This window comes from Haemaphysalis longicornis, unplaced genomic scaffold, assembly GCF_048455015.1.
Source record: "Haemaphysalis longicornis isolate Haplotype H1 unplaced genomic scaffold, Haemaphysalis longicornis Haplotype H1 scaffold_8, whole genome shotgun sequence".
Taxonomy (NCBI): Eukaryota; Metazoa; Arthropoda; class Arachnida; order Ixodida; family Ixodidae; genus Haemaphysalis; species Haemaphysalis longicornis.
The window spans coordinates 110,710,940-110,831,903 of NW_027526445.1; the positions used below are offsets into that span (position 1 = coordinate 110,710,940).

At 48.5% G+C, this 120,964-nt stretch overlaps 2 protein-coding genes across 4 annotated transcripts; both read right to left on the reverse strand.

Moving 5' to 3' along the window:
* Positions 1-9,231: 9,231 nt before the first annotated feature.
* LOC144150172 (uncharacterized) lies at positions 9,232-84,284 on the reverse strand. Of its 2 annotated transcripts, XM_077682012.1 has the most exons (6): positions 84,161-84,284; positions 81,142-81,450; positions 21,613-21,754; positions 16,048-16,193; positions 13,213-13,345; positions 9,232-10,641 (listed from the first exon to the last, which is right to left on the reverse strand). In XM_077682012.1, the coding sequence occupies exons 2-6, from the start codon at positions 81,242-81,244 to the stop codon at positions 10,362-10,364; spliced, it is 804 nt and encodes a 267-aa protein (XP_077538138.1). In that variant the 5' UTR covers positions 81,245-81,450; positions 84,161-84,284; the 3' UTR covers positions 9,232-10,361. The 2 variants fall into 2 exon arrangements, with proteins under 2 accessions (XP_077538138.1, XP_077538139.1); XM_077682013.1 differs by lacking the exons at positions 81,142-81,450; positions 84,161-84,284 and adding an exon at positions 73,549-73,744.
* A 6,762-nt stretch (positions 84,285-91,046) lies between these two features.
* LOC144148740 (uncharacterized) lies at positions 91,047-92,532 on the reverse strand. 2 transcript variants are annotated; one of them, XM_077680259.1, is made up of 2 exons: positions 92,375-92,532; positions 91,047-92,270 (listed from the first exon to the last, which is right to left on the reverse strand). In XM_077680259.1, the coding sequence occupies exon 2, from the start codon at positions 92,247-92,249 to the stop codon at positions 91,170-91,172; it is 1,080 nt and encodes a 359-aa protein (XP_077536385.1). In that variant the 5' UTR covers positions 92,250-92,270; positions 92,375-92,532; the 3' UTR covers positions 91,047-91,169. The 2 variants fall into 2 exon arrangements, with proteins under 2 accessions (XP_077536385.1, XP_077536384.1); XM_077680258.1 differs by having other exon boundaries at positions 92,346-92,492.
* Between the last annotated feature and the right edge of the window lie 28,432 nt (positions 92,533-120,964).

A 120,964-nucleotide genomic window follows, 5' to 3' on the forward strand; every position in this document is an offset into this window, starting at 1 on the left:
TAGAAACTTGACGAGTTGGTGAACCGTGACTGGAAAATCATGCATCCCTCCACCTATAACGATGACGATGGTCGAACGCAAAGCTTTTAGGGGCGAAGCGCCTTGGGAGCTCAGGCCTTCGGTGTGTCCTGTCGTTGTCGTCTCATGTAGTCACGGTAATAAAGCACCGGGACACTCGTATTTTAACGCCTCGCGCTAGAACGCATGCTGCGGCGTGTGACATGAAGACAACTTACGGCCTTCTGTCTCTCATTTAATTGCTTGAATCCGGCTCAGCGCAAGAGAGGGCGCCACCGCCTCAGTAAGCGCGATTGCTCCTCCCACCGGCGCTTCTCCGGCGCCCAATCAGCGCGCGCCGTGCGGCAAGAGAGATTTACAATCTTTTAATACACTTATGCGCTGCATGTTTCTCTCCTCCACAGGTGTCACGTTAGTGGAGATGGCAAGGGATTTTTTCGTGATGTTCCTTGGCCAATCCCATCCCTTTTCTAGAATACCCACAGCCGCTCTCGCGTGTGCACTCCGTAGGTATAACGTGTGGGTATGGGGTAGAGACCTGTATTGGGGTATCCAGCGTGAATCAGTATTTGATTCACGCCGGAGTAGGTGCCGGGGACGTTAGGATTTAGGCTTAGTGTCCTAAACCTCAAAATGCGACGTCGGGCCTAACGTCCCGCGTCTAAGAGCCTTACGGAATGCAGAGTAATGTCATTCCCATCGCACGTCGAGCTGTGGGTGACGGCTGCCGACTTTCCCCTCAGGATATGAAGTTAGGCCTGTATACGTCGCGCCGTCGCACGCCAGTGTCAGCTGCTCTTTCTGCTGCACATCAACATTTAGCGGAGGGAGTCTAACGGAGCTGTCCGAGCTTGGCAGGGGAGCGTTTACGTTTTTCTACGCTTCACCCATGATCACTGTAATCGTTATTGAACGTTGGCTTTCCTGCTATGCGTTCTCCCGTACAGACGTCATCACTGAGAGGCTGAAAGCTTTGTTTAAAATAAACTGCCCGAAAGACGAGGGTGAAAGAAGGGATCACACCATAGCGCCGTGTACGAGATATCTACTTTCAAAGAAACATATACTTTGATCTGAAAAATCAAACGTCCCTTGAATCTAACCAGAAAGATGATTGAAATGGGAATCTTTCTCTGCGCGGAATTAGGTGGGCGTTTGGGATTGATTCGCTTGAATTATATTTATTAAGGAGTTCGAGTAGCTTAGAGAACGAGTAGATGCATGCACTTTACACGTAACATACGCCATCGACGACTTGTTCGACGGTGTCGGGAAGGCGCAGGACTCGGGCTCGATTACGACCACGGGAACCATCTTTTTTTCTTGTGTCATCGTCATTATTTGCCCTTTGTGTAAACTCTGTGTGTAAAGCTGACTTTACTGCAGTGCGTTTTGGTGTAATGACCTACGGCGCAAGTGAGGCAGAGAAAGCTTCGGTTTAAGAAGTGCCAGTGTACCAAATTTTTCACTGAGAACTGAAGCTATCACTCAGAAACACCGATAAATTATCTGTTCAGTTTATCTGTTGTCTGATAAGTTTATTAGCAGTTCCATTTCTTGTGCGTTAAATTTTCTGAAGGCTCTTGCTGAGAAAAAAAGGGGTTTCTATACACCCGCGTGATCCCCAACGCAAACCCGCATGAAACAGGACTTTTTCAGCCATGCGTTGCGCCACTATTGGCCGCGAGGCCAACCACTGGAGAGGCCGGTGCGGCGATCGATGTGAAGACACTTTTAGGATAACCGTTCCTTTCTTGCTGCGCACTTGGCTTGCAGCGCGTGACACTCCACCTAAATTCACTTAGGAAGCGCGTTCTAAAAGTATTGTCGTTTTAATTTCCGTCTGGCATCAAGGGCAGTTTGACTCATGGGGACTCTATAACCGTATCAACTGCGGTACATTCTCCGCAAACAACTTGAGCGTGGTGGTGTATGACGCATGCCACCGAAGCGCAGCCTGCGGCTCGTTTCCTTGATCAACAATTTAGAATACGACGATCATCGAGATAAGTTTCTAGATTTCCCTTGTTAGCAACGAATGTATAAAGCAGGAAATCATGAAGCATTTACTGCTTGCAGATACGCTCCGCACACACAGCGGCCATGCCTGCCCGCAGGACCGACGGAGCACTTCGAACCGACGCCGGTCGCGGCAGCAACAACTTGTCGCGCTTTTTAAAATCACACTAGTCGTGGAAAAGCAATTCCACATTGGTGAAAGCGGAAGTTAGTGTGGTGAAAAATAATGCTAGCTAGTATAATCAGCTGTTGTTTCCAAAGAGATGCTCAAATATCTGCCGCGATGTACGCCTACCGGTAGCGGAGGTCGGTCCCGGCACCGCCGGCCCGTTCACGCACGGTGCGGCGAGCGGCCGAAGGATGGCGATGCCTGCGCGCGAGCAATTGCCGAGGGCGTGGCAGGTACCTAGATTATCGATCGATTAAACGGCAATCACTGCGGATGCCGTGTTGCACATACGAGAAAGGGGGTGACAGTCCGGTGAAAAGTTGTGTTAGAGACTGTCATTCGCAACTGTAACGATAGCGGCGATGAAATATCTGCCGTGACGCTTAGCCTAAATTTTCTTATACAGTCGCCGACCGTTTATTCGGACGCCGAAAATTCGGATGTTTATTCGGACACCTTCGCGGCACTTCCACTTGTCCCATTGAAGTACATGTATATCCACGACCGATATTTTGGACGCCGCACAGCCCGCCGTTCGATTTTTCGGACTCCAGATTCGGTGCTCTCACGGGACCTGTGTCGCCACATGGCCGCAACTGCTTTCGGTATGCGGAATTTGTGGTTGGCAGTGAGGACGAGTATAGTCACACAGTCCAGAACCCCACAACTGAGATGCCGCGTGCTGCAGCATTCGACATTTTCGATGACCTCTGTGCTAGCGGTGTCGATGTGGGAGCGGCTACGTTTGAAGATTTCACCAACATCGATAGTGCCGTCCTGCCGTGTGCCGAGTTGGATGATGACGAAATCGTACGCCAGGTCCTCTAACCGCGCAGGTGGACAGCGACTCCGATGATGACGTGCCACCAGCTCCAGAGGCATCAAATACTGATCTAGCGCGAGCCCTAACAGTGCTATTGTCTGCCTACAGTGACGAACAAACGCTGGCGGAAATAGAGGCGGACTTAGTCGCGCGTAGGCGTGGGTGTGTACAGAAGCGCATATATCCGTTTTTCCAGCCGCTCGGCCAGTAAAGGTTTTTTTCTTTTTTTTTTTTCAGTGAATCCTTTTTTTCGGACTACCGATTATTCGGACTTATCGGTGGGTCCCGTTGAGTCCGAAAAAACGGTCGACGACTGTATTCGATTACGTGCATCCGAAGCCAGCTACGAGCTGTTGGAGAAGACCCTCTTGTCGCGCGCGCACGTGTTGCTTTTGGGTTCCCCTAACTATTCGGGGGCCACCAGCACTCGGTTCTCCTATTCCAAATCTGCGCATTACCCCAAATCATTAACGACGTGTTTCGCCTCGTACACAGCCTCGCCTTCTGTGAGCAGTCGTGAGTTTCGAAATTGATGCTAAAGGAAGGCAGGCTCACTGTAAACAGACAATTTAAAAGGCCACGTTGCAATTACAACTTCCCACGCCGAGGTCCTATTGACAACTAAATATAGCCGTGTCCAAACCCGCTCGAAGGCGTTGAAAACTTGCGTTCATACCATTCGTACATTGCGGACAAGCTGTCGCGAAAAAGTAAACATCATACCCGTGCAGAGTACGGGCTACGGCAGTGATCGTTGATCAAATCCGAACATAATTATGAAAAACATTGTAGGGGAAATAGGCACTGGTTAAGCCAGTACTGGTGATAGTAGCAGCACTTTTAAGCATGTGCGGCGAAGCAACCCGATCACTGTTCTCACGTAGTCATTAATTTACCAAGCGCAATGCGAGTGGTACGCTCGGTAAGATCACAAGTGAGCGACGCGTTTCCGTCTCTGTTACAAGGTGTTTCCTTGCACACACAATCTCGTACATGTCCTGTCACAAGTATTTCATAACGAATTTACAGCGTACTTTTCTCGGGATCAGTTGCATCGCCCTTGGCGTTAGCTGGCTGCGTGTGAGCTGTGGGTCGCGATGGTAGCAACTACTTGAACGCGGCGGTGTGGCCGGGAAACATTGAGTCGATGATTTCTCGCCCGGATTATTCCGTCTGCAGACCACTTTTTTGGGTAATTTGCATCAAATCCATAAGAAGCGGGGAGAGGGTGGCCACAAAAAAAAAACACAAAAAAAAACACCATCGCATATGGACCGGAAATGTGTTGAAGCAGACGACAACCCGACCCGGCGTCCAACAAGTGACGTCATTCGTAGGTGGCGCCACGGTATGTCCTCGAGGCCAATATCCTTTAACGTCGGTCACACAAGTGCTGTAGGTAGCCTTAACTCCAAACGTAGCTAGCGTTTTTCTATAATGATTTGTAGAAAAAACAGAAGCCACTATTCATGACCGCCACACGAATTTCCGCATTGCCGTAGTCCACGGTTTAAACTGTGCTTTCATGCTACGTCAGCTTTCAGTCAGCTTTCCCCCATGCCATGCATATTTTAATCGTGCATGGTTTGTACGTTAACATTTCTTTAAAATTAGCCTTTGACACTTGTCTGCGTGTCGCCCATGAAGGAGTAGTGAGTGAGTGAGTGAGGGAGTGAGAAAATCTGCTCGTGCCGGTGTAAATGTCGTCGAAAGACAATAGCCTTCTTCCGCCCATGCCACGTACCTGCCACTCCTCACTTGTCGCTCACTTCTCACACCCTTCCCCTATTGTGGCGCTTCTCCCATGATAAACGCCCCGGACGTTTGATCAATTAGATTAAATTATCTGGATTTCACAATGCCGACGCACTATCTCTTGGGACCTTTTGTTACTGCTCGGGGCTCGAGCTCGAGGCCAGCCCTTTTTTTGTAATTTTGAGTGCAACATTGTTTTACCGCGTCTTTCTTAATCGCTATGGTGAAAATCAGCCCACGTCTATTTTTAATTAAAAAAACACTGCTAGTATCCGTTATGACTCTATATTCTGCGTCAAATATGCCTAGTGTTCTCTTTTCGCTGGAGAGTTTTGACAAATGCAAAGTATGCAACCAGATTTCGTTGTTTAAGAAAGTTTCGCCTATATGCTTTTCGTTCAAGAATAATTTTACGTTTTGGCTTGGCGCCTAAGCATAGGGACAAACACACAGACACAAGGGCCAGAAAAACAGATCAATATTTCCGCGTTTAATTAGGTGGAGAACGGGCGTCGCCTTTAAGGGCACAGGGTAAGGCGAAATTTTGAAAAAATGACTTTTTGTTTTTCTTCGCAATTAGGGAAGTTCAATTCCTTGTGCACATTTTCCATATTCACACTTGCCTTAAAACGTCTTATTTCTCGTTAAAAATCAGTTTTCCCGTAAGCAAGTAGTAAGTGCCCACATCCTCTTAAGAATGTTCTCAGGGTTTTTTGTCATTTTTTTTTCATCAAAAAACTTCCAGTTTCAGATCAAAATGCTTTTCTGGAACCAGCTGTATTAAGAAATTGCATAGCAACCATTGCAGAGCTGATTTTTCAGTGAGGGCAATCCCAAGACCCTGTTGCACGTTTTTTCCACATTTGCCCTTCGAAGCTGCGAACAAAAAACATATTTTTTGGGCTTCACACTCTAATGATTGTAACATTGGATGCTGTTCTTTTATTAAATGATGAAGCAACGCATAAGCCAGCATTTTGAAATCATCCAGACCAAAACCTAGAAGCAACACCACCATTCAGTGGCTTAAAGAGGTTGACCACAAGCAAAATACTTTGTGAGCAGATCTGTACAATGGTGCACAAAATATCCAAGGAAGGACAGACGACCGGGTGAAAAGCAAAAAAAATGACTTTGGCAGTGACTATGAAGGTGGTGCTTTTTAAATAAATGGCTCCAGTGGTGTTTTTGGCAAAAAAGTATTGCTTTTAACCTCTTTTTTTACTTTAAACTCAATTATCTCATAACAATGTTTTTTCTTACATAGGTACCATTATTTCCTATATCGTTCACGATAACGAGCTGATTTTTTCCCCCTGTCATCTACATAACGTTTCACACCTGCTGTACTAGAATTGAAAGTATGCACGCAACAGTTTTTTTGTTACACAATTTTTAATGCTAAAATAATGCCAAAATTTAGGTACTAACAGACAAAAAATTATAAAAAACTGAAATTTTTAAGGATGTTCATAATTCTAGTACAGTTAAAATAGCACAAAATTTGAAAGAAAATGATATATACGTTATGTAGATACCTTTATTAGATGCTGAGAAAAATGTACCTCAAAATGGCCAAAAATGCATGGGAAGTATAGGGCCTACCCTGTGCCCTTAAATAGGATAGTTTCCGTCAGGCTCAATCGTGTACTCACCACTGCAACCCACAATCCTACGCACTCTTAAGTTACTATAAAAGCGGTAACAACCGAAGTCTATCCGACGACATTGAGGCGCTCGAAAATTGCATGGGGGCGCCGTTAATACCTGTAACGCACGTGCGACCGCCTCGACCGTAGTTGTGAAATGTTTGCTAAATGGGAAATCAAGCCCCAATAATGCCACTGGCCGTGCAACCGAACGAAATTAACATTTAGGAAGTCCTTCGGACACACAATTTCCATTATCGTTAGTCCTTCCCACGCCTGATAACCATAAAAACATTTTCCAGTTCCGGTAAGTTCTGTTTTAATTAATCTGGTATGGGTGACCTGCTGACGTGTAGTATACGGGTTGCGTTTTGTCAAGGGAACATTTTGTAATCATTCGCCGTCTTGTATCATTTAGGCGTAACTTCGCTAGGAAAATCCTAACTTTTATTCAACGTTGTGCCCACATCTGTTCACACGCGATCGGTGAAACGCGAATTCCCACTTCCAGCGCAAGAATTATCTGCACTAGCCTGGTGTGTCTCTCAGTGGCTCCTGGCTGAGCGGAGGCAATGTGTAGACGGCGCACTGAGGGCTTACCGCGTTCACGGCATAAACTTCGCACGCGAAGTTAATAGCCTCGTAGCGGTAGTACGGAACCAAAAACCTGGCAGGGGTAGAAATGTCGTATTCGCAGCATACACCCGGTAAACGAGCGCAAACGTTTCACCACGTCTCGAGAACTATAAACCCTACAGCGAGAAGTTTTTTTTTATTTCGAGAGTAGTAGACGCGGGGCCTGTGGGCAATATTATCGCGTCGCTCCGCGCAGCCGCGTTTATCTGTCAATAGAGGAAGCAATAGAAGAGCATAGAACAATGCAGTCAGAACGTTGTTAGAGTTAAAACTTGAACATTTACCTCGAGTGGTCAGTAATGCCTCGTTAACTCGAAGCCATCAAATCCGGGAAAAAGTTCGAGATAAGCGGTATTTCGAGTTAAAAGCAAAACGCCGAAAATGTTTGCCATGTCACTGTAAAAGAAAAGCCAGTGCTGCCAGGAAAAGCTCCACTGCCCGAGAGAGCTACCGTAGTAAACGCACAAGAATTCGCAGTGAAAAAAAATTATTACGGAGGATAAAAAAACTGCGTGATGCTCGCCTGCTTCGCGTTCGCGTTCGGTCCGAGGAAGGCGTTCTCCAGTTGCTTAACACATCGCATGAGCCATTGGTCGCCACCGCCGCATAAGACCTTGTTGCGGAGCAAGCGCAGCACGTTACGTGTCTCTCGTCGTAGACACTTCTCGAGGCTCTTCTCGTCTGCATTGTCATCTGCGTCGTTCACGGCCATCTCAACGATATCGCCGTCCGACTCCCACACTTCCTTGACAAGGCGGATAGGAAACGGCTGCGTCCGCGGGAATTTCAAATTCGCCCTTCACGACCGCGTTCGGCATTATATTAAGAGCTAAGCGTTCGCACGGAGCCCTCGTTTCCTGTTGGGAGTGGATTTTGCCTTCTGCCCTCCCGGTCAAGATTTCGAGATATCCGGTGTCCCCTCCGAAAAACGTTTCGAGATAAGTGGGGGCAAATACATAGCCCCTATGGGAGGTTAATGCACGGCGAAAAAAAGTTTCGACTTAAAACCGAGATTTCGAGATATGCGAGTTCGAGTTAACGAGGGTTTACTGAATTTTACCATTGCTTTTTTACACCGAACTACTCAAATCTCTCCAGACCTCAATGGTGTTCATTACTTTTTTCTTTCTTTCATCTTTCCTTCCTTTCATTCTTTTTTTCTTTCCTTCTGTCTTTATTTTTCGTTTTCCTTTTTTTCACTCGCCTCATTTTTCACCTGACGTAGCATGATAGGCTCTCTCCTGGACAGACCTAATCAGTATGTTTAGAGAGCATTCTCTCTTTCTCTCAGAGTGGAGAGAGCACGTAGAAAGAGCTGCCTTCAATAAAGGAGAAAGCTACCTTCTCAACACTGCGGGCGGTGCCATGGAGACGTCTAGTCTAAGCGCAGCGCCCCACCTGCCTCTGCGCCGACTCGACGGATTACACTCCGTCCTTCGCTTGCACGTAGAACAGAATGCGCGGCCAGTGCATGATTGCAAAACAAGGAGCCAGAGCGAGACATGTGCGTCGGGCAGACCCGCAATTTCGGGAGGGAGTTGGCGACGAAATGCTCACGGTTTTTTAAAGATTCACCAGCGCATATATTCAATTGATTTTTTTTTTTGTAATACGGATCATTCTTTAACTCCCTCAGCTTTGTGCTCTCAGGCTAACGAGCTATGAGGCTATATATCCCCTTCCACCGATTCATCCGTCACAAATATTCCTGTAAAGAGTGCTTCACAGCTAAATGGGTATTATGACGGTGAAGCAAACTTTCGTGATAATGCAAAGTGCACTCCAACCACTCGCAGTCGCGTTACTCCCACTCGCAAAGAAGGATTTTTTTTCCCTATAATCATACAGGAAGCCTTGTCCTCCGAAACTTAAGGTGTTCAGCGAGCATTTGCCCAAGCCCAAAAAATGCATTTAAAGACTGTCATCGCCGTTTAATTCTGCCCGCATTTTCTTCACGCATATTTACGCTCAAACATTTGTTCGCCCCACTTCACCATTTATTTGAAGTCACAGATATACGCATTTGTGCACTCAAAGAACCTAAATGCGGGAACGACTTCCGCGCTATGTTGTGTCATCGCGTGTGGCAATGAAGTTATCATTGTAGAATTTAACAGCAGCACGCGGAGGAGGAGAGTTGATGAACCAACAGAGACGAGCGCTGGCTGTTCGCTGATGATGTTTATTGCTGCGGGCAATATGCGGGAAAACATTTCAGGGAAAATAGTCAGCACCGGGTGCGTTCACTGCTGAAAACTCCTCGATACGCAGAAAAACCAGTGATTCTGTTCTCGCGTTTTTTCACGTCTTGCAAAAAAACGACGTCTTCTGCTTATATGCCCGCCTCTGGAATTCCCAGATGGTACACTTGAGTCAAAGATGATAATAAACTATTCTGCTACTGTGACGTGACTTTACGTTGTGACGTGATTTTACTTTTCAGTGACTGTGACGTGATTTTACGTTGTTAATGCCCACATGTGTTTTTTTTTTGTTTGTTGTTGTTGTTCGGAGTACATTTTCATTGCGCCGAGCAATAAACATAATTGTTTGAACATCAGCGCATGCGTGGGCCAGTTTTTTTACTGTAGCCTGCCGTTTACAGACCGTTCAGTACATTACCACGACAAACCAAGTTCTACGCTTACGTTCCCCTTCCTCTCTTAGGAACTTTATTGTTCTTCCCGATACATTAGAATGCTCAGTTCTCAATTCTAGACTTATTTCAGAACTATGTTTTGCGGCGTTAAAGATATGTGGTTTGGGCTCACCATTTCATATCGGTGCTTTTTTTTTTTTTTTTTACTGGTTCTCGCTAAAATAAAAATGGTGAAACTGTCCCTCTTCCAATGAACAGAATTTTCAAATTTGGCAGCAGCCGCTACCGACTTTATCCCCGGTGTGCCTATGCAGATTTGCAACCGCACCGCTATTTTAACGTACATTTATACTGCCACCAAGGCAACAGCATCGCTGCATTAGCGCTGGCATCGGTAATGATTGCCGTCACATGTGGTAAACTGTAACCGTTACAGAAGCAAATACTTCAGCTATAAAGTAGTTAGCCACAAAACTTCACTAGGCCTGCTTAAGAGCAACAGGTGATGCACTCTTAAACGACCTGCCGTCGAAATAAGGACGGATGAAACAGGGGAGGTGTTCCGGCGATGCCAGCCGCAGCGACGCGTCGTCCAAAAACCAGCGGCCGAAAACGTGTAGGCGTTATGGATGCGCACGCCTGCCGATTCCCCTCGTTGTTTACAAACACGACCTATTTGCTACTACCGGGGTCTCAAACGTGCTGCACGCGGACAACCCTGGAGTACTTGAGTCTGTTTGCTAGTGTGACCAGAGGCAGGATGAAGCTGTCCGTTTTGAGTTCGGAGGGGTCGACCCGGTCCAGGGCGGGGAGCGCCTCGCACGAGGGCGATCCCCGGGTGTACACTCCGCAGACAAGTCCCAGGGTCTGGCCGAACACGTTCTCGGCCAGGGTGGCCACCAGCTGGTGAGCCTGGGTCCCGTTGCAGTTGACCAGGGCGTTGCTGTAGCAACCCAGCAGGGCGTAGTAGAAGCTGTAAGGCAAACGACGGAAGGGTCTTGTCAGGTGTGCGGGTGCACATGCATGCTTGATATCGAGTTCGGGTGAAACACTTGAAAGGGACCCTGCAAAACTTTTTTCAGCTTTTTTCTACATCTTAAAAAGACACTGAAGTCAAAATACAAGTTGCTTTAGATCGGTATATTAGCTCACCAAGAACTCGAATACACCACTCTTAGGCGTAGTTTCTTTAAAAAAAATAATGGAGAAAATAGGGATAACTTGAAGGCGGGTGCCGCCGCCACTGGCTATACCGCGCAACGAAACTGGGGCCGGAAGTGCTTAGGTCGTCCGGCGTTTGTAACGTCTTTGTTGGCTGCCGCAGGATGGCGCTACCCGTCCATACTTGGTAGGGCACCTCGATACCAGCGCCACCGTACAGTGTGGAGGCATATTATCTAATGGAGACACCCTTTGAACGGTGCCGTGCCGCCGCCATTGAATCGAAGTGTTCAACGCGTTGTCTTTTTCGTTTCCCACAAGACCCAGCAATGGGAAACAGATAAGGTGATTAAAACTTCGCCAGTAAACCGCGTTGCGGCGATAATTTTAGCGCGGTTTTGATACAATGACCTGCGGCGGCGAGTGAGTGACCCAAAATGGTGGCGCTAGCGTATACATGTCTCCACCCTGTATGGCGGACAGGATGGCGGTACCACTTCTCGATGAAGTGGTACGCCAACATCCGCGGGGCCTTAAAACGACCATATATATTGCTTAGGACAAAAAGATAATAGGGAACATTTCGCTTAGTGGCCGGGAGCTGCAAAGGACGCAGGAGTTCGTGAAAGCACGACTGATTTGACCGATACTTACCAAACCGCTCAGTAGGTGGTAACGTTGAATTCGGTTACCTCTGTACCGCTATACATCACCGCTGCCTCGCTTGCTTCCAGTTTATCATGACGCAAATTTCGTCCCGTTTAATCAGCGTTTGATTCGCGATTTTTAAGCTATAAAGGCATCTTTCGGCCCCGAATTGACGCTAAAACGGCTATGGGAGTGTCAGACTTTCGTTTGATACCAACACTACGGTTGCCTTCAGTGTTCCTTTAAATGCTTTCATAACGTAGTCAACAAAAAGATGCAGTACTTAAAATAGGTTGTTCCAAGGTATCCCAAAATCACTACTCTGTGCCCATAAGATAACTTTGAAACCTGCTCAAGAAAATATTCTCTCGTTCCAGGTTTTGCCGTTCTTCGAGTGCTGTAATGACGGCATTACAGCGGTGGGGTGGCTATTGGCCGTATTTCCTTCAGTTGCAGCAATAAAGGCATTCGATAGCAACTTTAAAAAGAAAGCCACAAAAGGAAGGCAGATACGGAAAGCAAATCTGCTGCGACGAGTAAATCACGCGGTGCCGCTCCATGCTGGCGATAACTATATAGCTTTCGCAGTGCTTACAGACGCGAAGGAAAGAGTGAGAGCAATTGTCGGAAGTATTGCAGAGTGCCTTTAACAAAAAGGTGGTGCATGGCACCCCGATCGTCATTTTTCGCTTTGTGTATGTGAATTGAGGATGAAATGCCAGATCACCCCTGAGGGTGTGCGCCGCTTTCCGCGCAGCTGTGGTGCGATTTCGACTGACGTTGAAATTGGTAGCCAGTCGTCACTGAGCAGGGTACCACCGATCCATAGTTATGCGTTGTTATGTTGCGGAACCATGCACGAGGACGACGGAGGCAACTATGGCAAATTGCATTTAAATTTATCGTCAATGACCCGCCTTCAAGGGTTTGTTCATCCGCTGACGCTGTTTATTCTGGAGAACTCTGTGCTGTCAATCACGCGTGCAGACAATTCCCAGATACGGGAAACACCTTCAAAGCAGAAAAACTGTCCCAGTACCTTTCGCAGTTACTGTATCTTATTTGCACAGAGCAGTACTATTCGGCTTGCACACTTCGTGTGCACCTGATGTACGGCCAGATGTGCTTGCTTGCTACGTTTTAATATCATTCCAAATGTTGAGAGAAGCTCAAAAAATTGGTGGAAGAAGTTCTTGAATCTTCAGTCTAAAAACACGGTATGAACACTCCCAGTTTTGTTTTTATTTTTATCGCGTATCCAATCGGCTCGTTTGCAGTATAATTTTTCATTGCGGAAGCGCCAGTGTCTCCAACTGTGTAGTCACGTGACCGTCCGCAATTTGAATAACACATTGATTGTCCAGCCACGGCCGCTCGATGGGAACTATCGAGCGGCGGTGGACCTAGTTCCCATCGAGCGGCCGTGGCCCAGCCTACTGCCAGCACGAGCTCAAGAAGGGCTTGTGTTGGCAATAGGCAAGCAGCCGCCAGTGTAGCCACTGCATGATGCGTGTGACGCCGAGAAATTGCCGGTCCTCCACTTAGTGAAGGTGAACCGGTCTGGACTGAAAAATGTAAATTTATAGGTATGTTAACGAGGTTGGGCGGCATTCCAGCGGGTTCTTGTGGCGTGTGCTACAGCTCCCGACGGAGTCCAGCAGGGATGCAAGGCAGCAGAGGCCGCTAGTGTAGAAGGAGCCCATGCAGGTAAGACACCAATCGACATTATGCTCACCAGCATCCGTACGCCACCTGGTTCTCGAGGGGTGCCTTTTCTGCAGCAGTGCTCAGGTCCAACACCAGATCGCGGATGCAGGAGTTCATCTTAGTTCCGACCTTGTTCAGGCACCTGATGGAATTTTTATACACTGAAATATGAAACATTGACAAAAAAACTCCCTTAGGGTCATTTTTAACACAGCTGAAATGGGAGCTAAAATCGATAGGCGGCAGGTTTCATGGGTGGGAAGTTTGGACATTAGGTGCCGTTCAATGAACCTTGTGGAACCCATTCATCAAGGTGAGATTTCGCGCTCAGTGATTCCTTGCTACAAATGCAAACTCAACTAGTTAACTTCATATTGGTGACTTTTTCGCAATTGCTGAAAAGTAAATTTTCTAGGGTTCGTCTAGGGTTCGTCAGGAAGCTTCGGAATCATCCTTCAAATTTACTACTGCACAAAAGACAAGGATTTATCTTCTATGCGAACTGCGTAGAACTACATTGCACAACCACCAAGAAAGAGAGGGAGAGGGTGAAAGACAAAGAGAAAACTTAACGTTAATTTAAAATCCATTGGTCGACGTTTAGGAATGCGTGAGCGTCTCGTCCCTTTCCCTCGCGAACCTGACGCTCGGCCCTACGCGAACGCATTGCTTTGGCTTCAGAAGCCCCCAACACCCGCGTCCCCCGCACACCATTCCAACCGTGCCTATAGCTCTCGAGCCCCTTCAGTCGTCACGTTTGCAGTGGCATTGCCTTCCTGCCGCAACTTTTAAAGCGAAAGCTTTATTAGTGAGACCGAAAGCGTCCTGTCAAAAACTAATGCATTTCTCCATAGACCAGCTGGTCGACCGAAAAGCTCTCATCACATACCTGCGTAACACAGCACACGCGTGAAACCGGGCTGCCACGGTATCTAAACGGTTATTTGAAAATCGCCAGAAATGAACGATTTTAGATACGACAGGGCACTCATCGATCACGAAGGAGTACAGTACTATACCATCATCTTATAAAGCACGCAGCGGTATACCTTTAGGTCGTTTGTAGATGCGTTTGGCCGAAGTGCCCCATCTATTGGTGACGCGAACACATCATATTCGTCGTTGGAGTCTTTAGCCCAAAACTCAGCTAATGCGGCCGGGCGTCATCGCCGTTTTCGCCAGTTAGCTCACTCTCCCATTACTTGCGGGAGGGTTTACGGCCGGGGGAGATCTCGGTTTTGTTGGCAACAACGTTTGAGCAATTAGGTGTGTAAGTAATGTAACCATGGATTATTGAATAAAGATCACTGGTCCTTAATTAAATATCTCTCCCCTCCCGCAATCAAGGTGAAAACATTTAAACGTGGAAAAAGATGCACTGATGATTACCACACTGCCTAGTGCGAAATTTGGGCTCAGCGCGAGCTGCAGTCTTATCCGTCACGGCGCATATCTTCTCAATCTCGGGAAGTAATCGCGGGAATAGCGAACGCATGGCGGCGCGCGCTACTCTGCTGATATCTCGCAGCGCGTCGCCACCGCCGGCCAGCGTGTTGTTGCAAGTCGTTTGAACCTCCCGCGCAAATGCCACGTGGTTCAGATTAGCCAGGCAGGGGAAGCATAGAGCATGTTGCTGCAAATCGTGCTTGAATCTCCCGCGCAAATTCACGTGGTTAGGATTAGCGGCGTACGTAACAGCGTCTGGGGAAGGGAAGGGCACGGAGGGCGCTCATAGGCGGCGATGCACGAAACAAGAGTGAGGTGGAGGAAGTGAGAATATGACGCCATAGCCGCGCGTGCAGCCCTCCCCCGCACCCTTCTCCGAACGCTTTTCGCGGCTTTCTTTCTGCCGTAGTTACTGCGTTCGGTCACTCGGTTACGCTGCCGCCTACGCCGCGAAAGGCAGGTAAAGGTTGCCAGAGGGCTGCGCCCTAAAATGCCGTTGTAATAGATCTGGACGCCAATTAGTAGTTGTGAGAACATGAAGCGATGGATACGGGTCCCAGAGAGCAAGGACAAACAGAGAATCACAGCGCTACAGAAAAATGGGGGTGTATAGAATGTGCACCGGATCATCCTTTTTGAAGTAGTCGAAGTCAAAGAAACCTTCCAAATAAGTTTTTTTCGGTGGTTTTTCTGCCTTCGCCGTAACCTTGTCGCAAAAGACGCGACAAGTGGAATTTCTTATGTTTTCACTTTTGTATAATGAGGTACTTTTTTCGATCATGGAAGGAAGTTTAATTGGCAGTGCCCCAACAAAAGGTTACTTTGCCTTAAAGGGGCCAGTGAGACGAAATCCGAGTTTGCACAATTTGAAAGAGCTAGCTCTTCTCACTCATTTCCACCGCAGCCACGAACGGCGTTATTTAATTGAGAAAATGCAGGAAATGTTGAAGAACTTTTCAATTTCGTGCCACAGGGACGTGTCCCGCACAGAGGTGACGTAATATGGGCAGCACTAAAACGCAGTTATCACTGTATTAACCGAACGTTAGCATTCTAGTAACATTAAATAAAACTAGGGGCCCCACTAACTGCTGCTCTTTTGTTTACCAAACTTTGTACTCGATGCTGAGAGTAAATAAATAAATAAATAAATAAATAAATAATACGTAGAAAAATAAATAAATAAATCACACCCTCACGTTTTTTGGCGATCCGCCAATCGCACAAAAGGATTTTGCGACATCATGAAGAAATCGCCAGAAAGGGCCAGTAGCTCCATCTGTTTTGCCTATATATACACTATTTCTCCACAGTCCACGATAAAATTGACATTGTTCCTGAGACAAAGCAGTCTTCCTAATGAACCAAACTTTCATGTTGTCTTCACTCCCCCTTGAAAGGCATATGGTCGGCTTACTCATGTGCAGCTCCGTTCCGGGAGTGCAGACAGCCTCGATGTTTTCGTCGGCAGCGTCCAGCGCCAGCAGCGCGGCCACGCGGGGTAAACCCGTCACGCACTCCGTAGTGTAGTTCTTGGCACAGCGTAGCTGCTTGAAGTGCAACCTGTGAAGACGCGCAACGGAAGTTGTATACACAAACAGTAATATGTAAGGGCGTGGGAAGGCGAGGGTGGCACGAGCGACAAGGTGGGGTTAAGCAAGGAAAAAATTCGATGATGATTGCGATATTCCCTTGCGATATGCCACGCGCCTTGCAGCTCAACCAGCCCCGTCCGCAGCGCCTCTGATGCTGATTGTGGAAGGATGCCCCTAGGGATTGGCCAACCAAAGAATCCATCACGAGACAGGTTCGCGTTCAACCACCGTCGTCATCTTCCCGTAGGGGAACCGCCGAAGACGAAGAACGAGAAGACAAAGCTGCGAAGAGGAGGGCGTGTACATTGCTCTCAGCCGGTGCACCAATGTCAACAACCTTTACCTCACCAAAGCTGACGGAGACTACCGATTCTACCACAGAGACAACATCGACAAGAACATGATGGACGAATTTCGGCGCCTCGAGAACCACCGCCTACTCACCGTAACACAACAGCACTTGCGTGCCTTTGCCACCGGTGTGGACCCGGACGCGGAATTCCCTCTGGCGCTAGTAAAAACCAGATCACTCAACATAACGGCAACACAATGCAACCAAACGGAACCGCCACGATGCTTCGCATCCTCATCAGGGTTCCCCACGGGAAGTTGGTGTAATTTTTTTTTTATCGAAAGGCTCCTAGCAAGTCACGTACCAAATAATGTTGTCAGCTTAGTAATCCGGCAGCACACTTAGAGGTGATAATTACCTGAAAATGACACCAGCTATTCACTAGCGATCTTTGATTCGAAGAAATGGTAGCTGTACTCTGCCAAAGCTTATTTCTGAAGGTCACTCGCGGGTTTAACAAGTATGACTGGCATTTTCGGTTTTGTTCTTGCGCTGCGAAATTCATTATTGGCACTACTACGCTGATATCCAACTTCAGGGGCACTATTCTCCACTGCAGAAATTGCCGGCAATTCTGGCAATTTGCCGGAAGTCTTTTCTGATTGGCTTTCAATTTTGGTCACGTGCTTCCGGTTGACAAAGCGGTTGTGTGTGCTGTCGTCATTTTGACGTTTCATGTCGTTTACGGACACCAGTTCTAAAGTTTGCCTTATTTCTCGTTACTAAAGGCGCATAATTTTTGGCCGGCAATGAAAAACCAGACTAAATGCAGCGGACATGACAACGTAAGCCTGTCTTTGCTATTCAACAACAAACTCCTTGTAATACACACCCCCTCTGTGATTATCTGAGAAGGCGGACGTAATTTAAACAGTTGGCGGGAACGATTACGTGATGCATTGGCAACTTCAGCCTGCGTAAAAGTGACGTAATGCTACGTAAGAGCTTGAAAATGGTGGCTGTTTTAGTCGCAAAATACAAGCAAAATAGCGCAAAAAATTGCCCCGGCTTACGGCGCCGCGAAATGTGCGGCAATTTGCAGCAGGCGCAGTTTCGCATGCGCGCTGTTTAAAGCATGTTTCCTACCGAAACAAATTATAGTTTCAACTGCTTCCAAGTCACCGATCATGGAGCATACAAATAACGTGCAGTATTTTGCTTTTATGTTTGCCAATAAAATAAAAATTATTTGTTTGGCGTAACGGCAACATAAGAGGGCAGTACAAGCCTCTCCATGACAACGAGAACCCAATGCATGGCATTTGTCCGCACTGGTCCTAGTAAACTGTTGGGTCACATGATCGAACTCAAGAGAAAAATAACAAAGAAAAGTGACTATTTGGTTCATTACAGCGCAGATTGAAGTCGAGCTTGACGAATGAGTGAATCGGCGACATCGGTGCGCCCCGCAGTTATCAGGCGTAACGCTTCGCTGCTCTTATGTGTCATAGAAGCGATGGTCGCGGCCGTCTTTTTCTGCGATCACGCCATAAACTTGTAAAATAGCAGCAGACGATGGCCTGGCGGCGGTGGCGGCAGGGAAAGTAACAAAGCTTGCATTGAAGCAGAGAGCCCACCTATGCTGATAAAAGCGATTGAAAGAAATAAATAGATACGGTAAAAACATTGTGTGATGTTATTTAGCTCGACATCCACCTTTCGCTCGCTTTTGGATCAGCGTTACTCGATCGCCTTGTGGTGTTGACGCCAAATTTGACCTCCAGAAATGTGTTTTTATTGTCAGCCTCAGCTACCGTCTTAATTTTTGTAGTACATGCCAAGTGTTTCTATACCTTTCTTGCGCAATATTTGATACCTTGGTAGCGATCTCTATGAGTGACTCGTCAAATTACACTGCATGTCGTCATGGCTATAGGTGCTGCACGTCACTGATTGCTTACGTCGTGCTTACGCAAAAACAAACATGGGCGAATCGCCGACAATTTGTGCAGTCGAGAATAGGGCCCCAGGCCGATTGCGTTTGCACCGCCATCACCTGCTACTGTTGCTCGACAAAAGCACACCGCTCGTGATTCCACTTCACCCACGCTTTACTTTTGCGAGAACAGCTTCAGCTGAAAGTCGAAAGACAACACCAAGTCTTCAGATATCACTTCAGACGAGGAAAGCGCTTCCAATCGACCTTGAACACCACCAGCTGTACACCGGCCAGTTTTGTTTCCTTACGAGGGTATCTCCGGAGGTCTCGTGTCGCTTCTTAGTAGAACTAGTAGAACAGTCTATTCTAACAAAAGTCTTCAACATGCTTGATATTGTTTATTTTCGAAAATGTTAGGCGCGCTCCAATGTAGAAAGCTTTAGAATTCCTGTATATAGCTCTCGTAGGGGAGCAGAGTTGCGCGTCCAGGCGAAACTTCGGTCATCTCCCGGCCCAGACGGCGTTACGTACCAGGTTTACAACAACCTCGACGATTCAGCCCTGAGCCGTCTCCTCGATTCCATCAATGAGCTGTGGCTCTCGGGCCAAATACCTGAGTCATGGCTCCGGGCAGATATCGTCCCTATAGCGAAGTCAGGCAAACCACCCGAGCATCTCCCAAATTTGCGCGAAATCGCATTAATGTGCACATTGTGGAAACTGTTGGAGCAAATACTGGCTGCGCGACTTCAGTGGTGGATGGACAATTACAGGTGGTACCACCCGGCACAGATTGGGTTCAGACCTCGTCTGGGGCAGACGATGGACTTGAGCAGTTATGATCAATGGTGCTACTTGGCGGCCGATCTCACAAAGTGCGGACGTTGCTTGCCATGGATATCCACAAGGCATATGACAACGTTAGCCACAGCGCTTTCCTGGAAGTTCTCCAAAGCCTACTTGTCCCGGAAAAGGTCCGCTCTTTCATCCGGACCTTCTTGACTAAAAGATCATTTTCAGTACGGATTGGTGGAGCTACTGATGGCCATTTTACGCCCCTCCGTGGAGTGCCCCAGGGGTCGGTGATTTCGCCCTTCCTCGTTAATGTAGTTATGCTGCCACTTTCCTGGCATCTTGGCTCCATGTCAGACCTGCACCTTCTGGTGTACGCGGACGATATTACAGTATGAACTGTCCACCCAGACCTGTCGCGGCGAGCCTGCAACAAGCTTTAACTGACACACAGAAATAGGGTGAATACGCTGGTCTCTCGCTTTCAGTCGAAAACGCAGCCATTCTGTCCGTGGCCAATGCTTGGGGCCGTCGTAGACTGGAGATGTCACCGATCTCGCTGCCACTCTCCAGCCAGCCTGTGCGCACTGCAACCTCTCTTCGCGTGCTGGGATTGGAGATTTCATCATCAGGATCAGCTGCCTTGTGGCTTCGATCTGCCCGTCATGCTACACCTTATCCCACGCATTTCACAAAAGTCTGGAGGCTCCTGCTTCAAAATGGCCCGAATCTTGGTGCGGCAAATAATTGTGCCTCGACTTGTCTATCAGACTCAATTCCAGCATCTGACCTAAGCGGAGTGGGCCCGACTTGAAGCAATTAATAGAGCTGCAATGCGGGCGATCACCTGCCTCCCTCAAACAACGCCTATACGATCTATTCAGGCAGAACCTCAACTTAACACCCTGGATGAGCTTGTACATCAACGCCGCTCCACTGGCCAGCACACACAATTTTGTCCCCGAGCGGCGCTGGCGATCTACATGGGCCGTCATCCACCCGCCTTACCACCCCACCCTGTATCTAGGCCACCCAGGCTGTACCATCAAGTGACCGACAACCGGCCGCTCATTCTACTCCAGATTCGGTCGACGGGAAACGCAGGCGCGCAATCCGCGCCTACGCAGGCGCGCAATCCGCACCATTACTAGCGACTGTAAACCAGCCCCAGGTTGTAGATGCATTTGTGGACGCTGGGGCCCAAGACGGCGTTTTAAGTACGGCGATTGAATGCCCCTCTCATTCAGAAGCGAACCAAAACTGCGCTTATGAAACACTCCGCACCTGGCCTTCTATGCTGGCGAAGCTTACAGCCATCCGGGAGGGACTGCAAGCGCTACTACCAAAACTTCTTCAACACCCTGGACGTTTTACGGCACAAATTTACATGGGCTCAACGGTGGCCATACGGGATTTGCGACGTGTAGCCTCCAACTCGTCTGTCTCAAGAGACATTCATAACCTACTGGACACGTACCCCTGCCCTCTCCGACTGTCGTGGATACGGCGTAATACTATCACCACTCATATTGCGGCGGATAGTTCCTGTCACCTTACGTCGGTTCCACAGTCCCTGCCCTTGCTGGCAACTGAGTCAAATGAACAATTTCTTCAACTAAAGGAAGATCTGCGTCACGCCGCACGCAGTCTCATCCTACCTTGTGGAACAGCCCTTTCCAGTGGGCTCGCTCGCTGGGGGGAGGTCCTGCTGCGTAGACTTCGAATTGGGGTGGCCCTCTCTCCTGCGGTAACCCGGGCGTGGCCACCACGATACCATGCCCCGTTTATCAACAACTGCCCCTTCTGTACGGCTCCTGCCGAAGACGCTGACACCAATCACCTGCTATGGGCGTGCCCTTCCCTGAGTGCAGCGAGATACCGACACCTTCGCGGCACAGGCCTGCATCCTGGGAGACCGCCCGATCTTCAGCGATGGCTGTTGGGTCCCCACCACCGCTGTCATCTAGACTTCCTCCGGGAAACGGGTGCCAACTTGTACCTGTAGGACCTTATGCCAGAGGGCATGTTATTTTTTTTATAAAAAGTAGGCTTTCCGGTAGCGCGTTTCCGGCGCAACGACTTGAATTTTGAACTTTGGCTTTGGACTTTGGAGGCATGGGCCAGACAAAGTTTCGAGTTTAAACAATCTTTCACTTCTACCACGATCATCGTCATCGTCAGAAAAAGTTGGCTTTCCTGCAGTGCCTTTTGGCGCAACGTCACCATCAGCAAGCCTTAATAGCGTCGCTTTAAAAAGCAGCGTGCCTGCCATTCAAATCATGGCATTGTGTACTCGAGCGCCGTGCACGGAGGAAGACCGCTTAGGGTTGAGACAGGAAGATTCAGCCAGGAGGCCGAACTTACGCGCACTGCTCCTTAAGCTCCTGCTCCGTCTCGGCCATCCGGGTCGTCTCGGAGTAAGGTATGAAGGCCCTGCCGCACGTGTCCAGGGCCGCTGGGGCGCATTCTGGAGTGTCCCTTAACGGGCCGCCACAGCGGGCAGTACCTGCGAGGTAAAAATGAAGACGCCGAAGTACTTGTTAGGGTTGCGAATGCGAAAACATGAATCGCTTTGCCGAGCTTTGTAATCTTCCCCGTTGAGATGCTTTTCCCTGCGGTCCGTGTTAACACTTTCGAATGGCTTTGATCTGTCTCCTGCACCATGAAAAAGACATGCAACGGTCAAAACTGCGAATTCTCTGACTAAGTCTCACGCCTCTTTTATAGCGAAGCCTTCTACTCACTCCTGGCGATGTAGTTACATAAAACGCAGTGCAGGAAAGCCAACTTTACGCAATGGGTTTCCACAAAGGGCACATGCTGCTCCTGCTGCTGCTGCTGATGATGATAGTGATAATGATGATAGGAGGAGTAGAAGGAGGAGGAGAAAGACGACGACAACGACGAAACTCGAAGCTTTCTCCGATACAAATGCGAAGTCCACAATCCAGTCAGCCCTAGCCCAAATCAACGGTAACGATGAGCTAACCGAATCAATTACGAATACTAAATATAAAATCGTAACGTCACATTGGCTTAGCTGAGCGTCGTCGTAGATTTAGGCTTGAGCTGTTTGGATTACGGACTTTGCGTTTGTATCGGAGAAAGCCTCGCGTGTCAACCATCTTTCTTTCCGAAAGGGCTGTCAGATTTTTTTGTCCGAGGTCTGTCTTTGTACTTGCTTCTTCTCTCTCCCTCTTCCTCCTCATTCTCAATTTTCTATGCCCTCTTTTCCTGCTTATAACTTCCTCCCATGCGCTTAAGGTATCCAACCGGACGCTTCCCATGGTTAATTTCCCTGCCTTTCCCGTAGCGCTTTATCATTCCTTCGTGCTCCTATACACCAGGAAACTAATGAGGCACCGCTCGAGGCAATGCGCACGCAGCGGCCGTGTGACCGAGTCATGAAACCTTCCAGTCCTTTACCTATTAGCAGCATGACGGTGCTTCGGGGGCACCGTTCGGGTCTTTTATTAAACGGTCGCGCTTTGGTTGCCGTGAGGATGGCGTCGGTGCTTTGCGTGGAACCAGACGACCGCAGATGGCGCAATAGCGGTTCAAGGCTATGCGGAAGCAGCGAACGACGCAACTGGAACGACCGCCAACGACGTTCTCACGCTTGCGCGTGACACAAGCGACGGCGTGGGATTTTTGTTTTCTTGTCGTTTCTCTTCGATTGAGATACAACTTCGTTGGTGTGGCGGTTTCAACATTCGTCGCGGCGTAAAGGCGACGGTCTTTACTGGGCTAGCGGCTTCAAAGCAATGTTTTCTGTCTGTCTGTCTGTCTGTTTGTAGGTCCGTCCGTCCGTCCATCCGTCCGTATGTCCATCCGTCCATCCGTCCGTATGTCTTTCTGTCTGTCTGTCTGTCTGTCTGTCTGTCTGTCTGTCTGTCTCATTCCGTGAGTTCCTGTAATATTCCCCAAGTTCTCTTTTGGCCAATTCGTTATAACGCCGTAACATCGGCCAACTTTGTTGCATTTTAATAAAACGATCCGCAGTTTCGTCCTTCCAGGACTCGAAGAAGCTGATCCTGTTTTTATTTAAATCTGATCTCTGCTTTTTAGACTGCGAGAAACGAAGCAAACAAACCTTACTGTGCCTTTCAAATCTAAGGCCTTTACCGCAAGAGAGTGCTTAACACAATCGCAGCCCATTTTTAAAACCGGCCAGTAAACATTAACTTTACATCTACACATCCGAGCTTGGCCTAAACGCTCTCAACACCCTAACTTCTAACCAATTCCCGCAAAAACAAATGCTGCCCATGTAGTCCTCGAAGCATTGCGCACCTAAACGCACCAACCACGATACCAAAAAACCGAATTTTGAAGGGCCTCTGCAGCACTTATTCGAAACTTCAACCTTTTTAAAAATCTTAACTTCTAGCAGAACGTAGTCAAGAAACACATCCAGTTCTTAGATTAGGGGGTCGCACAGTACGTCAGTCAAATGTTACTGCCCTATGCCCATCAGATCACTTCTAAACTTTCTCAAAAGATTTTCCTGTTTCCCGGTCTTGGCGTTCTCCGACCGTTTGAATTACGTCATTAGAGCGGTGTACCGGCTATTGGCCGTTTTTCCTTCAGTTGCAGCAATGAACGCATTCGATAGCCACTTTAAAACGAAAGCCGCAAAACCCACAGGAGAAACGGAAGGCGGGTCTGCTGCGACGAGCGAATCACGCAGTGCCGCTCCGTGCTGGCGATAACTGTAGCTTTCGCAGTGCTTCCAGACGCGAATAAAAGAGTGCAAGCGTTTATCGAAATTGTTTCTGGGTCCCTTTCATCCCAAGCCGATCCATTTTAAATTTCGAAAAACACCCCGTGCGCGCAGACCTTACTCAGCATATACAGTGGTGTCTTATCGCAAATGACTCATTTGTATTGGTCGCGTGAAAAGAGAAAAGGGAGGGGAAGAGCATCATGGATTGGACAAAAATAGAGGGGGAGGAGGAAACGTGGCAAGGGCGGCAGGAGACGATCGTCTCTCGGCGTCGCTTGGTGTGAGGCCAGCAGATACGGGGGCCGGTCTTTAAAGCGAAGCTGCAGTGTCCTCACTGGTGCCATTGTGCGGGAAAACTCCCTGCAGGAAAGCCAACTTTTTTCCGACCGTGGCGATGAATGATCGTGGGTGCAGTGAAAGAAAAAAAATGGCCGCGTATCTGCTCCTTTCGTTGCAAATGCCGACAAAAGACGATAGTCTTCATTGACTTTTGCTAAGTAAATGCCTGCTTTCGCCTTCCCGCTCACCTTTCATTTTGTTCCTCTTGCGTCGCGCTCCTCCCAAGGTAAGGACGCCAAAGGTTTGCTTCAATTATTTTAAATTTACCGCGTTCCACTGCTCCAGGCCGGGTGTCTCGATGCCAACGCTGCCGTACGGCGAAGACGCGCGTGAATCGAGGCGCCCTACTTCAACGTTTATAGAAGCACGTTTCTATACTCTACGTGCGTTGCAAGAAGAACGTGGAACCTATCTAGCGGAACCTTTCGTAACTGTTTCCGGTTGATTTCTCCAAATGGCGCCAGAAGCTATAATGGCGCGGGCGACAGCAGGCGATGGCGGAGTGAATTTTTTTCTGCAGTTGATAAGTATTTAATTTCGCAAAAATCAAGCATGTATGATTTTTTTATAAGGGAACACTGCAAATATCACTTCTGTATTAATCTGTTGTCTTATATTTGCGTAATGTCTTGTTCTTCTTCAACAATTTTGACAAGTATGAACATCACACCGGGCTTATATGGGTAGATTTAGCTGTGACTATATAAGACTATCGCGCAGGCATTGTGTTACTTTAGCCGGGTGGCTGAATCGAGTCACACACAGACAGACGGACAGACAGACAGACAGACAGATATACAGACAGACCAAAATTTCTGGGTTTAAGTAGCCCAAGAAAGACTACCGTCTTTAAAAGACCCTTCTCGTAATCGGAATCGAACTGGGTCACGCGTTATGAGGCCGGCGTCTATCCGCATGCTCCATTTCGAGATGGTCAAAGTGAACGTCAAGCAGCAAATACCAATTCGCGTCGTACACCCGAAACTAAAACGTTAGGCCTAGGTCGTGCACACCCGAAAGTTGCTGTGGTCATCCTAGAAAAGTGATGCGTACCCCCAGAGTAGCACATACTCGCAGTGTGGGATTGCCCAACCAAAAAATTATTCCCGAGAAGCCTTCACATTAAACTATTGTCGTCCTTAGGCAGAAGGGTGAAGACGTCTCCCTGATGGCGTCTGTCGCGTCAGAAACGCACTACAGGAACGACAGCTTTCTCTGCCGATGATGTTGATCGTGGGTGAAGGGAAAAAACGCTTCCCATGGTCAAAGACGAACCCATCGGTTCCTCGGGTTACCAAGCCGACGTCTATCGGATTTCGCCATACCAACACTTTTTAGGGGCGAAGCCCCTTCGGGGATGGGGCTGTTGGCGTCTTCTGCCGTCGTTGTCGTAATCGTCGTCTCATGTAGTCACGGTACTAAAACACCGGGACACTCGTTTACGCCTCGCGCTGGAGCGCTTCTGCTTCAAAGACAAGAGACTTTTGCGGCAAAGCAGTATACCTCCACCCCAAAGGGTTTAATCTCCGTTGGCAAAAACGCCAACGCGCCAAGAGTGCACTTGTACGCTGCATGATTCACCCATCCTGAGGTTTCACGTTAGGGGAGATGGTTAGTGGAAACATAACAACTGGGATTAGCGCTTCAAAAAACAGGACACACGTAAGAAAAAAAGGACAGGACTGGCTCTCACAGTTGTTATGTCATGAACCAACTAGCCCAGCAGCAAGTTTTATTAAGTTAGTTGAAACGTTTTGGTGTACAACGTCGCCAACCCGTACCAGTGGTCAAAGTGCTAATTTTACTCACTGTGCGCCAAGCTTCAGGCACCTGTTGGTGCAGTAAGACCTCAAAACGAAACGTTAGGCCCGTTGTTGTTGTTGTTGCTGCTGCTGTTGTTGTTGTTGTTGTTGTGTTGTTTTGTTTTGTTTTGTTGTTGTTGTTGTTGAAAACGTTTATTGCAGCGGATAATGTAGTTATGTGGCCTTCGAACTCCGGAAAGCCGCGAGCCATGGCAGCCGCCTTTTCTGAGAAACAAGGTCAGCCTGCGCCTCAAAGCAGGCAGATGGTCCGCTCGCGCTACCACTGCTCCAAGGAGGGGAAAGGGATGGTGTTTTGGCGGTAGGGCCCACGGGCGAGCCCATACTAGGTGGTGTGTGGGGTTTGGGGTTTCACAGGATGGGCGTTCATATGGGTGCAGTGTTGATGAAGGAATTGTTGAGTTGTAGTACGTCTGGGTTAGTAAGGGTGGCCAAAGACGGGCTTGGTTTCGGAAATTTATTTATAGGTGGTATTCATTGAAAAGTTTATCGGGCGATTACTCCGCTTGGCAACACTTAAAACCGCCATGTCCGTGGCCACTGTGCCAGAGCATGCGCTTTGCACCCGCATCTCGCTGAAGAAAAAAACACACCAGCGTCCATCGTCGGGTGAGTTTCAACCCGATTATCGGTAGTGGCGTCAACACATATATTATTATTCGCACTCACATTATGTGGTGGCGCTGTACCTCCCCCGAGAACTTCGCATCACCGGAGCATGGAAGCCGCGGCGGCGAACGGCGCGCACTAGTCCGACGCTGCAGTTGGCTGCCGCAGCGGATGTCTAAGCAAGTGCACCCGCACCGTATCCACGACTTTATGTCTGGTGTGTGACCTCTAATACGTGGTTGAGTACAAAAACCGAATAATTTCTTTGGAGAATTGTTTCACGCGTACGCCGATTTATCGCTGGCTTTCTCGTGCGCTAAATGTGTCACACTCAGCAAAACAACCCACCTCTTATATTAGAGCGAGGCAGCTGGCAATCGGCTGTTCTGCGGCGGCTACTCCATACGCGTCTGTCGATAGGTACATCGTACTGTGCTGCACTCAACAGTACTTTGCGCCGAGGCATTACTTTGCGTTCAGTGGGCAACACTTTGTAAATGATGCAGTTCCGGCTGACAAACGGACCACTGCGCTTACGTTGCAACCTTTGTGCCACGACCGACTCGCAATCGCTCGTAGGTGCTCGCAGAGGCTGGGGTTGAATTGCAGATAAGGTTGTCACACTCATGAGCCGAACCGACGTTTTGCGTAACAAGCGCTATCGCGGTACAACTGACTATCGAATCACGTCATGCACGGAAACACAGGGTCACGTCGCGGCCAGCAGTCTGCCTGGCCGCCATGAAGGCATGGAGGAGAATAGGGGTGCCTGATCTGGGGGCCGTGCGCACAGCGTCGCCTTAGCAACAGACGCTTGAACATGGATATGGCGGCGCACTCACATGGTTGCCTGCCTGCACTCCACGCCAACGAATACCTCCTATACCCACTGAATAAAACATACCCGTGTGGGAGAAAGTGCTCTACATTAGCTTGGTTCTTGCTGAGACATACACGAAACAATGAATCAGTAAGTTACTATAAGCGCATCCACCGAAAGGGCCGACCACAACATATGTGTGCCGAACTCTGAACACTGTGTGCCTACTCTGGAGCCTACCGAAGTGCAGCAAGCCCACATATTATCGCACACCCGGTTTGGGTATTGTTCAGCGCTTTGTCCGCAGGCACGTACGCTGCTTTCGCCCACATATTTCGCCGGAGAGTCTATTAGGAGCGAAGCCCCTGCGGGGCTGGGGCTGCTCGCGTCTCCTGTCATCGTCGTAATCGTCTCATGAAGTCACGGTACTAAAACAGCGGGACATTCGCCTTCGCCTCGCGCTGGAGCCGTTCGTAACACGTACTAAAAAAACACCGGAACTCTCGCTTACGCCTCGCACTAGAGAGCTTCGCGCTTCAAAGACAAAAGACTTTTACAGCAAAGCTGTATAGCTCTACCCTCAACGGTTTCATCTCCGTTTGCAAAAACGCCAACGTGCCAAGAATATTTTTGTACACTGCATGCTTCGCCCTTCCGGAGGTTTCACGTTAGGGGAGATGGCCCAGGATTATTTGCAAGTATTTCCGTCGCAGAGCCTATTTAAAAAGGCTGTTTAAACGTAACATAACATATCCTCAGCAAACCTAAACCTCACCTAACCAAACCTAAACACGATCTAAAACTAATTTAAGCCTAACCTAATCTAACATGACTAAACCTAACTAGGCTTTTTTTTTTAATTCCATTTCATTCAAAACCGCCTGCTGCAGCGGACCGTCCTGTAAAAACATCCCCTCATATTATTTCGTGGTCGGCCGACAAAAATTGCCTGCCGATGTTTCGACAGCGTGCGTATGAGCTATGCATAATTGTGGGTGAGTGCCCGGCGCGTATAACCCTCAAAGACAGCACGTTTGTGTCGCAAAATGTGTCAGGCGCGTTTGTGAGTGCCCGATGGCCTGAGAAGGGATATTCCGTTTCAACATTGGTGCACGGCAGGCAGTTTCGTTGCGATAAGAAATGTTAAGTAAACGCTTTGAAATACCGTGCCTCACCCTTAAACCTAGTTAATACATACCAGAACACCCTTGTTTATATATAAAAAAAACTCCGCGAAATTGAGCTAACAGAATATTTTACATTAAAAGGCAATCAATGGAGTTGAAAAAAATTGTCTGTGGGTAAACTCAGTTATGCCTTGGTGGGCGTAGCGTGAGGTACGGTTAATGTTAATGTTTAGCTTTGTTCTCTGTACGGTTGCGACGCTTCTCGGGACGTGCGGCTCGCTCTTCCTCCGTCTCCTCGGCTCGCTGCCTCCTCTTGGTTTCGTTTCGACGATGAAACCTGACGACGAATCCCACCGAGCCGCCGCTTCTATATATACGATTCTTTTTCTATTTTTATTTTTCATTTTTAATTTTTTGTCTTTTCTTTGTATTTTGTTTTATTTATTTATTTATTTATTTATTTATTTATTTATTTATTTATTTATTTATTTATTTATTTATTTATTTATTTATTTATTTATTTATTTATTTATTTATTTATTTATTTATTTATTTATTTATTTATTGCGCGGCGACCGGTGCTGGCAGCTGTGGCGGCGGCTAAGGAATCGCTACCAGCTAGGGAACCGAGGTGCCGCCACAGGTCACAGCGAAACGGCGAGAATACGGTCATTGCAGCTCTTGCTACAAAAACACGCAGCGCTGCCAGGACTCGAACTCAGGCCGTTTGGGGCAAAACGCCAGACCCCTGGGAATCGCCCCTGTATTTTGTGAATGTTTCAGCCTTGTGAACGGCTGTTTCAGCCACTTCATCGCGTCAGAGCCCTCCAACATCGCGCTCACGAGAACGCCGGGGATCCCAGAGTGGCTTGTGCCTGTTTGCCAAGGCAAGCGATGGTTGCGACAGCTGAAGTAGCGTCGCCAGCGGTAAAAAAACTAAGCGGCGCTGTGGGACACGTTATTCGTACTACGCTGCTTTCCACTACGTGACGCCCCAAGATTAACCGCTCCCGCGGCTAAAGCAGTGGGGAGGTTAGTATTTTCCGAGAGGGCAGCGGGAGTAGAAGAAAAGGGCTTGATTGGCCGCTCGTGGCTGATCCGTTTGGAATTGAAAAAAAAAAAAAGGACCCAATCCACGCTGTGAAGGTGGTTGAAAAGCAAAGCTGTGAACGACGCCCACAACAATTCCACATGTGACGCCACTTGACTTCACACGCATGGCTCTAGAAAGAGTGAAACCAGAGATTCTGCCAGCCGTTACCTGGGATTCGCGGGGCGCTGTCCCGAACGTAGCAGCGTCGGCCACGGCCGGGCTAGAGCGGCGGACGCCGCCGGTTTAACATCGGCCGTGAGTCGGGAGAAAGAAAACGGAGAGGAGCGTCTTTCGAATGGTGAGGACAGCGGAACCTAGCCATCCTGATGTGCTAGCTTGGGGCTACACCACTGCACGACACAAGCGTAGGCACCGAAACAATTTGGCATGTGAGCTTACTGATTCCCATTTACACCGATTCAAACTAATTAGTTTAGCAAGTTTGAGAGTTGAAAAAAGCTGAGGAAACTTTTATAATCGTAATTATCAGAACCCGTTGCTACCTTCTCCTTTGCAATCCTGTTAAAACACAACTGAATTGCTGATCACGAATCCCCATCCGTGGCAAGCAGTGCGCAATAGGTAGCGTTTCTCTAGCGCCCAGATGTCTGTATGTGTCTCTAAATTTTGTTTTCCCGCCCTCCAAACCAATTCTTAACGTATGTTTGCCGTATACGACCACTTAACTCCATCGGGTCCGGGTTACCCAGGAGGTGCTGTCGAACAAGTTAATCAAGCCGTGCGAAGTAAGTGCGCAGTGGACGCGAAACTGCGCCAAAGCAGGCCCAACACCGTCGCTGAAGCAGGTGAGAAAGCCGACGGAAGGTTCCCGCCGATGCACCCTCCGGGGTGAGCACGGGGAACGCTGGATAATAGCACTCTGTCGCCACGCCATCTACACTCTTCTCCGTAAGTGAAATGCGTCCTCCGCCTGCCCAGCTGCGTTGGGAGTTTCTGGTCCCGCATGCCACGAAAGAACCCTTGGCTGGTACAGGTAGAAAGCTTTTCTTAAAAATAGAAGAGGCGATGCCCTGGAGTACTAAGGCCGAACAGCACACCTCGCTCTTTTACAGTTGTCCAAAAGAGCAGAAGGAATCTTCTAAGCAAACTTATCTAGATGGCGCTGGTTGCCTTGCGATGTGCAAACAAGGCCACATTCATTGTACGTCGAGCTGCAGGTACAAGTCAACTACAGCGGACCTCCCAGCCTGGCGTTAGGCCTAACGCCAGGCCATCACAATCCCGCATCTGTATCTCCCTTGTGGGAGCGAGCTGTAAACTGGGTAATGGTGGAGGCTCCACGACGTTCGCTTCATGAATGAGGCTTCAGGAATATGCTGAAAAAGTGGCAAGGTCGTGCTTTCGCACTAAAACGAAATCCCATTACCCTGTTAGTGCGACACCCAATTGGGGGTCGCACTCACACTCAGCCAGTGTTGCACGGAATGACGTCCCAAGAAACGGTGTTCCTTGAACTAGTTACGTTTTGGAGGAACGGAGCAACGCCACCGTTCCATTAAAGGTAGGTGGAACTGTAGCGGTAGCTAGTTAGGTTCATGAAGCAACGACAGGAACGGCGTTCCTTCAGCAAACGTTACATTGCTAGGATCTCGCTGTTTTTGATGCCTTGACTCGAGTATAAAAAATCCACTAATCGCTACTGTGCTTCTCTTTTTACCAGCTGGCCAGTTTGCCCACGCCCTTCAGCGGAACGTGCTTCCTTGATAGCCAAAGCAGAAGAATAACCACGCAGCAGGCCGCAGCTGGTGCCTGCTTTCATGCCGGCTGAGCTTATCTTCGACGGGTGAATAGCACAGCCGCGAGAATGCTTTTCACCTTTCATCGCTTGTCTGGAGAGGCCAGGATACGCGTCTGGCGGACAGAATCCGCCTCTTTCACAACCCCACTGCGCATGCGCAATCCCCTAGCGGCCAAGTCTCTAAGCAGTCCGGTAGGGGCAGCAGACGACATTCCCTACAGCTCCCGCACAAGCGGGAAGGGGTCGTGGTTGTATTTACATCGTTTGAATTTTTGTGTGTGCTCGTTGTGCGCGGAACAATGCCCACAACTTGTGCTGCGTTCCGCTGTAACTCGGAGTGCCGAAAAGGGAACGGTGTCGGCTTCTATCGCTTCCCGTCGGCCGCACGCGATCGGCTACGGCGGCTTGCGTCGCTCGCGTCGGCTCGGGTGATGGGAACTTTAGGCTTAGCATCCTGGCGGATATTTGATCGCCGCTATCTGTGCAACTGCGAATGACAATCCGCAACGCAACTTTTCACTACACTATCATCCCCTTTCTCGCATGTGGAACTCTATTTAAGCTATAACTGCCGTTTGAGCGATCGGTGACCAAGACATCTGCGTAGCCTGTTTCGATGCTTCCGCGCAGGTATCGCCATCTGTCGGCCGCTCGGCGCACCGCGCGCCGCGGCGAGCGGTCAGCGTAGGCTTGCATCGCGGCAGATATCTGATCGCCGCTTTTAAAATAATCCCTGACAACAATCCCTAGCACAATTTTTCACCACACTAACACCTACTTTCTCGCATGTGGAACTTCTTTTTAGCGATCAGATTGATTCAGAAGAGCAGCGACAAGCGCGGTTGCTACCGTGGTCTGCGCCGGTTCGAGCCGCTGAGTGTGCCGAGCTGGCAGGCGCGGCCGGCGTGTGCGCGGACTGTTTCCGAAGGCAGAAAACGCTTCACGATTGCTTGCTTTATCCATTTCTTGCGAACAAACGCGCAGAATCTACAAATTCAGCTCAGCGATCATCGTAGTTGACCATGGGGCAAAAACAGTGGGCGGAGCGACGCCGACGACGCATCTCATGCGCGCATCGGGCCGTCTCAAATTCACGCGTACGACTAGCCGTGGCGACAGTCGTAATGATCAGTCGCATGCGAATCGCGTGTACCAATCGTACATGTGTCCAGCGCTTAAAGGCATTTTGCGAACTGCCGGCCTTTGTTGAGCTGGCGATCGCACTTCATGCCAGACGACTCCAAGTACTGCTCGCTCTGCTACTCGGACGGCACACGGATCTGTCCGAGATTTCCAGCCAGCCCTCATTCAGTGATAAGAAGCCGCCTGGTATTATGTGATGACCAGGGGCTGTCATCTTAAGGCGTTACAACACCAACACAGAAGAAAAACTTCGGCTGCTCCTCGCCGTAATGTGGGATTGCCGTGCATACAACGAGAGCGCAGCCGGAGGAAACGCCGGCAAACCCTACCGCCTCAACTTCCGCTAGGCACGCTAGGTGGCAGCACACCGCAATGAAAGAGGCGGATTGTTCGCTGCTGGGGAAAGGTTGTCTAAGTTCGAGCGGCGTTGCAGGTCCCTCGTGAAACCACCGTATCTGTATATTGTCAGGGGTAATGACCGCGTTCGTGCGCGCGAGGCGCGGGTGCGTTGCTGTCGGGGGAGTTGCGCTCGCTCTGAGGTCATTCGAAGAGTCACCGGCTATCAATAGGTCTGGGCGCTGCGCAGTGTATCGGTATGCTGTACTGCTCGCAGTTGCATACGCACGTAGTTCGTCACGGAGGGGTCTGTCGCCGATCTGGCGGGAAGGGGTCGACGGGAGTGCCAGGTCCTTATGTATTGAACGAGTCGTGTTGACAAAAGACAGTAATTTCTTCATTGATGAACATAATTTCGTCGCGTGCCAACTGGACAATACCTGAGAGAGGCCGACCGACCATGCACGGCCAGCGTTCAGAGTTGCTTTAGTTGGTCGGTTTCAACCTGTGCTTTGAATAGTGGGGTAGATGAGCAGTGCATCTTTATTTTTCTAAATGTGTTGGTTTTGCTTGGGATACCTAAAGGAGAAAAAACTTAGCCTGTCTGTTTGTCTACCACATAATTCAACCGCGCAGTAAAAAATTTTGGCCGCGTATTTGCTCACCTCGCAGCAAAGTTTGTCGAAAGACGGTAGTCGTCTGCCGCCCCTGCCACTTAAATGCCTCCCCTCTCTTTCCCCCTCAAATCTCACGTCTTCCCCCTCGGGTCCCGCTACAGTGAAACCTCGATATATCGAACAGCGCGGTGCCCGCAAAATAGTTCGATATAACCAGAATTCGATATATAAAAGCACGTAAAAAAACGCGTCATAAACTGGTACAAATCAATAAATGAACGAATTGTGCAGTAAATACTCACTTTGTGCTTCAAAGTATTTATTCTTTTGGCTTAAAGTACTGCAGCAGGGTATACACGCGTGTTATACATGACTTCCTCAACGTAGTCCAAACGTTCCACAAGCGACAGGCTCGTGCCTTCTATAGCGCTGCAGTAGCGGTGCGGTAGGGACAAAACCGCTGAAGCCTCGGTCGAAGTCGGGAGCGGGGCACTATCAGCGCTTGCGGGTAGAACCTCGGCAGCGTCTTCGTTTGTGCGCTCAAAGTAACCTCCGCTAGGATCTCCACATCCGTCAACTCCGCCGTCGTTCCGGTGCTGTCGTCACCGCCAACAAAGTCATCAATGTACATGCTTCGTGACTCGGCACCAACAAAGCGCTCCACCTGGCCCCAGGTTTCTTCAAGCTCGCATTCTTCTTTGGACCGTCTAATTCTGCTTCGGTGCACCGATGCGCAGCAGTCGGGAACGCCCATCGCGCCACCGCTATCCTCGAGGGTACTGCGGGATAGCTCGCCGCCTGTCAACAGAGCGCGAGCGGTCTGGGCAGTCTGGGGTGGCCGAGTTCGATATACCCATTTTATGTCCGTCCCAGTTCGAAATAAAAAATTAAAAATGCATGTGATTTTCCGCGTGATATAGAAAGTGTTTGATATAGGCAATAATTCGATATACCCGTGTTCGATATATCGAGGTTTGACTGTACTCGCACAATAAACATGGTGGAGGTTTCCTTAAATTCATTCAATGTTTCTGGATTTCACTGATCGTGGGCTACCTACTGGAACTTTTTATTACTGTTCTTGCAATGCGCCAGGAGAACGAATGTTGCCCGCGAGCTCTTTTTGAATTTTGATTTGATTTGATTTTTTTTTAATTTCTTGGCAAAAACCAAGGGGACGCTGAGACTAAAGGTGAACGTGGCCTGACAGAGGCCTCAGTCACCCGATTTACAGTGCACATAACAACACGTCTGTTCACAAATTTAAGCATGATAGCACAATCGTAATAGAGAAATAGCACAAAGCAAAGTCATTACTACACTTCTTATGTATTATTACAAAGCATAGGTCTCAAATTCACAAAGGGATCACAATGTACACATAAACGCAGTAATTCGTAGGCATGAACTTTCATCAGTTACACTACTACGTCATAATTACGTATTAATATATTTTTGTTTGTAAATGTTTTTAATTTCTACATTTAGGGGAACATGTAGACATATACGTCGAACCCTCAATTAAATTTCAGTATTGCGAGCGTTTTGCTTAGGTAACACTTCTTTGACCTGTTTTTTAAACGTAAGTTCACTGGCGCCGAAGTTTAATTTTTCTCCTAATTTATTTAATATTTCCGTTGACTGGTACAGGAAAGATTGCTCACCATAGTTCGTTCTTACTTTTGGAATATTCCGTACTCTATACCTGAGATGGTAGCCAGAAGATTTATTGTTAACTTGATTGTGGGTCTTTTGCTTATAAATGGTGTGCAGAACCTTCATGTGATAGATTTGGTCAGCTCGAAGCGTTGAATATTCAGTAAATAAAGGACTTGTCCTCAAATCTGCGTAACAACCACGCTAATCTAAATATATGCGCAAAGTTCTTTTTTGCAATACAATGAGCCTGTTATAATTAGTTTTAGTTGTGGTCCCCCACACCCAAATCCCGTAACATAGTTTCGAATAAATGAGAGCATTGTATAAGTTTTGTTTCAGCCATAGTGGTATCAAATGGCCGATTCTATATATGAGCCCTATACTTTTAGAGAGTTCGGAGGACAGGTGAGCAATATGCGTATTCCACGAGAGTTGTTCTTGAAACCAAACACCTAAGAACTTCTGTTCTGTCACTCGGTTTAACTTGGTTGGGTGGAAACATTTTCAAAGGCGTATTTTTTAAATGCTACCCCAGAAATCAAGCAACCATATACTTTTAATTAAAAGAACATTAAAAATATTCCCTGTGACCAGCTTCAATTAAGCCTAATGTTTTCGTTTTGCTCAACAATTTTAACAAGTATGAACATTTTGAACGAGTATGAATAGTTTTAAAATGTTTTGCCAATATAAACGTTTCGTGCACGAACAGCTATAACGTTCGTGTAGGCATATGTTGGTTATTTGTGCAAACAGCCGTTGATGCAGTAGACCTTGTTTATTTTTGACAAAATGTGTGCTGTTCATTTTATTTCGTCAGGAGCACTTCGCATACATCCTGTGGCCTGTCTACCCGTGTAGACGCTAACTACAGCGGGTTCTAGCCGTAACTAGATTTGAAATAAACTCTCTTAAGCTTCTCTGAGAGCTGTATAACCTATCCAGTGACATAGTAAACATGATGTTGTCCATGCAGAAATTGAAATTCATACGGCGTTAGACAAGGATGCCTTTTGTCGTCGCTTGTTTTAAATGCGAATGCATTTATTAGTCGGGGGTTGTCTTGCGTCCATTGAGCGGCGTGCGCCTGCATTCCTCCAGCGCGAGCGCACGTGAGCGCGCGCCTCGTAGTTCTGCCTTCGTCGTCGTCGTCGTCGTAAATGCGAATGCATTTCTTAGTCGGGGGTTGTAGTGCTCCGTCGGCGTGCGCCCGCAGGTGTTATCTCTCTGCGCTCAATGCCGAACGCATGCGCTTGAAGCGAGCTGTACTAGTTTGCTCGAAGCGGCAAGGACGGCGAGTACTGCGGTGTTAGTCTCGTGTCTAACGTGTATGGGAACTTGATATCGCACGCCGTTGCCACGTCTCCCGTTCGAGACACGTCTCCGTACAAGGACTTGTACACCCTTGCCTACACCGGAGACGGGGTCTTTGTGGTGACCGTGTACCTCGCGCCCAACCTCGCTCGAGACGCCGTTGCTGTTGTATTATTGTAAGGAGCTGCAGACAACGCGGGGGACGAGACCGAGGAGGCGTCGGCGCCACACGCAGACGAAGATCACACAGGCTTGCCTGCCTCCAGCGGGTCACGTAAAGCGCCTGGGCCCCGTCACTCGACACCTCGTGCGATCGCCGCAGACGCTCTTCGGGGCGGCCAGCGGAATTCGGGGAGAACCGTTCGAGGGACGTCTGTTTCCCCGACGACGCCGGCGCACGAGAGTTATGTCTGGGTTTGTGTGTGTGTGTGTGTGTTGTGCGCGCAGTGAGTGAACGCTGTGAAATGAAGACGACTCTCCCACGCCGCCCGTTCAGAAAAGAACTCTTGCGTGGCGGTGGATGCCTGCAGCCACCCTCCCCATTCTTTTCTATATGTACACTTCTTTTCCTTCTCTCTCGATTCTGCCAATAAAGTCAGTCTGGAAACGGAACCCAACGAGGAAGCATCTTCTGTTTTTAGGCTCCTGCGCGCGTGGCTTCGCCACCCCGTAACGATACGTGCAGAAGAGCGGTAACTTGTTTTCGTATAGATTATGCTGCTAAGCAAGTTATCTGCAAGCTCGTAAGAGAGAAGAAGAACTACAACAATATTTTCTGGTGCCGAAACCCGGGAGGAGGGACTTCAAAAAAGATGGACGTCAGCCGCCTCAAACGCAAGCGGAGCGTGGTGCGATCGTCGACTACAAAGCTGAACAACGACATCACCGACAAGAGGGACTCCGCATCAATCGGTGAGCTGGAATCCAATTTGGACCTTCTCTCTCTTAAAGAAAGATCTCTGAAAGAACTGGATGAAGAAATCCATACAGTCATTGAAGTGGAAGAGCTAGAAGACGATGTAGCAAGCGCTGAATCCTACGCTGAGAAAATCATCGTAGCCAAAAGCGAAGTCAGAAGCTGGATAAAAGATCTGAAGTCCGGCAATGAAAAGGCAGCAGCTACGGCAGCAACGCGGCAGACAGATCCCAGGCAGCAGGCAGAAACGAGCATGACTCCGGTTCCCCCCGTACAAGTCGTGAGGCTTCCAAAGTTGGAAATTTCTAAATTTGGAGGAGAACTGAGAAAGTGGCAAGGATTTTGGAGCCAATTCAACTCTACTATCCACAGCAACCCCACTTTGTCAAAGATTGACAAGTTTAAATATCTGAACAGCTACATGACAGCGAAGGCAGCGGCGGCCATCGCAGGGCTTGACCTATCAGAGGCAAATTATGACGTAGCCCTTACCATCCTTCAAGAAAGATTCGGCCGAAAGGAAATGATAATCGAGGAGCACATGTCGCGCTTGCTTCATGTGAAGCCGGTTCAGGATGTACGAAACCTCGACAAACTGCGTGGCCTCGTCGACGAAGTGCAGACGGAAGTCAGGAGTTTAGCCGCATTGGGAGTGAGTGCTGGCACATACGGCGTGCTGTTGCTGACCGTACTCAAGAAGGCTGTGCCAGCAGATCTCTGCCTCGAATATTACAGAAGGCACGATGAAACAAAAGAGGGCAGCGAGGTAGAAACATTCTTGCTTTTCCTAAGAAAAGAGGTAGAAACGCGCGAAAAGATACAAGCAGCTGACTCCAGACACCGCGAGCCTACCGCTGCTCCCAACCGACACAAGAGTGGCTTCAAAGGATTGCATGCGCCTTCTGCTGCTTTGCTGAACGCCGTAACGGACAAAGACAGCATAGGATGCGTGTTCTGCCACTCTTCCAACCACGACGCTGGGAGCTGTGATTCTCGGATGTCGGTTTCGGAAAAGCGGGAACTTCTAAAGCGCGACAACCGTTGCTTTCGCTGCACAAGAAAAGGACACAGGTCTAAAGAATGCCGAACAGCCAGATGGTTGAAGTGCGCAAGTTGCGGAGGGAAACATCTCACCACGTTGTGTGATCCCAACATGTCGGGCGCTGACAACGCGGCCAAAGAGAATGCAACCGTAACAACAGTGACAGAGCCAAAGACAGTGTTGCAGTCGTCACTGGATGCTCGTAATCACGGGTCACAGGTGTTTCTTCAGACAGCAAAGGCTTGGGCTGAGGGCCAACAAAAGCGTACACTGGTGAGACTTCTCCTAGATGGAGGTAGCCAACGTACATTCATACGAAGTGACCTGTCCAAGAATCTGCAGTTGAAGGTCCTAGGCGAAGAGGAGCTGAACATTTTTACGTTCGGAGGCGCGGAAGCTGCGAGGCATACCAAGTCACGTCGAGTCGAGCTCTGGCTCCGAAGCCAGCATGACAGAACAGAGGTGCGGGTTGAAGCTCTCGAGGTGCCCTGCATATGTGCAGATCTCATGCCTGTTCCATCGGACGCAGACGTTTTGCGAATGCTAGAGGAAGGAATGAAAGTCGCAGACGTTTCACACGGTGATCACAGTGACGAGGGGATCGGTCTCTTGATTGGGGCTGATTTCTACTGGGCAGTGGTCACGGGATCGGTCAGGCGACTGGCTCCTAAGCTCATGGCAGTGGACACTGCTTTTGGGTGGACTCTGCAAGGCGAGGTTGGCACGACCCGATCTGCGGCAATTTGTTCCACTGCGACAAGTGTGATGAGAGCGAGTGTGAGTGAAGAAACAGACAAAGAGATAGCTTCACAACTCCGGTCTTTCTGGGAGCTTGAGCACCTTGGTATCAACGAAACCGAACGAGTTTGTCCCGAAGATGCCGTTCTTCAGCATCATAAAGAAACGGTCCGGTTTGAAGACGGTCGCTACAAGGTATCGTTCCCGTGGAAGCCAACAGCAACGGAATTGAGCGACAACCAAGAATGTGCTGTCAGGCGTCTAAAGTCTCTAACAACACGCCTAAGCAAGAGCGAGCACCTAATGCAAGAATATGATACTTCCATCCGTGACTACATTAAGAAGGGCTTCGCGGAGGAGGTGAAAGAAAACGAAGGCAGTACAAGTCCGCTGTACTATATGCCACACCAAGCTGTTGTACGTCATGACAGCCAAACAACTAAGCTAAAGGTTGTTTTCGATGCCTCGTCAAGCACCAACAATCGCCCCTCTCTGAACGACGTGTTGGAGAGTGGGCCAAATTTGAATCCTGAGCTCATTGACGTACTGACCAGATTCCGCACCCATAACATCGCTATTGTTGCGGACATCGAGAAGGCTTTCTTGCAGATATCTTTGGCCAAGACGGATAGGAGCGCGGTGCGTTTCCTGTGGTACGAAAGAACGCCAAAGATCGGGGAAGAACTTCCTCCAGTCGTGACCTACCAAATGACAAGAGTGCCCTTTGGCGTAACTTCAAGCCCATTTCTTTTGGCAGCGACGTTGCACCATCACCTAAGAAACCTGCCTGAGCAGTACGACGGAACGGCGGATATCCTACGCCGTCACCTTTACGTTGATGACCTCGTGACTGGAGTGGACAGCCGAGAACAAGCGACGAAGCTGTGCCAGGAGGCAACTACTATTATGGGACAAGCAGGAATGAAACTGCACAAGTGGATGTCCAACGATACCGAGCTGCTAAACTCATTGAAACAGGGTGCTGTTCAGCAGCAATACAATGACTTCGGACATGCTGCGGCCGCAAAGGTGTTGGGAGTGGGCTGGAACCCCCAAAGCGACGTGTTCGAATACAGGTTGACCGCCCTCATCGATTTTCTCTCCGCCAGAGTGGACAATAAGAGATTTGTGCTCCAAGTGTCAGCGAGAATTTTCGATCCATTTGGATTTCTGTCCCCCACCACAGTGAATGTTAAGATGATGTTTCAAAGACTGTGGGAGCTGGGAGTAAAATGGGATGAACCTTTGCCAAGTAGTTTGCAAACCGAGTGGGATCAGTGGTGCAGCGAGCTTCCGCTCATTCAACAGATTACAGTGCCACGCATGATCGCCGCGGATTTCGGGGACGATCAAACAAAGAAAGTGCTGCACGTTTTCTGTGATGCAAGCCCCAAGGCCTACGGCGCCGTTGCATACATCGTAACTACATCAGCGTCGGGAGAGGTAGGCGTCAGCTTAATAATGGCTAGAACCCGAGTGGCACCTCTGAAACGACTCTCTTTGCCCCGACTCGAGTTAATGGGAGCCCTAATAGGCGCGCGGCTGTGCCAGTGCCTCGTAAAGACGCTGCGAATGGAGCACGCTCGGGTACGACTCTGGACGGACTCTACAGTGGCCATGTACTGGATCAAGGGTTCCGCCAGCCGATGGAAACCATTCGTGGCTAACCGAGTTACAGAGTTGCAAACACTGACCAACCCTGAAGATTGGGGGCATTGCCCTGGAGCGGACAACCCTGCGGATCTCTTAACACGCGGCATACTGCCCTCGGCATTGGTGCAGAGCGCACTATGGTGGAGAGGGCCCCAGTGGCTACTGAATGATGAGTCAGGCTGGCCGATGCTGGGTAATCAGGCGTCACAACAAGCGGATTCCTACAAAGAGGAAATGAGAGTGGCTGCAATGCCAGTGATGTCTCCATCGCAAGACCCGATCCTGAATCTCAAGGACCATAGTTCGTTCAACAGGATACTTAGAGTGACTGCTTGGGTCCTCCGTTTTGTGGACAACTGCCGGAAGAAAGATGAAAAAAGGAAGGGGTCACTCACAGCTGAAGAAATAATCACCTCTGAAAAGTACTGGTTGGCGACCATCCAAAAAGAAGCCTTTGGCGACGACATCTCGAACCTGCTCACTCAAAGACCGCTTTCGAAGAAATCTCCTGTGTACCTATTTAACCCGTACATCGATGAAGACGGGCTCATGAGGGTAGGGGGGAGATTACACTTCAGCCAGAACAGCGAAAGTACGAAGCATCCAATAGTGCTCCCCGGCGACCACCCGTTCACTTCCCTGCTCATACAGAGAGAACACCTACGGCTGTTGCATTCCGGCGTGCGGGACACCCTCGCTCAATTGAGAGAGTCATACTGGATCCTCAGGGGGCGGCAGGTCGTGAAGAAAGTTGTAAATCAGTGCCTGAAGTGTCGGAAACAAAGTTGTCCCCCGGCGTCCGAGCAAGTGGCACCGCTTCCTGCCGATAGAGTAACACAGGGGAACCCGTTTGACGTCGTTGGAGTGGACTTCGCTGGCCCGCTGATGTGTCGGGAGAGCGGTGGGACGAAGAAATGTTACATCGCCCTCTTCACATGTGCCGTAACGCGTGCAGTGCACCTCGAGCTTGTCAGTGATCTTTCGGCTACCTCCTTTCTATTGGCCTTTAAGCGCTTCGTGGCACGTCGAGGAATGTGCACTACGGTCTACTCTGACAATGCGCTCACATTTAAAAGATCATCAAGAGACCTCAAGTTGATGTTCGACTCACTGCAGTCGGAAGAAACTCTATCTTACTTCGCTGACCACAGAATTAGGTGGAAATACATAGTTGAAAGGGCCGCTTGGTGGGGTGGATTTTGGGAGCGCCTGGTGAGATCGGTAAAGGTGTCGCTGCGCAAGGTGCTGGGTCGGAGCAGCCTAAACTTCGAAGAGTTGACAACAATTCTCAACGAGGTGGAGGCAGTCATCAACTCGCGTCCATTGACGTTCGTTTATTCCGAAGCTGATGAGCCTGAACCGCTGTCGCCGGGTCACTTCCTCGTGGGGCGAAAACTCACTGCTCTGCCACCGCATCGTCTTCCGGCCGCAACATCTCCAGGTGGCCAGCAACTTGTTCGGCGCTGGAGATACCGCAGCACCATCGCGGACAACTTCTGGCGAAGGTGGCGCAAAGAGTACCTGTTGGAGCTGAGATCGGCACACCTAAGCAAGCCTACCGTGTCAAGTGGCCTACAAGCTGGTGACTTGGTGCTCTTAAAGGAAGATCACCTCAAAAGGCATCTATGGAAAACCGGTCGAATCACGGAAACCTTCAAGGGAAGAGATGGCCTCGTGCGATCTTGCAAGCTCAGGCTACCCGGGGGAGCGGAGGTCAGACGGCCCGTACAGTTGCTATATCCCTTGGAACCTTAAAAAAAAAAAGAAAAACCATGAGCGCAAGAAAACGCTCATCCGGGGGAGATTGTTGTATTATTGTAAGGAGCTGCAGACAACGCGGGGGACGAGACCGAGGAGGCGTCGGCGCCACACGCAGACGAAGATCACACAGGCTTGCCTGCCTCCAGCGGGTCACGTAAAGCGCCTGGGCCCCGTCACTCGACACCTCGTGCGATCGCCGCAGACGCTCTTCGGGGCGGCCAGCGGAATTCGGGGAGAACCGTTCGAGGGACGTCTGTTTCCCCGACGACGCCGGCGCACGAGAGTTATGTCTGGGTTTGTGTGTGTGTGTGTGTGTTGTGCGCGCAGTGAGTGAACGCTGTGAAATGAAGACGACTCTCCCACGCCGCCCGCTCAGAAAAGAACTCTTGCGTGGCGGTGGATGCCTGCAGCCACCCTCCCCATTCTTTTCTATATGTACACTTCTTTTCCTTCTCTCTCGATTCTGCCAATAAAGTCAGTCTGGAAACGGAACCCAACGAGGAAGCATCTTCTGTTTTTAGGCTCCTGCGCGCGTGGCTTCGCCACCCCGTAACGATACGTGCAGAAGAGCGGTAACTTGTTTTCGTATAGATTATGCTGCTAAGCAAGTTATCTGCAAGCTCGTAAGAGAGAAGAAGAACTACAACAGTTGCCGCGCAGCTGGACGCGGCTATGGAAAGTGTGCGCGTGCGCTCCAAACCCTCTGACCCCATAGTCTTGGTTGGCGACTTCAACGTTGACGTGCGCAAGAAGAGTGGCGAGTGGCTGGTCGAGTACATGCAGACCAGGCACTCTATGCATTGTCTCTCTGCCGGCTTCGACACGTGCCCCACTACCATTCACGGGAGTTGCATTGATATGGTCTTTACGCGAAACTGTGACGCGCGTATGCTTCTCAAAGACCCTTTGACCGTGCACTTTAGCGATCACAAGGCAGTGATTGTGGCCGTCAGGTACAACGATAACACAAACAGGTGCTGATGAATAAATGATTACGTTCACACTGTCGTCCGCCATTACTCGCAACACACTCATCGGTGCAACCAATGCGTTCGCATTTCTGCACGATTCCCTTCGGGGAGGTGCGGGGGAATTTTTTTCGCCTACGTCTAGGCCCCTCTATCAGGAAACTCACCCACAACTTCAAAATTAGAGGTCTCCATCTGCAAGGACAAGGCTCCGCTAAAGTGTCTGCATACGCAGATGACGTCACCATTTTTATACGGGACACACGCAACCTTAAGGCTTCGCTACGCTACTTCGAGTCTTATGCCTCCTTTCTGGCGCCGAGTTAAATGGCACAAAAAGTGCTGTTCTCCCTTTGAGTAAAGCAGCACTCGCCCACAATCACGACGTAAAAAAATGAAGGAAGCTCACACTAATGCGAAAGACTTGAATGTACCAAAGCTGTACGCAACCTTCACGAGCATCACGACGGTTTAGGTTCACGATTGCAGCCGATTTGCTTCTTAATCTGTGCCGCAACCACCTTCACTCAAGCATTGTTGCCAAAGTGTCAGCTTCCTTTATTTTTTCGGAAGTGATAATCACTGGACATTACCTTGAAAGGGCGTACGCTATGACCTATCTTTCTCGTTTCGAGCACGTGTTGCAATGATTACGGCAAACGCAGTAGTTGCTTTTTTGTGTCCAGACTTGGTCAATCTCCCCAAGTAGGTACTGTCGTGGTAAATTGAAATACTAGCAACGGAGCGCGTCGCTTTCAGTACATATGCCACGCGTCCTGGCGACGGCCGGGTATGCGCACTGCGAACAAGCTCCGAGAGTTTGTAGCCAACGTTGATTTAAGAACACCGTCATACGACGTGTGAGAGTTTTGGTTTGTCTTCCCACTGTGTTCGGAGCCCGCTCACGCAAGCGTTATCTAACTCTGTGGCTGCGATGAGTGAAAAGCGCGCACGCAGCTATATATCTTTATTTTATTATTTCGTGCTTAACGCCTAACGGACGACGGAAATGCGATGGTCTTTCCATATCAAGGTTGGTCAAGAACTCTCGTGACTTGTTCGCACTTCGCCTACGCGGCCTGTCGCGCGGATGCGCGGCATGTACTGAAAGCCACGCGCTCCGTTGTTGGTATTTCAATTTATCCCGATAGTACGCTTCTCGGCACTGGTGAACTTAGTAACAAGCCGCCATGGGGCTTTTTAAAGGAGGTGGTCGACAGTTTTCACTTCCTTACCGCGAGGTTTTCCCTGCAATATCTGCTTACCGTTTCCAGGAAGGCTTTGACGAACACTTGATTAGAGACTCTGTTCCCAGTGCCGGTTTATCGCTATCCTTAAAATGGCCACCATAAGGACAGTGTTCTGAAGCTTGTCACGCGTATGTGTCTTCCACCAAATGCAAAAACGTTTTTCCTTAAGCTGTATACATCAACACTCCCAATGAAAACCGGGTTGCGCGAAAAAGCAATGTCTATTCCTTGGTCTGATAATTGCGCTTAAATAATTACCCTGAAACTTTTGATCATTGTTTTATTTTGTGTCGGGATGCAATGTTTTTCTGGGTCGTTTTGCAACAAACTGTTAAAAGGAACACAGACATTACCCCTTAAAAAAACTCGGCTCTTGCATTTTCGAGATGCTACTGGAGTGTCCTATGATATATTGGTTGTGATGGGATTTTACAGTTTGTGGAAGTGCCGCATGACTGACAGGCACGCAAAACACCCTCGCCCAACGAAGTCAACTTTTCGGAAGCAGGCTGTGTTGGTGCGGAGCATTTATGCGGCGCAGCGAAGCACCAGAATGGCTGCATGTGCTGAACGCGTGTGTCTGCCTGTCGGAGATCTGACGGACGGCTTATTTTAGCTTCAGTGATCTGCATCTTCTTGGATGACTGATAGCTCTTGTAGGCTGTAAGTATAGTGCAGTTTTTCGTGCAGTAAAGAAAACAAATACGGTGGGCAATGCTCAGGGGTACTGTCTTGTTTTGGTACGAACGGCCAGAGTACAAACCCTGCAGCGGTGTTTTTTTTCGACTCCCTTGAATACTTTTTATGTAAAATGTTCGTATAGCTCAATTTTGCGCCGTTTTTCGCAATTAAGCGTGTTTTGGTATGTTTCAAGTAGGCCTAGAGATGGGGCGCGGCATTCAAACATGTTTATTTGGCATTTTGCAACGCACCGGGTGTGCCACGTGTGTGCCTCTCTTGAAGCAGAATATCGCTTCGCAGACAATCCCGGCACTTCAAAGCGCTCTTCCCGGCACATATTGCGGCACAAATGTGGTGTCGTAGATTGTTATACACCACACCTACTCACCCATAACTATGCATAGCTCATCAGCATGCTGTCAAAAAAATCGGCAGGCACTTTGTCTCGGCCAACCACGATAAATGGGCGAGCCTTTTTGCAGGTCTTTCCCTCGCTCGGGCTCGTTCGAGGGTAATGGATTTCAAGAAAGCCTGGTTAGGTTCGGTGAGAGATGATTAGGTTAGGTTTGGATTAGTTTTAGAGGGGGTTTAGGTTTGGTGAGGTTGGGTTTACGTTTGGCTAGGTTATTTACGTTACATTGAAGCAGCCTGTTTATGTACGATTTGTCACGGAAGGACATGCAAATAGACTCTCCCTCGAAATATGGAGGCGAAACCGGACTAGGTACCTCCTTATCAACAACCAGAGCGGGTGCGCGATACTGCGTGGTTTCCAGTACATCGGTATATGCTTCAGGGAACGCACACAGTATTAGGAGCACGGGACAGATAGGTCGTTGTCGGCTTTTTTCAGTTCTTGTGCTCATACACTAACTCCATGAATAATTCGTTCATTGTCTGGTGCGCATGCCTCTGTATGCACCAAGCTTATATAAACCGCTTTCCATTGTGCAACTGCGGATGTGGGCTATTCTAAAGGTATAAATACATATGCTGTACAAACACGCGGCTTTTCCGACGCTTACAAACCCAGATGTACTACAACACAATTCCACACAACACATTAGAAACCATGAAACCCGTACGAATGAACATTTGTAAAATCCCCCACCAGCACATACCACCTAGTACGGCCTTGCCCCCCCACACTCAGTCCCCACCCCTTCCCCCTTATTGGAGTAGTGGGAGTGCGAGGTTACCAGCGACGTGTCAGACACGCAGTTTAACTTGTGTGTTGGACAAAAGCGGCGGCCAAGGCTCGTGGCTCTCCACTCTTTGAAGCTCACTCGCAACACCATTATCCGATCCAATAAACGCTTTCCATAACGACTACAGTAGCAGGCCTAACGTTTCGATTTGGGGTCTCACGGCGTTAACGGGTTCCTGCAGCTTGAGCTACCGAGTAAAATTAGCACTTTCACCACAGGTGTGGGTTGGGTACATTGAACACCAAAGAATGGCATTGCCCTACCAGATCCTCCGGACGTGCCGAGAGCTAACCTTTTAGTTGAACGTTACGACGTGCTAAGCAACGTGATATTCCCGGTACGGCGAGCTGCAGGTACCAGTTAACTACGGTAGAGCTCACAGCGTGGCATTACACCTAACGCCAAGCCGTCGCAATCCCGCTTCTCCCTCTCCGTCTGCATTGCAAATCATTTGGGTCAGCGAGTTGTGAACTGGAAAAGATGGGAGCCTCTACGACATTGGCTTCATGAATGAGGCTTCACGAACATGTTGAAAAACTGCCAAACTATGCTAGTGCTTTCGCAATAAAACGGGTCCCATTACGCGGTTAGTGCGATACCCAAAGCGGTGTCGCACTCACATTAGCCCACACTCCCAGCCCTCGCTCCCCTGCAGTTTCATAGTAATATGTATACTGGAGTGAAATCTAGCGTTGCAATCTTGGCCGTCGTGGGCGCCACCATTGCAGCTAGCGATGTTCCTCGGGTACTTCGCTCAGCTAGCCACAAGGATTTTTTGTCCCTAAAACAAAATCCACAAAAAGAGGGTACATATTTTTCTTGTTGATTTCTATGAAGGTCCAAATAATCTCGGACAAATAAATCTGTTTGATTTTTTATATGTTAAGAACAAACAAATATAATTGATCTTGTACAAAACGTTGTTGCTTTCTTGCAGCCAGACGTAACATTCCAACCTTTTAATGAGCCATGCCAAGGACAAGTGGAACTGCCTGCCCGATACATGGCAAAGCGCTCGTTGACGAGCGGCTCGCCTAGGCAGGGGCGCAGATTTCCCTCTGGTATACATTAGAATGAAACTTTATGTTCACTGCCACTCCTCCATGCAGGGATAGATGGGGCTTGGGCGGTCGGGGCAAGCCCATACTAGGTGGTACCTGCTGTTGTGGAATTTGCAGGAGTGGCATTTGTTGGGACCTACCAGGCTGGTGATAATTTGTGTCGAATTGGGTTGTCATGTCTGTGTCGTCGCCAAAGTGTGCGTCGTTGATGTTGAGAGAGATATGAGGAGCGGGGTAGACCATCTTTATTTTTCTAATAACGATGGTCTTCTTTGGGTTACCGAAACAAGAAAAATTTGGCCTGCCTGTTTGGCTACGACTTTACTAAACCACCCGTGCAAAAAACTTTCGCGCCTATTTGCTCACTTCGCTTCATATTTCTACAAAAGACGACATTCGTCTGCCGCCCCTGCCACGTAAATGCATCCCCTCTCTTTCGGCCTCACCTCTCACGCCTTTCCCCTCCGGTCCCGCTTCACCCACGATAAACACGGTGGAGGGTTGCTCAAATCCATCCAATGTTACCACATTCCACTGGCAACGCGCTATCTACAGGACCTTTCACTTATTCTTGGACATCTTGCATTACGCCACAAAAGCTAGTGTCGCCAGGAGCTCTTTTTAAATTTTGAGTCAAAACATTTTTTCAAGGGGCATTTTTTATTTGCTACTGAATAAATCAAGCGACCATTTATTTTTATTAAAAGAATATCGTAAATTTTACTTGTGGTTTGCTTTAAATATGCGTAATGTGTTCTCTTTGCTCAAAAATGTCGAAGAAAATGAGCATTTTGGAAGGAGTATGAATGTTTTTAAAATGTATTGCCAATATAAACGTTTTGTGTAAAAGATACTTTAACTTTAAAAATGGCTGTTCACGCGTCCAATTTTTTACTGTAACTTGTGTTTAATAAATTCTCTTCATGACCAATATCACCGGAGCGTCGACCTTTCGGTCGATCAGCCCCTCGTGATGGAGTGATACGGCAAACTCTGCGAGAGTACCCGCATGCGCAGTAAGCAAAGGCCGCTGCTGCCGTCGTCTGCTAGGCTGTTCGAAGAGCAGACGGCCGCCCCCGATTTTGTTATTTGCTTATCACACTGAATGCCATACTCGAAAGTTTTCGAGACCGGGCACGTAGCGCCAACCACGATTCTTCCATCGTGGCGCCAACTGAAAACAGAGTAATCAGCGTTGCCGAATGAACCTTGCGCTGAAGGAACTTTGCGTTTGGGAACGCTGATTACTCTGGTTTCAGTTGGCGCCACGTGCCCGGTCTTGAAGAAAAAATTCGAGTATGGCAGGCAGTGTGATAAGTAAATAACAAAAAATGGGGTGGCCGTCTGCTCTTGGAACAGCCTAGCGAACGACGGCACCAGCGGCCTTTGCTTATAGTGCGCATGCGGCTACTCTCGCCGAGTTTGCCGTATCACTCCATCACGAGGCGCTGATCGACCGAACGGTCGACGCTCCCGTGATATTGGTAAAAAAATTGGACGGGTGTACTTGATCTTTTTATTGAGAGTCTTTAGCGCGTTCTAATCGGAGCTGCCAGGCGGAATTGAACGGGTTGCAAGAGTGAAAGTGTTGGGGTTGTCTTTCACGTGTCTCGCAAAGTGGCGAACGAGACCTGGAGGCAGTTGAAGGAAAAGGCAGAGGTGCGGCTAGCGGTAGCTGCATCCTTCGATCTTTGTTTGCAGGAGCGCAACTATGTGATAAAAGCCTGCGTGTCGGCAGACTACTACTACGTAGCGCGGGTGACTCGGCCACCACGGCATGTACTCAGGAAACTGTGCTCCTTTTTTGGGGTTAGAAAACTGAAAAAGTGGCCTGCAATTGCTTGTGACTTTCGAGCAGCATGGGCGGTTTCAGTATCTCCTGTTTAGATACTATGAGTCGTCTCCTTGCAATAAGGAAGTTGTTCGACCTGGCGCGTGATGAGGAATACCCTGGGCGAAAGCTCTGTGAGTTCTTCCTTAGCACGAACCTAGCATTGTTTTTCGATGGTGTGCGGGCAGGACCCTCAGCCGAGCAGCCACCCCCGTTTTATAAGCCCATCATAAAGTCGTTAAGAGATTTCAGAACGCAGCTCCCTGACATGGACGTCCTCAACAAACTGCCGACTAAAATTTTCGAAACCCTAGCAGTGACGCAGCTCACTGAGGACCAGCTCCAAAAGAGCAGGGCGATGAGGTCGAAGCAGCTGACGACCTCACCTTTACCGGCCGTCGTCACGGATTTCAGCTGGCAACGTTACTGGGGGGTCCTGCCCACGGCAGACCGCATCGCAGCGTGGGGTGGGGCACCCTCTTACAGGTGCCCACAGTGCGGGGTGCGAGAAACCCTGCAGCAAGACGTACTGTAAATTGCTAGCACGGATGTTTGGACACAAACTCGACGGAAGCACTCAGTCGCGCGACGCGTTTGTTATGTTTTTGCTGTGCGTTGGTGGCCAGATCATCTGGAAAACGCGCGGCTATGCGGCGCTCAGAGCGCGGCCGCAAAAGTTTGTTTCCCGTGGTACGGAAAATGCGCTCTTGTCTATTCGATCATCTAGAGGCTGAGCTCGCCGCGCTGGGGGAAGAGCAGTTCCTTCAGTGGTGGTCCACTTGGTTGATCCTTTTGGTAAACAAGCAAATAAGAGGGTCTATTCTACCCTATTGAATGTTGTATTGATGGTGAAGTTTTGTCGTGAACTGCCGAGGTTGTGATCTGCAGTGATAGCTCGGTGTAATAGCGGTTCTAGTAGTGTGTGTACTAGTCAACTGTGGAGAACTGTAGAGTGAACTGTGTGGTCAGTGAGTGGTGTTGTGAAGTGATACAAGCAATGTGTATAGTTTCCTCCTTGAGAGACCTGTTATATATGTTCTATTTAGGCGACCCAAGTGGTATTTAGCACAGCGGGTCTTTGGATCGGTTATTATAAAATTTTCTTTCAGAGAGTATTTGATACGGTGGACTTTGTTCTTTTGTGAACATGTGGGCTGTTCACTTATTTTCTTCAGGACCACTTTGTGCGCATTTTGTGTCCTGTCGACCTGCGCAGTAGCTAACTACACCAGCCCTAGCTGTAACTAGATTTTACAATTTTTTTAAGCTTCTGCGTGAGCTACGTAACTTATCCAGTGACCTAGTAATTCAAGATGTGGTTCAAGGAGAAAGTGCAATTAATACAAGCGTCAGAAAAGGATGCCGCTTGTCGGTTCTTTTGCTCCTACGCCTAGGCTCGCTCTATCAGTAAACTCACCGACAGCTTCAAAATTAGAGGTCTCCTCCTGCCCGGACAAGGGTCCGCTAAAGTGTCTACGTGCGGAGATGACGCTACCATTTTATCCCGACACAGATAACCTCAAGGCTGCTTTCGGCTACTTGAAGTTTTGTGCCTCCTTTCTGGTGCCGAGTTAAATGTTACAAAAAATGCTGTCCTCCCTTTGGGAAATGCAGCACTCACCCCAAATCAGAACTTAAAAGTGAAGGAAGCTCACGCTAACGCGTAAGACTTGAAGGTAGCGAAACTGTACGCAACTTTCAAGACCATCACGACGGTTTGCGTGCACGATTTCAGCCTATTTGCTTCTTCTTCACTACCGAAACAACCTTTACTCCGTTATTGTTGCTAAAGTGTGAGCGTCCTTCATTTTTTCTGGAAGTGATAATCATTGGACATCGCTTTGGAAGGGTCTATGATATTACTTATCTTTCTCGTTCCGAGCAAGTATTGCCGCGATTACGGCGAACGCAGGGTTTTTTCTTTGCTTTTTTTTTTTTGCCTGTCTTGGGCAATCTGCCTAAGTAGGTATGTTTGGTTTGACAAACGGGCGCCAGGGACGCCGGCCAGTCGTCGCGAGGCACGCACACTCCAGCGCTGGGCATTTTCTTGGTTTTTAACTGCCAGGCGGTCGCCGCGAGGCACGCGCTCACGTGCTCGTGCTCGGCATTTTTTTTATTGTTCACTGCGGGCAAGAAAAATTATGAATGGCATTCTGCAGCTTCGCTGTTTAGCACATGTTTTTAGCGACGCAATGCGGTCATCAGCGGGCACACACACACACGACCACTAGGCATTTTCTTGGTTTTTTAACTTGCGGGTGGTCGCAGCAGTCTTGGCCAATCGCCCTAAGTAGGTATGCTTGGCTAGGCAAACGGGCGGTCGTCGCGAGGCACGCACTCACGTGCGCTAGCTGGGCAATTTTTTCGTATTTTCAACTACGAATACGAAAATTAATGTTTGCTAAACAGTTCTCTGGTAAAATAAGGGGGAGCGATTCCGAGGGGTAGTTAGTGTCTGGGGTTTCGGCCGGAACGGTCTGAGTTAGAGACCTAGCAGCGCTATTCTTTGTTGAATTCTCTTGATTATTTCTTTTATGTAAAATGATGTTATAGTTCAAATTTACGCAGTTTTTCGCAAATGAGCGTGCTTTGGTATATTTTAGGCAGGCCTAGAGGTGGGGTGCCGCATTCTAACATGTATAATTGGCATTTTTCATCGCACCGGAAGTTCCAGGTCTGTGCCTAACTTGAAACACAATGGGCTTCCTCGATTATCAGTCCCAAATCGCCCGCGGACTGCCCGAGCCTCGATTCGGTGCTCGATTTTCCCAAGTATTCCTATGGGACTTCCGGCCGTAACGCAGCCCTCGGACTGCCCGCGGGCCGTTCAGGACTGGTAAATCGAGGAGGCCCAGAATCGCTCCGCAGACCATCCCGGCCCTTAAAAAGCGCTCCTCCCGACAAATGTTGCGACCTAAATGGGGGGCACAACGGGTTATGCGTCCCACATATTCAGTCATAGTGATGCATAGCTCATAAGCACGCAGTCGAAAAACATTGAGGCAGTTTGTCTCGGCCGACTACGAAATATGGCAGAGCCTTTTTACGGGTAGTTCCCTCGCTCAAGCTGTTTCGAATGAAATGGAAATAAAGAAAGCCTGAATCGGTTCGGTCAGAGTAGATTAGGTTAGGTTTAGATTAGTTCTAATTTGGGTTTAGCTTAGGTTAGGTTGGGTTTACGTTCGGGTAATTTATTTACGTTACGTTGAAGCAGCCCTTTTAGGCAGGATTTTGCGACGGAAGGACCCGCAAATAGACTCTCCCAATAAATATGGGTGCTAAAGCAGTGTACGTACTTCCTTACCAATAACCACAGCGGGTACGCGATACTGCGTGGGTTTGCGACACATCGGTATGCGCTTCAGGGAACGCACGCAGTATTCAGAGTACGGGCAAGAAAGGTCGTTGTCCTTTTTTTTCAGTTCTTTTGCTTATACAGTAACCGCTTCCTTAATTCGTTAATTGTCTGGTGCGCATTCTTCAGCATGCACGAAGCTCATATAAAGCGTTTTCAATTCTTCCACTAGGAACGTATGCTAGTCTAAGGGTATAAATACATTTCCTATACAAACGTACGCCTTTTCCGACGCCTACAAACCCAGATGTATATACAACAACACAACCATTCCACGCAACACATTACCAACCATGCAACCCGTACGAATGCCCATTCTGGAAAATCCCCAGCAGCACATGCCACCCATTATGTGCTTGCCCCACCACCAAACCCCAACCCTTCCCCCTCCTTGGAGCAGTGGAAGCGCGAGGTTACCAGCTGCATGCTAGAGATGCAGTTTAACCTTGTGTGTCGCGCGAGAGCGGCTGCCAAGGCTCGTGGCTCTCCGCTCTCGGAAGGCCGCTCACAACACCATTATCCGCTCCAATAAACGCTGTCCGCAGCAACATCAATAGCAGGCCTAACGTTTCGTTTTGAGGTCTTATGACGTCAACCGGTGTCTTTAGGCTCAGGTTGACGGCTTGACTTACAGTAAGTAAAATTAGCACTTTTACCAGTGGTACGGTTTGGCGATGCTGGAAACTGGATGCTGGAAACATGGCATTGGGCCTACCAGATCCAAAGTTTAGACTTGCTGGTAGGTAACGGTTTTGTTGAGCTTTACGACACGCTATCATCATAATCAACAGCCTATTTAGGTCCACTGCAGGACGAAAGCCTCCCCCATTGACCTCCACCCGTTTCTGCCCTGTGCTGACCGAGTCCATTCTTTGCCTCCGAATTTTCTTATTTCATCTTTCCATCGAGTTATTGGCATCCCTCTTCTTCTAGTTCCGTATTTCGGTGTCTATTCTGTTGTCCTTGTGGTCCAGCCGTTGTCCGATTGTCGTACCACATGACCAGCCCAAGTCCACTTCTTTTTCTTAACCTGAACTATGATATCATCTATCCGAGTTTGTTCCCTATATCCAGGTAGCTCGTTTTCCGTCCCTAAGCGTTACTCCTAAAAATTATTCGCTCCATGGCACGTTGAGCGGACCTAAGCTTGCTTGCTAATTGTTTAGTAAGTCGCCAAGTTTCCGCTCCGTATGTCAACACCGGCAGGACACGTTGGTTGAATACCTTTCTTTTTAGGGATAGAGGTATCTTACCTTTCATTATTTCCGAGTGCGTGCCGAATGCACCCCATTCAAGTCCTATTCTGCGCCTGATTTCTTTCTCGTGGTTTGGGTCCGCACTGACCATCTGGACAAGGTAGTTATATTCTTGTACTTGCTCCAGTGTTTTGTCTCCTAGTCTAAAAAAGGCGTGTTCGGCATGTTTATTTACCATCACTTTAAATTTAGTCATATTCATCTTTAGCCCCACAGCGAAGTGATCTGATTGTAGTGGAGTTGCTCTGCAGATTTACTGAGCAAGACTGTGTCGTCTGAAAACCGTAAGTGGCTCAAGTATTCACCGTTTATACGTAAGCCTACGTGCTCCCAGTCAAGCCTCCTGAATACACTCTCCAGACATGTTCTGAACAATTTTGGTGAGATGGTACCTCCTTGTCGCACTCCCCTTCGGATCGGGAATTTAGCACTTTGCTTGTGAAGCGTAATTCTGCCGGTCAATTCCTCATATGGAGTCGTAGGTAGGAGTCGTAGGTACGTCAAGGAGTAGTAGGTAGTTCTTCTCTATTCCTTGGTCCTTTAAGGCGTCCATCACAGTGGCGGTGCTTACTGAATCGAACGCTTTTTCATAGTCTATAAATATCATGTCAGGTGGTTTATTATACTCTGCGCATTTTTCTATTACTTGGTTGATGACATGCAGCTACGTGACACTCACGGTACGTCGAGCTGCAGGTACCATTTAACTACAGTAGACCTCACAGCTGGGCCGTCGCAATCCCAGGTCTCCCTCTCCCCCCTGCGGCACAAATCTTTCGGGGCAGCGAGTTGTGAACTGGAAAAGATGGGAGGCTCTACGACATTGGCTTCATGAATGAGGCTTCATCGATATGCTGAAATACTGCAAGCTATGCTAGTGCTTTCGCATTAAAACGAATCCCAGTACACGGCTCGTGCGACACCAAACCGGTGTCGTACTCACACAGAGCCCACACTCCCATCTCTCGCTTGCCTAGACTTTCATAGTAATATATATATATATATATATATATATATATATATATATATATATATATATATATATATATATATATATATATATATATATATATATATATATATATATATATATATATATATATATATATATATATATATAATATATATATATATATATATATATATATATATATATATATATATATATATATATATATATATATATATACCACAGGGAAATATGGCTTTCCAATCGCTAGCCCTCGTGGGCGTCACCATTGTAGCTAGCGACGTTCCTCGCCTACTCTGCTCACCTAGCCGCATGAATTTTTTCTCACGAAGCCAAAATCAACAAAAAGGCGTAACGTATTCTTCGTGTTGATCTTTCATGAATCCTCTCAATAATCCCAGACAAATAAATCTTTTTGAGCTTCGGTTTTAGAATAGCGATTAACTTCTACAGTAATATTGTTGCTCTTTTGCAGCCAAAGTAAACTTTCCAGCCTGTTCATGAGCCACGCCAAGGACAACTGGAACGTGCCTGCCGGGACATAACGGACCGCTCTTTGACGCGCAGCTCGCCTAGACAGTGGCTCCAGATTTTCCTCTAGCATATATTGAAAGGAAACTATGTTTGCTCCCCTGGCTCCGTAGAGGGAGGAATGGGGCCTGAGGGGTGAGGGCAAGCCAATACTAGGTGCTACCTGGTGTTGTGGAATGTGTAGGATGGGCATTTGTTATACGTACAGCCTCTCAAATTTTTAATAATATAGTGGGTGCGACGACCGACCGGCACGTCAGAGCCTTATCACGGTGCTCAGCAGCGAAATAAGCGCGCACGCGCACAGGGCTATCTGTGGTATGAGTGTCTGTTGCTACGCTGTTTCCTTGAGAGTGGTACACCCCCTTCCCTGCATCTGAACTACTTTGTGCCCCATGCTGCTTAGCTACCTTTGACGGTAGCGAAACGACATTGCAAGATAATAAAATTACGCCCACCTCCCCTCGCGGGAACCCTGGTGTGATGCGACGCTGAAGGGGGTTCCATTGTGCGTTTCCGTTGGGTCGATTACTCGAATTGCGTGAGCAATCGTCGGGTAATGCGAGAGAGAGAGAGAGAGAGAGAGAGAGCATACGTAGCACGGACGACCGTCGACTGAGAGACCTTCCGGAGCGCAGCACTCCGCTCAGCGCACCCGAAGGAGAGGAGACCGCGGAGAGAGAGGGAGCTGCACATGCGCACAGCGCGCTTGCGCCGCGTGCAGCGCCGCCCACCGGCGGAGTGAGAGTGCGCTGCGTCACGCGCCCGCAGATGTTGGGCGAGAGTGTTCGCTATCGGAGAGAGGAGAGGGGGTGAGCCGAGGAGAGACGCAGCTGTGCGGACGCGGACGCCGACGGCGACGGACGCAGGACAGGGCCGCCGGCAAGAGATGCTCCTCTCAGCGTCGCATCTAAAAAACAAGGTGTCTGTTGCCCTGAGAAGAACAGCGGACAGACGACGATCCCACAGCAGATAGTTCTATGCGCGTGCGCGTACCCTCGCCTATTTTGCCGGTGAACACCGTGATAAGGCGCCGACATGCCGATCGGTCGTCGCTCCCGCAATATTATTAAACATTTGGGAGGCTGTACAAGGTTGGAGATATGTATGGAATGGCTGTGTTGTAGCATCTCTGTGGCGTCGCCAAAGCGTGCGTCGTCGATGTCGAGAGAGAGATGAGGGGTGCGGTAGATGAGCAGTGCATCTTTATCTTCCTTCGTGCGTTGGTCTTCATTGGGATACCTAAACGAGAAAAATTTTGCATGCCAGTTTGTCCATCACTTAATTCAACAACCCGGGCAATAAATTTTGTCCGCCTCTCTGCCCAGTTGGCTGCAAATTTCGACAAAAGACGACAGTCGTCTGTCACGTAAATGCCTTCCTTCTCTTTCCCGCTCACCTCTCACGCCTTTCCATCCGGTACGGCTGCTTCCACAATACGCACAGTGGAGATTTGCTCAAATTCATTCAATGTTACCGCATTCCATTGCTGGCGCGCTATCTATCTTCTGAAACTTGTTATTACTGATGGACTTCTTGCAAGCGCACAAACAGCTAGTGTCGCCCGAGACCTGTTATTAAATTTTGAGTAGGAACATTTTTTGAAAACGTATTTTTTGTTTTTACCGCAGCATTTAAAGCCATGTGTTTTTTCAGTTAAAAGGCAATTGGAATTTTTCCTGTGCTTAAAAACAAATATATTTAATGCCTTTTTTTATTTAACTATGCTGAGAAGTGTGAATACTTTTAACGATTATGAGTATTTGTAAAATTCCTGGCCAATATGAACGTGTTGTGCGGAAGAAGTTTTTACTTTTTCACAAGACTCCCATGCCATCGGACAGGTTTGAATATAGCCCGATGTTGTTAGGTTTAGTTGTGTTACTGACTTTAGAGTGATATACGGGGACGTGGGCAAGGTAGGCACTACAGCGGTGCCCGGTCGTTGAAGGGCCTGTTCTTTTAAATCCATCCTCCCGAAAGCGTGGGCGCAGCCCCACGGCGAATGTTTGTAGCTACTGGGGAAGGGGACAATCTGGCGGTCTGGTAGATAAGTTTTATTTTCCACCCGAGCTGAGCTACTATGCATTTTTTTCTGCTCCTCCTCCTGCCCCTATCACGTCACTGTCACACAAAGGTTTGGGGTTGTTTATAAATTCGCCTTTTTTTCACTTCAGAAACCGTTTTTCGTGACAAAAGTTCAGCTGAGTGAGCTACCAAAGGAGGTTAGTTCCTTCAAACTGAACAATGTTGTATTTTGGCTCCTTTAAGCTCATTTAATGTTGTATTTTGCCTCTACGTGCGTGCCCAGTAATTGGCAATACAGGGACACGGTGTCACCGGCAAGTATACGCTCGAAAGTGCCCCCAAATTTGCCCCTCAAAGTCGCCGCCACTACCGTTTTTCGTCGCTTGAAAAACGACAATTGGATTATTTTCCCTGTCTTGGTGCATCATCTCAACGTAATGGCAGTCGTTTTCGGCAGTTGTCGAACGCTGGAGGCGACTGACCGCGGAACGGCCAGAGTACTTTTGCTGTTTCATTTGCGCGCCATCCCGATGAGTAACATCCGGGTACATGGCAAGATGTGATGTTTGTAAACGATGCGACGTCATCGTTGCTGCTCATCCGCGAACCTAACAGCGGCGACCAAAATTGGCTGCGACCAGCCGCCTCGCATGTAGCGCTTTGAGCCACGCCGACCTACAAAAACGGCTGAAGTCGCACACTTTTCTGGCTCTTACACGGAAAGTTGGAACGAGATATGAGACAATCTAGTTTATTCGTGCCTCCTGCCTTGGATTGCTTCTAAGCGCATACAAACATGCAGATGTTCGTGCATTGCTGTCTGCGCACAGAAAACACAGGTTGTTAACAGGCACTGCATGGCATCGCGCTCATACTATTGGTGATGCCCTTTCTGATGGACGCGAAAAGCGAAAACGCCGTGTCTTCGAGGTTTCGACGCACTTTAAAGATTCCCAGGTGGTCCAAATTAAACCGGAGCCGTCAACTACGGCGCGTCTCATCGCCTGCGTTGCGCCGGCGCGTTATACCGTACAATCAATCAATCAATCAATCAATCAATCAATCAATCAATCAATCAATCAATCAATCAATCAATCAATCAATCAATCAATCAATCAATCAATAAATAAATAAATCGCTTGGTGATGCCGTGCTAAACGGACACCAAAGAAGATATTCGGGGGCGAGGTAAGCGTTCAAGAGGGTGAAGAAAGCTCTGGCTCATCATGCAGTTCAACTCACCGCTGTATCAGCAGTTTCCCCGTGAACAGGCTCTGGCGCTACGATTTTAAAATTCCCAATGTAAAAACTTCGAAATAACCGCAATTTTATATCTTCGGCCACTCTGCGTTTGTGGCGGAGCTCGCGTTATCCGTCCCCAACTATCCAAAGTGATTTAGCTCTAGTTGTAGCCTTCGTCGCCGACCCCGACAAGTACGCTAATTTCATCCTGGCGGACGCTACCTACGAGCACTCCAATCTGACCGATAAAAACAACGCACGCCGCAGAAAATGTCACGCGACCACAACGAGAGCGCCCGCGCCAGGCAACCACGTGCACATATCGAAGGCAATTCGTATCGTTCCTCCGTTAAAACGCTCGCTCACTGGAAAGAGAACTTGATTTGCAACGAAAACACATACGGAAGCTTATTTCTAAATTATTGTGTAGAGTACACAGAACAACGCTATTTCGCGGACCCGCTATTCCGTTCTCAGATAGGTGTAAGCCAGGCACTTTCTGTGCGCACCTAGCCCTACCTACATAGATTCGCTGAGAAGATTCTTTCTGTTCTTCTCGACAGCTGCTAATGCGAGCTCCGCTGTTCGGCTTTAGTACTCCAGGGCATCGCTCATGTAATTTTTTTAATGCCAAACGCATTAGCCCCGAGCGGTCAACCATGTCCTTCTCCTCTACCCATGCCACTCTCCCGCAAATATATACTAACCTTCGCCGTGCTTTAGACATGGGACCGGTTAATCTTGGGGCGACGCGTAGTGGAAAGCGGCAACGTACGAATAACGTGCCCCACAGCGGCGCTGAGTTTTCTATCGCTGTCTCCGCTACTTCAACTGTCTCAAGCATCAGTTGCCTTGGCAAACAGGCACAAGCCACTCTCGAGTTTCCGGACGTTTAGGTGAGCGCAATTACAGAAGGCTCTGATGCGGTTAAGCTCGGGGCCGTGCACCTTACGGCATGTGGCCGAAACAGCCGTCCCCTTCACTCGCATTGTGAAGTGGGCGATGCGTTTGGCATTGACAAAATACAGAAGGCGATGCCCAGGGGTAGTGTATGGGGTTTTGGTGGGAACGGCTTAGTTCGAGCCCTGACAGCCCTCCTTGTTTAAAGTGGAGAGCACTTTAGGGGCTTGCCTTGTCATCGTAGCTCGCTCGCTGGACCGCAAGCCACACGGCGTTCCATCGTAGCGGCTGTTGTCGCGACGTCCCAGAGAGGCTTCGAAAGCTGAGAGGTTTATAGAGTCATAAGCGTTCGAAACTTGTGAACCGCTGACGCTGGTCATACGTGTCCTCATTCTTTTGCGCACAGATAACTGCAGGCCTGCATTTAAGGCAAAATATACGTAATCAACCGGCAGGGGCCGCATTCATTTAGTTAGGGGCGCTTCTTGGGTTAGTTTTTACTATCGTATGAGAAAAATCGTGGCAGTGAAACGCCGGCCCGTGCGGGAGGAAATAAAGCGCAAAAGGTACCGAACTCCCGCTGGCGAAGTTTCAGGCAGGGGGTGCGCGAGTACTGCGAAGGCGGGAAATTTGAAATGCGTTAAACAAAGCTCCGTTGAATTAATCAGGATATGAATGAGACAGGGCGACGAAAAGAGTGATGGGTGGTAAGAGTGAGCGGATAACGGCCCCTCAGCCCATTACGGCGAATCAAAGCTCTGCACCTCCGAAAGATTTCACATTGAGGGGAACGGCTTTACCTTTTTCAACTTTCCAGATTATATTTAATGTACAATGTTCCTTTATCTCAGTTTTGCGCAGTTTTCTTCATAAATACGGGTGTTTTGGTGTATTTTAACTATGTTTACGGATAAGACACGGCATTTAAAAAATGTTTAATTAGCATTTTTTTATCCCAATGAAACTGCATGGCGTGTGCCTATTATTTTGAAACGAAATATCGGTTTGCGGACCACGGAGCACTCACAAGCGAGCCTGATACATTTTGCGGAACAAATGTGCTGTCTTTGGAGGTTATATAACGCGAGCGCACTCACCCACAGTTAGGCATAGCTCATATGCACGCTGTAGAAGAATTTCCAGGTAGTTTGTCTGGGCCGACCTCGAAATAATATAAGAGTATTTTTAACGGACATTCCGTCGCATCAGGCTGTTTTGAATTAAACGGAATTGAGAAAAGCGTGGTTAAATTCGCTCATGTTAGATTAGGTTGGGTTTAAATTAGTTTAAGATCGTGTTGAGGTTTGGTAAAGTCGGAAATAGGTTTGCTTAGGATATGTTACGTTACGTAAACAGCCTTTTTAGATAGGCGCTAAGACGGAAAGACGTTCAAAAAATTCTGGGCCATCTCGACTAACGTGAAACCTGAGGAGAGGCGAAGCATGCAGCGTATAGTACTCTTGGCGTCTTGCCGTTTTTGCCAACGGAGATGAAACCGTTGGGGGTAGAGGTATACAGCTTTGCTGTAAAAGTCTCTTGTCTTTGAAGCACGAAGCTCTCTAGAGCGAGGCGTAGACGGGTGTCCCGGTCTTTTTTTACTACACGTTACGTTGAAGCACGGGGCGTATACGAGTTTCTCGGTGTTTAGTACCAAGACTACATAAGATAACGATTACGACAACGACACGAGACGCCAACACCCGCATCCTAAGGGGCTTCGCCCCTAATAAACTCTCCGACGAAATATGAGGGCGAAAGCAGCGCACATGCCTGCTCACAAAGCGCTGTCGAATACTAAAGCGGGTGCGCGATAATATGTGTGCTTGCTACACTTTGGCTATAGGCTTCATAATAGCACACGTGTTCAGAGTACGGCACAGATAGGTTATAATCAGCCCTTTCAGTGGATGCCTTCATAGTAACTCAGTCTTTGATTCATTGTTAGGTGCATGCCTCAGCAAGCACCAAGCTTATATACACCCCTTTCGCCTATACAGGTATGTTTCATACTGTGGGTATAAATAAATATGCTAAACTAACCACGCCTTAGGCGACCCTTACCAACCGAGCCGTACTACAACTCAACAATTCTACACAACATATCACCAGCCCTATACCCCGACGAGCACCCATCCTGTGAAACCCCCCAAAACCACGTACCACCTAGTATGGGTTTGCCCCTAACACCAAAAAATCATCCCTTCCCCCTTCTTAGAACACTGGGAGCGCGAGCTGACCAGCTGCCTGCTAGAGACGCAGGCTAACATTGTGTCTCAGAAGAGAGCGGCTGCCGCGACTCGCGGCTTTCCGGACTTGGAAGGCCATGCAACTCCCTTGTACCCGCCACTAAACGTGTTCAACAACAACAGTAGCAGGCCTAACGCTTTGTTTTGAGGTTTTTACGGCGCCAACTGGTGCCTGCAGCTTCTACAGTAAGTAAAATTAGCACTTTTACCAGTGGTACGGGTTGGCGACGTTGAACACCAAAACGTGGCGTTGGGCCTACCACGTCCTTCGTTTTAAATGCAGAGCATTTCAGTAACTCACGATGTCACCCGCGTTGTCCCGTCGTAGTCCGCACCGTCGTTGTCCGCACCCCTCCCCCTACACTATATAAAAGAAAATACTATCCGGCGCCTGGTTTCAATCCCTCGACCCTGCGGGCGGAACGCAATGTACATGGTGCTCTACCCACTGCGCCACAAAGCCGACACAGAATGGGACGCTACGAACGCGCCTTATATCGTTAACTCATTCAAATTACTGCTGACGAGCGCTCTCTCGTCATGCCACAAGTGCAACAACATTAACGTAACGCAAACTACTCAACGTCGTGCGCCCCCGGAAATGCTCTGCATTTGATCGTGCCCCTCGCGAGGGGGATGTTTCACTGCGTCTTCTCTCGGTCGCGGGACCCGTGACGCCATCTGGCGGAGGTGCGGCACAACTCGTAGCACTTTGAAAAGATGCGGCGCCAGCCAGCTGTGTGTGTGCGTGTCGCACTTGTACAAATGGCGAGTGCATTGGCTGTCCACAGAGCAAAGCATTCGTGCAAGTAAGCCGTTGCAGTCAGTCAGTCAGTCAGTCAGTCAGTCAGTTAGTTAGTTAGTTAGTTAGTTTTTTCCACCCGAGCTGAGCTACTATGCATTTTTTTCTGCTCCTCCTCCTGCCACTACTACGTGACTGTCGCACAAAGGTTTGGGGTTGTTTATTATTTCGCCTTTTTTTTCACTTCAGAAAGCGTTTTTCATGACAAAAGTTCAGCTTAGTGAGTTACCAAAGGAGGTTAGTTCCTTCAAACTGAACAATGTTGCATTTTGGTTATTTAAACTAATTTAAGCTACTTTAATGTTGTATTTTGGCTCTACGTGCGTGCCCAGTAATTGGAAATACAGGGACACGGCGTCACCGGCAACTATACGCTCGAAAGAGCCCCCAAATTTGCCCCTCAAAGTCGCCGCCACTAGCGTTTTTCGTCGCTTGAAAAATGACAATTGGAGTATTTTCCCTGTCTTGGTGCATCAATTCAACCTAATGGCAGTCGTTCTTATACTTGCCGGTAGTTCACCCAGACGTTGAGCCTAACGATGTGCTAAGCAACGCCATATTCATTGTGCATCGAGCTGCACGTACCAGTTAACTACGGTAGACCACGCAGTGTTTCTTAGGCCTAACGCCGGGGCGTCGCAATCCCGCATCTCCCTCTCCCTCTACGACGCAAATTCTTTGGAGCAGCGCGTTGTAAACTAGAAAATATGGGAGGCTCCACGACGTTGGCTTCATGAGTGAGGCTTCACGAATATGCTGAAAAACCGCCAAAGTATGCTAGTGCTTTCGCATTACAACAAGACCCATTACCCGGTTAGTGCGACACCCAAACCAGTGTCGCACTAACACTCAGCCCCTAATCGGAGCTCGCGCTCCCATATAGTTTCATAGTGATGTAGATACTAGAGGGAAATCAGGCGTTCCAAGCACGGGCCGTCGTCGGCACCACCATTGCAGTGAGCGACGTTCCTCGCCTACTTTGATCAGCCAGCCGCACAGAGTTGTTTTTTTTGTCTCAAAAGCAAAATCCACAAAAAAGGTAACATCCTTTTCCTGTTGATCTCACTTGAAGCTTCTAAATATACTCTGACAAAAGAGTATTTTTGAGATCTAATTTTACGGTACAAGCAAATTTAATTAAACTTCTAGATTAATATTGTTGCTTTTTAGCAGCCAGAGGTAACTTTTGAGCCTGTTCATGAGCCGTGCCAAGGACAGGTTGAACGTGCCTGCCCCGGACATGGCGGAACGCTAGTTGACGCACGGCTCGCCTAGACAGTGGCGCCAGATTTCCCCTTGGTATATATAAGTATGGAACTCTATGTCTGCTCCCACTGGTGCACGGAGGCAGAGATGGGGTTTGGGTGGTAGGGGCAAGGTGGTGCGTGGTGTTGTGGAATTTGCAGCACGGACATTTGTTTAGACGTACAAGGTTGGTGATATGTTGTGTCCAATTGCTGTGTTGCAACATGTCTGTGGCGTCTCCAAAGCGTGCGTCGTTGAGGTTGAGAGAGAGATATGGGGGGGCGGGGTCGATGAGCAGAGCATCTTTAGTTTTCTAAATGCGATGGTCTTCCTTGGGTTTCCTGAACGGGAAAATTCAAGCACTCGGGCAAAACAATTTGGCCGCGTATCTGCTCACTTCGATGCGAAATTCGTCGAAAGATGGCGGTCGCCTCCCGCTACTGCCATGTAAATGCCTCCCTTCTCTTTCCCTATCACCTCTCACGCCTTTTTTTCCTCCGGTCTCGCTTCTCCCAGGATGAACAAAGGTGGAGGTTTGCTTGAATCCATTCAACGTTACCGCTATCCACTGCTCGTGCGCTATCTACTAGAATTTTTCCTTATTGTTGGAAATCTTGCAATGCGCCAGGAAGACTAAAGGCGCCCGCGAGCTCTTTATAAAATTTTGAGTCAAACTATCTTTTCAAGGCGTATTTTTTATTTTCTGCTGCAGAAAATAAACCGCTATGTAGTTTTAATTAACAGAATATTGAAAATATAGCTTGTGGTTTGCATCAAATATACTTAATGTTTTTTTTTTTGCTAAACAATGTTGAAGAGTATTAATATTTTGGAACGGGTATGAGTATTTTTAAAATGTTTTGCCAATATATATCTTTCGCGTACAACATGCATCAACTTTACTAGCGGGTTTACCGGGTTTCGTTATTATTCAAACTACTCAAACTATTCGTGAACATGTGTGTTCTATTCATTTAATTTCTTCAAGAGCAGTTTGCATACATCCTGTGTCCTGTCAATCAGTGTAGTAGCCAACTCAGCCAGCCCTAATTGTAACTAGATTTTATAAATTCTCTTGAGCTTCTCCGAGAGCTGTGTAGTTTATCCAGAGACCTAGTGATATGGTCCACGGAGAAATTGCAATTTATACAGGCGTGAAACAAGGATGCCCCTTGTCGCTTGTCTTTCTCCTACGTCTATGCCCCATCTATCAGGAAACTCACCGACAACTCCAAAAGTAGAGGCATCCACCTTCCCGGACAAGGCTTCGCTAAAGTGTCTGCGTACGGAGATGACGCTACCATTCTATCCCGGACCCAGATAACTTCATGGCTTCTTTAGGCTACTTCAAGTCTTATGCCTCCTCTCTGGTGCTGAATTAAATGTCACAAAAAGTGCTCTCCTTCCTTTGGGAAATGCAGTTCACGCCCCAACTCAGCACTTAAAAATGAAGGAAGCTCACACTATAACGTAAGACTGGAAGGTAGCGAAGCTCTACGCAACCTTCAAAACCATCACGATTTTTAGGTCCACGATTGCAGCCGATTTGCTTCTTCTTCGCTGACGCAACGACCTTTACTACGGCATTGCTGCTGAAGTGTGAGCTTTCTTCATTTTTTGGAAGTAATAAGGCGTACGCTATGACTTATCTTTCTCGTTCCAAGCAAATGTTGGCAGAGTTACGGCGAACGCTGGAGTTTCTTTTTTGGCCAGTCTTGGCTAATCTTTTAAAGTAGGTCTCCTTGGCTTAACAAACGTGGGACGGGGACGCTGGGCGGTGGTTGCAAGCCCCTCCTACACGAGCGCTCTCCATTTTCTTGTTTTTTTTTAACTTCCGGCCGGTCGCCGCGTTGCACGCACACACGTGGGTGCGCTCGGCATTTTATTTACATGTTCAACTGCGGACAGGAAAAAAATAAGATTTGCTAAACAGCGTTGCTTTTAAAAATAGTTTGGGACTCGAAGATTCCTGGTGTCAAATTCACCGAAGATGCTGTTTGACATGACATGTGGCCCAAGCTGGTTGAAGACTTTCAAAAGAATGTCGTCCAGGCTACGTCTTTCAACTGCCCTTTCTCCAAGAAATCGTATTTGATTAAATGCGCTTTTCTTGCTAACTTCTTCTTTATCTCCAGGATTATGCTGCCTTCAAATCCTGTTACCCACAAATTATCCAGCCACATTTTCTCTTTTTTGGGCGATGGAAGCACCGAGAGTTTAGGGAGAGATCCTCTCCGCCTCCCACGTCGCTCTGCGTGTTGTGGTATTCATTGCATCGAACTCATGAGCCAGTTGTCGGCCCTCAAAGTCATCTCTTGACTTCTTAGTGACGTAGAAGCTCCGGGAAAACCTTTGATCGGTCCCTTTGGACGGGTTCTTTGTCCAACTATAGCCAGGAACCTACACCCCACTGCAGCTATCCCGTGGAGGCCCTTCAAGGCCGTCATTAGCTTAGCTAAGTAAATTCGTGCACTGGATCCTGATGTTGATATTGTGAATCAACAACCTGCCAGGCTGCGGGAAAAAGGAGAAAGGGCCCATCTCCCCGCGAGGGGGACTCGAGTAAATGCGCCGCATAGGGGGTGGGTGTATTGCTTTAACGTTTAGTGTTTGGGGAGTTGGTGGTAGTGAATGCGTTGTATCAGCAGCTTCTTGACGTAGTTTGAATGAGTCAAGGATATAAGGCGCGTTCGTAGCTTTTCATTCTGTGTCAGTTTTGTGGCGCAGTGGGAAGAGCACCATGCACCTCGCGTTCCGCCCACAGGTAGTGAATGCGTTGTATCAGCAGCTTCTTGACGTAGTTTGAATGAGTCAAGGATATAAGGCGCGTTCGTAGCATTCCATTCTGTGTCGGCTTTGTGGCGCAGTGGGTAGAGCACCATGTACCTTGCGTTCCGCTAGCAGGGTCGTGGGATCGAAACCAGGCGCCGGTAAGTATTATTTTTTTATATAGTGTAGGGGGAGGGGTGCGGACCTGTTGTTGAGAGCGAGGAGGGTAGCGTGATGCGGGAGAGGAGGAGTGGGGAAGAGGGCGCACCTGGAACGGCTGTTGCGGACGCCGAGGCATGCCAACGCCGACAACGCCGGGTGACATCGTGAGTTAAAGAAATGCTCTGCATTTAAAAATAGTAACTGGGAAGACGGGCAAGTGAGTGGATCCACCAGATTTTCCGTGGTTACGTCTGACTTCAGGTAGGTTGCCATAGAACGCCAGAAACAACCCGCGGCAAAAAGCGAATTCTTCACACAAAAAGAAATATTATTTCGCTGGGGAGTAACAGAGAACGCTTTCTGTCCCAACTGTGGCCAAACGGAATCCACAGCACATACTTCATCAAGCTGCACTGTAGCGTGTTGCTTTTAGCGCCTCATACACCATGCCGCTTTATATTTGGGGCTTACACGGTGTCAACTGAGAGTGCAGTGCCCTGGCACTCTCCTGGGCAAACTGTTCGCAGTAATTGGTGATTATTTACTGACAACCGCTACAGTGCCGTTGCACAGAATAGCCAGCTACCTATGCAGTGGCCCTTGCACTCCTTGTTCAGACAAAACCTCGTGACCTTTCTAAGAGGTGAGTTGGCCCTGTTGGGTGAGGTATAGTTTCTGCGACATTGGTCTACCCGGTTTCTAGAGGTGTCGAGCAAAAGGGCTATTATTCATGCCAGTTTTCCGGACTTGTGTGCTTAGGGATATATGTTGTTACACTTGGTTATTTTTTTTGTAAGAATTGATTAATAATTCGCCACATCTTTCGCTGCGGCATTAACCCCACCTTTGTAGAAAATATTTGTGCATTCTCGTCTAGACTTATTCTGCAGCCTTGTTTCCGTGGCATGTCAACCTGTTGGCTGTGATCAACCCTAAATTGTTTCCGTGTTTATCCTTTGTTTGTAACGAACTTTAATTTATTTGTTCTTTTTTTCTGGAAGTGTGTGTAATTGTTAGCCTTCGGGATCTGTTAGTTTTATAACACGCTCTGCACTTGTTTTATTGTTTCTGGTTGTTACTTTGTGTCATAGGTGCCAGGATTGTTTTGATAATAGATTTCTTTTCAGACAGACATGCATACACCCATATTTACACAGGCAGACAGACAGACAGACAGACAGATAGACAGACAGACAGACAGACAGAAATGTTCGCGTTTAGGATCCCAAGAAAGGTTTTCGTCTTTATAACAGGAGCAAGAATACTTGATCATCAGGTTTATGCAGGCAAGATCGTACTAAACTACCGAACTGGTGTCATAGCGCATTCATGTTAATAGTATTCAGCATTTATCAAGGAGAAACCACCGTCAGGCATGGTGTAAGTACACAAACAAGAGTACCAGCATTACTTTATTAATAATACACGGTGGATTGGTTTCTACGATATCCAGTAAAAAAACTACTTGTTGATATGCGCATAACCGGTTTCTGATGTGTGCGTGCGGCATTGCTGTGCAATCTTTCTCTTGCAGCGTGTTTTATCCGACGTGTGCTTCAGTTTTTTTCGTTGTTGTTGTTGTGCCCTTCAACAGATGTAATCACTGTGAATAGGTGATCAGTTACGATCTCCCTTCCCTTGCTTATGGTTTTCGTTCTTTTTCTTTGTTTGTTTTTCTTGTTATTGTCCCATGTATCTCACTTTTTTACACCCTGCTACGACCCCTAAGCTGTTGTCAGCAGGATTGTAAATAAATAAATAAATAAATAAATAAATAAATAAATAAATAAATAAATAAATAAATAAATAAATAAATAAATAAATAAATAAATAAATAAATAAATAAATCCAATTACAGCCAAAAACAGCAGGCATGCAGCCAATTCTTCTATTTCGAACCCTGAAGTGCGGACTCATCCCTTCATAAGAGGATCAATCCCCTCATATTTCTGTAATTACGCGCAGTATTTTTCCGAGATATTTTAGGCTTTGACCCTGCTAATTTGTTGTCACTTAGCTAAAACTGTGTTTCACATGCACGTTTTTTTTTTTTTTTCAGTTAGCACTTAAACGCGTTGTACTCGTCTCACCATCTCTTCCTCGTCTTTCATAATGAGTAGAGCCTCTCGCTCGTCCCCGACCTCCCCGTACGTCCTCTTACACCAAGCGCAAATGTATCCCACATGCTTTCTTGCTGGCTGGCATCTCCGCCCATTAAATAAACATCCGCTCCTTTCAGCGAAGCAGAAGCCCGGGGTGCTTTATTTCGACCATGAAGCCGAATGTATGCCGGAGCTTTTTCAGAAACGCTCGAAGGTCGCCAGCCGAAGACGCCGTTGTGGACGGCGACAAAATGCCGCGGCTTAGAATTTCTCTCTCCCCCTCGCTTGGTGCGTTATCGGTCAACGAGGCGCATCCTTGGGGCTTTATGCGGCCTCATGCAAAAGGTACACACGGTGTACGCTTTCTATTACATCCTGGTCGCGCTTCCATTTTGTCCGTAGTTGCAATACGAAAGTAGGAGGACATCGAAAGCAAGCTTCACGGCCGAAAATTCCATCATCAAATTGAAAGCGATGAAAGGCTGACGGAAGCTACCTTCGAATTATGGATGGATGCGCGTACATTGTACACGTTAAGAACCGATTACTAGAAATGTCGCAAAGCGACGTTTTTCGTTAATGTTTGACGGGGACTGTGAAAGGGCAGAAAGCAAAACTGGACGGGCAACATTGAATTAGACTGCAACGTCACCAAGGGCGCAGTACAGAACAGTCGGTGTAGGGGGGTAATCACGTCACCCACTAGCTGACAGGCCTGAACTATATGCTCACATTCCCGTTCTATTTGTTGTCACTTCGTGATTTGTCTCTACGAATGACCTACGTACAGCTCAGCTGCAAGCTCCTAACAACCGGAGTCAATATGCGTTACGGAGGTTGCCCACAAAGCAATACAACACGCGCTGACCTGCCGGGGGTCGCCCAGCGGCGTCGCGCTGTACGTAGCACTAGGTTGTGGTTTTTTACTGGCGCCAGTTTTTCTTGGGCTTCTTAAACACGAAAATTCTGGTCAGTCCGTCCGCACGTACATCTGTCTGTCTGTCTGTCTGTCTGTCTGTCTGTCTGTCTGTCTGTCTGTCTGTCTGTCTGTCTGTCTGTCTGTCTGTCTGTCTGTCTGTCTGTCTGTCTGTCTGTCTGTCTGTCTGTCTGTCTGTCTGTCTGTCCCACATTCCGTCATTCGACCAAATGTTAGAAGAATTCTTGAAATAAAAGTTTGTATAGCCAAAACCTTTCCGAACCATTCAATCAACCCTTCTCGTTCACATTTTGTACCAAAAAGAAAATATTAGGCATATTTGAGGTAAAATATTCATGAACAACTGCCACTCGCAGGGTTCTATAATTCCAAATAAATGTGAGCTTGATATTGGCGATGTGAAATAAAAAATGCACTGAAAACAATATTTTGACCCAAAAAATACAAAAACACTTCGCGCGAGCCTGCGCCACGTGGCTGCGTTCCATGTTCAACAGTACCAAAAGGTTATAGTACAGGGTGCGAGCTGTGGGATGCGGGAAAATTGAATTGAATTCAGCAAAACTTCTTCGTGTTTGTCGTGGGAGAATCAAAAGGGAGGGAAAGAGCTTGGCAGTGGGCGGGGGACAGGCGAGAGACATTAAAGTGACGGAGGCGGCCGAAGACTTGTCTTTAGACGACACTTGCGGCGAAGTGAGATCATGCGCAGCCATTTGTTCTGCGGACGGCCACACAGCTCCCCCAAACCCGCTTACAGCTCAGTAAAGTGATCTCTCTCTCTCTCTCTCTCTCTCTCTCTCTCTCTCTCTCTCTCTCTCTCTCTCTCTCTCTCTCTCTCTCTCTCTCTCTCTCTCTCTCTCTCTCTCTCTCTCGCTCTCTGTGATTCTCCACTGGATGTAAAAAAGAACCACCGTGTGTCAAAATTTTGGCGCGCGTTAACTTCTGGCAGGTAGTCTTAATTAACTCGGAGCTCTCCACTACGTCGAGACTCATTAGGTCGGTTGCTGCTTCGGCGCATAAGACGGAAATTTGAACTGAAAGATAGCACACGGGCATGCAATATTCCGTTTCAAGATAAGTACAGGCCCGACAGTCGGCGCGATGAAGAGCGTTAATTACACTCGTCGTTGTGCCGCGCCCCACGTCAAAACCGACATAAAAGACACAAACTTTTATTTACCCAAAGAATGCGCAGAAAGGAGCTAAGAGAACATTTTACAGTGAAAAAAACCACGGAAGTTTGGGAAGTAAACCAGCACTGCTGGGTCTCGAACCGAGGCCGTCCGGAGCCCTGAGGTACTGAAGTCGAACAGTGGAAGTCATTTTGGCATAATTGTTGATAAAGAAAGCACGAGTGTCCCAAGCGACTTAGTAGGTGGCGCTGGGTGGGCGCAGGAAGTGCCTGGCTTGTGCCTATCTGGAAACGGAATGGCGCTACGGGAATATGCAAATACCATGGCACCCTGTTATAACAAAATCGCTTTACTCAAAATCTCTCTTTATACGAAATTTCTCATTGTCCTCAGTGCAGTTCGCAGCGAAGAAATAACCTCTGCTCGCAATGAAGTGACGCTTACAGCGAAGCCAGCTTCCAGTCTTCGGAAATTTGTTATAACGAGCGGCTACTTATGCGAGTTTATATGCAAATATAAGGGACGCATATGCAAGGATGCATGCAAGATCGAGTACACAACAAAATATGTACTGGTCACTCTTCGCCGCCATGACCATGTTTGCGTTTTATCATGACATGTACGCCTCTCAACGGAGAAAAGTACGTCTCTGTGTGTGCAGGTGCCGTCAAAAGTAATTGGAACACGGTCTCCTGAATTTACACTTCTATATTCTTTCGGAGACTTCCTGGCGGCATTGGTGGGCATTTAAAGGAATCATCCCTAATAGAAAGAGTTTCCCGTAAACTGGTAATGGCTGTCATAAATCCAGTAAGGGAATTATTTTGTCATATTCACAAATCCTTGTTCCAGTTACTTAGGATGGCCTCTGTGCTTACATGTATTATTACACCCTCCCCCTCAAACACCTTTTTTAATGGCCACGCGCAATAACAGACCAATCTGCCAACTAGATATGTTGCTGCGCGAGTTCCATAGAAGCCGCTTATACCGCTGGTACAAGGGTTTTTGTAAAGGAGGATTTCATTTTGGTCATCAATTGTTCATGAATTCGGTGGCCAAAGAATTCTGAAAGCCAGCGTTCTTGTGCACGTACACCAAAGTACGATACATCGTTTTTACATGGTGCTGCCACCTTCTAACAGCAGTCCTACCTAATCTTTAGCCTATATTCTGACAGCCTTATTTTAGCAGGCCGGTTCCAATACATTCCGGCGGGCATGTGTGCTTGTTTATGGTGCTCCAGATATATATGTATGCTGCCCATGCACATGCGTTTATTCCGCTACTGGACAGCGAATAAAAGGGAAGCGTTGCTCCTTTCTGGTCAATGCAATGGGTTAGAAATATGAAAAAAGCCTGGGGTGGAGGTTAAACTAAAAATTTACCATCGCTTTCCAAAGCAAGTTGAGGGAAACGCGAAAGCTAGAAGTGCGTACAACCTTCGCGTGGAGTGCGTCCAATCGACCGTTAAACCTTGAAGGACCCAATTGATCGCAAACCACGAACGAACCCATGCGACGATTTTTCGCGCATTATGTAAACGCATCCACGAACGATCCCGATGTATACCAACACGTGGTTTATGAGATAAAGCTATACTACTGTACTCATTTTTCATGATCAATGCGTGTATTGCCTGATCAAGAAACGTTCCTTTCTCGCGATATTCAGTAATCGTTTGGACACAATCGAAGCCCCGTATCACGCAAGCGCCGTGTGTCAAGGGTCTTTTTCGATCGACCAACCGGTCTACGGGAATGGAGGCGAAAAGCGAAAATGCCCGAGTGTTCGAGATTGAGGCGCACGTTAAAGATCACCGGGTGGTCCAAATTAATACGGAGCCCTCCACCGCCTATGTCGCGTCAGAGCGTTAAACCCCACAATCAATCAATCAATTGGTCTATGGGAAAGGCGTTAGTGTTTTGTCAGGACGCATTGGTCCCACTAAGAACGCCCTCGCTCTAAAAAGTGGCTGATAAACCTTGCGAACTTCTTTGTCCTGAGAGCAATCATTGTATCACTGGGCTGCGCATCCGGTGAGATAATGGGCGCAGTCACAAGGATGCACCACTGGGCATGTGCAGGACAGTACAAAACATGCCAAGATGCTATAAAGACTTAGAATTGAAAAGGCATGCAGAGACTCACCGCAGAAGACGGCGCAGACTGCACCCAGCAGCAGGAGGCGTTTCGTGAAAGAATCCATTGTATAAACCGCACGTATAAACGGTGCACACAAGCGCGCGCGCGCTGCTACCCGGAATGGCCGCGGAGTAACGACGAGCAAAAAGACACCTCGGCTCGCCGCTCGGCTGAGAGAGGCGTGCTAAACTGAATTCCAGTTGCGTCTCTCCTGTTCGTATATAGGAAAAGCCACGCTAGCGCCTGTCGAGTAGCGCCTGGGAATAGCGTCGTCTGTCCACCATGGGAAACTTTTGTGTTCGATAATGAATCTGTCGACGGAACCTTTAATTCTTTTTTTTTTCTCCTAGCCTGCGATGTGTTGGCCTTGACTGTTTTTCTATAGATGTGTATTTAGTGTTCTCTCTTTTTTTGACTCGCGGTCGTCCTTGGTAGACGCGTAAGGAGACTGCGTTTGACTTGAATAAAAGGGTGTCTCAACGCTCACGGTTTGTGCAACGCGAATCGGAATTGCATATCGACCACGGCTCTTATCGCTTAATTCCGTTGTGGGTATACGCAATCAAGAGAAGATCGAGGAAGTGAACGGTTAACGAAAAAGGGAAAAAAATACACGCCGAAATCGGCAGGTTGTCTCTCGAGAAAATGCGACAGTAATTGTGCTACACGGTGGTTAGTTAGGGAAAACTGTACGCGCTTTATTTTGCACAGTATAAACGTTAATACCAGTTTATTATTATTTTTTTCACCAAGTAGCCTTGCCTTTCAATGCACCCGTTGCGCGTTTGCGAGTATGCGTTCACCCTTGAAGAAAAAAAAACGTACAAATACATTGGCGCGCAGCCATGTGCGCGCAGGGCTTCTTGAACGCGTTGGTCGCTGCCAAATCGACGGCTCTCCTGAAGGGCCCCTTTAGGTCACCGCATCTCACCGTAACGTGATCGTCTTACTCTTGACCCGTTTTCCTGGTAATGCTCAAGTAATGGGCCTCAAGGCCCAGGCTCTCGTCGATCGGGCACGATGATGTGCGCAGGATGTTACTTTCCTTTTTCGTTTCTTTTTTCGGCGAAGGTGGTGCCCCTACCCGCCCTCTCCCTAGCGATCGTCTGCTACATAGACACGGGAGAAGGGTAATGGCGTGCCTTTACAGTGTCGGCTACTTCGACGATCGTCTGCGTTGGTTCTCGCGTTCGGGCGCTCGTGCACTTTACGCGCAACTGAGGGCAACGATATGTACCCATCGAACCCGGTCATTCCGATAAGGTTTTGTAGCGAAGCTACACTGGCCGAAATTGAACAGTTTCGCGTCTACCTTGAAGGGCCCTGTTGCGCAAGCGCGAGGAGCATGGGATTGGATGGGATTAGCTTGGCTTGGCTTGGTTATTATTGAACTTGTATTGAACTGGATCGGATTGGACTTAGACTGAATTGGGTTGGACTGGATTTAATTAAATTGTAAGGGATTGGATTTAAAAATCCAATCCAATTGGAGTGCGGGTGTGTAGAGAATTGGGTCTGCACATTCGCCGGTGTGCGCATTCCAGAGCAGTGACGTCACAGCCACAGCAGACGCACTGGCGCCGGCACGTGCCCAGCTGTGCGCCTCCGTTGCGCAGTAGCGAAGTCTGACGGTGCGCAGGAGCCGCTTGATAGCCGTTTCGCGTGGCTCATGGAGAGCCGTGCTGCGCATGCGCGCGGAGCAGTGACTGGACCGGATTGGACTGGATTGCATTGAATTGGATTGGACGGGACTGGACTGGATCTGATTGGACTGGATTGGAAATCGTTCTAGCAGCCATAAGCACGATAATCAGCTGATCCTAGACAACCAAGAAACCTAAGAATACCAGCTGAACCTTAGATCACGCTACCTATATCCTGGCATAGCCGAGCTGGGCCACTGCTAATTTTTTCCATGCCTTCTTTTCTAACAGAAAACTGAGAGAAAGAGGAGGGGGGGGGGGGGGGGGGGCAGGGAGCGCATGCATCGCGTAGTACCATGGTTTAAAGATAGGGGACCGGTCATTTTTAAAGATGGTGTATTTTTTATTGGAATACTTAAACCCCCAAATTTTTGTGTGTCTTTGTCTCCCTGTGTCTTTCCCTCAATTCAGCCACCCGGCAAAAACTTGACAAGTATTAAACGATATGTTAACATTGGCAAAACCTTTCTTAACAACTAAATCTGGAAACATTCTTTATATTTGTCAGTATTATGGAGCAAAAAGTAAACATTAGGCATATAGCATTTTAAGTGAAAATAGATTTGTGCTTGATATTCACGATGACAAATAAAAAGATACGTGTTAGGAGCAATGTTTTGATCCGAAAATAGAAAAAGTGCTCGTGCCCCAGTCTAGACCCGTGGCGACATTCTAAGAAAACAGTAACGAAAGGTTACAATAGATGGCGCTCGAGCAGTAGGAAGTGGGAAAATTGATCTTACCCGCCACGGTGGCTCAGTGCACGGAGCATGGCTCAGTGGCTAAGGCGTTGTGCTACGGGTTTGGTTTCGTCCAGTCCTTGGACTGCTCTCAGCTTCGCTGGTCATTTTTCACGACAGAGTGAAAGCGCGCTGATTTTTTATAATGCCCCAAAACAAGACGCTATGTGCGTTTTCTTGTTTTTTTTTTTTTTTTCACTGCCGTTCTCCTTACTAATCTACTGCTTTTCCCCTTTTTCTGCCGCAGAGTAGTATGAGGGAAACCTCTCTGTGTTTTCATTTGAAATACAGAACTTCTCTTTCTCTCCCCCTCTCTCTTTCTTTGTGAAATAAAGGTGCCCCACGCCGACGTCGGCTTTTTCGCTCAAAGCTCTCGCATTAAAACCTCCCCCAAGTCACCTGATCACCTGCGGCCTGAGCCAGTGCAATGCTTGTATGCCGGCACTGTTAATCGGCCAACGCATGGCACCACAATTTCCTCGTCGGCGTACCTCCAGATGTCGAGATCTCTAAATGACAAACCAGGCGGCCTTTTTTTGTGTGTTTTGCAGAAATGTTTCTTGTTGCTCTTGTTACCGATCCTCACCAACGGAGGTCCAATGCGAATGCGTTCTTGTTGCCTCGACGGTGTCTCGGGTGACGCAGAAGATGCGTGCAGTGCCTGCGCATGGCAGTCCCTTTGCTTTTTTCTTTGGGACTAATGCATTCAATTATTACGGCTTCGGCTTCAAGCGAAGACGAAGCCATAATAATCGAATGCATGCCGCGCTTGGAATGCGCGGAGCACGTCCATGGGCCCGCTTTGATTTATCCCGGTAGATCGCGAACAGGGTGGCAATAAGTGAAAGCGATATGTTGACGCACAAGCCGAGGCTGGTATGCGGGCTATGGATGTAGTCAAGGAAGCTGCATTAAGTGTTCTCAGTACTGCGTAAGAGCAAAGGGAAGGGAGAGAGCAAAAAATGAGTGGAGGAGAAAAAAGGGGGGAGTGGGCGTGCTTTGCTTACGGCGTTACACCAAGACTCTTACGGCCATCGCAAAATCAATATACGAGATGAAACGAGTATTGGTTTATATATGAGGTAATACATAAGTCTGGTATATGAACTCCTATATATATTTTATCATCATCATCACCATCATCATCATCATCATCATCAGCCTTTCTACGCCACTACAGGCAAAGGCCTCTCCCATAGATCTCCAATTGTCCCGGTCCTGTGCTAACCGCGACCGATTTATCCCCGCAAACTTCTTGATCTCATCTGCATATTAATTTATTATTTATTTTATTTATTTACAAATACTGCTGTCTCAACGAGAGACATAGCAGGAGTGGAAAAGTTACATGAAATACATATACACGACAGATACAAGTAATAAAGACTGTAAAATGTACACGTCTAACAAAAATGTTACATCACACATATACACATGAAAAACCACCTAAAATTCATGGTATCATGTAACATGTTCAGGCAAGTCTTTCAGGAACAGTTCAGCGGGCAAACGTCGGAGGGATGGCTAAAGATTGTTCCATCGTTCAATTGTTTGCGGAAAAAAAGAATACTTAAAAGAATCCAAGTACGCTCTAAAGGGGACAATGTTCAAAGGATCGGTGCGTCTTGTTACGCGCCGCGAGCAATCTACGAAGGAAATTGGTGCGGCTTTAACAAGTGGAACCATCTACAATCTTGTGCATCAAAGCAATCCTGTCACAATCACGCCGGTGAGATAAGCGCCGAAGTGACAGTTGCTCAGCGTGAAATGTAGGGGAAAAGTTGCGATCGTAGCGACGGAGTATAAACCTAATTGCCTTCTTTTGGACAGATTCAATTTTACCAATATCACATTTTAAGTAAGGCGACCATACAACTGAAGCGTACTCAAGTACCGGACGGATAAGGGTTTTGTAAGCAGCTATTTTACAAGGTGGAGTAGAATTTTTGAGAGTGCGTTTTAAGTAAGAAAGCATCCGGAGCGCCTTCACACAGATAAGGACGATGTGTTAGCTCCATCTCAGGGTTGGTGTAAAAGTGACACCGAGATATTTAAACTCATCGACATTAGTTAATTGTTGTCCTGCGTAACCGTAAGTGAAATGACAAGGCTGTTTTTTGTTAGTGAAAGTCATCGCAACTGTTTTGTTAAAATTAATCTCCATTTGCTAGTCCCGGCTCCATGCGCAAAACTTGGTAAACACATCATTCAGACACCGCTCATCTTCAACGTTTCTAACATTGCAATACAAAGCACAGTCATCCGCGTACAACCTCACTTGAACAGGCGTGCCTCAAGTAATTTCAACGACGTCATTAATGTAAATAATGAATAATAACGGCCCAAGAACCGAGCCTTGTGGCACGCCTGATGAAACTTGCACTCGTGATGACCGCCTGTTGTTAAATGTAACGAACTGTGATCTTGAGTGCAAATAATCTTCTAACCATGAGAGCAATGGGCTGTTTCCAAGAAGTGTTCGTAATTTGTGCAGAAGTTTTCGGTGACAGAACTTAGCGAACGCTTTACAGTAGTCAATGAATATCGCATCAATTTGACCCCTGTTATTAAGTTCTGAAGCAATGTCGTGTGTGAACTCTAGTAGCTGCGTGACGGTAGAGTGTCCTGCGCGGAACCCGTGCTGATGCCGTGTTAGCACACCGTTTTCACTGAGGTACTGGACAATGTGCTTGTAGATAATATGCTGTAATAGCTTACAGCATGTAGATAATAATGAAATTGGCCTGTAATTTGAAATTAATTGCTTGTTGCCAGCTTTAAACACCGGTACCACATTGGCTGTTTTCCATACACCAGGGACAGATGCTGACTCAAGAGATCTTCTGAAAATAACGGTTAAATAGTGGGAAGACCATTCAGAGTACCTTTTCAAAAAAAGGTTGGGAATGCTGTCAGGGCCGGCACTCTTCGCTGTGTCTATGCTTAATAAGAGTTTACGAACTCCAGCGGAAGTAATCTCTAGCTGAGGAAACACCGTTAAATCACTGGGAGCATGAAAGTTAGGGATTACGCCATTTTCAGAGACAAACGCGGATTTGAAAAAAAATATTAAAGGCCTCGGAGATAACACTGGTGTCATAGCATGGTTGATCGTCGATGAAGAAAGACTGTGCATCGCTGCGGATGGGGCAAATCGTCTTCCAAAAATTTGAAGGGTTATCTTTCATGAATGTCGATAGCGTGTGGTTGTAATAAAATTTTTTTGCCTCCTTCATCTTAGCCTTTAAGCAAGATTTCATAGAAGATAACTGGCCATTTTGATTTCGATCGTCTGGTGGACAGCGCCTGCGTGACCGCTTGATAAGACGTATAAGCTGTACAATTTCCCGGGTGTACCTGGGGTGTTTTGGGTGGCGCTTGACACATTTCTCTGGAAGAAATTTCGTCATACATTAAGTGACAATATTGCAGAATTGATTGTACAAAGCATCGACCGACAGACTCGAGCTAGAAAATAAAAAGTTGTCAAAATAAGAAGCCAGAGTAGAAACAATTGAAGCATCGTCAGCGCGGCTGAAGTCGGCCACAGTTCTGTAGGATGGCCTACTCTGCTCACACGTGACATTGAAGTCTACTAGGACAGCCCGGTGGTCTGACAAACCTTCAACTATTTGTTATTTGACACCACCCTGCAGGAGGTCATCACTGACGAAGACAAGATCTAACAGGGAATTTTCTCGCGTTGGGGCCTCTATTACTTGGGTTAGGTCATAGGATACTGCTATGTTAATTAAAGAGTCACAGATCAATTTTTCGCGGCCAGTTGAGGTAAGATTCTTTTAATCAATGCAGGGGGTATTGAAATCACCAGTGATCACAAGCCTAGAATCATAGAACCTGTGTTCTGCGAGGTAATCAATAACAAGGCCAAATATATCACTGGAATTCGGAGAACGGTATATTCCTCCTATAACTATAGCCAAGTCTTTAAATTTAACCTTGCACCAAATTGATTCTGTTTCGGGTAGATCAGGAAGCAAGCAAAATTCGATGTTATTCTGAATGAATAGCGCCACACCCCCGCCACGCCCAGCACTTCTGTCTTTTCGCAGGACTACGTATCCAGGCGGAGTAAATTCCCCGTCATCAATCGAGTCATTAAGCCAAGTTTCCGTCACACACATGACTGAAGGGTGGTAACATTCTACGAGCCAGTGAAAGTCAGTAATTTTATTGTCTAAGCTACGCGTGTTTACATTCAAAAGCGTCAAAGGTTCTAATGAGCTAATGGATTGCCAGTGCTTTCTTCGAGCGCGTTTTCCGACGCTCCAGCAGTAGTGAAGCCGGTACTATTTAAGAGCACATTTTGTGGGGCCTTAACGATAGCGGACTTTGCGTCACCCCATGTGTATCGAACACTATCTACCACGATGCAGTCGCGGTGAAGTCGTATTTTACGTCCATTTTTTCTTACATCTGCGGAGTTCTGCCACAATAACTTACGCAGATTCCGTACCCTTGCCGAGAAATCTTCATTTATGTAAGTGTCGGATCCTTTAGTTTACACGCATTCTTCAAAATATTAGTCTTTGTTCTGAAATCCAGAAATTTCAAGATTATTGGTCTTATCTTGCCCTCGTTGTGCGACCCGACTCTGTGGCAGCGTTCAATGTTGCCGCACTGTACCTCTAGCTTATCTGTTATCATTTTGGCCACCAAAACAGTGAGCTCTTCTGGATTTTGGTCAGGCGATTCAGGGAAGCCATGTATTACTAGGTTGTTTCTGCGGGACCGGTTTTCTAAATCATCATTTTTCCTGTCCAGTTCGCTGACGACGCTATGAAGTTTTGCAACCGTACTCTCTAACTCCTGCACTTTAGCAGCGACATTGCTAGTCGATGCGGCCCATTACTCTACTTTGACTAGGCGTTCATCGAATGAAGCAACTTTTTGAGTGAGAGCGCTTATTTCTTGACTAATGCGTGCTTGAGCTGCCAATAAGTCTGCCAACATTCGTTCGGCCTTACTTTCATAGTCGGGGCCAGGATTGACTTCAATGTCTCCAGACAGCAACAACAGTAGTTTCAAGTAATTCACAGTGCCACAAAGAGCATCACAAAAACACTCTGGGTCTGGTAACGGCAATAGAAAACGATTATCATTTTATAGCACTTGTAATTGTATTTTTGGCCTACCTGCAAGATAAACACAAAGATGTAGCAGCTGCGCTCCATGCCGCAACCGGACCCACTGAAGAGCCGATTCCTGTGCGTCGGCTTTATAGGCCACGATGCCCATGTAGAGGTCGCTCCCGTAGGTTTCCAATCAGAAGCGGTGCTGCGCAAATCCAGTTGATCCATGTGCGATGGCGTGTCTTGATGACGTAGTAGGCGTCACGTGGCTGTAATGTCGTTGACATGGTCAAGGCAGTCTAAGTGGCTGCCCTGTCGTTGCGCCAGACGAGTATCGTCGTGTAGATAGTGGCTACCGGAACATGCGGCGATCTGCAAGATAAACACAAAGATGTAGCAGCTGCGCTTCCTGCCGCAACCGGACCCACATCTTCCTACCGCCCCCTGCCACGTTTGCCTTCTCTAGGGATCCACTCTGTTACCTCCCATATAGTTTATATGCCCATGTAAATAATAACAGCGCAGATTACGGGGCAACGAGTAACAGCGAGCAACACAGGCGCAGTTGTTTCAGTCAAAGTTGTTCGCTGTTGTCCCCGTTATCGGCGCTATGTTTTGCTAATAGGGTATGCACCAACTAGCCAAAACCATACCTCCATTCAGTTTATTTCTTACAGACCCGCCGCGGTGGCTCAGTGGCTAAGGCGTTGCGCTGCTGAGCACGAGGTCGCGGGTTCAATTCCCGGCCGCGGCGGCCGCTTTTCTGAGGCGAAAAGCAAAAACGCCCGTGTGTACGAGATTTCGGCGCACGTTAAAGATCCCCAGGTGGTCAAAATTAATCCGGAGCCCTCCACTACGGCGCGCCTCATCGCCTGCGTTGCGTCGGCGCGTTAAAACCCACAATCAATCAAGTTTATTTCTTACAGTCGCTCACTCGCCGGTAAAGTAAATTGGCCCGCTGTGCCGCGACATCATATACGCCCCCAAAAAGGCCCGCACTTCAGTGCATTGAAACAGTCGAGTCAGTGCGGCCAACCGGGAACATCGCAGTGACTTTCCTGAACGCATTTCAGTGGCAGTACAGCGCGTTACAACAACAAATGGGCGCAGTTAAGATTCTTTTCTGGGCGACCGCCCCACCGTTCGGGCTAAAACTTTGCATTCCGTGGTCTAGTTTGAATAGCACTAAGAATTGCGATCGACGCTATTGACTATTGTGTAAGAAACGGTTGTCGCTTATGGGTGCTCGCCGATGGCTATTTTGGACAGGACGACTACCTTAGGACAGCGGCGCCTCCTACAGTATCCAGAGCATGCAAACACACATTGCCGGCTCGTCGCCGTTTAGATATTAAACAAAAAAAAGACAATTAAATTCGACCTTTGTGTAAAGTCTTAGCGCAAACTAGAGGTACCAGTTCTCCCAGACGCCTATTTATAGTTGTACGCTGCGCCCAGAGCAAAGTTTCGGCAGTTTACACACAATGCCCACTTGAAAAACAGTGTCAAAATATTCACATAAAGGTTTTACGGGCAGTGCATGCGGCACTCACTGTGTTCGGTGGCCGCTTTTCTGATGGAGGGGAGAAGCAAAAACGCCCTTTTGTTGGAGATTCCGGCGAAAACGTCAAAGATCCCCTAGTGGTCAAAATTTATCCTGAGCCCTCTACTACCCCCCGCCTCATCACCTGTGTAGCGTCGGTGCGTAAAAACCGACAATCAATCAATCTTCTCTTGGAAATATACTTCAAGCCAACACGTCTGCGCCCGCCGAACGAACCTGCGCATGCGCCCACCACTCGCAGAGGAAAAAAACACCCGCACTCAACGTCTGCGCAATAGGTGTAGCAACGTTGCACTCGCACGTTGTCCATGCACGTCTACTTGCACTAATAAACGCCGCCTGTACCCTAGTACAAGTTAACAACAGCAATAGCTCATGCAGTGCATCACTCCGCCGAATCGAAGGACCCGGATGTAAACGCGCGCGCGCGCATTTTGAAACGAGGAGGTTGCGCTAACAGCGTAACATCGTCGCACACATCCTACACCTAGTTTTACAGCGAAAGCTTTTTCGGTGGCACCAATAGCGTGCTGTCAAAAAACTAATGTATAGCCCTGTAGACCGGTTTGTCGACCGAAAAGCACTGATACGACCTCTGAACACAGCGCGTCCGCGAAAACGGGCTTCTATTGCTTGATAACAATTACGCTTGAAAATAATAAAAAAAAGGAACTTTCTACGTAACACGTTTTGGGCGCGCAAAGTTAACGTCATGAAGGTTCTAGGTAAGACAATACACGCATCGATCATAAAGAAGGAGTGCAAGAGTAGGCTATATACTTATCTCCTAAACAACGTATTGGTAGATCGTTCGTAGATGCGGTTATTCTTAGTGCGGCGAAAAAACCTCGCATGGGTTAGTTCTTTGTCGGCAGTTCGGATATCTGAAGGTTTGACGACCGATTGGATGGACACACTATCAGGAAAGGTTGGACGCACCTTTAGCGAAGGTTTTGACGTACTTTTGTTGCAGTTCTGATGTAAGAAAGCTTTTGCGCTTCTCTCGACCTTCTTTAGGAAAGGATGGTGAAGTTTTTTTTTTTTTTTTTTTTCTCCAGACTGCAAAATTTTATAAGCACATCAAGTGCAAGAAGTCGCAGCAACGAGACGTGCCACGTTCGAAATGCTCGCGGTAGGGCACACTTTGCGCCGCACGGAGAAACAGCCGGGTGCTGTATAATGAGGCGCGGCAGCAACGTCCGTTGTTATTGTTGTTCCTAAGTGATCCCCGAGTATAACACCTGGTTGAATACAAAATCTAAATCTTGCTTTTGAAGAGATGTTTCACGCGCATGCCAGTCGAAATAGGGCGGTAGCGTGCAGCTGAAAGGCGCAAACACTTTTGAAAATATTGCAAGCTCCCTCTGAACACAGCACTTGAGTTTTGCCACCGCACTACAAAATTTCCGGAAACGGTTTCAACAGCGGAGCTGTTTAACCCGGCCGTAAGTTGTACAGCGCGAACAGAAAACCTCCGATTGGAAAGAAAAAAAATGGCTGCGGCTTAGGTCAACTTACCTTAGATATGCGAACCAAAAGTTTGGCCCGGTCTGGTTGGGTCTTGGTTGAGCTCGGTTAACCTTTGATGTGGCTGTATCGCCCACCACGGCTCAAAGCCGTTCGGTCCCGGGCAACGCTCACAGGTGGAGGCTGGACCTCGCTTTGACTCACGGCGAACGCGGCGGAAGATGAGTCACATAGCACGAGACGACCCTGCAGCGCCTGCGTTGGACGCAGCGGGGTTGGTCGGCTGCCGATCAGATAATCGGCCGCAACCGCCACGGTCGCCGCGGTCGTCGCGGCTCATAGTTGGGCAAAACGACTAAAAATGGGCCTGTATATACAGGGTGATCAAAATTAAGTCGACAGTTTTTTTTTTTTAAATTACACGCTTAGCGTTATGTGAAGACCACCTCTACAGTAAGCTTATGCGCCCAGGGGGACACACAATTAGGTCGTCATTATTGATGTCAGTGGATTAATTACCTTGTTAGTGGCTGCAGTAAGCAGGCATGTTTGTATTGAAGAGTTAAATGCAATTGTGTTTCGAAGCAGTCTCGTAAGGCAGAATTCTTCTCGCGCATCCGGACTCATTGATATCAAAATGCGAAATTTAATTGCCGTTCCTCTGATTATGCACGCTAGGCAGTGACGACCAGCGCAAGGCCCCTTACTTTTGTTCCGTGTTTCGATAGCGGCTCCACTTACTGCAGATTGCGATAACGCCAGCCAAGACAGAAAGGGTGCCAGTTATCACTTTTGCCTATGCCGCCACCCCGTTGCCAAACTAAACACCGTACACAATAGGCACGCCACAAAAGGGAAAAACTTTGCGCCGGTCTTCAGTTTTCTAGCAGGCATAATCATGCCAACAGCAATTAAACTTCTTATTTCGTTATCTCGGAGTACGGTTGCGCTAAAAGAATTCTGCAAAATGAAACTGCGTCGAAACGCGATTGCGTCTAACTCTTCCATAAACAAATGTCGAGCTTTCTGAAACCACTAAAAGGTAATTAATCAATTTTAGTTAATTAAGCCTCCAACATCAATAATTACCGCCTAATTCTGTGTCCCCTTCGGCGCATAACTTCACTGTAGAGGTGGTCTTCATGTACATCTTAGCGCCTAATCTCTAAAAAACCTCTCCACTTAACTTTGATCACCCTATATATATGTGTGTGTGTGTCGAACCGGAAAAATACCCGTTCGGTTACGGTTCGGGTTCGGGTAAATTTCGTTTCAGTTTAATGCGTTGTAATCAGCGAAGTGAGAAAAAAATGTTTTCTAGTTTTAAGCGATTATGAACACAAAGTACAAATTAAAAAAATTTAAAATACTCCTTCTTCACAATAAGAGTGGTGCGTTTTCAAAGACAAGCTTTAAACGATCTGTCCAGATATATTATAAGGTAAAAATAATGGAGTTTCACCATCCTTTTTTTAGACCAGCCCTTCTGTCATGCTAGAGACTCTAGTTTGGAATATTTTCTAGAGAAATAGGACAAGTGTGTCGGCCCGACTTCTTAGGTTGAACGAAAAATTTATATGTATTTTTTGACAAAACGTATAACATATCTGCGTTAGTTTGCAGGGAAGAAATTTCCCTTTCTAAGAATAATCCAAAAGACGGCTTTGGGTCGCATGCATGTTGGTCAAAATTCGAAACTTTTCCTCTGGAAAGCACAAGCTATTGCCGCTACCGTCTCAGGTCTTTTGTAGCGAAAGCTGCCCTACGCTACCACGGGCAAACTTCGGTGGGTGACCAGTTTTGACCTTGAGAGCTAGAGGTCAAACCCCACCCCCTTCAGCAAGCGCCCGGCACGGAGCAGCGCCCCGACTGCGGGCAGACATAGGCGGCAGGGGAGAGACATACGAGGAGAAAATGGGGACGCGCGCAGGACCCGTGTCGTTACCTAGCCGAAGAAGGCGAGGAGGCCGCCGCCGCAGCGATAAGTGCGCGCCGCGAAGGAAAGCCAGGAGGCCACGTGTGGCGCAGAGCCGTGCGCGATGGAGGTAGCTTTTGCTTTCAACTAGGGTTAACCAAAGACCCGCCGCGGTGGCTCAGTGGCTAAGGCGTTGCGCTGCTGAGCACGAGGTCGCGGGTTCGATTCCCGGCCGCGGCGGCCGCTTTTCTGATGGAGGCGAAAAGCAAAAACGCCCGTGTGTACGAGATTTCGGCGCACGATAAAGATCCCCAGGTGGTCAAAATTAATCCGGAGCCCTCCACTACGGCGCGCCTCATCGCCTGCGTTGCGTCGGCGCGTTAAACCCCACAATCAATCAGGGTTAACCAAAGCTAAACCACAGCAATTTTTCCTCTCAAGTCTATGCATACTTTTAAAGGAATTACTTTTTCTTTTATTTCGAAAAGCAGTGTTAGAATTAAAATAACAAGCACGGTTCCACTTCGCAAATTACCAGAATGTTAGGTCCCGTTTTTCTGCATCTTTACAAGCTAAGGAGTTCAATTTTTTAGTATTGGTCAAACAAAATTTTTCATTTTTTCGTTCCAATGCATGCTTATGTAGAATAAATGGTTTAATTGACAAATGCTTTGCTGTGCATTAAAGTCAGAAATTTTGCTCTAATTTCGGAAGCAATATAAAGAACACCATGTTGGGTTCTTTTTTTATACTTTCAAAAGTCGTCATCGTTGTTCTTTATAATATACTTCAAAGAAATGTTGGGATATGTTCGTAGTTATGTAGATACAAAGCACAATATATAGATATTGTTGGCTGTATGGCGGTGACATAATAAAGTGGTGTGTAACTATAATTTATGACGTCAACGTAAGAGGGCAAATGGCTTGTCGGGCGCTTCGACGAACGAACTGGCGCGGGCCCTGGGGTGAGAAGCGCGGAAATGGGAAGCACGTGTTGCGCGGCGCTTTCGAACGTCGCGCATTCCGACAAAAGTCGCGCCTGCGCACACCGGATGCGCTAACCGCCACCACATGAGATGGCCACCGACGAAGACGACTGGCTTTTCCTTCTTCCCCGGCCCTCAGCGGCAAGAGGAATGGAAAATGAAGCGAGAGACGCGGTCCGGGCGCAGGAGAGCTCGGCCCGTCGTCTTCGGTCTCCGCGCGAGTACTGTTTTTAGCCGCCCGCCGGGCTGTAAATAAATGTACAGTTTTGTATCGGAAGCTGAGTTTGTCGGTTGAAGATACCCGGGGTCAAATCCTCAGCGCTGCTGCGGCTTGGAGGAGAAGCCCCGGGGAAAAGAACATCACGAAGATAACTTGGCTGGTCCCAACTTGTCCGCACTACGCGTCGTGCTCAACTAACGATTGCACGAGGCACCGCGTCACTCCCTATACTATCAAGGTGTTCTCCTTTCCACGATCAAATTGCCGTTTCTTAGTAAGTATACTAGAGAGGTACGCTTACTGAGCACGTGCCGGTGCGCAGTTTCTTCTGGAAGCCCGTAGAAACTGCGTCTGGGAATGTTTGTCGGTGTACGGCGCTTATGGCCTTATAGGAAGACCACAGCTGCTGGCCTAGCGTGTCTATCGGATTCTTAGGCGCCTTCGTAGGTTTGCTTTCTTAACTAGGCATAGGTGTGTCTACGAAGTAGCCGCTCCGGTCGAAATTGCCGAAACCGCCTTCGCTTCTCTCGCTTCACTTGGAAACTCGAAATTTGCTCCGCTGGTTCAGGTAAGACTGCTGTGATTCATTGTGAGCAAGTGGGAGGACTAGTTGTGGCGAGCGACCATCAGCACATATTTAAATAAGTACAAACACACCATGTAAACACGTTTGTTTGTGGTAAGGAGAGTGCGTTTCGCGGTTCTTTTAAATGCAGAGCATTTCAGTAACTCACGATGTCACCCGCGTTGACGTCCGTAGTCGTAGTCCGCACCCCTCCCCCTACACTATATAAAAAAATATCCGAAAAATATCCGAAAAATATCCAAAAAATATCCGAAAAATCCGAAAAAAAAATCCGAAAAATATCCGAAAAAATATAAAAAATATCCTACACTATATACCATATCCGGCGCCCGGTTTCGATCCTTCGACCCTGCGGGCGGAACGCAATGTACATGGTGCTCTACCCACTGCGCCACAAAGCCGACACAGAATGGGAGGCTACGAACGCGTCTTATATCCTTGACTCATTCAAACTATGTCAAGAAGCTGCTGATACAACGCATTCACTACCACCAACTCCCCAAACACTAAACGTTAACGCAATACACCCACCCCCTATGCGACGCATTTACTCGAGTCCCCCTCGCGGGGAGATGGGCCCAATTTTTGCTGTAGCAGTGCATATGTTGGCAGCGCCCGGACATCTTGACTGAGCGGATAATTTGCCACCGCGAACGTTTATGCAGAAAGCTTTGTTACGGAAACACGAACGAGAACCCCGCGAAGGCCATGTTTTCATAGGTAAGCGCGTAAAACCTTCCGGAGCTTATCAAACAATTTATTATTTTAAATGTTTGCAAAGTAAGAGTCTTTAATGGGCTTCTGCTAAACTACCAGCTTGGTCTGCAGAATATTAGGGACAACGGTTCTCGCAGACTTCCAGTAAGAAGAACAAAAACTCTTTTTATTTCTTCAGCTTTAGAACAGCGTGCTTTATTTTATAATTATATAACTACACACGTGTTAGCGTTTTGGTGGCATTGTACATAAATTCACGGCCACCAATACGTTTCAATCCAAGCCAAGGATGGAACTAAGGCGAGCGAACGGCATAATGGCGGCACATGACTACTCTGTACCCATGACGGCCGTCTGTGTCGTCATGGGTACAGAGTAGTCATGGGCCGCCATTATGCCGTTCGCTCGCCTTAGTTCCATCATTGGCTTGGATTGAAACGTATTGGTGGCCGTGAATGTATGTACAATGCCACCAAAACGCCAATAAGTGTGTAATTATATAATTATAAAATAAAGCACGCTGTTCTAAAGCTGAAGCTGTTCTAAAGCTTTTCTTTTCGTTTTTTTCCAGTCGCTATGTTCAACCCCATCTGAAGTAGCGAACCCCGCCGTTTGTGGGGCTAACCTCTTCGGTATTCATTAAAGTTCTCTCTCTCTCTCTCTCTTTACACGCATCGCACAGCGGGCAATAAAACGGCTGTCTTCTATTTCTTTCGTTGTTGTTGACTGGTATCAGAAGAAGGTTTTTTTTTTTTTTTCTGTACCCAACGCATTATTTTTTTCGGCACCGTCACAAACGTCTTATTAGAAGTTTTGGTATGTTTGCTAGTCTCACAAAGTTCGTGATTTTCTGGGGGTTGTAATGCATACAGCCTACAGAAATTGGCTTTTGTTATGTCTACGTACGAGAAGGTGCATATACGCAGCGTGCTTTGTTTATTGACACGAACATGCAATAAGAAGGTTTGTGCTACGCCACCGCGAAACAGAGCAGACAACGTTGTCCAGAGTTCTCGAAGGCGGCTTTGGTGCCCCGAATTTCTATCGTAACCATCGTTGTCGTAACGAACTGAATCTCAACCCGAACAGCTATGACATGATTGCGGTGTCGAAAGCTTGATATACTCGCTAACGAACGCAATAAATAGTATACGTGCCGGTTTTCAGTATAACATGAATCTAAACCGATGAATATGCCCAAGCAGCTCTTCATTGCTTTCCAACCTCTTCAGGCGTAAAGAACAAATCATGGCCTATTAGCGATAACGTTCCATGAACTCAAGAAAATCACTCTTACTTTCTTGTTCTGGAAGGAGAAGCCTGCCCACTAATCGGCTCGATTTTACTGTTTAAAAAGTTTTTTCCTCCTCCACCTCCTTTTGAGTGCAAGTTTACTATAACCCATATCAAGTGGGAAGATATTGCTGTGGGAAATGTACCCAAATATCCCTCCAGGTCTGAAAAACAGTGTTACTGTATTCTTACCGTACTCGTCACTCATTTTGCTCAATAAGCCTTCATACTGGTTTGAAGCCTGATATGAAACCAGCACGCCCCTATACACAAAGCAGGTTATTTGGAAATCAACCTACATTATTTGTGCCCCATAGTGCATGTCGGCACACTTCCATGCCTTGACAACGTAAAATGACTTAATACAATAGTTTCGAGCGTTAGGCAAGGTTCCCAATGTGGTTTACCTTACATACCATTAGCTGGAATCGTAATACCTTCTGCCAAATCCGGCAGCCCTGAAGGCCTGGAACTGGTTTTGGTCTTGCAGTTTCGCTGTGATCGGTTATAAGACAACGGCTGTTGCCTTTGTTCGAAAGCTTGCCGAATACAGAAGCTGATGACTAGCTCCGACTATTCGCGCTCCGCACAGGACCGGCTTCGCAAGGAATGGGGCTACCCCGGCAATGTTTTTTTTCCGGAGCGGTATCAAGAACTGCACTTTCACTCCCGGCGTGAGCTAGTGTCTGCTATTTAAGAACTTATAAAAAGGTGCGCATGCGCGAAACTGGTGCGGACGAGCCTCAAAAGTCAGCCGAGCACAAAGAAACCGCAGGGAGAGCGAGCACGAGTGAAGCAGACGACAAATGCGAGAATCCCTAAGCACACGCCCGTGGTCGTGCTCACCGCCAATAGTAAGAAACTATTATCTTCATTCCCGATTTCGGCGCGCCCTTGTATTTGGCTGCCTCTTGTGGTTTACTGTCACCAATGACGTACTACCGCGGACGCTTGGTGAGCATGGCTGACAGCTGACGTCTAGCAGCCACGGTGATATAAAAAATGATGCAAAACCGGAAAAAATGAATAAGACGAGCGCGTTATAAAAGCGGGAGTAATCTGCTGATAATGGCATGGATGCGAATGGCGCTTCCCATGCACTCGACAGCATTACAGCAGCCACCAAGTTGAGTAGAAAGCACTCAAAGACGCAAGCAACAGCCCGGCAAGGAGCGTATCCACTAACCGAGCGGGGAAGCACAGGGACGAAACGTAGGATAAAAAGGCAGTGGTTTATTTCCACGAATGAAGGTCACCGGTCGTCATGCAAGTGCAAAAGGCGCACCCTAAATAGATGTGTAAAGATGCGGAAATAAATATGCATGGCAGCTAAAAATAATCTTACGCTGGAGCGCAGCGCTTATCGATGAAAACTTGATACATCAACACCGCCATACAGTTACCACGCAGAGTGCCGTCAAGCAGGCATTGTTCGTACTGGCGGCAAATATCCCTGCGAAATTGTGGGGCGCAGCGAAGCGTCAGAGAAGGGCAGATGTCTTGCGAAGCTGCGCCCGGGGGCCTGGGAGTGAGGTCGAACAGATCTTCGGTGGAGGGATTGAGAGTTCCTTCGATTGTAGAAGGCGTTAATGAAGTCTCAGTGAGCAGGCGCGGCGCTGGAGCGCCGACCGTACTTGTGAGCACCTGAGCAGGAATTCTGGCCTTGGTGGTGGCTGCGGGACTGGAAGTCTCTGTAGCCGCCGCAACCGTAGTGGCAACGGACCGGTCAGGAGAGCCTGGAGTAGTAACGTGGACCACTGGACTGTGACCGGAGCCCGGGTGCGTGGGGTTCTTCTGCATCTTGAGCGCAAGGATCTTGTGGTGCACGGCATCCACCGCAGAAGCAGCAGAGGGGTGCTGGTGTGGGTGCGCGTGGTTGCCGTGAACGGGGTGGCGGTGGGCTGTGCGGTTGAGCCAGACCGAAGCGTTGTGCAGCAGCGCCACGACCGGGTCCACGACCTTACCGACCATGGTCTCCAACGAAGTGGATATGTTGCCGAAGATAGCGGGTGGCACAACAGAACCGGCCCCCGATGAAGAAGGGGCGGGAGGGGCTGGAACGTGGACAACCCGGCAGACGAGCACAGGAACAGTGTTGTTCGCGTTGCCCGTGGCAGGCGAGGGCCGATGATTGTGAACATGCTCACGATTGTTATGGTGCTCAGGAACAACGTGCCCAGAATTGCCGGTGGCGGGAACCTGGTGGGCGTGCCCTAGGTGCGGCTGGGGGCCCGACGGGACGTGGTTGTGGTGGCCCTGTGCCTCGACGGCGTGGCTCCCGTGCTGGTGCGCGTGGGGGTTGTGGAGGCCCTGTTGATCGGCAAGGCCGCTGGGAAAGAACGCGAACGTCCGTGGCGACAGGTCCTGGCCTTGGACGCCGACCGCGAAGGCCAACAGCAGCATCACCGGGACTGGCTTCATGTTAAAGTTGCTGCGTTGAGCCTGAAAAACAAAGAAATTCGGAGAGACGCTAGGTAGTCACAGTCATGCAAGTAACGCAAAGAAATTTAAGCGCACCATTTTGTAGCGGCAAAGCAGCATCATACCTTCGTGCTGCTGGATGCTTCCAGGAATGTGCCTAGTGGAGTGAAGGAGCTCGTTTTATATCGGTTGGATGGGCATCTTGCTGCTCTCCTATTGGTCGTTCCGTCTGGCAAAGCAGGCGAGAGCGACTGCACGTGGCTCGTTCAGCACCATGAATAACAAAATGTGTGCTGGAGTCCTCCTTTCTTCCACCTATTTAATCAAACACGTATGAGAGGCAGGAGGCCCTTATTGGTGATGTAGGTTTGTCTAACGATAAGGAAAAGCTTCGGTGATAGTGCTCCTGAAGTTGAGGCTGCGCGCTGCCGTTCTTATTCGCCCCGTTTGGAGAGCAGAACTGCAAAAGTGACGCTGGTTTTAAATGGGAAAGAGTAAAAAATATATATAAATTCGCACTTATTGTGAACAGTTACTGATGCCGGGTTCAGATTGTGGCCGAAAGTGTCGTAATAATTTTAAAGAATGACGTCATTCCACGTCTCAGCCAACCGAATTGCATGACGAGACGTTTTTTTACGTCCATATATCCCGATATGGCTTTTGCGTCGGTATTCTGAACATATCCTGAACCGTTGTTACGATTCCGCACGCCGCTACTATGTTCGCGCGTCCTGCAAGTTGCAAAGCTGCCTCGGACAAGTCGCTGGTGCACGGGCGCCTCGCTGTTGGCGATCCTAACTTCGGCGGCTGCAACAAATCTACGTGTAACACTTGCTCCGAAGGACGCGACCGCCGCAGCCGTCAGGCTCAACCAGCGCCACTGGGACAGGCGCGCAGCCATTACGCTATTGTGTTTGAAAACCGTCCTCTCGGTAGATAGTTCGCTTTCATTTTGGAGCAGCGAATCAATGCTGTCACTCTGCTCGAGTCCTGTACTGTAACCTCTCCCGGAAGGGTATTGTTCCTGTCTTGCTTCGGCTCATCTCTCGCCATGCAGTAAACCAGTTAAAGGAGTACTGACACGAAAAGTTTATGTTCCAATTTTATTTTTATTGCTTTTATCGATGCTTAATGGTCTGGCGAGCCCGAAACAGCACCTTAAATACTTCAGCGCGCGATAATTAATCACACTAAAAGGCCTGAAACGTGTTTATTTTTATTGCTTTTGTCGATGCCTAATGGTCTGGCGAACCCGAAACAGCACTTTAAATATTTCAGCGCGCGATAAATAATTACACTGAATGGCCTGAAAAGTGTTTGTTTCGAATTCCCGCGCTATCAGCCCGAAAGGCGCATATGACAGAATCCCGGCATGACCTCACCGCTTTGTGCGGACGTGAAAACACTGCGGAGGCCGGTGGGTCGTTGTTTCGACCGCGCCGCCGCCGGAGTTGAACGGCTGAGCTGCCTGAAGGTGATAGGCCTACCATTGCGGCGGAAATTCGATGACCGCTTTCAATAAAAGTCCTGATGGCGACTTCTATTGCGATTCCGGGCTATATATCGCTTCCTTTCCCGTCTATGGAACTTTATTTGTGCCAAAAGTGCCTTTCTGGGCAGCGGTTATGCCTGTAGCTCTGGCTGCGTGCACCCGTTTGTGAATACGTTGGCGCCCACTCGCCGCTCGCGGAGCCGCGCGCGTAAAGTGACGTCACGATTTTTTGACGAGCGCTCACGCGTCACTTCTTTTGGCTTTTACGGGATGATGTCACGCTGATGTCCATTTGCTGAGTGCCGCTCGGCGCGCTGCTCCGTCGGCGCGATAAATGAGATCCAATTGAAGTATGTTCTTCGCTTCGCAGGCCGCTCATATTTCAGCCAGGGTATTCTGTTGAGTAAAGGAAGCGAACTGTGCAATAATATTAACGCCGAAGATTGGTGTCAGTACTCCTTTAAAGGAGCCATGAAGAGAAAATACAACTTCGTTTATTTTGAAAGAGCTAGGATTCAGTATTTTATTCAGCTCCATTACAGCCACAAAAGATGTTTTTTTAACGAAAAAAAGCAAGAAGTATTTAAAAACTTTCAAATTTTGCGCCACAGTGACGCGTTATGAGCAAGAATGACGTCATACGGGCCAACAATAAAAGATGATTTTCAGTGCGTTAACTGCACGTTAGCATTCAAGTGATGCGGTCAAATGGAACTAGAGGCCCCATTACAGACGTCCAGTCATGTGTCGTCGCGACAGGTGAGTTAGGCGGCCGCCAATCGTACAAACAAGGTTCCGTGACGTCATAGAAAAGTTGCGGGAAATTGGCTAGGGGGTCGCGACTGCTTCACACGTTTTCTTCAATATCTCCGTTATTTGTTAGAAGATTGCGATGATATTGGTATCATTGTTATCGGGACTAAGCAGTCTTTCTAATAAAGCCAACTTGCATTTTGTCTTCATGGCTCCTTTAAGCTTACCCCCAGATTCTTGTCGCCGTCACCAAAGCAGCAACCTTCGCTCGCCGCTCACCTACCACCAGGCTACCTCGCATGACGGACGCGGAGTCCGGTTCGGGGCGGCTTCCCGAATGTAACAGCTCTTGGCAGCGGTCGAATGGCAACTTCTTAACGGCGTGCGCAATGTTGTGTTCGCGTTTCTTGCAACTGGATTGCAAGAAACGGGAACGGGATTGCAAGAGTCTGCTTGCGTAGCTTTGTTTACAACAAGGCGGCCCTTAGCGTGACGGCCCTCCTCACTTCCACTCTTCGGTGGCCAGTAATTTGCCATTGATGGAACAAGCTCTTTGCACATGAGTTTTTGAATACGTCGCGAGATTTGCACGTCGTTACATTCGCGAGCGCTCAATCGCGGTGGCATCGCTGACTGCCTGAACGAAGCTTTGGAGACAGGCTGGTGACAAAAACTGTGCGCGCGTGCGTGCATGCGTGCGTGTGCGCGTGTTGTGGAAGCGTTCGCTTTGCGATTAAATGCGACTTTGTGCGATTTAGGGCGAACTGTGTATGCCATGTCCGAAATTACTTTTAGCGAGCGATGATTCGACTGATTGATGGTACGCTTTAACACGACGACGCAACGCAGGCGAGGACGCGCGCCGTAGTGGAGGGCTCCGGATTAATTTTGACCACCTGGTGATCTTTAACGTGCGCCGAAATCTCGTACGCACGGGCGTTTTTGCTTTTCGCCTCAGAAAAGCGGCCGCCGCGGCCGGGAATTGAACCCGCGACCTCGTGCTCAGCAGCACAAGCGATGATTCAACCCCGCACTGGGTATGTTGTAGAGTGTGCGCGATAAAAGCCTTCTAGGCTAGCGCCGGAGTGAAATGACTTGTTGTTCGGCCCCGTAATTCGCAAGAAAAAATCATGGACCCTCCATTAAACGACGATGTTTGAACGCGAAGCTTTCTTGTGACGTATTCTTTGGTTGTCGTCTAAAAAATTCGTCCTTTTAAAGTTTCGCTGTAAAAGCGCTACCCCTACTACGAGCAGGAGGCAATCGATCGACTGTTAATTTCGCGCTTCGTCCTCAAGGCGCATCTCGTGCCGATGTGTTTGTCTGAAACCCATTTCTTGATTGTATTGAAGTTGAATAAAATGTACGCATCAAACCGGCTCTTTTAGTTCGAGGCGTCGTATGTAATTGCGCAAAACAGGTGCCACGTTGCTTCGATGCTTCCACTAGGGTACCTACTTAGACAAAGTGATCTTTGTGTCATGTTATGCTTTTTTGCATTTCATACTAACGCAAGGCTTTTTTTACTGGTTTGGATAGTAAAAATCTAGGCACAAGTCTGGCGGATGGGCCGCTAAGCGAGTCGCTTCGGAATACATTCAACAGGTGGCAACGCAAGCGATAGCGCATACGTATATGGCGACGCAGAACCGACGAAACACTCTACTAAAACTTTGCTCACGGCGCCTGCGTATCGGGCCGAAAAGATTTAGCGTCGCATTTACGCAAACGCAGCGAACGCTTTACTAAAACTTTCCATTAAAGCCAGGCGCGCGGCCTCGCGCAAATCAGGCGCACGTTCGGGAAACGCATAGTTGTATTTGTAGACGGTGGTTGGACCACAAGAAATCACGCTTTCGATTTCAAGCGTGAAGGTATGACATTTTCTTTTGCGAGGAGTCAGTGTATTGAAGACGGCCAACTCTTTTTTTTTTTTTTATGTCGCTAATACCACGCTATCCTTTTATGTCATGGGTATCCGCTTCGGGACGATAGTTTCAGTTCCCCTCTTTGTGTCTATAGCTCAGGTGGTACCATGGTTACGCGCTTCATAGCGAGAGAGAGAGAGAGAGAAAACATTTTTATTGAGCTTCATGTGGCTCAGGGGACGGTTGTGGCCGCTGGCTTGTGCCGGACGGCGACATCGGCAGCTCTGGTGACCAAGCAGGTTTGCACCTCTAGGTCTGAGCTCCCCAGCGCCTCCTCTCACTGTTCATCAGAGGAAATTAGGGGAAAGGGATCTTTAGGACACCCCCAAAAGATGTGGGGAAGGGTGGCGAGGGCTCCACATGCAGGGCATTCTGGGGAAGGGTATAATGAAGGGTGGATTCGGTGGAGTATAGCGGGATTGGGGAACGTGTTCGTCTGAAGGAGACGCCACGTGTGTTCTTCGGAATTAGTTAGCTTGACGTGAGCCGGGGGGTACCTACGGTGGTCGAGGCGGTAATGCACGGTTATTTCTGTGTACGTGAGAAGTCTGTCTCTGGCGGATCTGGCCCCGTGATAGGGTTCAAGGCTTGCCCCGGCTCGGATTGTGAGCCCTCGAGCCGTATTGTGGGCAGCCTCATTACCCGCGAGGCCAGCGTGCGCCGGAGTCCAGACAATTTCTACCGGGGAGTCGGGTGGGTGGCGTCTGAGAATTTTGGATGCCTGTGGCGAAACGTGGCCGTTGGCGAAATTTTGAATGGCCGCTTTGGAATCGGAGGTTACTATCGAGGGGGTCGGCCTTTGGGAGAGGGCTAAAGCTATTGCCGCCTCCTCCGCCGTGGCGGGATGAGAAGTATTTAAGGTTAGGGAGTCGAGAGGGGGATTGTCAGGGTCGTTAATAACTGCAATGGCGAATGCGGCGCGGTGCCTGTATTCTGCAGCATCCACATAGACCACGTCGGATCGAGCGGAGAGTCGTTTTTGGAGAGTACGTGCTCTCTGATCCCTGCGGCTCGCGTGGTGTATGGGATGCATGTTGCCGGGTATTGGTTTAATTACAAGCTTTGCATGGGTTTCAGAAGAGAGGGGAATTTTAGCCTCAGGGCAGTCAATATGACCTATACCTAGCCGCCTTAGGATATGATTACCAGTTGGAGTTTTAGACAGACGGACGACCTGATTGGAAAGGTGGGCTTCTATAAGATCCTGGGCCGTATTGTGCACGCCAAGGCCTTCGAATCTGGCAGTGGGTGTGTTAAAGGGCTGGTGAAGAGCTTTTCAAAAAAAATTTGTTGGGGGCATTACATTATGGTTTTCCTGTGGCTGAATTCGAAAAACATGTTTATTTTAAGTGTAAATACACCCAAACCATCTTTTTTCGTCAAAACAAACGACCCCTGCCCGAGGGCACGGTGAGAGCCCTGGCTGCCTTTCGCGATTGGCTGGCGGCAGATGACGTCATATTCGTAAGTGCCGGCGCTGCGGGGACCACACGGCCTGACGATATCATTCTGTTCCCGTTCAGATACGGGCTAAAAGGTCCTCTGGTGAGTGGAGGGCTCACACAGTCTTTCCTTAGAATAGTAGAGCCTGAGGGAAGTATAAACAAAATAGGTTCGCTCGCGGCGAGCATTAGAAAGGGGTTCTCCCGCGACGACTCATGGCCGACTTGTTTCTCGGATGCAGGGAAGTTGCGCAGATATTGGTTCGCCGCTTTCACTACCAGCGCTAGCCACAATTCCTAGCACAACTTTTCAACCCACCATAATCCCCATCCTCGAATGTGGAACTTTGTTTTTACATTTGGACAGGCGGCAACAAGCTCTGTGCAGCGGCCTGCGATGCGCACAGGCAGCGCGGCCGCCGGTCGCCGCGTCGCGCAGAGGTGCTGGTGCCGGGTCGCTGCTCGGCCGGTCAGCGGAACGTGGCATTGCTGCACATACGCATGTTTTAGAATAGGGGAGTTGAACGTTGGTCGCCCCCCAAAAGGTAGAGGAACCCAAGCGCAGCACGCTGGTCCCCGACGAGCTTTAGAACGCATCTTCCCCAACAGCTCCAGCCGGCTCAGGTTGCACGGATCGCCGGTGATGTAGGGAACTTTAACACCAAGGGAGATAGTTGGTCGCCGCTATTTCTACAATTGCGGATGACTATCCTTAACGCAGTTTTTCACCACATTATCACCCCCTTTCTCGCATGTGGAACCTTATTCCTACGTCGATAGTCATTCTAGCGATCGGTGCTGTGCTCATTCTTGCGCGCCGGTAACGCCATCTTTCGGCTTCTGGTCGCATCTCTTGCCCGGGCAGGCCCGTCGACGAGCCTCCGCGACGGGTCGGCCACAGAGTGGGTCGGCGCTCCGCATCGCGATACAAATTCGATCACCTCTTTCGAAATCACCTTGGATGACAATCCCCAGCACAATTTTTCACCACACTATCATCCTCTCTTGCACCTTTACCTTGCTTTTCGCGACAGCCTTGTTTCTGGACGGCAGCGAAGAGCGGTCGCTGCCGCGGCATGTGTGGTGCTAGCCGTTTCGTGCGCCGTACGGGCATGCACGTGCGACCGGCGAGTGTGCGGAGCGCTTCCGCGCGCAGGAAACGCGCTTCATGCTTTCAGCTTGCTTGATTTCTTCTTAAAATCTAGCTATTCAGCTCAGCTGTCGTCACAGCCAACAACGTTGATCGGGAAAACGAGCAAGAAGTTCGGGAAGCCCAGAGCGCTGTGGTCCCACAAATTTTCTAATTCCCTTATAATAATGGATCAGAAACTTGGGGTACCTCCGTATTTGTTTGAGGCCGTCGCTTCGCGTGTGAAGCACAGAGCAGCCGACGACACGGCCGGCCCCGCGACTACTCGTGAAGGCAATGTAGTAGCCACGGGCGCTCGGGTAGGAAATTTCTGGTATCTATAGGAGTCGCTTTAGGGAATCACACAGTAGCATTACGGTTAAAAAATCGACGCGGAAGCAACTTAAGACAATGTTGATTAATAAAATGCAGATTACACGCCTGCTTAATTCGGAACTTCGCCCATAAAACTGGGACACAGCGAAGCGGCAGCGCACGTCGCTGGCCGTCTTCCGAATATGACGCTACTTCCGGTCGCTGCATCTCAGTTTCTCGCTCTTCCGGCGATGCGGCAGGAAGCAGTGGGCGGGGCGTAGGGTCAACTTTAACGACGAATACCGCTGTCCCCAAGCTAAAAATGACCAAAAAAACTTTACAGGCACAAACTGACCAATGTAATAATTGTAAAAAGTAGAGTTTTGCCCGGTTTTAAAAGTGCTTCAGTAGCCCTTTAAGGGGGAGGTGGAGGGCAGATTTGTATGCCTTTCGGATGAGCCTATTAACCTTATCTAATTCAGTTGCAGACGGGTTCAGGTAAGGTAGGGAGTACGTGATCCTACTGATAATGAACGCTTGGATAAGTCGGATTCTCTCCTCCTCCTTGAGACCCCTGCGGCGGTTGGAGATTCGTCTTATGAGCCCTATAGTTTGAATAACATGTTGTTCTAATTTCCGGAGAAATTGTGTGTTAGCCCGATTATTTTGTATAAGCATCCCCAGAATTTTAAGGGTAGAGACCTCTGGAATCGGGTTGTTTTCTATATGAACTCTAATGTCGGGTGGTACCTTGGATCTCCTCTTCGGCGATAGCAAAATGAGTTCGGACTTACTGGGGGAGCAAGTAAGCCCCGCGTTGGCAGCTTCTTTTACTACTATTTGAACGTCCTCTTGTAGGGTCTCCTCTATATGGGAGTCGCTTCCACCATTCACCCACAGTGTGATGTCGTCGGCGTAAAGGATGAATTTAAGATTAGGAATTAGCTCAATGCGGCGGGGTATGTTAATTATGGCCAAATTAAATAACAAAGGGGATAATACCGCTCCTTGAGGTGTGCCTTTAGAGGGGAGATCAACCGTGTCGGAGGTAATGCCCCCGATTTGAAGGATGGCACTTCGATTGGACAGGAAGCTGCGAATATAGTTGTACGTACGAAGCCCCGGGTTGGTGGATTCCAGTCCAGTCATTATGGCGTCGTGAGATACGTTATCAAAAGCCTTGGTCAAATCTAAGGCAAGGATAGCCGCAGTATCTAAATTGTTTTGGGGGACTATGACTTGTCTGGAGATTTGGAGGAGGACGTCCTGCGTCGACAGGCCCGTACGGAAACCAATCATGGAGTGAGGGAGCGGGTAGAAATTCTGAATGTGGGAAACCAAGCGTGCATGAATGATATGCTCAAATAGTTTTCCCAGGCACGAGGTGAGGGATATGGGCCGGAGGTGTTCTAATGCAAGGGGTTTTCCTGGTTTGGGAATGAATGTAATTTTAGCATGTTTCCAGGATTGTGGCAGCGTGCCCTGTTGCCAATAATGGTTGAAGTAACCAGTAATGGCTGTGATGGAGTAATCATCAAGATTCTTTAGCATTTTGTTGGTTACTTGATCAGGGCCCGGGGCCGAACCCGATCGCAGCTTGAGTAAGGCTCCTCGTACTTCTGCTTCAGTTATGTCCCCATCCATATACGAATTTGGCAAACCGGTGTATGGAGGGAGAGGGTTGCTAGTGCCTTTGGGTAAATACATGTCCTTTATCTTATTTACTAGGTCTGCATCCGTCCCTGGGAATCCATGGATGATGCTGGTGAGGCGATGGGCTTGATCTGTTTTCGACTGGTTCGGGTTCAGGAGGTGTTTGAGAAGCTGCCATGTCCGTTTCATCCCCAGGTTGCCACGCATCTGGTCGCAGATTTCGCCCCATTGATCCTGAGAGAGTTGTGATGTGTATTTTTGAATTTTCGCATCCAGTTCTGCAAATCATAGCGATACACCCCCGTAAACTGCGAAAGCAATTTCGGTTCGTTGCATTGTAGCGGTTAGGGCTAAAGGAGAGCCTCGCATAACCTTCGCTTGTACATCCTCAAAATTTATCAACCGTGCTTTGTGTTTATTATGGAATGCTTTCGAAAAAATGGCCGCGTATCTGCTCCTTTGGTTGCAAATGTCTACAGAAGACGATAGTCTTTCGTCGACGTTTGCCAAGTAAATTCCTCCCTTCGCTTTCCCGCTCACCTCTCATGCTGTTACTGTACCGTCTCGCTCCTCCCAAGATAAATACGCTAGATGTTTGCTCAAGTCGATTTAAATTTACCGTGTTCAACTATTCCAGGCCGCGTGCCTCGATGTCACCGCTGCCGTACGGCGGAGACGCGGGTGAATCGAGGCACCCTACTACACCGTTTATAGAACCACATTGCCCTACTCCACGAGCGTTCCAAGCGGAACTTGGAACCTATCTAGTGGAACCTTTCGTTGCTGTTGCCATTTGACTTGTTAAATGCCGCCAGGTAGCGCGGGCAACTGTAGGCGACGGTTTTGTGCAGTAGATTTAGTATTTCTTGTGCTATCGCAAATACCAATCATCCGTAAAGCTTTTAATAAAGGAACACTGCAAATATCACTCATGTATTGATTTTCTGTCTCATGTTTACGTAATGTCTTGTTATTGTTCAACAATGTTTACAGGTATGAACATGAACACCGGACTTAGACGTTTAGATTTGGCTGTGAGTTTATAAGACTATTGCGCAGTTACTGCTTCACTTTGTCTGGGTGGCTGAATCGAGTCATAGACAGACAGACGGACAGACAGACAGACAGACAGACCAAAATTTCTACGTTTAATTAAACCAAGAAAGACTATCGTCTTTATTAGATTCATGTTCTCAGTCACTGCCCGCTAACAGCATCATACGCGCTATTTTCTGTACATGAACACTCTACATCCGATTTCTCGCTTCGAGGCTCACACACGCCTGCATCTGTTATAAAAGAGACTTCATTATTGTTAGTTTTTCTTCACTAAGTGCCTGGTAATAGGCGCTCGGTGAACATGCCGGCCACGATTATAATAGCCGCTCCCTTGCTGCGACTAAGTCTCGACGACGGATAGGCGGTGCTGGAGTTTCTTCATGAAACGGGCGAGGAAAGATACCGAAGATTTCAATGAGGTTAATATATTAGCTACTTTGCACTGCAGTACAAAAAAATCAGACTGATTGCTGTATTTTGTAGGCATATCTCGAACGTGCAGCTAATGGTGTACCACTACTTCGGCTCCAACCAACGCAAAAAGCAAAAAAAAAAAAGATTATAAAGTACAGTACACGTGTACGACTGAAAGAGAGAGGGAGAGATAACTTTATTAAGAGAATGTGCCCCTAGTCCGGGGCTCCGGGTATGGAGTTGTGGGCCAACTCTGCCCATTCCGTCAGCTGTCGCTGGCCTTGAGCGGTTGACTCGGCCAGCCACTCCTCCCACCTCGCGTATCTGGCGTGAGGTATGGGCGGGAGAGCGAAATTCTGGGTGCAAGCGCAAAGTGCGCGATACATGGCTGGGTATTCCCCGAAGCGGGGACATTGTGGTGTACCATTCATTTTTCAGAATTTGTGTATCATGTTTGGAGTGGGAAGCGTCCGGGTCTGTATTTGTCGAAGTGAGTGCCGTCGTGTTAGTGTGCGGGGAGGTGGCGGAAACAGCTGTCTGGAAAGGCGTGCTTCCCGAGGCGCTTCTCTTGTGTCAATGTACGTAGCGGCTTCCTTAGAAGGGCATTGCCCCCGGATGACCATCCGATGGTGTCCGGCTGTTGAGTTCGCGGGCGAGAGCATTAGAGCGCTCATTTCCTGGGATGCATTCATGCCCAGGGACCCAGAGCAGCCTGAATCGAGTTGAGCTATTCTGTATCGCTTTTCTATTATCTGTGCCGTAGTTGTGTTCAGCTGGCTGTGAATGAGCTGGAAACACACCGCTTGCGAGTCGCTGAAGATTATTGCATAATCTTTCTGTTGGGCAGCTTTCAATGGCTCTTGCTATTGCTCTTGATCAAGGTCGGCTGCTTTTTTGCAGTTTCTTTCCTGTGGCTGCTGTGACAAGTTACAATTCCCTGTTGACAACTGTTATGACACCTGTTCCGTTGGATAAACGGGCGCCCGTGTACAGTATACCAGAATCAAGATCAGTTTTAGGGGCGAAGCACCTTAGGACCTCGCTTTTTCCGGCACTTGGCGTCCGTGTACAGTGTGGCGCATGCGCGAGGAGTATTGGATTGGATGGTATTGGATTGGATTGGAATGCATTGGATTGGATTAAATTGAATTGCATCGGATTGGATTGGATTGCAATTGTATATACTGTACACACGCGTTGTCACTCATTTACATGCCTGAGTGGACAATGCCACGAGTGATTAACGTACGGTAAGAACGATCCCCAGTGCTTCGCCCACTCGTCATGATTCACCGTGGAGATGTGTGAATTTTTTTTTCAAACATTTTTAGGAGGGCCTTCGCGCGCAGTGCAGTGCTCTCCGGTCCTTGTGCCTTGTGGTGCTCATGTTAGTTCGCAGGGGGGCTATTTTAATCCTTGCTCTGGTCTTTCGAGTGAGCTGCGTCTTGCGCTGATATTCTTCCTCACTTGATACCCAAGGCTTCTCAAAATTTGGATGCCTGTTCAGGATCCCGGAGTCGCTGAAGCTGGCTGATCTTGTGCACAGTGATCAATTCGTCGACGTGTTCGTGGTGCCCGTGTCTTCCAACTCTTGCGTTGCAGTGTAGGCTGAAACGCCTAGCGCTACTTCGTGTGAAGGCTTGTGTTTCGTTTTTCATTGCCGTTAGCGGAACAATTTTATGTGCACTGCCTCGTCAGTAGCTTCAAGGTAGATAGAAAAAGGATTGATTGATTGATTGATTGATTGATTGATTGATTGATTGATTGATTGATTGATTGATTGATTGATTGATTGATTGATTGATTGATTGATTGATTGATTGATTGATTGATTGATTGATTGATTCATTCATTCATTCATTCATTCATTCATTCAAATCTTTATTGGAGGAAAGGGGAGGCCCGGAGGCCGTGCATGGGGGACTGGGAAGGGAGGGGATGGGATGGGGGGTAGTATAAGGTCTTCGCCAAACAATTGAATGTCCCTTCGTTGAGCACTAATTTTGTGTCCACGACGTTAATAACGCACTTCTCGGGACTTCATATGTAGTCACCCCCAGGCTACACTAATCTCGCAAGGCCACTCTATATACCATAATTGCCTAGTGTTTGCAGAAAATCGATGTCGTCATTTGGATGGTGCAGAGTGTCCGTGTCTGACAGGACGTGACGGAACAACTCCTGTCTCTCAAGGGCGAAATGACTGCACACCCACTTGAGGTGGTGAAGGTCAGACGATAAGTTTTGTTGGCAATAAGGGCTACACGGGGTGGGTGCCTGTTGGGGTGGTACCATTTCCATGTAACCGAGGCCATGTGGGCACTGTTGCCGATGCTTTTAGATGCGACGCTGAGAGCATCTCTTGTCGGCGGCCCTGTCCTTCCTGCATGCGTCCTTTGTTGTTGTCCGCACCGCTGCCTTCCTGCGTGCGTCCGTTGTTGTCCACAAGGCTGCGTCTATCCTCCACTCTCCACCTCTCCTCTCCGATAGCGAACACTGCGTGCGTCCGTTGTTGTTGTCCGCACCGCTGCCTTCCTGCGTGCGTCCGTTGTTGTTGTCCGCACCGCTATCTTCCTGCGTGCGTCCGTTGTTGTTGTCCGCAAGGCTGTGTCTATCCTCCACTCTCCCCCTCTCCTCTGCGATAGCGAACACTCTCTCGCGAGGGGCATTGGACTGGATTGGATTGGCTTGGCTTGGCTTGGCTTGACTTGGATTGGATTGGATTGGATTTGGATTAGATTGGATTAAAGTAGATTGTGTTGTATTGTGTTGCGTCATAGCCGCGGCAGACGCACTGGCGCCGGCGCGTGCCCAGGTGAGAGCGAGCACTCTCTCTCAACATCTGCGGGTGTGCGGCCCAGAGCGCTCTCACTCCGCCGGTGGGCGGCGCTGCGCGCAGTGCTGCGCATGTGCAGTGCTCTCTCTCACCGCTGTCTCCTCTCCTTCGGGCGCGCTCCGTATATAACCGGTGTGCCGCTCTCCGGCGGCCTTTCGGTCGACGGTTGCTCTCCGCTTGCGCTTGAACCCCCCTCAGCGTCGCATCAGACCAGGGTTCCCGCGAGGGAAGGTGGGCGTAATTTTTTTTAATGTCGGAGCCAGCCACCCAGCGCACCCTCCCATTGCTCGTCACGAGTGACGAAATGGAAGGGTTTGGAAGGGCAGCCCCCTCACAGAAGGTGTATTCGATTTGGCTGCACTCGCTGCACTCATTCAGGTAGTGCAGCACCCGCCTCTTCGATCTTCGAGTGCATGCAGCGCGCAGTGCCTGCACTTTTCTCTTCGATTTACCGACGGTGCAGAGAGTGCAGGATGAGATCACAGAGTTCACAGCCTTCCCTGCACTTCCCAGGGACGAGGTGCAGGAGCAGACGACAAAAGTGCAGGACCGGTTCTGCAGCGGCGGCGCCTACGCTCAACTGGCTGAACTCATCCTGAACTCATGCAGAAAGTGCAGGCCAAATCGAAGAGACCTGAGTGGGGAAGTTTGGTCCGCGAGCCACACGCGGGGAAATGAGGTGCGGGGTAGGGGGAGGGCTGGATGTGATGGAGCACCGCTTTGCAGGGAAGCGAATGAAGATGAAGAAGTCGCCAGGTGCGCGCTTGCTCGTGTCGGAGCTGCGGATGCGCCGAGGGGTGCAGGGGAGGCGGTAATGCGTGAGTATGTCTTGATACTCAAATAGGTTGTCTCTGGGTGATCGGGCCCCGTGGTAAGGAGCTAGGCTGGCTCCTTCTCGGATTGGGAATCCTCGAGTCGCGTCACGGGCCGCCTCATTCACCCGAGGCCCGATTGCGCCGGGGTCCACACCTGTTCTACCGGGAAGTTGAAGATTTTTAGTGATAATTTTGAGCGCCAGTGGCGAAATTTTGAACAGCAGTCTTTGTATCAGAGATTACGATCGTAGGGGTTGGCGTTTGTGACAGGGCGAGTGCAACTGCCGCCTCTTCCGCCGTGGCAGGAGAAGGGGTGCGAACTTTAAGAAAGCCCAACGGGGAGTCGTCCGGCCGGTTAACGATGGCCAGAGCGTAAGCATCGCTGTGGCGTTATTCTGCCGCGCCCACGTATAAGATGCCTGGTCTCACAGGCAGGCGTCGCTCCCGGCCGGCAGAGGTTATAAAGCGAGGAGCTGGACCGGTCATGGCGGCCGTCGTCTGCCGTGCCGGGTAACTTAAAGCTTCCAAAGGTGTTTCGAATGAAATTTGGCTGTAAGGGTTAGCTGCGAACGCTCGTGCGTGCTCTGTAACGTTATTAATCTGTATATAGTGTATGAATGAATTAATGAATTTACTGTCAAAATTGAAAGGAAAGACCACCAGCAGGCGTAGTTTGCCGTGGACACCGGAACCCCTGCTGGTGGGAAGGTTCGGGGAATGGCCAACACAGATATACAGGAAAGGCAGGAGAAAGAAAAGCGGAGGACACATATATACAGGACTAATATATATACAAAACATACAAGACAAACACTCAGAGCACTGAGGCGAAGAAAGAAAAAGCCCACACACACAAACACACTCACACTCACAGCAAAAAGAAACATGGCCACGCTTCAGTCCAACTGAGGAGAAAGCGGAGAGCCGGGAGGACTCCCGAGGCGTCCAGGTAGGACCCCAAGGCCTCATAGACCCCGTCCCGCTGTCGGGCACTGACTGAAAAGGGGTATTCCAAACATCTTCGCTCGCCATCTAATTCTATTGGAGAGGATGATTCTTCAGATCGTTTATCGGGAAATGCTACAGTGTACTACCCATAGGACTTGTCAGGGTTACGAAGACCCACAGCCCAAAACTGAGAAAGTCGTTCTGCAGTAACGACGAACTTGGCAAATAACTGCAGGCGAGGAAGGGCTCTTCGAAATGCGCTCGTATCTTCTATATATGTATACAAGCGGATACCGAAACTGTTTTTCCCACCGCAGCTCGTTGTGATACCCCTGGATAACTGGGCTAAAGGCAGTGGGCTTTCAAAACAACCACTTGGCTGGTATTAACAGCTTTGCAGCCAACTAGAGCGTCGCAGCCCGAACTGTTATCCGGCACGCCCAGTGTTCTCTCCACACATTTTCGAGTTGTGGACAAATTGGGAAGGGGGAGGGAGGCAAAAATTTGAGAATTACGAACTTTCAGGTGAACTTCCGAATATTGCCGTGCCACAGCGTGGTATTAAGTGACCGCTCTCAAACAAAATAACAAAGGAGAAGAGCCAGCATCATCTCAAGGATGTGCCCGCAACTGGCAATCTGAGACTTCAAAGCCAATTGCTCCGGCTCCTTTCCACGCAGTGTTGTACGGAACGGCGTTTGTGGAACTAGTTCCTTTGGGAGGAACGGAGGAACGCCACAGTTACATTAAAAGTGCGTGGAACTGTAACGGTAACTCGGTATGTTTACGAAGGAATGGCAGAGGGAACGTCGTTCCTTCTATAAGCTTTCCATCGCCAGGGTTTGACTGTTTTTGATGTCAATGCTTTAGGGCTGAAACTGGTACAAAAAGCCACAGGCCATTACTTTGCTTATGTTCAGTAAAGGTTTTTAGTTCCTTGTTTCTTGCTCCAATGCGCCGATGTTGTGGCGTGTAGAAGTCTTCCGATGGTCTGCGTTGGTGCCTGATGGTTGCGGCACTAATGACACGACGCTGAGAGTTGTTGAGGGTTTTTAAACTGTATATTTAAGCGAAAGACAGATACAGGATATTTACAGACTGAAGTACCCAGAGTAAGAAATAACGTGGGATTCCTGGTTAGCTAAGACTTTGTGCACACGGCACCCCCGTCAGCGACGGACCATGACCTAAGAATACCCAAGTGGTGAGATCATCCCTAGTTTGACCTGGCTAGCCCGGCAATACGCCGGCCGTGCATAGCACATTAAAACCCCGAGGATTGAACCCCGAGACCTCGTGTCTCGTGATTTTAATGGGTCACTTAGTCTCCACCCCCGATATACAGGCCAATCAGCATCCCCTGGCGATCTGATTGGGCGGGTTACCACACCCGGGTTTAAACCGCAGTGGGCAACGCCCCCCGTAACGCTGAGACATCGGTCACCCTCTCTCACAACAGAAAGAAGGAAAATATCAAAAGCAAACCAAACAAACACAACAAACACTCAAAAACCCGCGGAAACACGTGCAAGCGGCCGGGAACGAGCTTCTACGAACGCGGACTGTGCCGCCCGTTCCCACAATTCTCGTCCAAGGCCGGACAGCCACTCCACGCCAGCTGAAACCCATAACCATCCGTCCTAACGACCCTGTGCGTCCCCAAGATTATCCGCCGTTGACAGGCGATGCCCCGTTAATTGCACCGTGGGCCAGAAACAGAGCGCAGGGACAACAGGACACGGCGGCCGGCTCAGGCGTCACCTCTGCCGCGCCCATCCCGGGCCTCTACGCGCATAGCGTCGCACGCCGCCACTCCGCGCGTGCACGGGCCAGCAAAGAGAGCACTTTCCCCTAAATCGACCACTGTCCCGCTCTAGTTGACAGCTCCAAGCCTCCCCGTCTCCGGAGGCACAGCGGAGTGAATGGTTTCACAACCTGCTAAACGAAAACGCGGTGGGCCCGGAGCCAGCTGCCGCCAAGCCCTCCGAATGCCATTTGAGTCGCCAGGCTACCAATGTTATCCCACGGCTGCACCATGCACTCCGGCCAAAACAACGCGACGACGCGGCTGCGGCCCCAGACAACGTGTCCCACCGCGAGCGGCGTGACCCAGAGGCCGCTTGCTCTTAACGAGCTGGTGCCATAAAGCCATTCATTCCGCATTCCCGGAACAGCCGCTCCCCCTGCATCCGACACATTCTGCGTCGCTGGGGCCTGGAAGCCTTACATGTTCCTATTAGATGCCCAACTTGCCCGCCCTTCCGCAGAATGTCTTCCCTCGAAAGTCAAAGCCAGAATAACCACATAGCGGGCCGCAGGCGGTCCGGCAGGCTGCGCCGGAAGCGCACGGCCATGTCGCTACATCGTGCTTCAGTGCCCCTTTGATTTGTCTTCTGCCGCAACCTATTCTTTTGTACATAAGAGTGGAACGTGAACGCTGAGCAGGAGAAGCCGTGTCTCCACTGTGTCTATCGAACGCGTGTTCCCTGCAGTACGGCAGCCGAGCCAGCCGAAGGGGCCGTACGAGGCTTCTCTGCTGGGTCGCCAGCGTTGCGCTCACCACGTGTAAAAACAAGGCGTCAAGTTCCCAGCCTCAGATTCTTGAAATACTGCCGCTGCCGCCCACAGAAATACGAGAGCTATCTGATCTCATGCGCAGCAGCAACCATCCCTGAGAGCTGCCAGCCGAATCTGACCTCGGACGTTCTATCGTCCCATGGCACGGACATGGCACTCGAACGCGCCGCCGTAAACTTTCTCAAGCACAGAGGGGACTTGTGGTTCCGTGGTGTGCCAGGTTTACTTTGACGATTTGTTTTTGAATTTTGCTGGGAGCTATTGTGGCAACTTTTCTTAACATCAGAGCAGTGCGATGACTGTGGTGTATGGTTACGGATCGGTTCCGACCAGAGCTTCAGCCAGGCACGGATGGCGAGCCGAGTCGTGGCAGCGTAGCTGGTGACTGCTGCCGTGCGCAGAGTTTCTCCGTTCCGATGGCGAGAAGCCGGAGGCCAAACTTAAAAACTGTTTATTGCATGACTAAGTGAATAGCATAAAGTTACAGGAGACAAAGCTGCGACAAAAAGGCGAACACGGATTCTCAATTCGGCCGAGTAACACTCTGAAGCTCTGTTTTTGAGGCGTCGATGCTCGCAGGTAAGAAAATTTGAGGAGCAAACCACGACGGTCAAAGTTATGCACAACGCATCACAGGGTGTTTTAACGGCTTTCAAACACAATATACACAATGTAGCCACTGTCCGTGGAGAGGCCGGTTGCATGCCAGCACACACCTATGAGCACAGTCGAAGGCGGTTTCCTGAGCCTCAGGTACTGAACCAACTTATTCTCAATTACAACAGGGAAGTACCCTCAAGAGCGTTGGTGAAACGGCTCTTCAACCTTGCCAACTACATGCTGACGAAAAAACAGGTTTGTCTATCCGACACCAACATCGACATGTAACTCTCGCTGAGTTAAAAAAAAAGGGCTCTTCTAAGTTCCAAAAAATGTTCTGGACAATTTTCCCCCTTTGATTAAATAAATGCTATGTATTGTTCGTTTCGATGCGGTATTTTGTGCCAGATATTTCTTTTCAGGCGTGTGAGTAAATTTCTTCTTGTCGGCCACGGCGGCCGCATTTCTGATGGAAGCGAGAAGCAAAAGCGCGGTGTGTACGAGATTCGGCGCACGTTAAAGATCCCAAGGTGGTCAAAATTAATCTGGAGCCCTCCACTACGGCGCACCTCGTCGCCTGCGTTGCGTCGGCGCGTTAAACCTTACAATCAATCAATCAATCAATCAATCAATCAATCAATCAATCAATCAATTTTTTCTTCATCTGAAACGCACTATCATGACTGGGCATTTGAACACCGAAGTGGAATGCGCCATGTGTGCTGCACTTGTTACAGACGAGCACCACATCTGAACTTAGGCAGGTCTGCGATGCGTCCGCTGCTCCCTGGAAAAAATTTGCCTAAGAGCCTTTCGTTGGATTGTTTTTATTCCGTGGAATCTGTTGCCTTTGGTAATCATATTCGTGTAATATACGTAGTTCGATGTGAGTGTAAGAATAATACTGCTCGCGTCATTTCGCCTCAGGATTATCTGACACTGTATTTTAATTTAGAAATAATATTTAACGTTAATGTAGCGACTCGTTACAATGTTCGAAGTGTAACTGGAACTGTTCCTTTCTCAATATAGGAACTTGTAACGGCAACTCGTTTCAAAATTGGGAAGGAACAAAGAATGAGCGTTCGTTCCTATTTTAAAGCAACGTGTACAACACTGTTTCCACGTAACCAGGCGGAGGGAGGTGCGGCCCGGTGCCGCTGGCGTTGCTTTCGCACAGCGGCCGTTTTTAGTTCTTCAGCCCCCCGTTTCAAACGGGTAGGTCAGTGGGAGTGGCATAGGCGGAGAGTTTTCATTTCCAGGGGCGGGGCTTGGCCCCCCTTCACTTGCAGCTCATGATGATGAGGACAAAAGGTATCCACCATCATACATACATACATACATACATACATACATACAGGCATACATACATACATACAAACGCCCATACATACATACATACATACATACATACATACATACATACATACATACATACATACATACATACATACGTACATACATACATACACAGAACTAAGAGTTGGCAGTCAAGAAAACCTCGGAAAGCAAAGGGGAGGATGTGGTAGGTTATTGAAACAGATAAAGAGTTTGGAAAGAAAGAAAGAAAGTGGAGAAAAAATGCCCGCCAGGTGGGATCCGAACCCACGACCTCCAGAATACCGATCTTTTGCGATCCGGTGTAATACCGGTCTGTTGCGATAATCGCACCAGACCGGTGCGATTGGCTGGGTGCGTTGGTGGAGAACATCTATGCGGAGGAAAATTACCCACCAGAGTGGCTGCACCTGTTGCACGCGCGTGTCTGCTTGCTGAAGTTTTGGCGGCTGCTTTATTGTAGCTCTTGTGGTGTTATTCTTCTTGGATAACTGCTAACTTTTGTATTGCATAATAACCGCAAGTTTTTCATGCAGAAAAGAAACAAATGTGGCATGGACGAGTGCTCTGAAGCACTAGATGCAGTACATCGTAGCAGGAGGTTCGAATCTCCGGTTGAATTTGTTTTTTTGGGGGGGGGTTGGGGGGGGGGGGACTTTATTTCTTTTTGTATAGGTAATGTTTTATCTACTGCGTTCAACATTTTGCGCTGCAATCGTCATTGCCTTATGAGCGAGTTTAAAGACTACATGCAGACAGACACTGACGCGCTGACGAGTTTTCGTTGGCGTGGTGTTGACATATCACCGGAAGCTTGGAGTGCCGAATCCGCTGACTGCCGGCCTCGTGCGAACGCGCCTCTTAAGACACATAGACGAGCAAGTCAAGCTCCGAATTTGAGGGAGAAGCTGAGCGTCTCCGATGCTGCGGAGGGCGTGCAGTCTTAGCGAACGCGTCATCTAGTACACGTTACGACTTTAAGCGCGTCTGGTATCCTTATCTGACCTATAATGCCGCCGACACGACAACGACATCCACAAACGATAACGTTAGTCGCCAAGCATGTTGCTGCGGGGAACAAACACCGAAACTGGTTTGAACGACTCTCCAAAAATAAACATCAACTACATTCTGATACATGTGTTTGTTGCCAGTAGTCGTAAAGCTACTTCTAAAACAATAACATTGACAGACAATCATCTGCGTATACATAAAGTTTAAAATCCTGGGTATCGTTCAAGCACATCGCGTAACGTTTCCTGTGAAACGAACTTGTCTTGAAATACAATTGGACACTGTTTAGTGTGCTAAATTTCATGCGTACGCAATTGCGCTTTTGTCAGTGCTATTTTTTTCTTAGGAAAAACATTAGTGCTGTTGGCATGAAGTGAAATTCTAAGAATGTAGTTTTGGGGTACATTTCGTGGGAGTTCGAGACAGTTTCGGTTTCAGTTCCGCCGTGCAATACGTAGATGGTTTCTGACGTTATCTGTAATCACGCATTGGTCATACTTCAGAAATCTACATGATCCGCAATTCACATGTTCTTGACTGCAGAAATGGGCCGCATAAACTTACTTGCGCCGCTTCAAGCTAACAAGTATCGTTTCATGCAGTAAGGCCGAGCCGAGGTGGACGCAGTGGCTGAACTCCGGTGCTCCACTTCATCGGAGATGGTGAACCGCGGGGCGTCTCTCCCGCAGCTAGTGATCACACCTACACGCCTTTTCTCCGTACCATCCGTCACGTCGTCGGCGAATCAGCCGATTAAACACATTCGGCCAATAAAAAAAGGCCTCTACCCCTAGATTTGAACCCGCACAGTGGATGCCAACGCTTCGTGATTCATCAAATTACGCTTCGGTAACATGCAACAAGGCTTACAAATAACAATTAGATATGTTAAGGTCCACCTCCGTCATATCGGACATCTGCGACATGTTTTAGCGGTAAAAATAGGCGAACGCAAGAAAGAGGACGGGACAGGAGCTTCCAACATTGCATCGGACATTGCTGTTTACTTGTTGTTTACTTGTTAGTCGCTGATGGTAGATCTATCTTCTCTTCCCAATTATCCCATCCTTTTCCTGCCCAAAACACCTTTCTACCACTACCTCAACCCATATTTCTAACCCCTCCGCTTCCTTTTCTTTCACCCGTGGAAGTGACCACCTTCCAACATACCTGAGGATCGAGGGCTTTGATGGTTTTCTTCCTGGGAAAACCATTCGACGAATAGACTGGAAGAGGTTTAAATCTCGCATGGAAGATCTCTGCTGCGAAGGGCTCTCCTCGACTTTTGAAAGTGCCGTAACCAGCACTGCGCAAGATTCCATGCGTTCTTTCCGGGTACATCCCAAGCTTTGACGAAGTGCTAGAACATCTCAGAGCTATTCATCGTCGACAGAACGAAGATACAGGCGCACGAAGTCTATTCATGACCTTCGGGAGGCCCGACGTACACAGAAAAAAAATTCAACGTCGCATCGTACAAGTACAAGCACAGCGCTGGAAATCGTTCTGCGAGAAACTTGATCGATCGGAAACCTCTATCTAACATCTGGAACACTGTCAGGGGCCTTAGAACAACAACACAGCAAAGTCGGCCTTTCAGTGCTTTGGCGCTTCATCAGAAACGCCGAGAGGTCGACGTAGCGGAGGACTTTTGCTGAAGAATCGCCAATGGTCCAGCTTCGACCAGCCAAGCGGACATACGCGTCGTCCCCGTATCACGCGACTCCTACATGGACGTCCCATTTTCAATGGAAGAGCTCGATGCGGCGTTACATCTGTGCCGAAGTAGATCTTCACCAGGACCAGACGGAGTGACGTACGCCGCACTGCGCCACCTCGGCCAAGAAGCCCGTCACACTCTTTTGTATCGGCTGAACCAGTCATGGCAAGATGGTTTGGTCCCTGAGGATTGGAAGGCTAACCGCCTGGTCCCAGTTCTTAAAGCAAGCAAGTCTCCCTTTGACCCGGCATCATATCGTCCTATAGCCCTTGCAAGCTGCATTGGAAAATTAATGGAACGGATGGTTTTAGGTCGTTTGGAATGGTACCTTGAGCACCGTAAAATTTACCCCCATGCTATGACTGGATTCTGACGCGGACGTTCATCCATCGACAACGTAATTGACCTTGTCACATCGGTACAGCACAACAAATCACTCAAACTTTTGTCAGCCGCTTTGTTTCTAGACATAAAAGGAGCGTACGATAATGTAATACATGACGCCGTTCTGGGCGGCCTACAAGATGCAGGAGTCGGTGGACGGACATTTAGATGGATCCAAAGCTTTCTATCAGGAAGATATTTTTTCGTTGAGACTTCAGATGGCCCAACATCACAGCACTTTGTTTCTCGTGGAGTCCCGCAAGGAAGTGTGCTTAGCCCTACATTGTTTAACCTCACGTTGATAGGACTCACTACCGCATTACCAACCAACGCCCAACTCTTTATCTATGCTGATGACATCTGCAGTTGGGCATCAGGAGTTTCACGCCCTCAGATTCGGGCCCGACTTCAAAAAGCCGCAACACTAACATATTTGCTCCTGCATCGAAAAGGCCTGGAAATATCTCCGGAGAAATGTGTACTGGTTGCTTTCACCCGCAAAAAAATGTCGCAGTATAAGATATCTTTAAATGGACAACATATTCCTTACGTCAAAAGTCACCGTTTTCTGGGAGTTATCGTGGACCGGGATTTATCATGGACTCCTCAAGTTTCATACCTGAAAAAAAAGGCTAACTGCAGTGGTCCAGCTATTCAAGTTTCTGGCCGGAAAGACGTGGGGTGTCTCCGTGCACTCAATGTTACGCCTATACGATGCCCGGTTTCTCGGTGTTTTGCGTTACAGCCTGCCTGTATTAACCAACACATGTAAAACCAACCTACAGGCAATTCAGGCCATACAGGCCCAGGGTCTTCGTACATGTCTCGGTCTCCCGCGTTGCGCCTCAACTGTGGCCACAATTTGCGTTGCAAGGGATCACCCGATCACAACCCACATGACAGTGGAGACACTGAGGGCACACATTAGGCAACTCACCCGGTTGCCCCACCACCACCTTGCATCCCTGCCTTCAACACGACCGCAGGCATCTTTTTGTAAGGTGGTTGCCGCTCACAGTGGGAGCTTGCCATCGAGCTATACACCTCCGTCTCGGCCTTCGTCGCCACTTTGGTGCCTGTCACAGCCACAACTGCACTTAAACATCCCGGGAATAAAAAAGAAAGCGGACCTTCCACCTAGCGGTCTTCAACAGCTATCCCTACTCTTTCTACATGAGGCATACAGAGACCGGGTACATGTCCACATGGATGGGTCGGTCACCACGTCCAGTTCTGCCGGCGCTGTTATGATACCACAGAAGTCGACCGAAATTCATTTTAAGCTTTCAAATTCGACGACGTCAACCGCTTCTGAATTGGCAGCTATTCGGGAGGCCCTTCCATTCATCCAGCGGGAATCACCAGAAAAATGGGTTGTGCTATGCGACTCGAGGTCCGCTCTTCAGTGCATCCAATCTGCCCTCCGCCGCGGCCCATACGAACAACTTGTGGCTGAAATCCGGTGCTTGTATGACACATTAGTCAGGCATAGACATGATATCTTTTTCCAGTGGCTCCCAAGCCACTGCGGCATTACTGGGAACGAACAGGCGGATAGAGCGGCTCATGGCGCCCACACAAGTGCAAGATTGACCCGCATCCCTCTATCACGCACTGATGCAGCAAGGTCGCTGCGGTCCATTGCCCGGGAAGTCACTCTCGCTAAGTGGAATACACCCGAGTTCTCCCACGCTCGTCTTTACTCGCTGGACCCAGATTTGCAGCGCCACCTACCTAATAACGTGCCACGCTCGGACATCACCTTACTTTGTCGCCTGTGGCTAGGTGTTGCCTTCACCGGTGCTTACTCTTACACCATTGGAATGGCCAACAGCCCTGCTTGTGATGCGTGCGCCACCGACGAGACGATTGAACACCTTCTGTGCCATTGTGACCGCTTCATAATGCCGAGGCAACAGCTCTCCACCACACTTCGCCTACTCGACGACCTCCCCTTTACAGCGCAGACAATTTTGTGCCAAAGGCGTTGTCTGACACAGGCCGAAAAGGCTATAAAAGCCCTACTGCTCTTTTTGAAGGACACGGGCCTGTATGAACGATTGTAGGGACATTACTATAGTCAGTGCCCTTAGTTCACCCATTTTATCAGTGGACCGTATTAGTTTTGTGCATTTTCTGGTTGTGTGCGTTGTTTGTACCGCCTTTATAGTTGCCTGGTCACGCCTTGTGTTTTTTCTACTTTTCTTTCTCTCATTTTCTCCTTTAATATGCACCGCTGTCCTTTCTTTCCCTTTCATTTCCCGTATCCTCTCCCCCCTGAGTAGGGTAGCCAACCGGACAGTATTCTGGTTAACCTCCCTGCATTTCCTGTACTATTCCTTCCTTCCTGCGATACATGTGGGGTGCAGGCTGGGAACCTCTTTCCCTCTCACACTCACTTGTTGGATTGTAGTACTTTGAGCTGCTAAGCAGAGCATTGATTGAATAACGTTTGTGCAGTAGGCTTTACCCTAGCACCCGCAAATATCTGATGAGCAGCTACTACGCTTTTTTCTGGCAGGATTATCGAACGGAAATGTGTGGTCGTGCTGAAGACCGGTCTGGTGCTCCACCCTGGGAAATGGTTTCACGTTTAACGAAAAAAAAATGTCAGTTGGTTTGATTTCCTTATTCGCTTTTTATTTGCTTTAGATTTTCTGCAGATTTACCCGTCGCACAGGCATCTGCAACTTACGGCGCAACGTTGTACGTCATCTATATGAAACAATACTTGCTCGCTAAAAACGGTCATCATCATCATCATCATCATCATAATTGGCCTACTCAGGTCCACTGCAGGACAAAGGCCTCTCCCATTGACCTCCAACCGCTCCTGTCGTGCGCTGCTCGAGTCCACAGTTTACCCCCGAATTTCTTTATTTCACCCGGTTTATCCGGTCTGTCTCTGAAGTCAAAAACATGTGACGAGGGGGTCATGGTGACTCCTGAAGTATGGCTAATGCACTATCACAGATATCGTTGGAAAATATGGGCGTGTTTCACTGTGAAACGAAAACCGGAACTAGATCGAAGTCTCGGAAAATAAACCACAATAACTTTATTCCGGCACATACTTGTTAGAATCGCACTAAAATATTTCCTAAAAAAACATTCTTTACACAAACGTAGGTGCGCATGCATAAACTCTAAAATCCTGGCAGTCGTCCATTACATCACAAGAAGGGTTTGCTTCATTTCCCGTTACTGTTGCAGTTGTGGCCGCCGCAGACCTCACAGAGTATTTTTTTTTTATTTCGGACTTTAAAAATAAATACTGTATTAGCGACTGCACAAAAGAAGAAAACCATGTTTATCTGCGCCCGTCTATGCAATGCAAACACAATCACAAGTTAAACAAATAAACAAAAGTGGTTGCTTGCTACAACCAATTAGCTCGGGTGTGTAATATTCTTAAAATTCCAACTTGATTTTTTTATTGCCGTGTGCAATGTTCACAGTACTCTCCGTGTGCTCCACTATCACCAAGCAGCTCAATGATTGGCGAAAAAGGGAGAAAGTCACACATTGGTGTGACGACTCGGCGCGGAGCTCAGAATAGTGTTACGGTATTGCTGGCTTTGCAAACATTGATATTAGAAATGCATTTGTATAACAACCTAATTTTAAACCATTTTATGTCTAGAATATGGCAGCTCAGTGCATGAATAAAGTACTGCACTGGTGGACATGAAGTTTGGGCTTGGTTCCTGGCGATGACAGTCGCTTTTCCTATAAAGTAAAAACAAGGCAACAGAATGATAAAGTACCATAAGCAAAGATGTATATGTACCTCAAGTATTGAGCATGCTCAAATCAATTAGGCGTCATAAATTGGTCCATATGCCCCTCCCACCCTCCCACGGCTGTCCGCAGAGCCTCACAGTATCTTTTAATCGGAAATTTCCAGTTTCAACTCAATGATAACAATATGAACATGTTTTTCATTCTCGGATCACTTTTCGCCTTCCGCCCATGTAATACACTACAACTGTAAAATAATGGACAGTTCTGTTTGAAGCTGCTGAGAGAAAAAGTTACAGGGCTGATTGCCGATGCTGAACCCATTCCGCTGTGTCTCGAGCTGCTTTTGTCTGCACGTTAAATCCCGTCAAGCTTAACTTGAATCGAGTTTTTATTGCACCGGCCAACCCAATAGGATGGATCATGCGTTGATTTCAAGGAAAATGGCAAGCTCAAGAAGTTTGTTTTCTAGCCTACGGGTAATTATCCAAATATGATTATCTGACGACAACCTTCACGTGTATTTAGTGATGCTGCAACTCTGTGTGTGAGGAACCCAACGGGTTAGATCCTGACGAATTGCAGTACTCAAAACAAAACGTTATTGTTTGTTTTATTGACAGACGCTATTGCTGAAATTGACCAGTACATCACGGGACAATACGCTCACGTTTGTGCTGCTGAGCCCGAGGTCGCGGGTTCGATTTATGGCCGCGGCCGCCGTTTTTCAGATGCAGGCGAAAAGCGAAAACACCCGTGCGTTCGAGATTTCGCCTCAGGTTAAAGGTCCCCAGGTGGTTAAAATTAATCCGGAGCCCTCCACTACGGCGCGCCTCATCGCCTTTGTAGCCTCGGCGCATTAACCCCAGAGTCAGTCAATCAATCAATCAATCAATCAATCAATCAATCAATCAATCAATCAATCAATCAATCAATCAATCAATCAATCAATCAATCAATCAATCAATACACTCACGTGCAACAGGTTACATGGACGCAAAACTGAGTCCTGCTTGAACGAGAATAACGAAATCGTCAAAAAGGGTAGTTAAATTTGCTGGGGTAAAATTTAACACAACTGATTCAAACCAATCGCTGTCCGCTTTATCCGAATGAGCGCACTAAACTTATCTCATTGTTGGACCTTTCGTCTCGGTGGATCTTTCATCTCGATGGACATTCAGGCTCGATTGGACCTTCAGACTCGGTGGATCTTTCGTATCGTTGCACATCCAGGCTCGATTGGACTTTCAGACTCGGTGGATTTTTCGTCTCGTTGGACATTCAGGCTCGATTGGACCTTTCGTCGCGTTCGACATTCAGGCTCACTGATCACGTGACGAATTAGAACTTTCGACTCGTTGGATCTTTCGTCTCGTTGGACATTCAGGCCACAAGCGTCTCGGAGGTAATAGAGGCTCAACAGACGGCCTAGGTGGCGCGCCTGTCGTCGTCACGGGGCGGCAGGCGCATCCTGGAATCAATTGGCTGTGGCCCAATGACGGCAAATGAACGTAAAGTGTCGATTTAACCGTCCGTAAGGGATACATTTAGGGTAGACCCCTTTCCAAGAAATGTACTTCCACAGTGCAAGGCTCGGGCTCGATCTCTATTGAACTCGGTCGCGGGTAGTCCTGAGCTCGCGATTTTTGTAGACGCGGCTCAGTACGGCCGCTCGGATTGCTTTGTGGCGGTCGCCGTAGATCACCGGGGCGGGACGCTCAACTCTGCCTCCGTCAGGAAGGTCTCCGTGGCGGTGGCCGAGCAGGTCGCCATCGCCTTGGCCATGAAGGACCCACTGCGTCCGAATACCTCTACGGACTCGCGGGCACGGTTCGAGCTTTTGCCTCGGGATCGATCTCGCGGGAGGCTGCGGCAATCCTTGGTCGTGAGGGGGCCGCTGGACACCACACAATCAAATGGTTTTCGGCCCATATAGGGCCAACGTCCATCCCGACGTTCCCAACGCCAACGAGTTCGCCCACGACCGTGCGCGAGGATTATCTGACCGCAGCGGTCCCGGTGGATTCGCGGGGGGGGGGGGGGGGGGGGGGACGCCGGGGAGGTTCAGGGATCCCCTTCTGACATTTCACGAGGTGGTAAGTCACTATCTTTTCTCGATCTACCCACCCCCTCATCCAACGCTTACTCGGTCTGAGTCGTCGGTCTTGAGAATGCTCTAGATGGGGTCCTTCCCTTCGTGGGGTAGGTTTAGTCATTTTGCGCCCAACATTGACCCGCACTGTCCTGACTGCGGAGAGGCGTATTGTTGATTAGACCACATGCTCTGGTAATGCCCTGCAATACGCGACGCTGTGTTTACGTACAAAGAGGATTGGGAGGAAGCCCTCAAAAGTGGCGACCTCTCCGTCAAACTCCTGGCCGCCCAGAGGGCCTGCGAAAGGGCGGAGGGCCACGGCCTTCCTGTCCCTACGTGGGAGCGGCTCGCAACTACAGCCCCAGCGTAGTTCCTCAGGACCAAAATAAAAGTTCTTTGTCTGTCTGTCTGTCTGTCTGTCTGTCTCCACCGTACGGCATCGCTGCTGGCATCGAG

What these genes read in the sequence shown, in the direction of transcription:
- LOC144150172 (XM_077682012.1), bottom strand. Translation starts at nt 81,244, where the DNA reads ATGGGCATCGTGGCCTATAAAGCCGACGCACAGGAATCGGCTCTTCAG. An exon ending in TCTTTGTGTTTATCTTGCAG is followed by an intron (nt 21,755 to 81,141) that starts GTAGGCCAAAAA and finishes TTTACCTCGCAG; the next exon opens with GTACTGCCCGCTGTGGCGGC. An exon ending in CAGGTGGCGTACGGATGCTG is followed by an intron (nt 10,642 to 13,212) that starts GTGAGCATAATG and finishes TTTGCCTTACAG; the next exon opens with CTTCTACTACGCCCTGCTGG.
- LOC144148740 (XM_077680258.1), bottom strand. Translation starts at nt 92,372, where the DNA reads ATGATGCTGCTTTGCCGCTACAAAATG. An exon ending in TGCTTTGCCGCTACAAAATG is followed by an intron (nt 92,271 to 92,345) that starts GTGCGCTTAAAT and finishes TTTGTTTTTCAG; the next exon opens with GCTCAACGCAGCAACTTTAA.